This window comes from Sarcophilus harrisii, chromosome 2 (assembly GCF_902635505.1).
Source record: "Sarcophilus harrisii chromosome 2, mSarHar1.11, whole genome shotgun sequence".
Taxonomy (NCBI): Eukaryota; Metazoa; Chordata; class Mammalia; order Dasyuromorphia; family Dasyuridae; genus Sarcophilus; species Sarcophilus harrisii.
Window position 1 is genome coordinate 27,932,853 of NC_045427.1, and position 144,179 is coordinate 28,077,031.

Below are 144,179 nucleotides of genomic sequence, written 5' to 3' on the forward strand. Positions count from 1 at the left end.
CTATAGCTACATAAAATACATCTATACCCAAATGTGTGTGTGTGTGTGTGTGTGTGTGTGTGAACTGATGTCATATCTACTGGGTTTAATAGGACAACGTGTTTGTCCATCTTAAATCTATAATTGAATAGTCAGCTAGTAAACAAAATGTTGGGATTGAAATCAGCTGAGTTCAAATCTAGCCTCAGACATTTATTAGCTGTTTCAGCCTGACCATATCTTTTTGCTTCTGTATGTCTTTGTTTCCTCACATTGAAAAAGGAATATATGTATATACATATGTATGTATGTATGTATACATACATACATACATGCAGATAGATAGATAGCATCTACAGGCTCATTTTATAGAAATAAAGACTTTAAGAGACATATCTCTAGTTTCAAACAGCTACAGAACATATGCAGCATCATATGAATGCACATTTTCCTGAGTTCAAAACCATTGCTTTAAAGAATGAAAACTGTCGCTATATCAGTGCAATCATTCATTCATTCATTCATAAATATATCAAATTATCAGTGAGTTCAGTCCAGAATTACTGCATTGACATAAATGACTTTATAAATAAAATTATTTTGAGCTGTATTTGGAATTGAAAGTCTCAGTTATTGAAAAACTTCAAGCTTTCAATTGCCAGGAACCAGAGGTGCCTAGTGGAAAGTGTTTATCAAATTATGAATGATTAAATGATGACAGATAATTAATAAATAAAAAACAAACTAGCAAACAAATAAACAGAAAGAAAAAAATCAATGAAAAAATACCACCTGACAGATAAATAAACATATAAATGAATGAATGAACTAATTAAAGAAGCCAATTCTTGACATGTTCCATTATTTATGTCACTTTGTTTTCTTTTGTCAGTAATAATCTTGGTTTATTTGTCTGGCTTTACATTTCTCAGGCACTTGTTTCTTGTTACTCTAGTTAGTAGCATTACAGAGATAGGTTAAAGCACTCATTTGACAATAGAGCAAGAAGCTTAGGGCCACTTTTAAGCAACACATCTTGGTGATTATTGTTGTTGTTATTGTTGTCCATAGTTGTTGCTACTGCTGTTGTTGTTTCATATATTTCCTGCTCCAAATTTTAAAACAAATGAAAGGAAGAAAGGCCTGTTTTTGTTTTTGTTTTTTGACATAGCACAAAGTTCTCTTGGAAGATTTATTTTTTAATTTTTTTTTCTGGCACTCCCAAAAGGAATATTTAAAGTTATGTTTAGATTTTTGAACAGTAATATCAGCTGAATATAACACATGGAAAGCTGGATTTGTCATATATTTACAAAAATAATAAATCAGATCATTAATTGCAGAATTATTATATATCAGATATTAACTCACAAAATTACAGAATGACAAAAAATAAAAAGAAACTTCAAAAGCATTAGATCAGAGATTTAAAGTCAGAATGGACCTTGAGAATATTTAGTAACAATCTCTTAATTTCAGCAAGAGAAAATTAAAGAACCAGGAGTCTGATGCCTGTCCTACTTCCTTCTGACATTAGGTTCGATATGCCCTGAATTTGTCTTTTGTGTATCATGTTGTTTACCTATTTTTTCTCCCATTACAATATTTTCTCATTGAAGGCAGGTACAGAGGATTTTGTTTTTCTTGTTTGTTCATTTGCTAATTTTGTTTTCTACTTTTTTATATTAACATAATACAGTGTCTAGCACAAGATAAGTCTTACAAATGATTGTTTATTGATCATATAGGCTTTAGCCAAAAGAGGCAGGATTGAATTCTTGTTGTTGGATAATAAAGCCAGGAAATTTTCACTATATCTTCTATAATAGCCCAAATTTGTAAAAGAATATTTTCTATTGCAACCCCAAATTTTAGTCATTCCACATTTATTCGAAGTCATTCAGAGCATGTGAACTGATGAGCTCCCAAACCAGCCTATTCTACTTTGAGAAAACTTCACTTGTTATAAAAGCATTTTATTTTATTTTGTTTTTCATGACATTTAATCTCACCTCATTTAAAATGTAACAAAGAAAACTCAGTGTTCTATAATAATAATGATCAAGGCTTGCAAGTAAAAGAGGGAAATTAGGAGAAGGTAGAAGAGACATAATAGAAAGAGGAAGAAGAGAAGAAAAAGGGGAAGGGGGAGGGAAAAGGAGAAATGGAAAGGAAAAGAAAAAGGGAAGGGAAATAAAAAAGGAAAAAGAAGAAAAATAAAAAGAAAGATAAGCAGGAGGAAGAACAGGAATCCTAGAAGAAAAAGAACAAATAAAAGGAAAAGAAGGAGAGTGAAAAGGAAAACAACTGAGAAAATGAATGCCATCTATTATGGATGTGATATTATGGCTCTGACATATCATCTTCAGATACTGATTACTGGTCATTTTGTTGAAATTTTTTCTTTGCTTCTTTTCATTTTTCTTATAAGATACTAGACAGAGAGAAGAAAGAGATGCATTAAAATGAATTCAATATTAAAATCAATGACTTAAATATGAAGGGGATGGAGCCAAGAAGCAGAGAGAAGCCAGGAACTTGCTCCCATGATTCACTCTGAAACAACATTAAATCAAGCTTCTGAACAAACTCATGAATGACAGAATCTTCAAAGAGATAAACTGAAATAATTTTCCAGCTTAAGATAACTTGAAAGGACTTCAGAAAAGATCAGTCTCTTTTGGTTGAAAGGGGAATGAAGCTCAGAATAAATGGTATCCAGGCAAGCTGATGGGAAACTCAGCCATAACTCCTCAATCCTGACTCAATAGAACAGAGGCAGAGCAAGTCAATGGGGGAGCTCCAGTCCCAGGACAGAAAACAAAATGCAGGCATGGAAACCACACAACAATATGCATGACTAGGTCAGGCTACCCCAGCTCATTGAGCATGTCACCAAACACCTGAGGTCCCAGTGTTTAAAGTCAATGACCCCTCATTTGGCCTCCAGTAGAAAAAGCTTGGGAAAGTTCCCCCAATATTACCCCAGGAGCGCAGTTCAATTTTTAAAATCATCAAATAATCAAAAAAAAATTTTAAAATGAACAAAAAACAAGGGGAAAAAAAAAACCTTGACCATGGGGAGATACTCTGGTTAGAGGGAAAATGTAAACAACACAGAAAAGGACAAAATGCTTACCTGTGAAACTTTAAAGGTAGATGTGAATTGGTCTTAACCCCAAAAGCTTTCTTGACTAAAATTGAAAAGGATTTTAAAAGTCAAATAAGAGAAGTAGAAGAAAAATTGAAAAGAAATGGGGAAAATGCAACAAAAAGAGTTATCAAGATGGGAAAGGAAAGACAAAAATTGACTGAAGGAGAAAAAATCCTTCCAAATTATAATTAGGAAAATGGGAAAAAAATCCATTGAAGAAAACAATCCTTTAAAAGTAGTATTAGCCAAGAAGCTGGAAAATGAATGGATGCCCATCAATTGGAGAATGGTTGAGTAAATTGTGGTATAGGAATGTTATGGAATATTATTGTTCTGTAAGAAATGACCAGCAGGATGAATACAGAGAGGATACAGCGAGACTTACATGAATTGATGCTGAGAGAAATGAGCAGAACCAGGAGATCATTATATACCTCAACAACGATACTGTATGAGGATGTATTCTGAAGGAAGTGGATTTCTTCAACAAAGAGAAGATCTAACTCAATTTCAATTGATCAAGGATGGACAGAAGCAGCTACACCCAAAGAAAGAACACTAGGAAACAAAGTAAACTGCTTGCATTTTTGTTTTTCTTCCTGGGTTATTTATACCTTCTGAATCCATTTCTCCCTGAGCAACAAGAGAATTGTTCAGTTCTGCACACATATATTGTATCTAAGATATACTGTAACCTCTTTAACATGTATAGAACTGATTGCCATCTGGGAAAGGGGGTGGAGGGAGGGAGGGGAAAAATCAGAACAGAAGTGAGTGCAAGGGATAATGTTGTAAAAAATTAACCTGGCATGGGTTCTGGCAATAAAAAGTTATTAAAAAAAAAGTAGTATTAGCCAAATGGAAAAAGGATGTACAAATCCTACCTGAAAAAAATTATACCTTAAAAATTAGAATTGAGCAAATGGAATCTAATGACACTACGAGAGATAAAAAATCATACAGAACAAAAAACTGAAAAAATAGAAGAAAATTTAAAATACCTCATTGAAAAAAGTACTGACCTATAAAATAGACCAAGAAAAGATAATTTAATTGGACTACCAGAAAGCCATGATCAACAAAAGTCTAAACAAAATTTTAAATATATCATCAAGGAAAACTGCTTTATAATCCTACAATCTAGGGTAAAAGAGTCTTTCAAGAAAAAGTAAAATGGGGCAAAATTCATCACATAAAGAGGCACAAAAGACATAACATTGAAGGAGAAGATGGGAAAGAGATAAGCACTGAATGAATCTTAATCTCATCAGATTTGACTCAAAGAGAATAACATTCATATTCAGTTGGGTATAGAAAATTATTTTTTTTCTATAGGGCAATAAAAGAAGAGAGGAGAAATATAAGGGAGGTATTAGATAGAAGGAAGGGCAGAAGGAGAAAGAAAGAGAAAATAAAAGCAGGGAAGGCTGATAGAAAGAGAACAGATTGAGGGAAGCAATAGTTAGAAGCAAATCACTGATGGGGAAGAACTGGATGAAAAGAGAAAAAAAAAGTATAAAAAGAGAGAAAATAGGATGGAGGCAGGGGAGTACACAGTTGGTAATCATAATTGTAAATGTAAATGGGATGAAATCTTCCATAAAATAAAAGTGAATGTCAGAGAGGATTAAAAGCCAGAATTGCATAATATGTTGTTTACAAGAAGTACATTTGAAACAGAAACATACATGCAGAGAAAAAGTAAAAAGGTTGGAGCAGAATATATTATGCTTCAACAGAAGTAAAAAAAAAAAAAAAAAAAAAAGCAAAGGTAGCAATCTCAGATGAAGAAAAGCAAAAATACATATAATTTACATATAATTAAAAGTGATAAGGAAGGAAACTGCTTCTTTTTAAAAGGTATCATAGACAATGAAATAATATCAGAACTAAACATATAGCATCCAAATTCTTAGAGGAATAGTTAAATAAGTTGCAAAAAGAAACAGACAATAAAACCTTATTAGTGGAAGATCTCAACTTTCCTCCTTCAAAACTACATAAACAAGAAAAAAAGTTAAGGTGGACAGAGTTTTAGAAAAGCCGATATGATAGACCACTAGAGAACATTAAATGAGTGTAGAGGGCTGAAACTCCAAAAAAGTATGCTTGAATCAGACAACCAAGCACTTAAGGATAATTATTCACTGTGAAACAATGACTCTATCAGCATATATTTGCATAAATGGTTCTTCTCACAGTTGGTGCTTGCTGAACGTTTGGTGTTAAGAAAATGAGAGCCAAGAATTGGAGAGCAGAGAGAGAGAAGGCAGAGTCACTGGGCAGCAGGATGAGGAGGAGAGAGGGTGGTGATTCTGGACTCCAGAATCCAGGAGAGCTTTGGCAAGCCTTGTGGCAGTTGCCTGCCTCCTTTACTTCTCCCCCTAAAGACCAAGGACTTTAATTTATCCTGACTCTGGCTGACCCCGAGGCCCTCCAGGGAGTTAGCCTGTATTCTACAATTGAGGATAAAAAGGAATGTATTTTTTCCCTGAAGCACTATCAAAACTTGACCATGTATTGGGGCATAAAACCTCATAATTAAATGTAGGCAAGCAGAAATAGTAAATACATCCTTTTTCAGGTCATGATGCAATAAAAAATTGCATGCAAAAAAGGGCCAGAAAAACTTGGAAAGACTTATATAAACTGATGTTGAATAAAGTGAACATAACCATGAGAACACTGTACACAGTAATAGAAACATTGTCAATGATCAGCTTTAATGGACTTAACGTCTCAGCCATATGATGATCTTAGACAATTTAAAACTCACTTCTGTTCTGACTTTTCCTTTCATTCCCTCCACCCCCTCCCCTAGATGGCAGGCAGTCTTATACATGTTAAATATGTTATAGTATATCCTAGGTACATGTGTGTAGAATTGAACAGTTCTTTTGTTGCACAGGAAGAATTGAATTCAGAAGGTTAAAAAATAACCTGAGAAGAAAAACAAAAATGCAAACAGTTCACAGTTATTTCCCTGGGTGTTCTTTTTCTGGGTGTAGCTGATGCTGTACATCACTGATCAATTGGAACTGAATTAGATCTTCTCTTTGTTGAAGATGTCCACTTCCATCAGAATACATCCTCATACAGTATTGTTGTTGACGTGTATAATGATCTCCTGGTTCTGCTCATTTCACTCAGCATCAGTTCATGTAAGTCTCTCCAAGCCTCTCTGTATTCATCTTGCTGGTTATTTCTTACAGAACCATAATGTTTCATAACATTCATATACCACAATTTACCCAACCATTCTCCAATTGATGGGCATCCATTCATTTTCCAGTTTCTAGCCACCACAAAAAGGGCTGTCACAAACATTATGGCACATACAGGTCCCTTTCCCTTCTTATTATCTCTTTGGGATTTAAGTCCAGTAGTAACACTGCTGGATCAAAGGATATGCACAGATTGATAATTTTGGGGGCATAGTTCCAAATTGCTCTCCAGAATGGCTGGATGGATTCACAATTCTATCAACAATGTATTAGTCTCCCTGTTTTCCCACATCCCCTCCAACATTCAGCAATATCTTTTCCTGTCACCCTAGCCAATCTGAGAGGTGTGTAGTGGTATCTCAGAGTTGTCTTAATTTGCATTTCTCTGATCAATAGTGATATGGAACACTCTTTCATATGAGTGGTAATAGTTTCAATTTCATCATCTGAAAATTGTCTGTTCATATCCTTTGACCATTTATCAACTGAAGAATGGCTTGATTTCTTATAAATTAGAGTAAATTCTCTATATATTTTGGAAATGAGGCCTTTATCAGAACCTTTAACTGTAAAAATGTTTTCCCAGTTTGTTGGTACCCTTCTAATCTTGTTTGCATTAGTTTTGTTTGTATAAAAGCTTTTAATTGATACAATCAAGATTTTCTATTTTGTGATCAGTAATGATCTCTGTTCTTCTGTGGTCACAAATTCCTTCCTCCTCCACAAGTCTGAGAGGTAAACTATCCTGTGTTCCTCTAATTTATTTATGATCTCGTTCTTTATGCCTAAATCATGGGCCCGTTTTGATCTTATCTTGGTGTATGGTGTTAAGTGTGGGTCCATGCCTAAGTTCTGCCATACTAATTTCCAATTTTCCCAGCATTTTTTGTCAAATAATGAATTTTTATCCCAAAAGTTAGGATCTTTGGGTTTGTCAAACACTAGATTGCTGTAGTTATTGACTATTTTGTCTTGTGAACCTAACCTATTCCACTGATCAACTAATCTATTTCTTAGCCAATACCAAATGTTTTTGGTGATTGCTGCTTTATAATATAGTTTTAGATCAGCTAGCACACCTCCTAAATAATTGCTTTTTTGCTTTCAAAATACAAGCAAAGATAGTTTTCAACATCTAACTTGCAGAATCTTAAGCATGATCTTGATGGTATGTGAGATGAAATCAATTACTCAGTCATTTGACTACTCTTTGACTTTACCCTTCTGTAGAATTGGTACATAAACTGATCATTTTTTCAATGCCTCTGCTGTGGATCTTGCTGAGATCTTTCATGGACTACTTATCTATCTTTGGTGTACTCCTGTGGTTTCAAGAAGCTGCAACATGCATAGCAGTCACATCTTAGTAAATCATCTCAGTAGATGGGCTAAGCTAAATTGAGGATAAAAAACAGGCACCAAATTTGTTTGTGAATTACAAGGATGGATGTGATTACATTTATTGACAGAATGGGTACATAAAAACAACTTGCTCTAATGACTATGAAGGTGACTGATGTAAGCATTGTGGAAATCTTAAAGCTTATTTATACACTAAAGATGCCAAGGTCATTCATTGCATTCTGGGCCATTGACAATCATCCTAACCTTTGTCCTGACACTAAACTTTGATGATTCAAGAAGACAGAGTGAGACAATTTTGTGTAACTTTGTCTTACTTAAATCTAATGTCATGCATAAGTAAAAATATCACCTATGATGTCATTGGTCCTCTTGGAAAGTGGACAAACAACAACAATCACAGAGGAGTGCTTCATTCTTTTAGGAGATTTTTGCTGATTGACCAGCCACAGTGGAATTTCTTGAGCTATTTCATATAATGAATCTATTATATTCTAGGCATAAATAAATAATCACATACATGAGTTTTAAATTTTATTTCCTTTTTTTCTCTTGTCTTCTCATTTCTTTTTTTAAAAGCAAAAATATTTAATTAAAAGAGAAAAACAGGGAAGCTATAGTATGTGTGACCAGTATTGTACAATATTGCTTTCATTCACTTAGAATAATTGAAATTAGCACTTAAAAAAACTGAGAATATCGCTGCCAAAACAGACCCCAAATTAAATGAACATAATTGTGAAATACACTTTATGTATAAAGTCAGATTTAAACAATTGGATAAATATTAATTGTCCATGGTTAGGCAAAGCCAATATAATATAACTTACAATTTTACCTGAATAATCTATTTATTCAATGTCACCCCAATTGAATTACTAAAAATGGTATTTTACTGAGTTAGAAAAAAATAACAAAATTCACCTGGAAGAACAAAAGATATAGAATCTCAGTGAAACCAATCCAAAGAGAGAGAGAGTGAGAGAGAGAGAGAGAGAGAGAGAGAGAGAGAGAGAGAAAGAAAAGAACAAAGGAAGGAGATTCAGTAGTACTGTGCCTCAATCTATACCACAAGGTAGCAAACATCAAAAGCATATGGTACTGCCAAGAAACAGAAAGAGACATTAGTGGAATGAAGTAGACAAACAATTTACAGGAGTGAAGGATTATAGCTACGTAGTATTTGACAAATGCAAAGATTCAAATTGTTGGGGCAAGAATTCATCACCCTGTAAAAACTTCCAGGAAAGATGGAAAATTGTCTTGCAGAAAGAAACTAGGCACAGACAAACATCCTAAACTATATACTAAGACAAGGTAAAAATGGATACATGACCTAGACTTGTAAAATTTTAAATTAAAATATTTGTAATGTATGGTATAAAACAAATATTTTCATAACATAGTATTATGAAAAAGATGATTTCATACTGTTTTGCACATTTCCTTTTTTCCTTACCTTTTGTTCCTTTTCCTTCTACCTTCTCCCATTTATCACTCTCCTAGACCACCTTCTGCTCTTAAATCACTCTTTTTTTCTCATATAACTCTCCCTCTTTCTATTCTCTTATTTCATTTGTCTAGAAGTTGGGCAGCCTGTATTGCTTAATGTTCAAGCATTAGAGTCTAATTGGATTAACATATATATTGAGAGGGCAGAACCAAGATGGTGGAGAGTAGACATAACTTTGTTTGAGCTCTTCCTGGTTTCCCTCAGAATCAACAACAGATCAAGTTTCTGAACAGATTTTGGAGTGACAGAATCCACAAATATTTGGAGTGTAACAAATTTCCACCCAAAGATGTCTTGGCAGGACTTCAGGAAAGGTGTGTCTCAATTGGCAGAGGAGGAGGTAACCCAACACAGGCACAGAATAGGGAGGCCCAGGGAAAGAGACACAATGCTCAGGGAATCTAGTAGGAGGCTTTTAGCCACAATCTAGCAGTCTTGGCTACCCTGTCCTGGTGGAAAACAATGAAACAGCAGACTAGCTGTGAGACCCCCCAATTCAACTACAGAAGGCAAATAGTGAACCACTGAACCCCAACATAAAAAGTGGGACATGGCCATGCCCACCCAGCAAAGGGAGAAAGCCAGCAGCATGACCCCAGGATAACATAAAACTTCTACTTGGAAGGTTGGTGCAATCTTCCCTTTACCCTAGGAGCAGACCTCCACCTTTAAAAATGAGCAAAAAAGGGGTTGTGACCATAGGGAGCTATTGTCGAGGCAGGAAAGAACAGAACTCAAATTCTGAGAACTCTTAAGGCAAAACTCCTCCAGATGAAACTTCAGAAGGATAATATGAGTAGATCTCCAACTCCAAAAAGTATTCAAAAAGGATCTAAAAAGAAAGTTAGAAGAAAAATGGGGAAAGGAAATGAGAGCTTTGGAAAAAGGAAACAAATTGTCTGAAGAAATCAACTCCTTAAAAAATGCAGTTGGTATAATGAGAAAAATATATTGAAGAAAACCACTTCTTAAAAAATTGATTTGGCAAAATGAAAAAAAGAAAACAACTTCAAAAACAATTAGTAAAATACAAAAAGATAACTCCCTAAAAATAGAATTGCTGAAATGGAAAAAAATCCAATGAGCAAAATACCTTATTTAAAAATTTAATTGGCCAAATACAAAAAGATGTAAAAAAGCTAAATGAAGAACATAATTCACTAAAAATTAGAATTAAACAATTGAAAATGAATGACTCAATGAGACTTCAAGAATCAGTCAAAGAAAATGAAAAAAAATGAAAAACAGAAGGAAATGTAAAATGCCTTATGGAAAAACAATTGATCTGGAAAAACAACAACAACAACAACAACAACAACAACCACAACAACAACAAGAAAAAAAATTTGGGGAGAGACGGTCTAAGAATTATTGTACTAGATGAAAACCACAATAAAAAAAAAAAGAATCTAGACATCTTTCAAGAAATCATCAAGGAATACTGCCCTGATATTGTAGAACCAGAAAGCAAAATGACCTTCTTTGAAAGAATTGAAAGAATCTACCGATTACTTCCTGAAAGAAATGACTCCAATATGAAAACTCCAAAGAATATTGTAGCTAAATGCTATAATTATCAGATCAAGGAGAAAATACTGCAAGTAGCCAGAAAAAAAAATTCAAATATTGAGGCGCTACAATAGAACCTAGCAGCTTCTACTGTAAAGGATCAAAAGGCCTGGAATATGATATTCTGAAGGGCTAGGAGCTTGACCTGCAGCCAAGAATCAACCATCCAGCAAAACTAAGTATTATCTTTCAGGGAAAGAGATGGAAATTTAATCAAAAGGGCAATTTTCAATTATTTTTAATGAAAAGACTAGAACCCACAAAAAATTTAATCTTCAAATGCAGAATTCAAGAGACACATAAGAAAAAGAGCAGAAAAAACATAGTTTTTAAATGGTTAAAGTGTTTACATCTCTATTTGGAAAGATGATTTGTATAACTCTTAGAACTGAATCTTTGTTTGATTTTATTGTGATGATACAAAAAAAATTTTAAAAATATGCATATACCTAGCTATCATTAAAGCATCTATTTCATTAGTCATTTTTTGATAGATTGGAATGTTCATTATTGAGTTTAGAATAAGCCTATAGGCAACATACTAATAACATTCATTAAGTTTTCTCTCTAAAATAAAATTGGATAGTTATGTTATATGGCTCTATTTTGAAAGAGCCCAAAAAGTATATTCTGTAATGGTGGTATATGAGGTTCAACACTTGGTAGAAGTTGGGAAACTCCTCTCTTCTCTCACGTTGTTTCAGAACATATTCAGAGATGTAAACTCACATATTCAAGGTCACTTAGTAGCAATAAAGCCTGGAACTCATAATCCTTTATCTCAATATGAGCTTTAAGGTACTTTATATGGAATACAAATAATGTGTTCATCAACTGTAACCAGTATAATGTTTGGGGCATATTATACCAGAAAGTGAAGCAATTAATCAGCAAACAATGAAATGTAATAAAGCCTACTATTGTTAGAAAAATTTAACTTTTTTCAGAATATATGCTAAATTCTCTTTGCTATTGTGTAAATGATAGTAAAAATAAATTCTTTTCAAGTTTGTTTTAAATGATCTGAGGTGAATTATCTACTGAACAAAGCAGGGGGAAAGGGTACATCTTTTCTAAGAATTTTTTTTTCTGGCTCTTTTCTTTGTAGCATAGATGAGAAGGCAGTTTCAAATTCCAAAGATATTGTCAATTCAACATTAAGTCATTTTCACTTGATCCTTCTTCCATTTTACGCATGAGCAGACTGAGAATTCTAAGCTCCTTAAGAGCTCATTGTGAGATGAGTTTTACAGCTAGGACCCTGCATACCATGTAGGATCAATACATTATAAACGGATTGAATGATGGAGTGTCTAAAAGGCAATGATGAATGAGAATAGAATCTGTCTCTCTGCCCTGAGATTTAACTAGGTATTTATTAAGAAGCAGAGACATCTACCCTAAAATGTGTGGAAGAAGTAGAATCATAGGAGAACAGACTTAGTTATTGAAAGAACCTTGGAAGATATCTCACCCAATGTCCTCATTTTAGAGATGATATACAGGGAGGTCAAGCAGTTTTCCAATGTAACAATGATATCAAAAAATAACATAATTTGAGAGTACAAGGGACCTTATTAGTCAAGTAGTCCAACTGACATAACACAGAATTCCTCACTATGATAAGTGATCATTCTCATATTGAATATTCCAGAAATCTATCACTCCTTGAGAAAACATCCCATTTTAGAATAGCTCTGTTAGGATTTTTTAACTTAAAATTTTAACTTAAAAATTTTGCCTTTCATCAAGCCTACATTGGCCTTTTTGTAAGTTCAACAATTGTTTCTATTTCTGTTATCTGGGTCCAAAAGAAACAAATGCAATCCTTCCTCCACACGATATCCCTTCAAATTCTTAAAAGCAGCTTCCATGCCTCTTCTTTTACTCTGAGTCTTCTCCTAGCTAAACATAGCCATTTCTTTCAACTAATCTTCCAATGGTGTATATTCTAGATCCTCCCCAATCTAGATTTATTCTTCTCATTTTCCCTTAGTTTGTCAATGTCCATTTTAAAACATAGAGTAGAAAATTGAGCACAATTTTACTGAGTAGGTCTGTCAAGGTAAGATCATCATCTCTCTTTTCCTGTAAGCTTTGGCTTTCTTAAAGAAAGTAGAATCATTGGGCAAGACCAGAAATCAGTTATCAAATAACTGATTCCAGATGTTTTGATCTTGATCTTGATCTTTTTATATCAGACAAGTCAATTTGGGATTTCAGTGGAGTTTGTCATCAATTAATTTCTCTTCATTTTTCTTCACTCTATCTAAAACTGCTAATATGATTATCTTTTCACCTCCATTTTTTCTCATCTTTAAAACATATATTGATGTCTCAAAAGATTATAAGAATCAAATGAGAAAAATATATGTGATGTCTTGGAAAAGAGTAACCAATGTAATTGAGAAGATACTAAGGTTGTCATTAGTGAAATTTCAGTATAAGCCATTTTTTGGAAAAACAATAACAAAAACAGGCTACTGGCTAATAAAGCAAACATCAAAGGAAATGCCAAATTAGCATAAAGGATAAAAGAGACAAAGTATTTCTTGTGATTATAATATATCTTGCTTAAATGATTTGCTTAAAGAAGCTGCTGACTTCAATCATAATTAAATGAATTAAAATAGAGACATGAATTCTATCAATGGCATCATTTCCTAGGGGGAAGTTTCTCATGATGCAAAACAACTGGCATGATGTAGAGTCTGTAGAGTTCTCAGTTCTCCCTGCTTAAGTGAGAATAAAAAGCTCATAGATTATAGACATGGAAGGGACTTCAGAAAGTATCTATTTGCTACCCCAATCATACCATGCTCTTTCAAACAAATGGGTGCATTCTTCTAAACATACCCATGACATTGATCATAAGCATCAGCAGGGGTGTGTTACATCACCTTACTAAGCAGAATGAGGAATTGCAAATGAGGACAAAATTAATCTCTAGTCCAAGTCATATGTGAAACAATATAGTTTGGATTACTAGAACATTGTACTATAGTCAATTATTACATTGGTCACATTTGTAATGAAATGGTATTTAAGAAAATATAATCTAGAAAAGTAGTTGATGAAGTACAAATAAGAGAAATTTATACTACAGACTGCATAATTTTTTGAACTCCTTAATTTCAATTTTTGAGGTATGAGAGAACAATTTAATAGAATGGAAAATGTTATATTAGCCTGTGCCATTTGATGTTGGACAAGTCATTTAACTTATCTAGACCTTAATTTACTCATTTATAAAACAAAGTAGGTCTCTGAGGTTTTTTACATATCTAAATACTAAGAATTTAAATTCTTAGTTAAAACCACTTTTTTACCATACCTCCTAGCACATGCAAGGGATTTAAGGTCTTTTAATAGAAATAATGACATTTAAGAAAGTGTGGCCAATTTCAATTTTCCTCAGAAAACCAAAAGAAGAAAAAAAAATCATTTATTTATTATATGTCAAATCCATCTGGAAACTACCTATTCAACTCAAGCTGGCAGTTATACTACTAGCTTAAATTGCCAAGATGACAACTTCTAATACTTCAGTCATTTTCTGATCCATTTGAAGATACTCTGTGCCCATCCTTGCAAAATTATAGCATATTTATAACTTTCCATAGGTATTATTACTTTTAGTGATCAATCAGTAGATGCAATTAGAATAAGTAAATGACATTTACTAATATATGGTGGATAGCATTTAGACCAGTGTAATAATTCTTTTGGCAAATGTAGACAAAGAAAGTGAAAGAAGTCTGGAAGGGTAAAAAGTGGACAAATTGTCAAGGACTTTTTAATACTAATAAGCATTTCTCAATTCTGATGATAAAAGAGAACCAACCAGTGGTTTACTTAGTTATAGCACAAATTTTTCAGAACCTTGTTATTGGAAGTTCACTAGGTGCTAAGTAGAGGATGAATTGAAGTGGGGAGAGACATGAGGCAGAGAGGTGAGATACAAGGTAATTACAATATTCCATGTGTGAGATGACAAAGATTTGAATCAGGGTAGCAGTTATGTGAATGGAAAGAAGGTAACATGTCAATGAGATGTTGTAAAGATAAACATGCCAAGACTTGAAAATGTTGAATATCTGGGGCAAGCATGAGCAAATTGATACACTTGTATATGTGGAATATAGGGTCCACTGAAGTTCCAACCATGGATGAGTGGGAGAATGATAAAATCTTGTACAATAATTAATAAGTTGAAAAAAGATAAGATTTTAGTGGATAGATAATGAATTGTCTTTTTAATATAATGAATTTGTATAATATGTGGAAAGAGAAAATGAAAAGATAGCAGAGATGTAGCAAAGAAGGGAAAGATCAAAATATCCCCTCTAACCCTGAAGGCACCTTGAAACGGAGAACTGGATTGGGTATAATTCATTCCATAAGAATTGAGAAAAATCTCAAAAGACTTTACTTTTCTCAAAATTTCTCCTCTCTATAACTATTTGATGAAATAATCTGATGATAGAGCATTTTTAAAGAATTTAGGATAGTATCTGCACAAAAGCGCTATTTAATGATTATTTCTTTTCCATCTCCTTTCTTCTCTTCTTAGTTCTTTTATTTTAATTTTTTCCTGTAACTCAATTTGGGCCAATATAATCAAACCAAGAATTAGTTGAAAATACAAATATCCAGCAAAAAAAAAAATTAAGTAAGTTAGTTCAACATTGAACTAATTGAACTAATATTGAATATTAGGAATTTTCCCAAATAGAAGGATGGGATACTCTCACTTATTTTCCAGGTACCAATAATTTTTTAGCTGATGTAAGCTTCATAAAACAATAGAGCAAGAGGTAAGGGGAACCGTTGGGTCTTATTGTCCCTAGACTGATAAGGACTGCTGTGACCAAATTTCACTAGTTTAATCTATAGCATTGGTTGTGTAAAAAGAAGTTTGAAATTTGGTATTATTAATAGGAAGATTCAGTGCTATATTATAGGGGGGAAAAGGAGGAAGCAGATGGGACAGAATATCTTTTGCAGTGCCATCAATTTAGATCTGAAAAGGACCTTGGAAGGTATCTAATTCAATCCTCTCTCATTTTATAGATAAGTTACAAAGGCTCAGAAGGAATAAACTAATCTGTCATTCTAATGTACCAAGTAAACTAAAAAATGAATTAATACAAATCTTTAAAACTTTATATAACGAAAACTGAAGCTCAGAGGAATCAAATAACTTGTCTAAGGTAAACCAGAGAGAAGGTAGAAGATCCAGAATTCAGACCCATATTGTGTGCCTCTAAATCCAACAATTTTCCCATCTTTCTATACGTCTTCTCTGTCAACATATGACAGTGTCACTCCACTGAAATACAAGTAGGAATGCTTTTTGCTATCTAATTCCTTCACCTACAAATATTAAGTCCCCTAGGGATTCTTCTTCCTCTTTTCTTCAACTCTTTTCTTTTTCCTTTTTGTTTTGTGTTCTTCTCCTTATCAGAATAACAAAATACCATAATTCTTTTGTACAATCTCCACTCTACCTTTTTTTCTTCCTTTTTCTCCTAAATCTCTTGCCTTTGAAAAGCAATTCAGGGGAACGGGTGTTATGTAAATGAGAATGAAGGAAGAATAACAGATTCAGCAATGTTTTTTTTTTTTTTTTTTCCTCTTCAGAAGCTGAAATGTCTGGCATAGTCTCTGTATAAACAGACTATACACATCATAAAAAAGAAGCATTTTAAATGTCAACAAAAATCAATGTAAGTGCAAACTGGGCTCTCTTCTTGGCAAAATATATGAAATCCACATGGAATTGGGCCTGATTATTTTGCTTCCAGGGCTTCTGAGAGTACAAAGTGGCTTCTCTCCTGGCAACAGCATGTTCTGCACATAAAACACAGAAAATCCTTTAAAATGGGGTTTGAATTTGGTCTTATTAAGATATATTTTCTGCCTAGCATCCATGATCAATGGCAGTTACATTAATATTGCTCTATTACAATAGTTCAGACTTGGAGATACATTTTTCCCCCCTTAAGTCAATAGGGGTTGAACCAATGGGAATGGATGTTGATTGCTGACAAAAAAGAGGACATGCTGCAGTTAAATTGGTCTACTTGCTGTTTTTTAAAAGTATATTTCATTTCCTTCTTCCAGGTCTTTGTATAATCTGCCTCGTGTGGTATGAATCTTACATTTTGTTTCTCTCCCAAAGACCTACCACTTATTTCAATTTTTTGTCATGTTGCACCTAAATTTTTTTAACAAGGTTTTAATTCTTTACCCGGCTTCATATCTTTTTCTTCTTAAATATCTCCTCCATTCAACTTTATTTTCAATTTTATTATTATAATCAATTTTATTTTTTCTATAAACGATCCCCTGTCTCCCATCTCTAAAGTTTTACACTGACTATTCTTCAGTTCTAGAATACTTTATTACTCAATCTTGACTCCTGAAACCTAGAAAACCTAGTTTCCTTTAAGAAAATGGAAGTAAGTAGCATAATGGATTAGAAACTAGAATCCAACACTATATTCTTTACATGAGAAACTTGAAACAGATATATATCCACAGTTATAATAAAAGAGTGGAACAGAATCTAATATTTTCAGCTAAATTAATCAGAACTACCAAACATGATCTCAGATAAAATGAAATAAAAATAGAACTAATTAAAATAATTGAGAAACTCTTTTATATTTTTTCATGGAAAACAATAAAATATATAAATAATATGTACATTTATATTGTTTCTCTGATAAAGATCTAACTCTCTTTTTCTATCCATCTATCTATCTACAGAGATACAGAGAGGCAAAGACAGAGAGACAGAGAGAGAATAATTGTTTCAAATTTGTAAAAATAAGTCATCCCACAAATGATAAATAGTAAAATGATATGAAAATTTTCAGAAGAAATCAAAGTTAGCCATATTTATATGAAAAAAAATCTTTAAAATCTCTATTGATTAAGCAAACTTAAATTAAAACAACTCTAGATCACTACCTCACACTTACTAGAAATGATAAATGCTGGAGCAGATAAGGAAAAAAATTTGGTATAGCAATGAACTATTGGAAGTATAGTGAACTGGTCTAAAGAGCCTACTCCTTTTGTGATGATGAAGATCTGTAAGTCAAGAAGATGTTCATCAATTAGGGCATGGCTAAATGAGTTGTTGTACATAAGTATGATGAGGTACTGTTTTTTCTTAAGAAATGACTAGGGTAGGTGGTGAATTCAGAGGTGGGGGAATATGACAAGAATCAAAAGAATTGATTTAAACAAGTAAAAAGAATGTATCTTATTTTCCTTTTCTTTTAAGAATTTAAATGCTATGCCATTTGGGGCATATATGTTCATGGTACTTTTTAGCAAATCAGTTTTCCTGATTATCTCTTGTAATTAGGTCTCCTTTTGCTTTTGCTTTACCTGAAATATAACAGATTATACTTTAACCCCTTACTTATTCTCTGTGTTTTAAGTGCATTTTTTTTTATAAATAATGTATTATTGAATGCTGTTTTTAATATATTCTTCTCTTTACTTTCATCTTATGTGTGAGTTCATACCATTCGTAATTGCAGTTAGGATTATTGACTGTATTTCCAACTCCATTCTACCTTTTCCCCCCTACTTGTCCTATTCTATCTCTCTCTCTTTTTGCTCTCTTACTCCTCTTAGTATAGCATAGATAAGTATTTAATTAATTTCTTTTAAAAAAAAACACTGAAATTTTCTTCCTAAATGAAAACAATGAAGGAAAAATGAAAAAATCTTATTTTAACAGGACAAAATACATATATGTGTATGTATATATATATATATATATATATATATATATATATATACAGAGATTAGAAGATAGATAGACAGCTATCAAATGGAGAAATTGCTAAAATAATTCATATTCAAAAGATTATAGTGCGGAAAGTAGTGGATATCATAGATATAGATGATAGAAAATTGAGTTATAGAAAGTTTAAGTTGTCCAAGGTCACACAGGCACCTTTCAAACAGGCTTTAATTGGCAGAATATATATATTCCAATTATGACTCCATAAGCATTTTCAATTACACCATGACACACTGAAGTTATCTTAAACCAAAAAAAAAAAAAAAAAATTATCAACACATTATCTTGATTTGAAAGTCGTATTGGAAGCAAAATTCTTAAATTATTTCAAACCTGTTTGAATATTTAATTTTTATCTCATTTTATTGTTCTTTGATGTTTTTAATTTCTGAAACTGCCTTGGTCCAGATAAATCTTAATCTAGTGTCTTAAGTACTTAGAATACATGTATAGTAAATAATTTTGATTAATGACTAACCTCTGAGTTGCTGTCTGGCTTTGAACCTGCCTGATTGTGATCTAATCATAGCTTGCTTTTTTTGTTTAGAAATGTCCACTATATCATTCTTCTCTTCCAACCAGAATTGTATGTCCTATAGATTGTTTCTCTTGTCACAGTATCAATGATCCGGCTAGCATTACACAACAGTCCTTCACAATTATCTATACATGTGGCCATGCTGTTCCATGAATTATCATATTGAAATAATTGCCTTTTTTAAAATGTCATCACTTGGCTAGCCTGCTGGTAATGATCCTCTTAATCCTTAGTTTAGATAATCTTTGGGAAAAAAAAAAAAGTAGAATCTGTGTAGTTTTTTTTTTTTTTTTATTTGTAAATAATTTCTATCCAACAAAGATTTACCACAGGTGACATAAAGGATATACATTCATTGTGCTTTACCCATATTCTCTAAATTTCACTAGCAAGCAAGTAAGGCCCAAATACAAGGAACAGAACTGTCATGGCAACTGATTGTGAGATATAGGCAAGAACCGTACAGGATAGGCAAAAATGTAAGGATTGTAATCTCTACTATTAAAGGAAATGTCTAAGTTGTTGAGTTTGCAAATACACTGAAACATAGATTCATATCTAGAACTTGGAGGGGCTTTATAGTCTGCTGACTATGTGGAAACCATAGGTAGTTTGACTTTCTCAAGATGACATCTGTAGTAAACATCAGACACAGATTTTCAACCCAGATTCTTTGTATCCAGAGTCAGGGATCATTCACTTGCACCATGGTACTTCTTTGGCCTCTTTGAACAGTAACTATGACAATGGGCTACTGGGCTGCAGCTTCCCTTCATTTCTAATTCTTTCACAAACCAAGCACTTTTTTTTTATATTGAGTAAGCTCAGGAATATCTTTGTTGCCATAATTTCAGATGCATCCTTTGTCTTGGAACGAGGGTTCACATCAAGTTATAAAATTTCAGATATGGAAAGATTTTTGTACATTATCAAATCAACTCTCTCATCTTGAAAAAATTCAAGCAGTAAACAAGTTCTTGAGGGCAGTTGTATGAGCTATTTTTGTCTTTTTATTCCTAGGGCCTATCATACTGCCTATACTACAGTGGTCGTTTAATAAATCTTGCTAAATTGTATTAAATTTAGAAAATACTAGGCAGAGGAAATTGACTTTGAATCCTTGTTTGAATAATCACAATTTATGTGACAGTATGCTAGGCAACCTGTCTGGGTTCCAATTTCCTCATCTCTAAAGGGATGAGACTGGATTGGATTGCCTTTAATATCCCTCTTAGTTAGAAAAATCTATGTTTCTCTGATCACTTCTAATCTCCAAAAGCTCTGTCAAAGGTCAGCCAGGTATAAGCCTGTGAAAGGTAGCCCTGTAGTGGCTGCAACAGAAGGAAGTTTGGTTTACTCATCTGCAGAAACAGACAAGAAAACAAGAACATTTGCATCATTTTTCCCCCTGCTCAAAGGATTTTTTTTTTATTTTACGCTATTGCCAAAGTAGGCAAAATCATATTTTGTTTGTTTGTTTTTCCATAGGCTTTTCAAATAAAAAGGACATCATCATTGATGAGTTTCTTTTAAATGATTGTTTTCTCAGGCTGTGTTTTATAAATGGATGTTGCATCAAAGAGTAAATGAAACTTCCCTGAAGAACACACCCCAGAATGCCTTTAGTGTCTTAACTGACACAGCTTTGAAGACGAATGGACCCTAAAGAGCTAGCTACAAACTCAGCAAGTCACATTTGTCTCCTTGGAATGTTTTATAGGCTGCAAAATGTGACAAAGGCCATTACAAAGATTATAGTTCCCAGCAATGAATCCCCTGTCCATCCTGTTCTCTCCAACACAGCAGTAGTTGCACAGACAGCATTGCAGGTCTGAAAAAACAAGTAAATGCTGGAAAAGTATTCTAGTGTTTTATTTTTGCTTTTCTTTTCCGCCTTTGGATAAGTGAGTGGCCATCAAAAGCCATACATTCTTTATTTTTGTTTTGTTTTGCATAAGGAAAGCATAATGATAATTATAATAAAAAAACCGATTAAACCTCCAGAATCTTAAAAAAAAAATCCTCTCTTGTATGCTGTTATTTTCTCAGATGGACCTCAACTTCTCCCTTCCTTTCAGAACTCGAATTGTAAAAAATAATGCCTGTTTTATTACCTATCAATTTTATAGCTCATATCTCTCTCTACCCAGATGGTAATTTGCCCAACATTCTAAGGAAGCAAAATCAGGTACATATGGATAATTTCCCCTATGTATCTGCTTTTCAAATTCTCTTCTCGGTTTTCAGGAGCTTAATAGAATCTAGAGCCTTGAATGTGCCTTCCATTAAAGAAGAAAAGAAAAAGAATATCACTTCTTGACAAAGCTTTTGTGGTAACTCCACCTCTGTCCTAGGTACATGGCATTTTCTCAGCACTCTCTTCACCACTCTAGAATCATGTTTCATAGAGAGTAAAAATCAAACAGCAGAAGAGGAATACCTTTGACCTGCTTGTTTTGATTAGGATTGTCTTGCTCAGTTAAAAGTCTATCCCTCATACATAATGCTGAAGAGAATATCATCTGCTTGTATTTGGTGGTGGTGGTGGTCGTGGTAAGATTGTACAATCAATAATATTTTAAATTCATGCATTCATTTTGAATTTATCAAGGAATGTGGTATATTATTTTTCATCTAAGCCTAATTCATGACAAATTGCTTTCCAGTTTCTCTGGGAGGTCTTTGAAAAGGGAATCCTTTCTAGACAATTTATGCTTTCATGTTTATTCAATACTGGGTAATTGAGTTTTACATTTCATGTAATTGATGATGCACTTTTGTAGAAATATATTTATTATATTATCATATTTTCTTTTTCATGATATTATAAATGATCTCATATTCTGTTTCACTTCTAGGATCATAAAGGTATGGTGAAAAATTCATACATCTTAAAATACATTGTTGAGTGTATTTTTTATTTTTAATAGAGCAGAATGTGAGACAGGAAAAGTAAGGTTCCCGATTATTTAGCAACTTGCCCTAAGTCACATAAATATTACGTTGTAGTGTCAGAATTTGATCTCAAAAGCCTTCAACTCTAAAATTAACACTCTTTCCACCCAACCACACTACAACATATTTGTTTAAATAATTACATATGGTTAATTAAAAAATAAAAAAAATCACAAACTCATTGATCATGCCTATGGATTCCTTTTTCATGAAGTATTTCTAGTCTATCTCATTTTTGTGATTCTGATAATTACTGTGTGATTGTGTGATAGCATATAAAATATTATAGTAGTAATAAAGGGGAGGAAATTTTTCACGTTTTCAAATTTGTAGCAATGACAAGGATTTCAGCTATCACTACATTTACCAAAACAATAATAACACTAGCAACAATGGGTCACATTTATACTAAAGGCGTAGAACACATTATCTCTAGGAATGGCAAAATCTTATTTCAGAGATTAGTAATGAGAAGCAATGGAGCCCTTGGATGAAGTTAGTATTATCTGGTTTCAAAACTTGCCTCTCCTAATTACTAACTTTGTGACCCTCAGTTTCTTCATGTGAAAAAGAAAGAAAAAGTTAGACTAGAAGATCTCTGAGCTCCTTTCTAGCTGATGCTTAATTTCCTCATTTGTAAAATATGAATAATCTACCTCACAGAATTATGGTGAGCTCAACATCATTAATGAACGTATACTAAATGTTTCTATAAATTTAAGGTGTGATATACCTGCCTATTATTATGTATCATTGACAAGGAAAAAAAGTCTATAAGCATTTGACAAAACACAGGGCCGATTACAAGGATGTAAATTTGAAAGGCAAAGATCTTAGAGAGCACAAAATTTGATATGGAAGCTAGTTTAATAGAATGTCTGGACTGGAAGAGTCATCAGAGGCCATTTTACCCAACCTGTTCTCCTATCAAATTGTTCTTTTATATGTCCAAGTAGCCATTCAATCTCTGTTGACTGATCTCCCATAAATTCTTACCACTTTCCAAGTGTGCCTATTCCATTTTATTGATGTGTATTATATATATATATATATATATTTTTTTTAATTTATTTTTTTTTTGCTAATGCAATTGGGGTTAAATGACTTGCCCAGGGTTACACAGCTAGGAATTATTAAGTGTCTGAGGTCAGAACTCAGGTTCTTCTGACTTCAGGGCTGTTGCTCTATCCACTGAGCCCCTATTTTCATTTCTTTATTCATATGTTTTTTTTTTTTTTTGCCTATTCCATTTTAAAATAGAATTTCTTGTTAGGGAGGTTTTTTAGAAGAGACCTTAATTGAATTTAGTTCCATGCCTTCATTTGATAAATGTATGAACCTAGGGTTATAAAGACTAAGTGGGTTAGATCTTCAAAATCATATAGTTAGAAAGTAGCAAGCTGAAACTTGGGTCTAGCTCATTGATTTTTAACACCATGTCTGTCAAAAAAAATCCCACAGTGAGTAGTTAAAATTTTGTGAAGCAATTGGGACTCCCGGATGGTTGATTGGATTCCCTCTTTTTTTTTTCTTAAACAAATACCAAATAGGCTATCTTTAATTTTATTGCATGCATTTGTTAGCTTTATAATTATCAAGTATTAATTTTGTGTATGTGTTTGCCAACCTATTAGGATTTTTGCACCTTGAAAATAGAAATTCTCATTCTTTGTATTCATATCTCCAAAAATTATCACTTGATACTTTGTTGTTGATTGATTTGAGAGTTGTCTGGGAGGAGAAGAGACTTGCTTAGAGTTTTTGTCAGACACAGCCAGTATGTGTCAGTGGCAGGATTTGAGCCTATTCTTTATGCTGAGACAAAAATGTTATCTTCCTCACAAGGGGTTCTGTGTGTGTGTGTGTGTGTGTGTGTGTGTGTGTGTGTGATGGACTGCTTCAATTAGCTGTTAAAGCTTATATGTCCCTTCTCAATAATTTACTAGTTAACTAACGTTTATTAAACCCCTACTATATGTAGGCACAGTAATAAAAAAAAAAAAAGGCAAACAGACACACAGCAACAATTCCTGATCTCAGGGAGTTTACAATCTAGTGTGTAAACAGTTATATAGACATTTAAAATATACTTGTTAAAATCAGTTTGGTGGGGAGGCACTAAAATTAAGGACTGAGAAAGACATCTTGCACAATGAGAGATTATAAGTAAAATGAAACAAGAAAGGAAAACCAAGGAAGAGTTGAGGGAAAGTATCTTAGGCATTGTGAATAGCTGGTAAAAACACTCAGTTTTCTGGATCTGGAGTTTCTTGTGTGAGGAATAACTAGGATGTCGATATTACTTGCACTACAAAAAGTGCAAAGGATACTAAGGTATAATAGGACTGAAAATGTAGGTAAGAGCCAAATTATAAAGAATTTAAATCCAAAAATTAAAATGCAAAATATTACAAAGGAAATATTTAAATGTATGAATGTATTAATAAATTATACAAAAAAACACACCAAAACTTCTCAGATTGTAAGTTAGTAACACTTGTTCTAAAACTTACTCTTGGCCAGTACATTTCTAAATGTAGGATTTCATTTGCACTGACAAAAAAAAAAAAAAAAAAAAAAAGAATAAAAATAAGTAGTTGCTGATTGGATGACCTATTTATGGACACTGCAAGCAATATAGTACATCAAACCAAAGATAAACACTCTCCTAAAAAAGACTGTGAAATCTTTGGATATGGAATAGTACTGCATACTACCATTTCACTTTGTGTTTATTTGGCTGACACCAAGGTTAATGGTGCCAGTTGATCCATACCTGCTTAGATGCAGCAGAAATAAGATACAAATTCAAGGAAATAATTCCTTTCTTCTTGGGGTAGCAGCTAATCTGTAACACAAACAGTGAGTGGGAAACTCAACTTGCCTTCAAATCAGGTCATCTCTCATTTTCATCCATGACCTGACTCCATCACTACTTTATGACGTCCCTGTGGTCACCCTAAATTTGGAATGATCTGCCTCCTCACCTGCACCTAATATTCCCTGGCTTCCTTCAAGACTCAATTCCACTGTTACTCCCTACAGAAAGTTTTTCTCAGTTTCCCCTCCAAAGTCCCCATTTTGAGCCTATCCCCATAAAGTTACCTTACATCTCTGTATGTACCTTAAAAGTTCCTATGTATGTTCATGTTTAATTCTTTATTTTATGCTCCTGGAGAACAGAACCCTCATTTTTCACTTTGTCTTTTTATTCTCAATAACAATCCTAATGACTGGTACCAATTCTTGTCTTTTGAGAGAAATCAACTGGCTAAATCCTCCTTTTTGTAGAAGGTTCTATAGTCAAAGAAATAGGTAGAAAATAAAGGAGAAAAATTAACTTGAATGCTCAAGAAACTTCTCTTCTATTTCTCATCAAGTCATTCTTGGGTTCTCCTAGATCTCTGAACCCTGGATTTTGTTAGCTATTGTGTTATTTATCACTTATGTGACAGTCAGTGACTAATCTAATGGGAGAGATACCTTGTTTAAAATGCACTTGTCCTTCTCTATGGGTATGTGTTTTCCTGTTAATGCCAATAGAAATTGTCTCTTTAATGGCAAGAAATCAAGTTCTGAGGGTAATAAGGGAGAGATAAGAACATTCTTAACTGTAAAATACAGGCTAGCTTCTTGGAAAGCTTCAGGGTCAGTCAGAGTCAGGATGAATTAATGTCCTTGGTCTTTAGGGGGAGAAGTAAAGGATGTAGGCAAGCTGCCACAAGGCTTGCCAAAGATCTCTCCTGCATTCCAGAGTCCAGAATCTCCAGCCTCTCTCCACCTCATCCTGCGGCCAAGTGATCTGATCTCTCTTACCCCACCCTCTAATACTTGCCTACAGTTATCTTATCACCAAACATTCAGCAAGCACCAACTGTGCCATTTATTCAAACATAGGTTAATGGAGTAATTGTCTCACATGGAACAGGTAATTAACCTTAAGTGCTGGGGTCAGAGGTGCATATATTGGTATATATATGAGACTACACACACAGACACACACACACACACACACACACACATACATGTGTGTATATATATACATATTTACAAATATATATATGTATGTGTCTGCATGTATATATAGAGAGTCTATGGCAAATAGTCAAATGTCATAGAATCACTGATTTACAACTGCAAAAAAATGATGGAGGTGATCCAGTCCAACCCCTTCATTTTATAAATTATATGAATCATGTCTATGATGAACATCAAACATGGGATTGAACCCATGTCCTTTGACTAAAGAAACTAGGCTTTTGCTTTACTATGACGTTTAATGCTATAAAGAACTTCCATTAATTTGGGTTATCAAAAAAAGCGAACAGACAAGCTTTAGGGAGGGAGTTTTTCCTAGTCCCATTGCTTCCTGGAGGCCTTCAAGAAAAAGATGCATGGCCATGTCTCAATCTTCCTGGAATAAAAGGCATGAGTTGAACACATGGCTTTTGAGTTCCCTTTCATATCTGAAAGCTTATTAGTTAGCCCTGACTACTTCTTGCTATGCAAATTCATTCCGTAATTTTCAAGGCTCATCTTTCCTGGAATGTGAGCTACTTTAGGTATTCATGAAAGAATGTGACAACATAGACACAGAGGCAAGGCAAGACAGTGGCCCCTCACTTGTCAAAGTGTTTCTTGAGATCTTTCATATCCAGATTGGTTAGTATCTATCAATAAATCTCACATTTAGATTGTTTCCTTTATTCTTTAAATCCTAATATTTATACAAATGGAAATGAAGCCTCTAGCAGGGATTACTAAGCATTATTTTAAGTACTGGGATCTTTACTTAGGGATGATGGGCAACTTTAAGTGACAAGATTTCAAGTAGTAGAAATGTCCCTTTAATTTTTGTAAATGATCTATATGTATATAGACACCAAAATATATTCTCTCTGTCTCTATCTTTGTCTCTCTCTTTCTCTATCTCATTTTCTCTCTCCTCTCTCTATCTCTCACACACACAAACACACAAATAGACACACACACAGATATATGTGCATAAATATATTTATTTATTTACATATATGGAGAGAGATTAAGGGAAGGAGGAAGGGAAGGAGGCAAGGAGAAAATGAAGAAAAATGAAAAAGATCTATCTTTGTATTTTTCTAACATCATTAGAGCCTCAAGACATAGGTGGATGTAGTGAATAATTTCAATTTTGGGGGCCAAATTGAATGTATATTTACCAGAAAGGACTTCTTGGAAATGTTATGTCTCAGCATATAAAGCACTCAGGGATGAGTGGGGCATACTTTCCAATTTTACATATGACAGATTACATTATATTGGGCTAAAATGATTGATATGAAAGCAGCAAGTATATAACATCAGCATGTTACAACATTTCACATCATTTAATCTTACTTAGTAAACACTGCAACTTTCTACAAGTGGATGCATCTCAATAGGAAGTATACCCCTCCCCACTCCCAGCAAATTATGATTATCTGAGAGTTCTCAATTCCATTTTTCTTGAGAAAGAAATTAAGATGGGACATCTCTGAGGATCTAGTATTCTTTTTCTGGGCTCTTTACTTCTGATGTCCTCAGGATAAACTGAATGAGGGCAATTCATCCAAGAAATGCTCTTTCATAACAGTTCTATCCTATGCCATGTTTCAGGGTATTATATTTGCTCCCATCAGATGGGTGTACATTGAACTTTAATAAACTTCTAGTGGTTGTAGGTAAGATATTTAGACATTTTTTTTCCCCTCTGCACTTACCTAGCCTTTAAAATCAATACATTACAGGTTAACGTCAAGATCATCTTGACCTTAAGGGTAGACTGAAAAGTGACTATTTTCATGGTATGAATTTAAAGCTTCTCAAATTAATGAATCAGTGAATCAACAAAAATTTTTTAAGTGCTTATTTTGTTTCAGACATAGATAATTAAGGGACACATAATCTCTGTATCAAGGTGTTTACTTTCTAATAATCATTCATATTAATCTAATTCCACTGACAAATGGATATCTAAAATCCCATTGGTAGTTCTTCTTCTCTTTATTTTGCCTAGTTTTTTTTTCTAATAATCACTGTGGCATTCCAACTTTCTTTCAAAAGTTTGATCAGTGCAAAGCACCCTTCTTTACAAAATTTAGTTGTATAGAAAATATATGAGAATTCTTATATGATTTACCATGATTCTAGTTAGAAACCATCACCTAAATAAATTTTATCACATAGACTAACTTTGAGTGGATTTTTCATCAGTCCAGAAAAGACTACAGGGCTAAATAAACATAAGCACTTAAAGTTAGTGGAAATGGTTCCTGTTCTGGGCTAAGAGGATCTGGAACATGAGGGGGTTGAAGTAAGTGGCCTAAAAATCTCTTCCACTCCTGCTCTTATAAATTCTATGATCTCCTAAATGAATGAAAACTGAAATGGAAACTTGCAAGTCAGGTTCTAACCTATAAGTACTAACTGTATAAAAAGTCCTAATAATGAGTCATTTCTCATCATCAAAATCATCAATACAGTGAAGGAATAACTGCAATTCTTCCACATTTTCAAAATTTATATATTTGTCTTCTCCTTTCTACCCTCAATAAGACAAAAGCCAGTTTCAGTCACATCTCCCATGCTAGTTCATGATACAGAGAATTCTAAAGGCTATGCAACTATATGCTCATGATTCCAGTGGAAACAACTCCAGTACCCCATGGACTAATGTTTAATGAAAAATATAAATAAGTCAACAAAGATTTATATTATTAATATTCTAATAAGCTAGAGCATCAAATAGAAAACACTTGAAGGAAGGAAGGATGATTCCAGATAATGATCTCATTAGTCCAGATAGAAATTGGATGAGATGTTATGAGAGGATCAAACACATGTCATTTATCAAACTTTATGTAGTTGATAATTCATGTAAACTTACTGCCAATAGAACTTAGGGAAAACTCAGAATTGGAGATCATATACAATTAGAGAACAGGGCAAAAATCAGGATTTGGGATTATGCTACTTCATTAGAATATCTTCATCATCATCATCATCAAAATCAATCATTATTAATTCTTATTATTATTGCACTTTAATATTTTCAGAGTGCTTTGGTATACTTGATAGTAATCCTTAGAGCCAGGTAGACTGTGTTTCATGTTCATTAAGTGACCATGGCAAAGACAAATGTCTAAAAATGTAAATTTCAAAAATATGACAACTTAATTAGGAAAGCATAGTTTGTTATTTTTTTTCCTTTTTGTGATCATACATTTTCCATTTTAAGATATTATTTGTTTAAATATCTTAAGATGCAATTGTTTCAACCAGATACCATGCTGAGTTTCTTCTTCCTTCTACTCCTCTTCTTTTTCTTTATCTTCATTATTATTATCTTTTTTATTTATTCTTATCTTGTAATATTTTTGGCCAGGCTATAAAAAAATTAAGAATTATTTCTGTCAACAACAGTTCTTTTCCTAGATGCTAAATAAAATTCATTTCATTTTTATAATGCCAATAACAAGTATTTATTGAATACATATTATGTAGTGGGCACTATTTTAAATATTCAGATAAAGATGCATATTAAGGGAAACTTACAGAGTTCATATTTCTTTATATCAGGGCAAATACAAAATAGCATGAGCCCAAATTGTAAAGAATGATCAATGTATGTTGGATTGCCTTCAGAAAATTGCAAAGCACTTTATTTATGATTCTAAGTTTCCTAGGAAAACAAAAACTCATCATTTTACATCAAAATTCTATGGATATTATTACATGGTAGAGAATGAGAAAATATGAGTGTCCAAAAATGCAAACTTAAGATTGCACAGAGAGTAATGGGATGGTATATGATGGCTAAGAGCAAGCTACCAAGGCTAATGATCATGGATCTTCAGAAGAACAATTGTAAAAATACCATCTAGGTACATCAGGAAGAGTGGTATTAATCATGTGGCAAGATCAGAAATGATGAGCAAAGTTTTTTCTAAGGATATCTTCAAGAATGTTTTGTTTTGACTTTTAATTCATGATTTTTTTATGTATAGCATCTGGCATGTTTTTCAACTATTTCATATCTGCTTTTATTTAAATCCTCTATCTCATAAGGTGATTATGTAAATATGTGATTTTGTATGTAGGTCTAACTTTGTGTTTATTCATAAGGAGCAAAGTGGTAAGAAAATGAACTCCATCAGGCTTTGGAAGAGTAATTAAAATATCAGAAATGCTATTTGTTGTTTGTTACATACACACACACACATACTCACACACACATACACACACACACACAAGCATAACTCCACATCCCCATCTTTCAAACAAATTCAAACTAAAGTCAGATCAACAAGACCCCTAACAATATTTTTGGGGGGAGAGGGCTATTAAAATGGAAAACTTTATTGCAAAACATTGCAGGTAATTTCCATGCAAAATTTAATTTTCTATTTTTTAAATGAATGTCAATAATTTATACATAAAACAAAATGAGAAACTACTCCCTTTCATAAATTAGATTCCCTTTCAATAATTTCTTTTTAATATAATATGTTATTGACTTGTCTCTCAATATATAATTTCTACCATTATTTATTATGTGTGCTTATCATATTTTCTCCTCACTTATAATCCTTGGCTTAAAAGGTGCTTGAGACACAACTTTCTCTAAAATTGTACTTCCAAAATCCAAGTCACTGAGTGGATGCCCACCAGTTTAGCAGTGACTTAATAAGTTATGGTATATGAATGTTATTGTTCTATAAGAAATGATCAACAAAATAATTTCAGAAAGGTATGGATAGATTTACATGAGCTGATGCTAAGTGAAGTGAGTAGAACCAAGAGAACATTGTGCCCAGGAACAAGAAGATTATATAATGATCAACTGTGATGGACTTGGCTTTTTTTTTTTTTTTTTTTAACAATGAGGCAATTTAGAGCAATTCAAATAAACCTGTGATAGAGAGAGTAATCTGCATGCAGAGAGAGGACTACAGAGACTGAACATGGATCACAACATAGTATTGTCCACCTGTTTTTGTTGCTTACTTCTTTTTCTTTCTCATATTTTCTTTTTCATTTTTGATCTCATGTTTCTTGTGCACCATAACTGTGGAAATATGTTTAGAAGAATTGCCCAAATTTAACCTATTTTGGATTACTTGTAGTCTAGGGAAGGAGGTGAGAGGAAGGGAAGGAGAAGAAATTGGAACACAATGATTTGCAAGGGTCTTTGCATGTATTTTGAAAACAAAAATATATTATTTTTTTTTTAATACCATGGGAGCAGGGCCAAGATGGCAGAGTAGATGGGTCTTTGCTAAGCTCTTCCTGGCTTCTTCAGATCAGCACAAGATCAAGTTTCTGAATGTGTTTTGGAGTTACAGAATACAGTAATATGTGTAGTCTAACAAATTTCTAGAAGAAAATATTTTGGAGGAAATTCAGGAAAGGTCTATTTCAATCAGGCATGGTGGGTTTTCAGCCTAGGACAATTGCAGAGTAGCACAGCACCGTGCAGGTAGACTCAGGGTGAAGAGACTTCCATGAGCTGGAAGAATCTAATGGGAGGCTCTTAGTCAAAATACAGAAGTATTTGCTACTCAGTTCTGGTTCAGAAGCTAGTGGATAAGCAGATTAACTGTGAGAACTTCAATACAATACAGAAGGCAAACTGAGCTCCTGAATTCCAGCATAGCACAAGACTTGGTCATGCTGCCCTAGCACAAAAAGAAAGTCAGCAGCAATGTCTCTAGGGTTGCAAAAAGCCACTATCATCTGTAGAGGAAGCTTGGAATCATCTTCCCTTTTCCCTAAGAGCTAACCTCAACCTTTAAAAAAATGAGCAAAAAAGTGAAAAGAGTTCTGATCAGATAGAGGGAAGAAAAGACCTCAAACCTTGAGGACATTAAAGACAAAATATTTCCAGATGAAAATCAAAGGGTGATATAACTTAGTCTATCTTGCAAGGCTCTCTTGGAAGATCTTAGAAGAAAAATGGGGAAAGGAAATGAAGACTGGAAAAGGAAATGCAGAAATTGAATAAAATCAGTGCTTAAAAATAATTTTGGTAAAATGGAAAAAGAAAACAACTCCTTGAAAAGCAGAATTTGTAAAATGGAAAAAAATTAACAAAAAATTGCATTTGAAAATATTAATTGGCCAAATAGAAAAGAAGATAAGAAAATTAATTGAAGACAATAATTCTTAAAAATTAGAATTGAAAAAGTGGAGGCAAATGAGTCAATAAAATATCATGGATCAGTCAAAACAAAAAACAAAAAAAAAAGAAAAAAGAAAAAATGTAAAATGCCTCATTAGAAAAACAACTGAACTAGAAAACAAATCTAGCTGAGACAATCTGAGAATTATCAGGCTGTTTGAAAATCACAATGCAAAAAAAATTAATTTAATTTAAAAAATTATTAAAATAAAAAGCTTAGATAACATTTCAAGAAATCATTCAGGAGAATTCCCCTGATGTTCTAGAACCAGAAGGTAAAATAGCCATTGAAAGAATCCATTGATTTCCTCCTAAAAGAGACAACAAAATGAAAGTTCCAAGGAATATTGTAATTAAATTCCAAAATTATCAGATGAAAGATAAAATACTGCAACAGCTAGGAAAAAACAGTTCAGATATTGAGTAGCTACAGTCAGCATTACCTAGGATCTAGCAACTTTCACTTTAAAGGATTGAAGTATCTGTAATATGATATTACAGAGGTCAATGTTAACTTGGACTGCTGACAAAAGTCAATTATCCAGGAAAATTAATCATTATGTTTTAGGGGAAAATATAGACATTTGATGCAATAGTGCAATAGTTGGTTTTCATTTATTTTGATGAAAAGACCAGAGCTGAACAGAAAATTTGTTCTTCAAATATATAACTCAAAAGAAGCATAAAAAAATAAAAAGGTAAGAAAAAATATTTATTAAATGTCAAAATGTTTTTTTTTTCTTTTTACAAAATTTTTTTTCAAGCAAAAACCTTCCTGCTCTCCCTTCTACTTACCCTACTGCATCATGGAGAAAACAAGAAAAACAAAGTACCTGTTTAAAATACACATATTCAAGTAAAGTAAATTCCTAAACTGTCCATAGTTTTGAAAAACATCCAAGTCTGCACTTCCCTAAGAGATGCATAATAATTTCTCATCTTGAAATCCTCTGGAATTGTAACTGAGCATTGTAATTGATAAATATTCTCAAGTCTTTTGATGTTGTTACTATATGATTAGTTTTTTTGGTTCTGCTCACCTTACTCTGTCAGTTCATGTAAGTCTTCCAAATTTTCTCTAAAACTATGCCATGCCATCATATTCTTATGTAATTTGTTCAACTGATGGATGACCTTCTTATTTTTCAGTTCATTGCCAATACAAAAAGAATTACTATAAATATTTCTGTGCCTATAGATCGTTTTCCTCTTTCTCTGATCTTTTTTGGGGTATAGATTTAGTGGAGGTATAGCTAAGTCAAAGGGTATGCACAGTTTAATAGCTTTTAAGGCACAGTTCTAAACTATTTCCAGAATTACTGTACCAGGTCACAATTCTACCAATTGTGCATTAATGTATCTGTTTTCCCACAGCCCCTCTAGATTTTCTCATTTTTCTTCCTTCCTTCCCTCCCGCCCTTCTTCCCTCTCTTCCCCCCTTCCTCCCCACTCCCTTCCTCTTTCTTTGTTTCCATGTTTCTTTCTTTCTTTCTTTCTTTTTTTATTTAATAGCCTTTTATTTACAGGATATATGCATGGGTAACTTTACATCATTAACAATTGCCAAACCTCTTGTTCCAATTTTCACCTCTAACCCCCACCCCCTCCCCCAGATGGCAGGATGACCAGGAGATGTTAAGTACATTAAATATAAATTAGATACACAATAAGTATAAATGACCAAAACGTTATTTTGCTGTACAAAAAGAATCAGACTCTGAAATATAGTACAATTAGCTTGTGAAGGAAATCAAAAATGCAGGTGTGCATAAATATAGGGATTGGGAATTCAATGTAATGGTTTTTAGTCATCTCCCAGAGTTCTTTTTCTGGGCATAGCTAGTTCAGTTCATTACTGCTCCACTAGAAATGATTTGGTTGATCTCGTTGCTGAGGATGGCCTGGTCCATCAGAACTGGTCATCATATAGTATTGTTGTTGAAGTATATAATGATCTCCTGGTCCTGCTCATTTCACTCAGCATCAGTTCGTGTAAGTCTCTCCAGGCCTTTCTGAAATCATCCTGTTGGTCATTTCTTACAGAACAGTAATATTCCATAATATTCATATACCACAATTTATTCAGCCATTCTCCAACTGATGGACATCCATTCAGTTTCAGTCTTTAGCCACTACAAAAGGGCTGCCACAAACATTCGTGCACATACAGGTCCCTTTCCCTTCTTTATAATCTCTTTGGGATATAAACCCAGTAGTAACACTGCTGGATCAAAGGGTATGCACAGTTTGATAACTTTATGAGCATAGTTCCAAACTACTCTCCAGAATGGTTGGATTCGTTCACAACTCCACCAACAATGCATCAATGTCCCAGTATTCCTGCATCCCCTCCAACAATCATCATTATTTTTCCTGTCATCTTAGCCAATCTGACAGGTGTGTAGTGGTATCTTAGAGTTGTCTTAATTTGCATTTCTCTGATTAATAATGACTTGGAGCATCTTTTCATATGACTAGAAAAGTTTCAATTTCTTCATCTGAGAATTGTCTGTTCATACCCTTTGACCATTTTTCAATTGGAGAATGGCTTGATTTTTTTATAAATTAGAGTTAATTCTTTATATATTTTGGGAATGAGGGCCTTTATCAGAACCTTTGACTGTAAAATATTTTCCCAGTTTATTGCTTCCCTTCTAATCTTGTCTGCATTAGTTTTGTTTGTACAAAACTTTTCAGTTTGGTATAATTGAAATTTTCTATTTTGTGATCAGTAATGATCTCTAGTTCTTCTTTGGTCATAAAGACCTTCCCCTTCCACAGGTCTGAGAGGTAAACTATCCTGTTTTCCTCTAATTTATTAATAATTTCATTCTTTATGCCTAGGTCATGAACCCATTTTGACCTTCTCTTGGTGTACGCTGTTAAGTGTGGATCAATGCCTAGTTTCTGCCATATTAGTTTCCAAATTTCCCAGCAATTTTTATCAAACAGTAAGTTCTTATCCCAAAAGCTGGGGTCTTTATGTTTGTCTAAGACTAGGTTGCTATATTTGTTGACTGTTTTACCCCTTGAACCTAGCCGATTCCACTGATCAACTAATCTATTCCTTAGCCAATACCAAATAGTTTTGGTAACTGCTGCTCTATAATATAATTTTAGATCTGGTACAGCTAAGCCGCCTTCATTTAATTTTTTTTGATTAATTCCTTGAAATTCTTGACCTTTTGTTTTCCATATGAATATTGTTGTTATTTTTCTAGGTCATTAAAATAGTTTTTTAGAGTCTGATTGATATAGCGCTAAATAAATAGATTAGTTTAGAGTAATATTGTCATCTTTATTATATTTGCTCGCCCTATCAAGAGCATTTAATATTTTCAATTAGTTAGATCAGACTTAATTTGTGTGAAAAGTGGTCTGTAATTTTGCTCATAAAGTTTCTGATTTTCCCTTGGCAGATAGATTCCTAAATATTTTATATTATCAGTAGTTACTTTAAATGGAATTTCTCTTTGTAACTCTGACTGTTGAATTTTATTAGTGATATATAAAATGCTGATGACTTATGTGGGTTTATTTTATAACCAGCAACTTTGCTAAAGTTGTGGATTATTTCTAATAACTTTTTAGTAGAATCTCTGGGGTTCTCTAAGTATACCATCATGTCATCGGCAAAGAGTGAAAATTTGGTTTCCTCATTGCCTATTATTATTCCTTTAATCTCTTTCTCAGTTCTTATTGCCAAAGCTAGCGTTTCTAATACAATATTAAATATTATCTTATTGGGAATGGTTGCAGTTTGTCTCCATTACATATGATGCTTACTGATGGTTTTAAATAGATGTTGTTGATTATTTTAAGGAAAAGTCCATTTATTCCTATACTCTCAAGTGTTTTTAATAGGAACGGATGTTGGATTTTATCAAATGCTTTTTTCTGCATCTATTGAGATGATCATATGGTTTTGTTAATTTGGTTATTAACATGGTCAATTATATTGATAGTTTTCTAATATTAGACCAGCCCTGCATTCCTGGTATAAATGCTAGTTGATCTAGTGTATTATCCTGGAGATGATTTTCTGTAGTCTTTTGCTAATATCTTATTTAAGATTTTAGCATCAATGATCATTAGGGAGATTGGTCTATAATTTTCTTTCTCTGTTTTCAGCCTACCTGGTTTGAGGTATCAGTACCATGTCTGTGTCATAGAAGGAATTTGGTAGGACTCCTTCATTTCCCTATTTTATCAAATAATTTATATAGCATTGGGCCAATTGTTCTTTAAATGTTTGGTAAAATTCAGATGTAAATCCATCTGGTCCTGGGGATTTTTCTTAGGAGTTGTTTAATTGCCTGTTCTATTTCTTTTCTGAAATGGGACTATTCAAGCAATTACTTCCTCCTCTGTTAGTCTGGGAAGTCTATATTTTTGGAGGTAGTCATCCATTTCACTTAGGTTATCAAATTTATTGGCATAAAGTTGAGCAAAATAACTCCTTATTATTTCTCTAATTTCCTCTTCATTGGTGGAAAGTTCTCCTTTTCATTTTAAGACTACTAATTTCATTTCCTCCCTCCTTTTTCTAATCAGATTTACCAAAGGCTCATCTATTTTATTGGCTTTTCATAGAATCAACTCTTAGTTTTATTAATTACTTCAATAGTTTTTACTTTCAGTATTTTGATTTCTCCTTTTAATTTTAAATTTCCAATTTAGTATTTGATTGGGGGTTTTAATTTGGTCTTTTAATTTTTTTAGTTGCAAGCCCAATTCATTAATCTTTTCTTTCTCTGTTTTATTCAAGTAAGCCTCTAAGGATATAAAATTCCCTCTTATTACTGCTTTGGCTGCATCCCACAAATTTTGGTATGACGTCTCATCATTGTCATTATCTTGAGTGAAATTATTATTGTATCTATAATTTGCTGCTTCACCAATCATTCTTTAAGATGAGGTTGTTTAGTTTCCAATTACTTTTGGTCTATTTCCCCTAACTTTTTGTTGAATGTAGTTTTTATTGCATCATGATCTGAAAAGCATTTACTATTTCTGCTTTCTTGCATTTAATTTTGAGGTCTTTATGTCCTAATATATGGTCAATTTTTGAATAGGTTCCATGAACTGCTGAGAAGAAAGTATATTCCTTTTTATCTCCATTCAATTTTCTCCAAAGTTCTAACATACCTAATTTTTCTATTATTCTATTTACTTCTTTAATTTCTTTCTTATTTGTTTTGTGGTTTGATTTGTCTAATTCTGAGTGCAAGGTTGAGATCTCCCACTATTACAGTTTGTTGTCTATTTCTTCGCTCTCTTAACTTCTCCTTTAGGAAGTTGGATGCCATACCACTTGGTGCATATATGTTTAATATTGATATTGCTTTTGTTGTTTATGCTGCCCTTTAGCAGGATGTAGTTTCCTTCCTTATCTCTTTTAATTAGATCAATTTTTGCTTTGCTTGATCTGAGATAAGGATGGCTACCTCTCTTTTGACTTCACCTGAAGCATAATAGATTTTGCTCCAGCCTTTTACCTTTACTCTATATGTATCCCCCTGCTTTAAATGTGTTTCTTGTAAACAACATATTGTAGGGCTCTGACTTTGATCCAGTCTGCTTATCTGCCTCCTCTTTATGGGGGAGTTCATCCCATTCACAATTACAGTTAGAATTACTAAATCTGTATTTCCTGCCATCCTAATAACCCCAGATTATGCTTTACTTTTTCTTGCCTCTCCCAACCCTCTTTCCCCTTTTTAAACTTATGTACCCCTCTTGTATCACGATGCTTACCCTCTTTATAATCCCTCCATCTCCCCCTTTGCGTCTTTTCCCCTTCCTTCCCTTATTACTCTTTTTCTTTTCCCTTTTCCTCTCCCCCTTTTTTAATGAGGCGAGAGAGAATTTTCTCTAAAACAAATGTCAATTATTTTTTCTTTGAGCCAACTCTGATCAGAGTGAGATTCACACAATGTTCCTCCCCCTCGCTAAATTCCCTCAGATATGATAAGTTTCCTTTGCCTCTTAGTGGGATGTGGTTTCCCTCTTTTTATCCCTCCTTCCCACCTTATTCTGCCATCATCCCTTTTCCATATCTACTTCCCTTTTTTATATCAGTAAAATCAAATTATACATGTATTCTTTTTGTATATCCACAACAGTAATACAATTCTCAAGAGTTATTTTTACCTTTTCTGCATCTCTTGAGTTCTATGGTTGGAGATCAAATTTTGTTTTTACTTCTGGTTTTTTCCTTAGAAACAAATGGAATTCATTTGTTTCATTAAATGTCCACCTTCTTCCCTGGAAGAAAATGCTCAGCTTAGCTGGGTAGTTTATTCTTGGCTGCATCCCAAGTTCTTTTGCCTTTTGGAATAGCAGATTCCAGGCCCTTCGGTCCTTTAATGTGGAGGCAACCAGATCTTGGGTGATCCTTATTGTGGCACCTTGTATTTAAATTTGTTTTTTTTTTTTTGGCTGATTGTAAAATGTTTTCCTTAATCTGATAGTTATGAAATTTGGACACAATATTCCTTAGGGTTTTTATTTTAGGGTTTCTTTCAGAAGGTGTTCGATGAATTCTTTCAATGCCTATTTTACCTTCTGATTCTATTACATCTGGGCAGTTCTCTTTGATGATTTCTTGTAAAATAGTATCTAGGCTCTTTTTTTCATCATAGTTTTCGGAAAGTCAATAATCCTCAGATTATCTCTCCTAGATCTATTTTCCAAGTCTGTCGTTTTTGCAAATAGATAATTCATGGTTTTTTCCAGTTTGTCATTTTTTTTGTTTTTGTTTGACTGATTCTTGCTGTCTAAATGTATCATTATTTTCTATTTGTTCAGTTCTAATTTTTAAAGAATTATTTTCTTCATTTGCTTTTTTTACTTCTTTCTGTATATGTCCAATTGAGTTTTTAAATGTATTGTTTTGGTTTGTGCAATTTTTTTCCATTTCACTAATTTTTTTTTTTTTTTTTTAGTGAATTATTTTCTTTTTCCAATTCACATATCCTACTTTCTTGGGAGTTCTTTGTCTTTTCCAATTCACAAATCCTACTTTCTAGTGAATTCTTTATTTTTTCCAATTCACAATTCTTACTTTCCTGAGATTTTTTTACTTTTTCCAATTCGTATTTCAGGAAGTTGTTGCTCTCTTGTAAGGCTTCTCTTTCCTTTCCCCATTTATCTTCTAACTCTCTTTTGAGACTTTTAATGGTCTCTTCTATGAGAGCATCATGTAAAGGAGGACAGTGTGATGCATTTTGATGTTTGAGGTCTCTTCAGGTTTGCTGACCTGCTCTTTTTCTGCATAGAAGCTGTTGATCGTTCTTTTCATCTTTTTATTCATGTTTTAAAGCCTTTAGGGTATGTCTCATAGGCAAGGGGGTGACCAGCTTCCTCTGCAGAGCAGGGAGAGATGTAAACCAATTTCCGGCTCCGAGGTATGGGAGTGCTCTGAGTGAGAGTTTTCCCTTGCCCCAACAGAAAGTGGATTCAGCACTGGCCAAGTTATGGAAGTGCCCAGTAGGGCTACCTGGGTTAGCAATTGCCCTAGGCTAGAGACTAAGAGGTGAAAATTTCACTGCCCCAGGCCAGAGCCTCTTGTGGTACTGTGAGTATTAGCAGCTGACCATAGACTGCCTGATTCTACCGAACTCTGCCCGGAAGTCCCTGCCCCAGCGTCTCTGCCGGACAAATCAACCCTGGGAAAGCTATATGGCCCCAAGCCAAGCCCCCCACTGCACAGATTGGAGGCTAACCAGGGCTGTGTCCTCCTGCCATGCAGGATCACAACTGCCTCAAGGAAAAGCCCCGTACTGCGGGTTGGGGCTTCGAGCTTGTGCTGAGATCTGTGCTTTCACTTTCGGTTTGAGACTCTCCTTGGAACCTAATTTCTCACCCAGTCTGCGCTGATCTCCCCCCTGGCCCTGGAACCAACCTTTTTTGGCGAGACTATAGATTTTCTTCGGCTGGTGAGTTGTTCTACTTCTTATCTTTACAAATTGTAGCAGTCAAGACTATTTTTGAGGCTCGATATAATATTGATAAAGAGGGTAAGAGAAGAGCTTAGAAAGTCGTGTGTGCCTTCTCTGCCATCTTGGCTCCCAAATGTCAAAATGTTAACATCCCTATAGGGAAACATGATACATTTAACTCTTAAGAACTATTTTTGTTAGAGTTATACTTAGACATATAATTTGACTTTACTGTGATGATATAAAAAAGAAACTAGGAATGGAAAGGAGATTGTACTGGAAGAAGAGGGAATGGGAAGTAAAAAGAACTAAATTACAATATATGAAGAGACAAAAAAGACCTATTACAGTTGAAGGAAAGAAAGGAAGAAGGTAAGCACTGAGTGAAGCTTAATGTCATCAAATTTGGCTCAAAGAGAGAATATCAGACATTTGCTTTAATATAGAAATCTGTCTCATCTTATAGGAAAGTAGGAGGGAAAGGATGAACCTAACAGAAGAGAGAACAGAAATAGAAGGGGAAAGCAATAAAAAAGGAAGGACTATAAAAGGGAGAGCAGATTGAAGGGGGTGGTGCTCAGAAGGAAAATACTGATGAGGAAGGATAGGGGGAAAGGAAAGAAAAAGTTTAACTTGGGGAGAATAAGATGGCAAATAATACAGTTAATAATTTTAACTATGAATGTGAATGGGATGAACTCTCCCATAAAATTGAAACGGATAACAGACTGGATTAAAAACAAGAATCCTATGATATGCTGTTTAAAAGAAATACATGTAAAGCAGAGTGATAGTAAAAGGCTGGAGTAGAATCTATTATACTTCAAATGAAGTAAAAAAAAGCAGAGGTAGTGGTCATATCTCAGATAAAGCAAAAGCAAAAATAGATCTAATTAAAAGAGATATGGAAGGAAGCTACATCTTGGTATAGGATACCATAGGTAATGAAGTTACATTAATACTAAAACATATAAGGACCTGGAATTATAGCATCTAAGCCCTAGAGGAGGAATAAAGAGAGCTTTAGGAAGAAATAGACAGCAAATCTGTAGTAGTGGGAGGATCTTAACCTTGCTCTATCAGAACTAGATAAATCAAACCACAAAACAAACAATAATGCAGTTAAGGAGGTAAATAAAACTTTTAAAAATTTAGGTGCAATAAATATATATGCCACACCTTCAAATAATATCCAAATCATGACATTAAGATAGCCATATTTTCTTTTTTAAATTATTTAGTCATTAACACTAATTGATGTGTTTATAATTATGGATTATCTTCCATTATTTGAGTAGTATAATGGAAAGCATAAAATAATAAACATCAGGTTGGCTAAGCTGCAGTATTGGCTTTCATGCTCTGTTAGCTTGGAAAAACAAACCTCTCTGGGTCAGTTTATTCCTCTAATATGTACAGGTTCAAAGTAATTATCTCTAAATATAAGACTGTGTTGCAAATACCTGAGGCATGATAAAAGGAGAAGCATTATCCAACCTGTTGCACATTTCTTATAGGTCATTTTGAGACTTCTAAATGTTAATATCTTTGCATGCTTGTGTATCATGCCTTACATAATTTATTGTTATTCAGGATTTTTTCTAAATATTTGACTATAGTTATATCTCAAAAGATCCATAATTTATTCCATTCTGCCAGAGACATCATTCCTCTTATGTGTATTCAAAGTCTTCCAGACAACTCATTGGATAAACATGTGGTTCCATTAGGAAGTTATAACATTGTGCTCAAAAGATAGTTTCTTCTAAGTCATCTTGTTTGTATGCATTCATGTTTTTTTTTTTTTAAAGAAACTAATTGAGCTACAAGAATGGATGGTAAGTATTTTGATGTGTTTTCTAAATTGCTGTTTTGCATATAAATTAGAAATTACCCTTTGCCTTCACCTGAGGTTGCAAGTAACTTTTCCCTACCTCTCAGTGAACAATCTTTATCTCTGAATAAGGCATTTCCAAATTATTGGAAAATTATAACGTTTTGCTGACAGCATGCTGAATAGTGATCAATCAAACTTCCTCAAGAGAAAATGGTACTTATTTTTAAAGGTGGGTTTATTAGTCTGATGATTTCAAAGGTCAAGGCATTTCTTCAATTCAAGGACACTTTCTGTAGTCAATCAATTTTAATTCAGCATAAGACCTTACTCCTCCATTTTCACCTCCTAGATTGCCAGGATAATTAAACCTTTGTTGCTAAGCAAAATGCTGATAACCTCTTTTTTTTTCTTTTTTGATAGATAAAGTGCTCCATCTGGAATACTTATTTCAACATTCACTCACTTGATCATAACTGATTTATTTACCTTTGTACTTAATGGAAGGGTTATACAATTTTCCACAAACATGTACATAGCAAATTAGCTTGTTTTAAATCTCAAGCTTGGCTGATCCCAGAAGAAGAAATGCAGCATCTTCTGAGGCTTATTCGTAGCAAAAGATGCCAACATCATTATCATTATTTACCATCTCTGGATCAGACAAACTTGCCTATACTTGAACTTTAGCTTATCATGGTCTAAATAAAAATCCTTTAAATCTGCTACAATATAAAAAGCTATGAAATGCTTGCTTCCTGAGTCATGCTTTTCAATGCCTTGTGATACAGGAGAATGTCAGAATTACAGAGTGCTAGAACTTGAAAAAGATTTTAGAGCATTCAAATAATCTGACAAGTATTCATCTCTAATTCTGCTCTCTCGGTTGTTTTTATTGCTCTATCTTGATCTTTGGGTGTATTTTTTTAATCTCTTGAACACCATTTACCCACTTAATTCTCTCCTATTCTAGATTTTAATTTTTTGACTGAATTGTCTGGGTTAATATCTCTGATTTATTCATATGCCAAAATTCATAATCCACAATAAAAATATCCCCAAATTTCAGCATACCCACATATGAAAAAAAATGAAAATGAATATTACCAAAAAAAATCAGTTTTATCCTTACAACAAACAGGACAACAATTTATTAATTTGGAATTTACAATATCTTCAACATAAAATAAACATGGTATCCAAATACTGATAAAAAGGTGCAGAACTAGAATGAAAATTTATAGAAGTGTGTGTATATGTGTGGGTGGGTGAGTGTCACATGCATGTATACACACACATATTAATGTATTTGGGATCTGGACAATACAAGAATATGTTTTGCTTCACAATACATATTTTACCATTTTTGTTTTTCTTTTTTTAAAAGTAGATTTTATTTTAAGTATTTTATTTGTGTTATAATAAATAAAGAAAAGGATGTGAAATGAGTGAAATCAGAACAATCTAAAAACTAATAAGAATATTTAAGGTAAGCTATTTGGAAAAAAAAAAAAACTTGCCTTTTCATAATTCTTGGACATAATTTCTTATTTTTTTTTCACTAATTTGTCTTTAATATCACCCTGGCACTGTATACTGGATTTTCTAGGCACATTAACCATTTGGAGTTTATTTTAGTATATGGTGTGAGTTGATAGTTGGTATGTCATTTCAGCCAGATTGTTTTCTACTTCTCCCAATAGGTTTTTTTGTTTGTTGGTTAAAAAGTGACTTCTTGCCCTAAAAGAAAAGATCTTTGTGTGTTTTTTTCAAATAATAGATTATTGTGCTCATTTGCTTCTCTATATTGTTTAGTTAATTCATTCAACTGAATGAAAATAGGCAAAGCATATTCATTCTCTATGATCCATTTCCTTGTCTCTAAAATGAAGAAATTGAGATAAATAACATCTGAAATATCTTTTAGCTCTAGATATATGATCTCTTTTTCACTGAACAATTATCATGCTCTTATGCCTAAATATATTTATTTTTGCTGAACTAATTTCCCCCATTTTTTCAGCCTATTCTTTTCATGGAAAAGTTTCCTCACCTGTATTGTAAGCATTTTAAGGCAGGAATAGTATTTTTTATTTATTTATCATTCTAAATTTCAAACAACATATTTGGCAAATAACAAATATGTTTTTTAGAGAAATATTTGTGAGATGTACAATAGAATCTTGATAATTAATTAAGAGAAAGTTGAAGTACTTTCACCTAAGGTCATCAACTCAGGCAAATTGAGACTGATGTGGAGATATGGTATCATTCAATAGACATAAAATTATGGAGATACAATCAATGCCTTAAAGACCATGTCAAAAAAATCAACAACTGAGAGTCATTTAGTCCAATATACAAGAATGAAGTAATTCAACTTTTAAAACTTATCTAAGGCTAGAACAAGTAATTTTAACTGGTAATTATTGATAGCTCCAGGGAGATTCCCACCTCTATATTGCTTATTTGTACTTCACCAGAAAAGGCTGTAAAGATGAAACAGGGAGGACTTGAATCAAAGCAAATAGTCAAGAGGTTATTTTGTTTATAGCTGGGAGTTAACTTCTGGAGCTCATTACTCCAAAAGGTGGTACAGGTTGCAAATTTTAATAGCTTCCAAGGAGTTTAGATAAATTCATGCATGACCAAATCTATCTTGTTTCCGTTTAAGGATGGTTATAAGGACATCCCTACCTTCTCTGACATCTGTCAAGGAGTATGACCATGGTTTCAGACTACATCTGCTGATTGTGAACAAAGAATACCCCTTGCAAGACTGATAGAATTCTTTCTCAATGGCCTCAGTTTCTTTAAACTTTTATTCACCATATTTTTCTCTCAGCTATGACAAAATTTTAAGATGATACAACAAACCTTAGTAACCATATAGTTGCACTCTTTCTTGAACAACAACAAATGTTTTTTGTTTGTTTGTTTTTGTTTTTGTTTTTGTTTTTGTTTTGGATACAGGTGCCAAATTTCTATCAGGGATTTTCTTGAAGATCTCCAAGGGAAGAGGATCCCATTATTTTCCAAGGCAGCTCGTTCCACCTTTGTATGGCTATAATATTATATAACATAGCAAAACATAAAAATACAATACAATATAATTAATAAAATAGGATATTACATACAACAAACATAAAATATGACATAGCATAGCATAACAAAACAAAACACAGCATAGCATAGCACAACAAATAATGACATTACATGACATGAAACAGTATGATATGATATAATATAATATAATATAGCATAACATAATGATATAATATAAAAAATAATATAATGTAATATAGCATAGCATAGCATAACATAACATGATATAATAAAATAACATAATAGAAAGATTTCTTTTAAAGCTCTTTCCAACATGGTCCCTTCCAAATTGAACAGTTTCCTTACACTTGGCTCTCTCCTATAGACTGTATAGTTCTGTAATACATGCTTTCTTGATGTAATGTGTACATCACATTTTATCTTCTGATTGCACTTGCACTGACTGTTCTCCATCTGGAATGCTTTCCCTCCTCATCTCCATGTCTTAGCTTCTCTGGTTTTCTTCAAGACACAGGATAAAACCTAATGCAAGAGAACTTCATTGACCTTTTACCACAGTTAACAGTGCCTTCCCAAAGTAAGTTAATTTTCATTACCACTAAATACATCTCATATATATGTTTTACATGTAAGATTATGCATATTTGCTTTCATGTTGTTTCCCATTAGAATATAATTACCTTCTGAACTGAGACTGCATTTTTGTGTGCCTTGAGTGTTTGGCAAAGTACTTGGAACACCATAAATTCCTCATAAATGCTTGTAGTCTGATTTTTCCCCATTTGGTATTATTTTTCTTGCACAATATGACAAATTTGAAAAATATTTTTAAAAGAATTGAACATATTTAACCTATATAAATTGCTTGCTGTCTTTGGAAGAGGAAAAGTGAAAGAGAGAGGGAGGACTACCTGGAATATAAGTCTTACAAAAACAAATTTTTATTTTAAATGTATTTAGAAAAATGAAGTACTCTAAAAATAAATAAATAAATGTCCCAAGAGACTTTGACCAATCTTGACATCACATTCCTTTACACAGCTTCACAAAACTCTTGGCCAGAACATGATTCATCTTTCAATTTCTTTCCTAAAAAGCAGCATTCAGAAATACTCCTGACATCATCTGACATGACTAAAGTGCAAGGTCATTATCTTCTCCTTATGCTTGCCTACCTTCATGGATCTTAAGCCAATAGTTTTACTGACCACTCTATCACGGTGTTATTTTATAGAAAGCTTACATTCACAACCCCCTCCCCAGATCTCTCTTTTTTGAAGGGAAGACAGAAATCAGAAATTGACCATTCTTATGCTTATAAAGTTGAGATGTTATTATCATTAAAACTTTTTATTTTCAAAATATATGCATAGATCATTTTCAACGATCACCCTTGTAAAACCTTGTGTTTCAATTTCTTTCCCTCACTTCTTTCTACTCCTTCCCCTAGATGGCAAGTAATTCAATATATGTTAAATACATGCTATTCTTCTATACATTTTTCCACAATTATCATACTGCACAAGAAAAATTAGAATAAAAATGAAAAAGAACACAAAAGCAAATAATAACAAAAAAGTGAAATGCTATGTTGGGATCTATACTCAGTAATCATAGTTCTCTCTCTAGCCAGAGATGGCTCTCTCCATCACAAGACCATTCGAATTGGCTAGAATCATTTCATTGTTGAAAAGAGTCATGCCCATCATAATTGATCTTCATGTAATCTTGTTGCTGTTGTACAATGATCTCTTAGTTCTACTGATTTCACTTAGCATCAGTTCATGAAAATCATTCCAGGCCTCTCTGAAGTCATACTGATGATTGTTTCTTACAGAATAGTAATATTCCATAACATTCATATACCATAACTTATTTAGCCATTCTCCAACTGTTGGGCAGACTCTCACTTTCCATTTTCTTGTCACTATAAAAAAGGACTTCTATAAATATTTTTGCACATGTGGGTCCCTTTCCCTCCTTTTTGATTAAAGTTGAGTTTTTTGGAGATTAGAGTTTGGAGATTAGGATTTAGCATGAAAACTCCTTCTTGGGAGTTGATTGAGCACATTACACAATCAGTTATTATTCTCCTAACATTATCTACAGAGGTAGTGTCTTTGTCTCCTCTAGTGTTTTCTCTGTAAAGTACATGTGCATCCTAAAAAGGGGTGTAGGAAAGACATATATTATCTCAATGTTTTTTTTTTTCTAACTTGCTATATTCAGGCACTCTATGGAAATAGACCTTTTCATTGAAGCTGTGACTAGATGGAACCCATAATGTAGTGACACACTAAAGAAAACTAATTAACAAGTAAAAATTGAGGTCATTAAAATAGCTTCAATATTTGGATATACCTATTAAATGAGCAAGGTACCCAGGATTGAGTACATTTTATAATTAATATTATGAAATTATTCTTCTCAGTTGTTAGAGCATATAAGAGCTAAAAGAAAACAGACAAATCATCTTGTGCAAACACTTTATTATTCTACGAGTATATTGAGGACAGGAAGAAAGGAAGAGAGGAAGACAAAAAGGAACAAAAGAAGGAAGAAAGAAAGTTAGGAAGGGCAAAAAGAAGGGAAATTTGGAGGGAGGAAGGAAGATGGAAAGAAGAAAGGAAGGCACCAAGCATTTATTATGCATCTCCTATATGTCAGGCACTGTACTAAGTATCTTAAAATATTATCACATTTATTATTTGATCCTTATAATGCATATATCATCTTAAATAAGAAAGTTGAAGAGAATAAACATTTCTTAAATAATTAATATATGTCAATAACTTGAAGCTGCAAATTCAATACATTTTTACTATTTTTGCTCTGGTTTTTCTATATATCTCTTTAGCTTAAATTAAAGAATGTAATTTAGGTATTAACTTTATCATCAAGGAATTATCAAAGGTTCAATAAGTGACCAGTAAAAGAATCTCACTCCTTATTTGAAGTGACATTGTCAATATAAAGATGAAGGACTGATTAGTACTAACTTGCTAATAAATAAGTAGTTAACTTTTTCATAGGAAACTTTAAAGCTCTCTACATACATACATATATACACATGTAACATATCCTGACTTCATAATCTCAATCCAGATCCTCACTGGACAGCTGTGATCACTTAGAAGGAAGCTCTTATATCTTCACCTCTGTGTTATGGGGTAAGAAATTGCTGAAGTAAGAAGAGAATATTATTTAGACCTATAATCCACAAGAAGAGCCCTATTGATTCACCTTTCCCAATAAATTTATGTTGATAACAAATTAGCCAGTTAGGATTAATTATATTTTATTTAGAGACATATATGTTGAAGGGATACTAAGCATAGTTATCATAAAACACTCTTCATTCATTGGCTGTTCTTCCTTACCAAAACAAACAAGATAAATCTAAGAACAATGTCCACCAAACATAAACATAACCTAAGAGAATATATCCTCAAGTTTAGAGTACATGACAAAGGGCCTGAATGATAATTTTTGAAAGTCCTTTTTCTGGAGTTCTCAACATTTTTGTCACAGATATGAGGTAGCTTCATTGTAGGCTCCCTGTATAGTCTTGAAGCTGCTTTTTCTTAGCATGTCTGGTTTCTCTCCATAGCTGAATATACTGCTGCCAATTACATTTTCTGAAGACTCCTAGGATTCTGATGATCAAACTTTTCTTCGGGGGGGAGGGTTAAAGAGTTAGGGCAGAGTTTTCATACTCACTTGATAATTCTTATAGTATCTGTTGGAAGTATTATTTCCTAGGTTGACATTAGAATGACCATCTTTCAAAATATCTTATTTTATACAAAAGCCACAGCCAATGAGTGAACATCCTCACTTAATGCCAATAAACTTTCTGAACAGTTTCATTCTATTTTCTATAAGTAAAGAGAAATAACATATTAATCCTTGTGCATTTGATAAACTATTATTTAAACCATGAGTAGTCTTGATTGATTGATTCAATAGATATCTAGAAGTTAGTAACATATTTCCTATCTCTGACTAATTTACATAATTTAGAATTCTAACTTCTCAGTAATGATTTAGGAACATATATGGAATCAATTTCTATGTATACATGCATATGCACATATATACACACATGTGTTTATACACATTTGCATATATGATTACTTATGCAAATATATTTATGTGATGGGAAAAATATGATGTACTAGTAGAAAATTATCAATTATATTCTTGTGATCTTTTCTTAATATGATATATATGGAAAGAGGAATCAAAAAGGTCTAGTATTCAAAAAAGACATAATAATAAATTAGGTTGCCAGTTCTGAAGCTGTAAAGCAACTTACTATATCTCAAGGAATGAAAAACCCCAATCATGCTTTTAGGTGAAAGAGATACAGACATTGTTCTGATGAGATCTTGAATTTGGTTCAAAAATGTGTCCAAAGGGGAAAAAAATGGAAATTCAGAAGACTGTCTGCATTCAGACTAATTATGTAAATTCCTTTCAAACTATCTACTAAGACAACTAAACACAAAGAGAATTTCACACCGGTCTTGCAGTCTTTAATAAAGAAAGAAAATTAAGATTTGATTTTAAGAAACTTGTAAAGACCTGTTTCAGAAAGATGCTTTTCCATTTGTGTGTGTGTGTGTGTATGTGTGTGTGTGTCAATTTATAAATGTTCTATCATCATTATTAAGATATAATTTCCCTGAATGAAAGGGCCTAGTTTTTTTTTTTTCTTTTTTTATATCCTCATCATTTAGCACACTACCTGGGAAAAATGCATAATAAATACTTGATAATTTAAAACAATTTGATTAACCTTCAGTTGAAAAGATCATTATACTATCCAGAACCCCATCCCTAATTATACTTTCTTCTGGCCAAAGGACAATTTCATTAAAATCATTTAATTTTTAGTAAATATAAATGAGAATTATATTTTTGGGGTAATTTGTGTATCACTTTCCATATATTTTTCCCAGCCTTGTTCCATTTTGTAAATTTCACACAAAGAAAAATTTCAGAAGACAGAGAACCAAACTAACTAAATTGATGCCAAACATCTCAGACAAAAATATTACAACTGTCTACCTATTTGATTGATGATATTAATACGTATTTAATGCAGTTTTCATTTGTTTCTGAATTTGATGGAATTTAATATTACCTGAATATTAATCACAAATAATTCAAGTCTCCCTTTACAAAGTTAATTAAGTTCATTTAGGAGAGCATGAAGCAATGGTCTTATCTATTTTAGTCACATTAATTTCATTTCTCTGACCTTAGAATATAATTCCTTTGAAGACACATACCATTTTTGGTTCATTTTTTGTCTTTGCATTCCTTGTCTGAATCATCACCTGGCACAAAATGGGGATTTATTCACCATTATATTCAAAATAAAAGAGTTCTGATATGGTTTCCTTGTACTAAGAACATTATGGTTCCATGTTCATGTCTTCCTACCCAAATTTGGCGAGGATATTTAATTAATGACCTAATAAGTGAAATAGAGGTCTAAGATGGCTGTAGAGCTTCAGTAAAATTTACTGGATTCCTCATTAAAATTCCATTAATATTCTTTTTAAATATATCCAATTTAGAGGATTTGGGAAAGAGATAAGAGTAAATCAGAAAATTCCAAGCTTTCCATATTTCCCTCAGAAACAAAACAATATAGTACCCAGGGGAAACAGAAACTAACATTAAAAACAAAAAACAAAAAACAAAAAAAAATTAAGTAAGAGGTATGGCAGAAGAGTAGTTCAGAGACGACCTTAGAGGATCCAAAGAAAAATTGTTGAATGTCCCTCTTCTTCCCTGAAAGATAATGCTCATTTTGGCTGGATAGTATATTCTTGGCTGTATCCAAGTTCCTTTGCCTTTCAGAATATCAGATTCCAGGCCCTTTAATCCTTTAAAAAAAAAAAAAAAAAAAAAAAAAGTAAACTTGTTTTTTCTGCAAATTGGTGGCTTTTTCATATCTCTTTTGTAGGGTATTATATGCTTTTTCCATTCCTTCTTGCTATAATCTCCTTTCATTTCCCCATTTTTCTTCTCTCTTTTAAAATTCTTTATGCAATCTTCCAAGAAAGCCTTGTGAAATAGGGACCAGTTCATGTCTCCTTTTGGGGTTTCATGTGGAGTTGGTTTGCCTTTAGGAACCTCAGTATTCGAGGTCTGTTCTTCTCTCCCTCCATAAAAGCTGTCTATGGTGAGAGTTCTTTGGTTTTTCACTTTTTTTTTTTTTTTTTTGACTTGAGGTCTGTTCAATGTAAAAGAGCAACAGCAGCTTTAATTTGCCCTGGGGTAGTTCTGCTGATTGATTTTCAGTGCTAAATAATGATGGCTAGGTCCTGTGTTCTTCCTGGGCTCAGTGGTTTATAATTTGCCTTTTACAAAACATAAATCTGCCAAACTACCTGCTTGTACTCAGGATAAAGCAGCCTAAGAGGCTCACAGAAGATTCCCGGGTGTGTGGAAGCCATAATGCTCTGACTCCCTGCTCTAGCTCCTTGCCCCATTTCCCTATGCTGCAGTCTGAAACAGACCTGTTCTGAAGTTCTTCCAAGGTATCTTCTTCTGGGAATGTGAAGTTCTCCAAATATTTGTGGGTTCTGTGACTCTAAAACAAGTTCAGAGGTTTAATCTGCGGTTGGTTTAAGAAAAGGTCAGAGGGGGTCACAGAAAGTCCTGTCTACTTTTTGCCATCTTGGCTCTGCCTCCCCCAGTTGTATCATATATGTCTTTTAAATGAAAAAAACAATGTGGTCAAGGGAATGGGGGTGGGGAAGAAGATAAGGGATGGCTTTTTAGAAGGAATCCTACTCTCAACAAATATGGGTTAAAGAGAGAAGAACACATACATTTAGAAAAGAATAAAGGTCTTCTAAATGTATAAAGGAAAAAAGAGGATGAGCAAATAAGATGGGGAATATAGGCAGGTGTGATGACTAATGGAAGAGGAATGAGATAAAGAGGAAATAATATATATATACACATACACACATATACATATTAGATTGCTCGCTGTCTTGGGAAGGGAAGGCAAGAGAAGGAGAGAGAAAAAATTAGAACACCAAGTTTTACAAAAATGAATGTTGAAAAGTATCTTTTTATGTATTTGGAAAAATCAAATGCTTTAGAGAAAGTATAATTATAGTGATGTAATGTTACAATTGTAGAAATTATTCCAGTTACTTCAGTGTTTATATAATGGAAGATTTGCTATAATGGTGATTTAATATATTGTGCCTGGAGCTCATCATTTCCTTCCCCTCATTATCTATATCACTTTATGCCCTTAGAGAAGGTAATGCTAGAAGCAGTGTATGAGAGTTAAAATGGTATTTTTTAAAATTCATTTTGAACTTAAATATATATATAGATATATAAATATATCTATATATATATAAACATTTTCATGTACAAAATACAATATAAAAAAAAAACGATTCACTATGAACGAGATGAGGTGAGATCTTTCAAGACAGTTGTGAAAATCGAGTAAGGCTTCATCTATTTCAAAGTTTAAGTAGGCCTGAAGGACTTTAAGCATCAAGTCAAGGGCATACTTAAGTTCCCTCCCTGCTATCCCCTAAAGGCATACTTAAGTCCCCTTGTTATCCTCCTATGACATCAGTGTCTTTCTGTTAGGTCAAATATGGGCAACTATGTACTTATTGGTTAAGTTCAATTTCTTGGGTAGTTCCCAAGTTTAGAATGTAAGATCCTCAGCCAATAAGGATGAGGGTCAGTGGTGGGAGGGGGTATTTGCGTTAGGGATAAAAAGTGTTGACCCTGCCCCCTACAGTGCTTCCTCCTTTCGACTGTCTGCTCAATGGGTGGGACCCCCGATTCTGGCGGGGTGGTATAATAAACTTTGCTTTGCTTCTAGATATTTCTCCAGCTTTTTTTTATTAAATGCTGTCTGAACCACGCAACTATAAAACAATGAATTTGTATTTCACACAACTTTTTGGGTACAGATTTTTTTTTTTAAAACATAGATCTGCCTCCAAGAGGAATTCATTTTTAAAAGAGACAATCCCTACTATTTTTGCCTTCCATTACCATGGAGAACTCCTATTGAAAATTGTCCTTCTGTCAATGCAAATGTGCATTTATCATGCAATTTATATGATGATGATATAATGATGATGGCCAAAATTTATGAATTATTATGACTTTTACAAAATATTTTACATTTCTTAATGTTGTTTGGTTTTTTACAATTTTCTTGTGAAGTACTGTTGTTAGTTCCTTTTTATTACTGAAGAAACAGAGGATAAAAGAGCTTAAGTAACTCTCCCATAGTCACCCAGCTAGTGAGTAGCTAAGTCTGGATTCAAACTGGCTTACTTCTAGGCCAGAACTCTGTCTGCAACATGATCTATCTCTCTAATATATCAGTGCTTCTTGTTATAGTGTTAATAAAGAAAAATCCAGTGTTTGTAACAATAGCATTTGAAAACTTTAGGCCTTTGAAGGAATGATGTACAGAGATCATAAGAATGAGAGCACTAACTGATATTTCCTAGGAAAGATGGAGTCCAATATATCTGGGGGAAGTTGAAATTTAAATATTTCAAGGATGATCAATTTGTTCTAAGTATGTGCTTATTCACATTTGTTTCCCATAACACATTTGTTAAATCTGGCCTTCCTCTATACTATTACTATCCCTAAGCATTCTAGTTCAAGGATGAATATTCCTTATTGCTTTCACATAATCTTGTGAAGAAGATGGAGAGATATAGATCAAACATGTGTACAATTAGTTAGTACAATTAGTTAGATTAAGAACACATTGAATGACCTGATTCAGAGACAGTTCCCACCAGTTGATAGAACTTAGAATTTTGTATTAGAAATACCTGTGTTCAAATGAATATTGCCCATAAAACCTGTGACCTTAGAAAAAGCAGTTAACCTTTTAATCTCAATTTCCTCATTTTCTAAAATGAAGATAATAATGGAATCTCCCCCCATATGTTTATTATATAGATCAGATGAGATAACATATTTAAAATATTTCATAAATCCTATAATGCTCTAAAAATTCTGGATTTATTATTATTATAGTTATTCATTCTTTTCAGTTGTGTCCAACTCCCTATGATCACATTGAGGGTTTTCTTGCCAAAGATACTGGAGTGGTTTGCCATTTCTTTCTCCAGCTTACTTTACAGCTGAGGAAACTGAAGCAAACAGTGTAAGAGATTTGTCCAGTATGACACAGTTAAGTAACTGTCTGAGATAAGATTTAAATTCAGAAAGATGAATCTCCATGACTATAGGACTGACACTCTTATCTACTGCACCACCAATCTGTTCAATAGTAACAATAATGTTGATGATGGCTATATTTGTGTTATTGATTGAAGTAGTAGTAGTATAATAAAATGAGGAGGAAGATAAAGAGGAAGAGGAGAAAAAGAAGAATAAAAGAGTAATTACTATTTGTTCAATACCAACATTACATAAAGTATCTAGTCAAAAAGCATATAGTTTGTGTTTGACCAAATATTGTTTAATATTTTTGTTCAATGGCAACATTACATAAACTATCTAGAAAAAAAAGGATATAGTTTGTGCTTGACCAAATACTGTTTAATATTTTTGTCAATACTTTGGATACAAAAGGATCATTAAAAGCAAGAAAACAGGTTTAATTCTAAATGAAATGAATTTCAATAGAAATAAATATCAACTTTCCTAGAACAATAATCCTAGAACAAGGTTAAAGATGTTCTGAACAGAAAGTTTTGATGAGTGTCAGGTTCACTAGGAGTGATGATGATGAGACATTAAAATAGACAAAATTGTCTAGAGGCCATATTTAGATAATTCTTTAGTAAAGAGGATGAGCATAGTTCCATGAGACCCAATGTTTAATTGATTGCATCTGTAGCATTATTTTCAGTTATGAATTTTGTGGTTTGAGAAAACAATTCATAAGTGGAAGAGTGCCCAGAGAAGAATCCGGACAATGAAAGACATTGGCCATGTAAAGGCACTGGCATAATTTATTTTGTAAAGGACTCTGTGGATATATGATAACTATGATCAAGTTTTTGAAGACTGGTCACACAAAGGGGATAGACTTTATATTGTCTGTCTTCAGCTGACAGAACTGGTAGCAATGGATATAGATTACAAAGAAAACAACTAACTTTGGTTTGGTTGACAGACAGCTTACTAATTAGAGCTATCCAAAATTTTGATGCTGTGATCAGAGAGAGGTAGCATGTTTCTCATCCTTGGACATACTTAGTATTGGATCTACCTCATGACATATTTGCCTGTCATAAGTGACAATGACTCTTTGATTTGGGCCATCTAATTAAATTTATATTCAATTAATTTCTACTCCATATACCTCCATTTCTTCCAAAAATAACATGAAAATATTGTGAAATGTGTTTCCCAGTAATTTATCTGAAATGGCTCATTGAAACAAATAATGTAAAGGAAAGTAAAATTGAATAAGCTGGGCACTAAAAGATCACGTGTTCATTTTGAGCAGTATTACATTTATGTGTGGATGGATTAGATACCTACAAATGTCCCTTCTATATTTTTTCTTATATGACTATGTGTTTATTTTTATTCCCCACTACTACTAATTTTATTTAATAATTTAAATATTTAAATTTAATTTAAATTTTTAATTAATTTATGTTAGATTTAAATAATTTAATTATTTAAACAGCTTCTATTGTCATTTGTTGATGTCAATATGCTGCTTTTTGCTGGGTATGATTTCTTCATATCATTTTGGACCTTCAATGATTTGTATCTACTGGGTGTAGAAGTTCTATTATATTCTGATCATCTCTACTGGGCCTGGATTTGTTCAGCTGAACTCAATGGCACCTGCTACTGTTTATGCTGGCTGCTCCAGTTTCCTAGGATGTAGAAACAGAAAACTTTTACCTGCACATGAAGGCTGATTTTTTTTTTTTTTTTAAGGATTCTGTTTTTTAATCCATTCTGTTCTTTGCCTCCTATTTTATGAGATTTCATCCCATTCCCATTTATTTATGATTACCAACTCTGTATTTCCCTTCCTCCAATTTTCTCCCCACTATATGTTTGGTTCTCTCTTTTCACTCTGTCCTTAATAGTGTTTTGTTTTGTTTTTTAATTCATCCCACTCACTACCTTATCTCTTATCACCTCTTCCCCCTTCTCTTACTATTTTTTTTTTAATTCACTCCACCCACTATCTTATCTTCTATTTTCCTTTCCTCCCTTTTCTTACCTTTTCCCCTAATGCTTCTGCCATCCTTTCTATCCTGTCATTCCCTTTTCTTTTCCTCTCCACTTCTTTATAGGGTTAGATAAATTTCCATACCCAACTGCATGATTATGTTATTCCCTCTTAAAGCCACAACTGATGAGATTAAGCTGCAGACAATATTCACCTCCCTCCCTTCTTTCCTTTCCCTTAAATAGGTCTTTTGCATTCTTCATGTAATATAATTGTCCCATTAGGCCTTCCCCTTCCTCTTTTTCCAGTACAGACCTTTGCCTACCCCATAATACCTTTTTCTTTGATGTCATCAAATCAATCCCTTCACAAGGGACCTTCAGTCCATGTGATATCCCCCTTTGCCCCAGTGACAGATGTTGTTTTCCTATTAAACTGTTCCTAAAACAGTTTAACCTTTAAATATATACATCTTCCCCTGTTTATCTTTCTATGCTTCTTTTGAGTCCTGTGTTTGTAGATTAAATTTTCTGTTTAGTTTAGTTTTTTTTTGTTTTTTTGTTTTTTTTTAATAGAAATGATTAGAAGTTTCATACTTCATTGAAGCTCCATCTCCTCTCAAAGATGATGCTGAGTCTACCTGGGTAGTTGATTCTTAGTTGTAACCCCAGGTCCTTTACCTTCTGGAATATGATATTCCAGCCCTCTGATCTTTTATTGTAGAGGCTGCCAGATCCTGGGTAATTCTGACTGTTGCTCCTTGATATTTGACTTTTTCCCCCCTGGCACCTTAATGGTATTTTTGCCTTGAGATTATAGTTTTGGGGATTTGCAACAATGTTTCTTGAGATTTTCCTTGTGTAATCTCTTTCCAGAGATGATTGATGGATTCTTTCAATAAGTATTTCCCCCTCTGTTTCTAGAACATTGGGGCATTTTTTCTTAATGACCTCTTATAGAATACTATCTAGGCTCTTTTTTTTTTTTTTTTTTTTTTTTTTGATCATGGCTTTGATTGGCCAATAATTTTTAAATTATCTTTTCTATCTATTTTCCAGGTTAGCTATTTTGTCAATGAAGTATTTCACATTTTCTTTCATTTTTTCATTCTTTTTAGATTGTTTGACTGGTTCTTGCTGTCTCACAACATCATCAGCTTCCATTTGTCCTGTTGTAGTTTTTAATGTGTGATTTTCTTCAGTTAGCTTTTTTATCTCTTTTTCCATATGTTTTATTCTTTCATTTTTTAATTTAAGAAGTTTTCTTCAGACATTTTTTCCATTCCTTTTCAAAACTGTTGATTCTCTCATGCATACTTTTCCTTTCTTTTATTATTTTTTCTTCTACCTCTCTTATTCGTCCTTTGTAGTCTTTTATGAGTATTTCCAAGAAGCCTCTTTGGGCTTCAGACCAATTTATACAACTCTTTGAGATTTGTTCTGTGGACATTCTGTCTTTGTGCAAATTTGTGTTTTGGTCTGCTCTTTCACCATAATAGCTTTTGTTGGTCATGTGTGTGTGTGTGTGTGTGTGTGTGTGTGTGTATGTGTGTGTATGTTTTGCTCATTTTCTTTCCTTTTCTTTGGTATTTCATCTTTTTTTTTTCTTTTTTTTTAAGTGTAGTTCTGATCCTGGGATAAAGATGACACTGTCCCAAATCTTTTGTGCAGCTCTGAGCCTTGGCAATGAGCTCAGGGGTCCCTTGTGTTTGTAGGTATAGGGGGTAGCTTTGCCTGCTCTGTTCAGGAAATAGCCTGGTTTCTCAGAGTTCGCCTTCTGGGCTAAGACTGAAAACTGCCCACTGGTCTGCTCCTCCAGTGAGCTAAGACTGAGGGTCTTAGTTGTTCATTTGCTGTGATTAAGAACCTCTCACCAACTTTCCCATAATCTATCTATCTTGGGCTGAACATCCTATTCAACCCAGTAAGACTGACATTTCTTGAAGTTTTATTAGTTGATCTTGAGCTGTAGATTCTGCTTAGTTTCTGCTTAGCTAAGCAGATTCTGCTTAGAAGCTTAGTTTCATGTGGTTTTTGAGGAGGACTCTTATACCATAGGATCTGTGTAATGAAAATCTATAATATGTTGGGAGTGCTATAGAGGGAATTTCTCTTTAAACAATACATTAAGTTAAAAGACCTCCAAAATCCCTAATAACTCTAGGATTTTACTTTTTTATTTTCCCTAGAAATTATATATAAATTTATGATTAGGGCTTCTGAATGAGATAGTCTTTATGTGCTTTACTTAGATCACATCTAGAGTATAGATAAGTATGTGGCTCTCTATGGTTGGGATAAGTTGGAATTGAAATATATAAAGTACTATTAATTTTCTCTTCCCAAAATGACATTGTAGACTATGCCTTACTAATGGGACATTGGCAATCTAGAGGAGGATACCTAGCTTGATGAAAACCTACAGTGCATGTCATATTAGATATTAAACACATTTGTCCAGGAGAATAGAAAAGTGACTTGGGGAATAGGAAAAGAAACATGGCAGATGTGCACCAGCATCTGTAGATCTGTCATTTGAAGACAGAATTGGACATTTTATGCTCGGTTCCAAGGGGAAGAATTTGAAGTAATAATTAGTTACAGAGAGATGTTTTTTTTTTTTTTTTACATCAATAAACATTTCTTAATTTTTTCTCTCTTCCTTCATTTCTTACTTCATTTATCTTTCTCCATCTATCCTTTTTCCCCCTGTTTCTTTGTCTCCCTCCATCTCTGTAACTCTGTCTCTATCTCTTTTTTCATACCATTGCATTTCTCATTGTACATAATAAGCACTTAATTAGCTATTCATTGATTGAATTTAACCATTGATTCTTTAAATAACTTCTTAGGGTATGAAAAAGTCTTTCTTAATTTTTCTTGAATTTATCTACTATTTCCTCCAAAGGGGGGGGGGGGGGAAATGTCTGTGTATGTGTGTGTGTGTGTGCATGTGCACATGCACTTATACAAATGTAATATTTGCCCCATAGGATTTAATAATCAAGAGGATGTTTACTTTTTTGAATCTTGCTATGGTTTTAGAGATTTTTTTTCCCTTATCCTCCTAGAGAATTTGACTTTTTAGATTGAAAAGTTCTAATTATCCAGTCTCCTCCAAGAGCTCTGAATCTGGAATCAATAGTCCTGGTTTCAAATTTCAAATATAGTACTGCATTTGTAATCTTGTACAAATTTCTTAATTTTCTTTGGTTTAATTTTACTGAAATTAAGGGTATAGGATTAAATGAGTTCTGAGGACTCTTTCAGCTCTGTGTTTGTTCCTATTATTTTGTGGGTCATTTATGAGTTTTCTAGACTTTCTCAAGCTCTGAAATTTTTTTTTTTTAACTTAAATAGTATACAAAATTATGCACTCCTTTTTCTTGGCCATTTAGTGGGGCAGGAGACATTGTCAATTTGTAAAATCCTTTCCAAAAAATAGTTATGGAAAATTATTTGCACCATTTAGATTAGCAAGCATTTTATATACTAACATAATCACTGGACACCCTTCTCTAGAAAGAACATGAGCAAGTAAGGAGAATGGTTCTGGACTCTTGGGAGCCATGATCCCATAAAAGAAAATGCCCTCTTAAAACTGCAAGAAGAATTTTATTTGTTCTAATCATAATTAAAAATAATCAATTTAAAAGAGTGACAGGTTTCTCACTCTGTTTTATTTTATAGCTCTTGGATCCACTTATTAAACACTCTATTTTGTAACCCAATTGAAAATAAAAGTCTAATAGTAGGTATGTATATATTTGCTTTTGGATTATATCATGCAGACCTCATACATTTAATATTTCTTTTTGAAAATGAATTAATTTTAAAGATACATTAAAAACAAACAACAATGGCAATTTTCTTAAAATGAAAATAAGCTACAGAAACAGTATCATGGCAGAGTTTTATTTCATTTCTCCCTCTGGTGCCCCATAATAAAGTAATTATGCAATCAGTAATTAATCACTTCCAGTCAACATTGATGATACTGTAATTCTGGAAAATAATGCATTGTCCTAAAATGGGTGGGTAATAACTAATGGAGCTGAAGACAAACATTGGGATAATAGAGAAGAAACAATGGGAATAAGTTGTGTTGCTAGGAAGAGCCTAGTTGAAATAAATGAATATGCAAACATGCAAATTAGCTCATGGAATGGATGGATGGATACTCAAGTGGTACAAACTTTTCTAATAAAAGTTGAGGCTTACTCTTTACTGGAAGTTTCTCCATTCTTTTCTTGTGCTAGTCAGGGTTTAAGCTCACCAGCTTCATGCAAATAGAGTTAAAGACAAACAATAAAATTATTTAAAATTATAAACTTTTTGAAAACAAAGAATTTGTCAACAAGGAGCTTTATATTTTGAGAAATCCATAATATTACTAGTATTTCTTTTTTTCTCATTGAAGCAGTTTTGACCTTCTCATACTTTGGTACTCTTTTCTACAGGATTCTTTCTAAAGAATTTCCATACTTCTCATTTCTTTATTTGATCTAAGGCTACTGATTCTATGCTCATATCCTCTTTCCTCCTCCTCTGATTTCAGACTTCTATTGTCTCAATCTGTTTCTATATATTCCACACTTTTATAGACATCCCTTAATGAATAAATAAGATCCCTATGCAATGAATTTATTTCTGCAAATATGTGTAGAAGTTCACAACAAGATCTAATTAATTAAGTTAATATATTCAAACAATGTACAAGAATTAACTCCATTTTGTGATCTATACAATAGAGTAATAGACCTCTAAGTTTCTCTTGATGTAATAATCTACAAGCTTTTTTATTTTCTCTTCCCACAAACTTCTTTTTCCTTCACCCTATACTCCATGCTAAGCTTTCCCTTAAAGTGACTTTTATATTTGTATTTCCCATTTGACACTACTGCTTCTTTTATTATCTTACAGACTTAAACCCCATAAGTCAGTAAGCTCCTTAGAACAAAAATTAGAACATATACTTTGTTTTTCTTTTGTAGTACCTTGATGACACTATATACTCAATTGTACCAGAGGATCTTCTACATGTCTTTCAATAATGTAAATCTGGACCCATCTGTATCTACCCACCCTTGAACCCCTTTTTCTATATCTTTTAATTTGACTTTTGGGTTGGAGGGGAGGAATTGCTCAATAGAGGTGGACCTTTCTGGAATGTTTAGGATATCTCAAAATGTGGCTGAAATCCATTTCCATGTCAAATTTGGTGATTCTTAAAACAGTGAGGGCATGGATGGTTCCCACAACCTTTCCATTGTTCTTTTTTTTTAAAACACCATATGGCTATCCTATTACCTTGCCCAAGCATGGATTTCTTTGATAACATTCTGTATTCCGGCCCTTTACTTAGTAAGAAAAGAAATATTACCATGAAAAGTGCTTCAGTGGGATATCATGCTCTGCCAGTGATGTGGCAACTCAATGAAAAGAGATTGCTAGATATATTGTTCCTATCTTACTTTCTGCAGTACTCTTCTCTTTTTCCTTTTTGTTTCCTCTAATTGTACTGTTGTGATATGGGAGCGACCTGCCAGTGGCTGCTGGAGGTCTAACTCAGACCTGTAGAATGGATCTCTTCATGTAAGAGGATGATGATGACACAAGGGGACTGAGAGGCAATTGCTGTTCTCTGAGCTCTCCAGTGAGAGGCAGTTGTGTTGTCTGACATCCCTCCTCTTCCCTCTTGACTCCAATTTATTTCATTCCTAATTCACAAAGAACATCTTCATTAGTAAAGGCTGCTTTGCAACTCCTTTAAGTGTTATGATTCACAGCTGTGGAGGCTCTTGGAGAATTGACCTGCCCCTTCACCTAGGCATGGCCCTTAACATTGCACAAATGTTTTAATTTTACTCCTCTTTTTTTCTTAAAAAACACTTTCTTAGCATTTCACCTATCAAAACCTCATTACCAGATAACCTTGGTAATTTGGGAATTATGCATGTACACACATGTAGTACATATAGATGCATTTGTCATTTGTGTAGGTGTATTTTTTACAAGTACACAACATACATGTTTACATATATATATGTGTAAGTATATGTGCATATATGCACACATATATATGTGTGTGTATAAATTGTTAGAATATTCAGAAGAAATAAAGCATTATCTATTTTAAATTTTAACATTAGGAAAAATAAGATTTTCTAGACCTAAATATTATCAAAATAATTTTTTAATGTGCAGATCTGACCAAAAATTCCTATTTAGTAAACTTCTATAGCTCCATATTGACTCCAATATAAAATGTAAAATTTGATATTAAAGCCATTCCTAATCTAGTTTCTTTTTACTTTGCCATTATTGTTATATTTTGTTTCCTTTTATGTACTCTTTGATCTACAGATACTGGTTTCCTTATTGTTCTTCCTGCAAGAAAAAGAAAATAAGAATGAATGAAAGGAAAGAAGGGAAGGAGGAAAGGAGGTAGAGATGGAGGAAGAGAGGGAATGATGGAGAGAGACGGGAAGAGAGGGGAAAGGGCAAAGGGAGGGGGAGAAAGATTGAAGCACAGAAGGAGGGAGGAAAGGAGGAAGGGAAGGAAGGAGAGAGATGGAGAGGAAGAGGAAAAGGGAAGAAAGGGAGAGAGAAGAAGTTTCAGCCACTTAAAAAATTTGCATTCCACAATCCCAAAGTTTCTTTACCTGAAAGTATAAATGAAAACAAGGTTTGTCCAAGGACACTACACTTAAATTATAGATTCTAAAATAATTGATTTAGAAGCCTAGAGGAGAATAGAGCAATTCAGGATTAACTGAATATATCTTAATTGTTTACATTCTTTTTAGTTTATTAATAAAAAAATAATTTGAAGCTATTTCATTCTTCATTCTGGTAATCTATGTTTCAAATTAACTCCTACAATATAAAAACTATAAATTTGTACATAAGGCTCTGATGGATGTAACCCTGAAATTATCAGTTCTGTTTATCAATGTAGTTTTAAGAAGGTGTTACTATTTGCTGGAACCTAGTATGTGTTATGCACTCTTCTGGTTACTGGGGATACACACGTCAAGAAATGAAACAGTCTCATTCACACTGAGTTTACAAATGGGGAGATATTCTGCATCCCTTGCAACCACTGAGAATGAAGTAAAACCCAAGTGCATGTCCAATCAGATGGTAATGAGATTCTTAGAAACAGAATTAAAGAAGCAATTTTTGTGCATCTCATTGATTTTTATAGCTGGTCTGAAATAAATCCCAAACTTTGAAGAAAGCATGAAAGAGAAAGCTCATGTAGTGTTAATACATGAGCAATTTACCAATCCCATAGCCATTGATTATTGAGTCAAGCCCCCCAAATCCTGCTGTGCACACACATAGAGCAAGAGTCAAGAGGGAACAGAGGTATGTTCTAATCCATTCCTGGAACAAATCAATGCTTAGTTTAGAGCTGAACATTGATAAACTGTGTGTGACAGCTTATTTCAGTAATCATGGAAGCAGCCATGGTGTTTAGCAAGATTTATTAGGAAGACAAAGTAAAGCATTAAAAAAAATATAAACACAGGTTTACATTTTCAAGTATAGCTTATTATTTTTTTTTTGGAGGGATCTCTTCTTGGGTTCCTAAATCTAAATGTGGAAAGGATCTCCTGGAATTCTTAGATGGGGCTTCATAACTTCTTCTTCATGGATACATTTTGATAGATCTATGGGTAGATTCCAGGGCACTGATGAAATTGGATGGAAAAAGAAATTATTTTAAAAAATAGTGTTACATTATATTTCTATTTATTTTGTATATATAAGCACATAGTTCTAAGATTATTTGACAAAATATCATCAGATTGAGCAATATATCACAGAGAGAGAGAGAGAGAGAGAGAGAGAATTCTTGCAAATGAGAAAAATGAAGCATGGAGAGATTTGTCTTAGATCATATAGTAAGTATAATTGGAAGGATTTGAACCCAGGTTTTCTAGATACAAGGTTTAGATACAAAATTCAGATTTTCTAGAGCAAAAATCCTTATGTCACCAGACACATTTGCTTTAAATGATGCCTTATTATATCATTTTGGAACTATAATTCAAATGTGCAATTGAAGGCATGTCCAAGGACAATTAAATTTAGAGGTCCCTAAAAACATTACTTCAGAAGCCTAAAAGAGAATAGAGCAGTTCTGAATTACTTAAATATAACTTAATTGTTTACTTTCTTTTTAGTTTGTGAATAATAAAATTAATTTGAAGCTATTTCCTTCTGATTTCTTTAAAAAAAAAAACCTTCTTTGTCCTAGGTGGTCAGATTGGTAGCTATGGCTCTGCATCAAATTGTCAGTAATTTGGTCACTCTGGGAATTGATTGTGGTGTACTAATTGATCATTATACCTAATTATCCACTATTATCCAACACAAATTTGCTGCTCATTCCAGGTTTTAAGCATATTTGTAGGAGGTAAGGATGGATTACAGTCATGCAGCATTTTGAGCCACCCCCACATGTAAGAAAAGTAAATAGCAATGTGAGCAAACATACACCATACATTGAGCTAGACCAGTTTGTTTCACACAACATGACCTTTCCATGCTTGAAGGTTCTCTGTGATATTTTTAAAATAACTGGTCTTATTTCTATACCTTTTAGTTTAAGACCTCTTTTAAAATATAAATATTTCATCAGTATTTTATCACACTTTGCATAATCAACACATGAGTCAGATGAATTAAATAAAGTAGTCAACAGATCAGAGTGTGGAGGGAATAGATGGAAGACAGTAACCTTTGATATTGGTCACACAATGAAAGAGGAGAAAGGGAAAGGAATCTGGCATCGTATTTTGGAAAGTATCCAAATCTGAAGGGTCTTTGGTAGTCAAAGGGTGCATTTACAGAAAGAGGCATCAAAGGAAGCTTGAAGAGGAGAGCTGAGGGGTGGGGTGGGGAGAGGGGTGACCAAATTCTGTTCACTTCAGAGTTGTGCCTTTGGGCTAACTTTACATTCGGAATTATCATTTCATCTCTCCAGAAAAACACCATAATGAACAAATTCAATTCTGGTCATTTATCTAAGAACATCTTTCTTTTGCCTATAATTATACTTATAATTGGAAATAAGACAAGCTCAGTTCTTTGTCATTAGAAGTATAATAGGGAGCCTCCTGAGCATGCTTTTTCTTTTCTAATTTAGTCATTTAACTCATATGTTCCTAAAAAATGAATAGGAACCCCAGTTTATGTTCTGCCTTAATCCTGCTTGAGCACTGAAATTGGAGAAAGAAGCCAGGGGTTGCAATTTTTATTTGACTATTTCCTAGTTGTAGCAACTTAAGATGATTTAAACTTTTTTTGAGCCTCAACTAATAGTTGAGGCTCAAAAAAAGTTTAAATTTATGGATCTTTCTTGGGGGTAGTGGGACAGTATCTCATGAGATAATGTTTCAACAACATTCAACAACACTACAGAAATAATTTTTATTCAGTTGTCTTCAGTTTTGTCCAACTTTTTGTGACTTTGGGGTTTTCTTGACAAAGATAAAGATGAGGTTTGCATTTGCTTCTCCAATTCATTTTACATATGAAGAAACTGAGACAAATATAGCCAGTCTATAAGTCACATAGCCAGTAAGTGTTGGAGGCTACATTTGTACTCTGGAAGATGAGCCTTCTTGCTTCAAGGCCTGACATTTTATCCGTTGTGGCACATAGCAATCTAGAGACAGATATAGCTCCAAATTTGGAACTGGAGGATGACATGGACAAATGTCTTCCTATAGATTTTGATAGGTACTAAACCTGAAATTGTATCGGTAGTGAGAATATTGAATTTAAGAAGATCCCTCTGTGTCAGTATGGAACCTATCCTAAAACTCATTTTCTTAGAGAGCTGATTAAAATATTGAAGGGTATATAGCTTGTACAGAATAACAGGAAGTAGCAAAAATACATTTAGATTTTTCCTCAAGCTGATGCTGATTCTCTGTCATATCTCTACCTCCATGCTATTCCTGCCAAAGATATATGCACATATGTGTATATGTATACAAATAAAATGAGTATATATTAAATAGGTAAACAAACATAAAATTAATAAAACCTGAATATAGACATTTACTAAGATTTTTGCTAGCTGTGTAACACTGGGGAAGTGACAATTTCTAGATCAGTTTCTTCAAATTTAAAATGACTGTTCTAAGGATCAAATAATACATCTATAAACATATATATATATAGTAATATATTTACTTTAAATTTCTTGCATAATAGATATTTAACAAAAAATTTATAGACTGTCCTGTTTATCTATTATGTCCCTTTCTCTCCATATCCATATTTATGTATGGTGCAGAAAAGAAAAAAAAAATTCTTCCCTCAAGGAACTTAAATTCTAATGGCAGAGTTGAGGGGAGGTGATAGAAGAGGAAGCTGAAAAGGAGAGAATAGGGAATATACTGAGTACAAGGACATAATGGGTGACCTGTGAATTCCCTTTAAGTGAAAATTTTGGGAGGATTACTTCCATCTTTTAGTCTTCTACTGAACATAGAAGAGGGCATTGAGATTACTGAGTATGAGTATCAAAGTTAATTCAATTTCACAGGATAGTGAGTTTCCTAATGAACTATGTGGGGCATGGTAGATATGCTACAATGGGAATGAAGTAGCATGGAAAATGAAGGTACAGACATTGAGATAGATATAAATGTATATGCAAGATTTTTTTTTTAAACTGGGGTGTGGCTGCTGAGCATATTACAGCTTCTTGGAGCACAGATAAGCTGGGTTAAGAAGATGGACATCAAAGGTGCATAAGCAGTTCTAAAAAGGGCTCAGCAAGTCCTCTCACTAGAGATGCTAGTCCATCCTGAATATGGCATGCAGACAAATCTCAAACTTGCATTTGACTTTAGAGACCATATAACCCAAGCATGTGAAGATCCAGTGTTCCCAACATGATTCATTAAATGTGTATTAAAAGTAAATAAACTTATTACAATAAAAAAAGAAGAGAATAGAGGGAAAAAAAAGATTTCCCCCAATGAAATGGGCAGATGAGAACAACTTGTCCCAACTGCCATGAAGGGAGTGGAAGGAGAGGTTTGTTGAGTGTTTAGAGGTCAGACATCAAAAATGACAAGGTCATATACTACATTCTGAGTCATTGCCACTCATCTTGACTTTTGCCCTGGTGTTGCACTTTGATGATTCAGGAAGAGAGAATGAGGTTAACAACTCTGTGTAGCGGTGTCTAACTTAAATTCATCAATCCATGAGGTTATGGGGCCTCTTTGGAAACAAAAGATGAACAACAATATGCTGCCAAATTTGTTAGAATGTAAAATCCTTTTGGGTCAGGACTAGTTTAGGTTTATGTGCATATGTCCTTTTCCTTCAAAATTCTAACATTTGTTACTATAATTTTACATACTATGGGCACATATTAAATGTTTCTTGACTAATTGATAATTAGCTAGATTATCAGTTATCAAATATGTAATTAAGAGATTGGTAAATGTAAAACTTTTATAATTTATAATAATGTGCTACATAATTTATGCCATTTTGTTGCATAATCTCTATAGACTTATTCAGGCTCCTTGATGATAAATTTTCTGTAATTTCTGATGGCAATTACCTCATTCTGAATCACTGTCATACATCTTTCCAATATATAGCAATAAATTGGTGCACTTCAGACATTAGAAGGCTTATCTTCCTTTAATGCATAATCTAAGTATTACCTTACCAGGGCCCTACACAGACACACCCACAGCATGATAACTAATTGGAATATATGGATTAATTGAGTAGTTTTTAAGAATGGGAGAGAGGAAGATATGCAAGTTTGTAGATAGAAAGGAAGCAGATAATAAGGAAAGATTGAAGATAAGTGAAAGAATAGGAAAAATAGAAGAGATAATCTACTAGATAATACAGGAGTGAATAAGCAGTTATAGTTATATATAATACATATTATACATAATTATATGTGTTATATATCTATATATATGAACACACACATATAAACATATAGATATATATAGTTATAGAAGTATTTGTCATTGCAAGGAGGAATTTGGGGCAAGAGTTTATATTCTATAACAAGAAATTTTCCAATTCCTCTACTAATTCTCACTTTGAGGTAATAACTAACATGTTTAAAAAAAAAAACTTATTTTAAAAGGACCAAGATCTCCCACTGTATCTAAGGCCATTTCCAGTAGTATATATATATATATATATATATCTTGCCTCTCCAGAGGCTCTGGAGGACAATGAGACTGATAACATTGCTTAGTCCTCCCTCACTTAAATGTGATTCACTTGCATGTCATGACATCACTTCTCTGATGGCATGATCCATTTTGAGAATGAAAGACAAATAACAATAACAACTAATGACATATTAGTTCCCCCTCTTCATTGTCATTAATTAAGTTATTACTAAAGTATGGTCAGAGAATGAATCTGAGCTAGGAAAAAACATGTTCTAGTTAAGAGAAAACAGGCAGGATGGGAGTGTTGGCTTTGGAATTAGGAAATTCTATGTTTCAATTTCAAATCCAAACAATACATATTATTGCCATAAGCTAGATATTTCAATTTTCTTTTAAATGCAGATATCAATACATTAGTATTTTAATATTAAAATAAGATTACATGTAACCCTAACCATAATCCTAATCAAATCCTTATTTAATTCTAACCCCAAACTAATAACTTAGTGCATGTAACTTTAACATGCCCCTCAAACTGAAAATATAACTTTTCCCTCAGTCTTCATCATTATTGAACTTTCTATAGCCTCTAATGTTCATTCATCTTGTTTTTCATGATAGTCTCTTCTCTTTGCTTTCAGGGCATTCTCATTTCCTCTTTCTCCGTACGTCCTGCTGACTCCTTCTAAGTCTTTTTGGAAGCATCTTCATCTAGGTCATGCTTGTGAAATATGTGTCACTCAAGATTCTGTTCTGGGCTCTATTTTCCCTCCATGCTGTTGCATTTGGCAATCTTAGCTTTTATTGATTTGATCATAATCTCTATGTTAATATTTCAGATCTATTTTTCTAGTTCTAATAACACTATGGGCTTCCAGATTTACATCTTCAAATTCCCATCTTCAAATTCCCATCTATTTTGAAAGTGCCACAGGCATGTAGAAGAGTTAGTTGAGAAGAAACTAATAGATAGAGTGATGCTTTGTCCATATTAATCTCACAGCTTTCAACTCTATATTTTAATATAATTTTTACAAGGATAAGTTAATTTTAAAGATTATTTCTATAAGATCATTAAGAAATAATGGCCTGAACTCTCATGACAGTCTTGTAAAATTGATAGAATCCTCAATTAGGAATGAAGAAGCAAGATTCTACTTCCAATTTTACTGGGTGACATTTGACAGTTCACTTAACTTCTCTGAAAGACTTTTCAACAGTATAAAAGGAAAAAATGATTTAATATCTATAATATTTATTTAATATATCATGGATTGCATTATATACACTATCTCATTTCAGCCTCTCCAGCATCAATGTCATTAGGTGTTTCATGAATCCAAATAGAACTAAATAGAAAGATCAAGACTCTGAAATGAGAGGATCTGAGTTCAAATGTTACAACTTATTCTTAGTATATATGTACTTTTAGGAAAATCACTCACAGATCCCTTTTCATTATCTTTAAAATGTGATTGGACCTTTGAGATCTCAGCTAGATCTCTATTTATATAGCTGTGAGATGAGATCCTCAGAGATCAATTACTATAAACTCTGAAGTGTCTAAAGTTAACCTTGGGATTCTGAGATATATTTCTTTTGGGTTTTGTTGCTCTTGAGCCTTTGTTGGCATGCTTCCATTATTGATTATCAAGAGATATCAAAGCAAAAATTAATTAAATTAGCAAGTAATATTGACTAAAATGAACAGTTGGTACAGACATTCCTACTCAAAGTCTATGATAAACTCTTACAAACTCATGGATTTTCCCAGTGGAATAGTTTTATAGAGCACCTGTAGTAAAAGGGTAATAGCTCCTAGATGAGCTCCTAGCTCAAAGATTATTGTCTTTGAGCTGTTAGGCTCAGAAATGAAGGAACTTTTCTATCGGGCTTTGTAGTTCCTTGAATGTCTTTTCATGATGCCCTTGTTTCCCATTGAAAACTCTGCCATTTTTCAAAACTCTTTGAGGATACCAATGGGAAAATAGAAAGTTTTCAAAATCTTTTCGTCTTTTAAATTTCTTAAGATCCTCATTTGAGTAACTTTATCAAAAGAGGGACATAGAGGAAACCAAGACCAAAAATGAGCCCAGGACTCTGACCTTCTATTCTCAAAAGAAAAAAAAATCATTTCTTCTTGTAGATTTGACTTCAGTATTCTTACCTTTCTGCAGCCAGGTACTTAAATCTATGATGTTCAAACTGGCTTGATATTTTACAGACAACTTGGAGGATCTGGCTAAATTTCATCAGTCAACCCAAACATACTTCCTATGCAATTTTCTTTCAGTTTATTAACAACATATTCACACTTGTCTAAAAGATATGATATATTGGTTCAATAAACAAATGCTCTCAATTGGTTAAAGAATCATATTTTTAATGTCTTATTTTAAAAAGTAGTAGGAGATTTGATTGATTGTTGCAATCAACCTCTAAACTTACATTTTTGAAAACTTTTTTTTTTGCTTTAAAATTTCTTATATGGATATGAAATGCATTACTATCCCATACTAGATTTATGATTTACATTTTACACTGAATAATTTTACATCTCCCCTTCTGAAGACTTTATAGAGAAGAACCAAATTTTAACTTTAAAATTTTTCTCAGGGTTCTATGGATGTAGAAAGAAACAAAGTATATGATAAAGGTCTTCTTTAGTTAGTAAAATTATTCTGAAATTGTACCTCATCATCATAGACGTGGGTAAAGAAAAGGAGAGTCCAGTAGTTAAAAAGGTGAGATTGAAAACCCCAGCTGTCTTGAACATAGGATAGATTGTCAGATCTCACTCTCTGTGCCGTTCTTTCTCCCGCCTTCTTACTCCTTCTCTCTCTCTCTCTCTCTCTCACACACACATTCTCATTCCAGATTATGCACTTATACTCATCTTTTAAAAGAGGACAAGAATCTAGGAAATATTTCATATGTAGTATTTTTATTATTTACTTTACTGGTTTTGTTACATTAAAAAAGCAGAATTTCACTGGCAAGAAGCTTGGAAGAAAAAGACAAAGTCGGAAAAAAAGATACAGAGACAGAGAGATAGATGAAAATGTGGTTGATATAAAATATCCCTGCCTCAAAATCTATAACAGACTCTGGTGCAAACACATGGATTAGTCAGTGGTGTCTCAGTCTTATGGAGAACCTACAGTAAAAGTATAAGGAATGCATTGCTCCTGGAAGTACTTTGGCTGTTGTCTTTGAGTGTTCTGCTCAGAAATAATGGAGCTTTTCTGTTAGGATAGTTTCAGATTGTTGAATCTCTTTTCAGGTTGTTCTTGATTTCCAGTGAAGATATTACCACACATTATTCCCAAAACTTTTCCAGGATGCCAGTGGGAAAATAGGAAGTTTTCAAAATTTTCTGGTCTTTTAAAATTCTTGACAGAGAGAGAGATGGACACAGATTAGAGAATGAGATCAAAACAGATACCATCACAAACATAGAGAGACAGCGAGAGAAGGAAAGCTGAAGAAGCAAAAGAGAAGGTCAAAATGAAAGGAAGGATGAGAATAAAAAAATGCTAAACTTTGCATTTCCAAAATAAAATGATTTTGTGTTCATGAGTAATAAACTTTGTTTCTTTAATTTAAAGTTAATAATGGAAAATAAAACTATGTGTGTGTCCTTGCCAAAAGCTATCTGAGTGTAAGAAAACCAAGTTGAGCACAAAATGTAAAAAAAGTCTATGTTGAGCAGCCACAGTGGTAAATAAATCCATTGGAACCACAAACAATTTTCAGTGAGTAGAACATAGAGCATGGAAAGGAGAAAGGGCTAAAACTGGAAAAAAAAATCATCTTGTACTGTCTTTGACTCTTCAAAAGACCAAAATTCTTTGGTACAACTCAACTAGGGTACAATTAGGTTAACTCAACAACAATTCAATTCAATGATCTAATTTAATAGACTTTTATTAAGCACTTGAAGGTAGACAAATTTGTTTTTATTTTCAATTTAATAATCAATCCAATGAACATTTTAAATTATCTCATGTGCCAGAACTGTACTAAGCACTGGGGCTACAAAGAAGAAAGAAAAATATAAAGGAAGTAGCTAGGTGGCCCAGTTCAGGTCCTGGAATCAGGAAAATCAAAGTTCAATGCTGGACTCAGACACTTATTAATGGTGTGATCCTGGGCAAGTAAATTAATCTCTGTTTACTTAATTCACTGGAAATGGTAAACTATTCTAGTATCTCTGTTAAGAAAGTCCAAAAGTGGTCATGAAGAATTGGACATAACTGAAAATGATTAAGCAGCCCCCAAGGAGCTGACAATCAAATAGGGAAAGAAAACAAACGAAAGGAAGCTGGAAAGAAAAGGAGAAGCATTATAGGGAATTCGGAGCAAGCAAAGATGAAGAAGGAAATGGAGTATTTCCCTTCAGATGCTACCTGCTATAGAAGGTGTGGGATGGAGCCCTCCAGTCCTCCAGTCAGAGGAGAAAATAGGGTGAGGTAGCTGCAAGATGTAAAAGATCCAAGACTGAGTAAAATAGCATGGTGAGTAGATTTCTGTTAATCAGTTTGTCCTGGGAAAGGCTTCTTTCTTTGTTGTATCTCCATCATCCAACACAGTTAAAAATCACATAATAGGCAGTTTGATATAATGGTAAGAGAATTATCTCTGGAGTTTAGATAAACACAAATCAAGCCATGCTGCTGTCATTTACTACAAAGATGACCCTGAAGAAATTCCTTAACCTCTGCATCTGAGATTCCTCGTTTGAGAATGAGAAGGCTGGCCTGAATGAACTTTAAAATCCTTTCTAGCATTGAATTGATGATATCCTAGTCACAGAACTTAAATAAATGCTTGTTGATTGACACTGGGAAGAGCACGCCAAGGATTTATAATTAACTTGTGCACTGAAGCCTTAATAGTAACAAGGCATTTGAAGCAAGATGTTAAATTTCAAGGGTAATTAAAGTATGTGTGGTCTGACAGAGTTCCAGTGGTTCCAGAATTAGAATACATTTTGCCAATCAGAGGGCTGAATGGCAGCTACTAGGTAAGAGGAAGGTAGTACCTACTCCATGGTATATGATTAGTAAAGCCTAATTGAATGAGAAGTCCCATAACCTTCCTAATTTACTCAACCTTTCATCTTTTGGTGAATTTCAATACTTTTTAAAAAAAAAAACTCTTTTACATGATAAAGAGTAAAGGACTCAGGCAAAGGGAAATAGTGAGACGATATATTGTTCCCAAATGATGATATATTTAACTAGTCATTCAGAATACAGTGTGGTGGCTTTTTTCCTCCTATGCAAATGGTATTAACATATGTCAGTAACCCAAAATATATCCCGCAGAAACGTATAAAGAAGGGAGAAATTATCATTATGTGTTTATAAAATCCATGGTTTTCCTTCCAAACAAAAGAGATAATAGAAAGGGAAGACATCTTGTTGTCTTGGACTGCCAATACCGCTATAAAAACATACGCACATTCTCGTATGAAAATTTGATTTGGATTTTTAAATATTTTCTTGATGCTTAACCCAGCATGGTTTATCCAATTGCCATAAACTTAAATATTTCTATTATATTAGATCAAATATGCCATAACATTGTAATGCTGAAGAAACTGAGCAAGAAAGAGATTAGAGCGTATTTAATAATTTATTAAATGGAGAGATATACTGGGATCAATTGTATCCATGGTTTGATCCCAGGGCTGAATGAGACTATCGTCTCCAAGAATCCAGCAAACAGAGTTCTCAATGACATGTATACACGAGGCTCAGATACAGGGGTAGAGGGAGGCAGGGGCAGAGGCAGGGTGCTGAGAACAGAAGGGGATTCTGACAGGATGGGGTGAGCCCTGGGAGATGAGATGACATAATCAGGGGGAGGCACTCTGACATGGCGAGAGGCATCTTGATAAGACACTATCTGACATTACAATAGTTTGGGATGGGGACAGGCATTCTGATATTCTAACATATAAGATCTTTTTTTTCCCCCATTTCCCAGTGTTCTTTCTTTGGGTGTAGCTACTTCTATCCATCATTGATCAATTGAAACTGAGTTAGGTCTCTTTGTCAAAGAAATCCACTTCCATCAGAATATATCTTCATACAGTATCGTTGTTGAAGTATATCATGATCTCCTGGTTCTGCTCATTTCACTTAGCATCAGTTCATGTAAGTCTCTCCAAGCCTCTCTGAAATCATCCTGCTGGTCATTTCTTACAGAACAATAATATTCTATAACATTCATAGACCACAATTTACCCAACCATTCTCCAATTGATGGGCATCCATTCATTTTCCAGCTTCTAGACACTACAAATAGGGCTGCCACAAACATTTTGGCATATACAGGTCCCTTTCCCTTCTTTAGTATCTCCTTGGTGTATAAGCCCAGTAGTAGCACTGCTGGGTCAAAGGGTATGCACAGTTTGATAACTTTTTGGGCATAATTCCAGATACACATAAGATCTTTTTTCCTTATCAAATATTCTGATAAAAAGGAAGGGGAGGTTTTGTAAAACTGAGAAGCAAGGAAACCAAGGCAGGACTGAGTCAAGATAATTAGGGAAACAGAGTCAGGACAATAAAAGAGAACTGTGGCATAACAGCATATCATATAATTATATTTCATTATAATACATTATTCTGTGGTATTACTTATGTTATATGATGTGATAATTCTATGTGATGTGATGTTATGCTATCATATTTTATATTATGCATTCTTCACATAGAATGTTAATGTGATTTCCTTTAGGATTAGTCTTCATATTGTAATGCCAAAGAAACTGAGGCAGGATAGAGATTAGAGGGTTTTAAAAATTTTATTAATTGGAGAGCATATTGACTGGACAGGACTCTCATCTCAAAGTGTCCAGCGATGAATGGGAGAATCCCAAATCATTATATACCTTTTACAACAAAGAAGGGGAACAAAGCAGGAAACTTCTTCACAGACCCATTTGGTTCTGTCAGGATGGAGGGAAGCCATAAATTCTTACTAAAAGCCAGAGCCAGAATGTCTGAATAAACAGAAGTAAAGATGTCAATGAGGTATCCGGGATAGTCTTGTCTTTTTTGTAATATTTTAGAGGGATAGTGTTATAAATTCTTGAAGGCAGAAGGAGTTAGGACTCAGGAAGTCTGATCTCCCCCTTATCTTGAGACTTACATTGACAATTTATAACCTTAGAGCAAATGGTCCTCAGTGTTAATGGACCAGAGGCGGGGTTTACAACTAAGGGATTGAGGCACAAGAGTTAAGGAAACTGAGATAGAACAATTCAGGGAAACTCAGTCAGGACAATAACGAAAACTAATACAGGTAAACTGAGTTAGAACAGTTCAAAGAGACTGTGGCATAACAATATTTCTGTCAAAATTGAATAAACAAGAAATGAAGGATATAAGAGAGGCAGAGATAGAAATAGAGAGAGGAAAGAGATGAGAGACAGAGATGGACACATGGAGAGAGAGACAGAGAGACAGAAGCAGAGATAGATAAAAATGCAGAGAAACAAAGAAAAAGACACAGAGAAACAAAAATGGAAACAGACAGGGAAAGACACACACACACACACAACAGACAGACACAGAGACAGACGGACAGACAGATGCAGTGACAGACACACAGAGAGACATTATTTGGATAGAAGGAACTTGTTCTCTCAAGAGAGGAAATGACCTGTCCAAAGACACACATATCATAATAACAAACTTTACCAATTATCAGAGTATTTTCCTCTCTCCCTTGAGTCCCACAATGCCCCTGATTTGTCCATTTTGATTCCATCATCAGATAAGATTTAGATTAAAAAAATGAAGCTGCCATCTTCTTGCATCTAGTGAATATGAAGTGGCAGGATAGGAACTCGGCTTTTGTTGACAATCCTCAATCCAATTTATCCATCTTACTATTCATTTTGTTTGCTTTTTAACAAGCCTGCCCCTCATTCCAAACCCTGAGAGTAATTCAACAAACATTTATAAAACCTGATTTCATTTTCTCTTTATATCCTCATTATATAGGTACTTTTCCCCTAATAGAGTTTACATTCAACCAAGGTTTCAAACCATATTCATACCATGAGAATCTCATTGCCTTTTGTTAAAATTATGACCCAATCTCACATAATGATGGTAAAAATCCTATTCTGAACCACATTCTATAGATCCCTCACAATGTTTCTTGCATATTCAAATACTGTTCCCAACAAACATTCCCAAGATTTAAATGCAAATGAATAAGAAGTATATGAGTTCAGTTGCTTTAAAAAGAAACAGAGGAAATGCTTGAAGCAAATATATATTTTGGATTGGATGAAATTCAAAAAATGGATAACTGTGAGACAAAACTAAATACATTTCAGTTTGCTGATTCATGAGTACAGCTCTGCTGGGTCACTGATGGAAGTTCTCTCATCCAAGGACTATAAAACTTTAAGGAGAATTTATTTCAGGGAGAATCCAATATTTAGATTTAGGGAGCAATTAATTAGATTGAATACTAGCTTGTCCTTCCATTTAAATGGTCTAATTTCTTAAAATTTATAATACTGCTCCTATCTAGAAAATTCCATTCACTTAAGGTAAAATAATGAGCAAGGGAGTATGCAAAAAAAAATCGTAGTATTTTTGTTTGTAGGTTTTTTTTGTTTTTTTGTTTTTTTCTGGAAAGAAGCCTCTTCATTGCTTTACATGAATATTGTGTAATTATTTTCTTCTTGTGATGGATCCTCCCTGCCTTCATTTACCCAATCCTCAGATGAAAATTATGCCTATAATACATAACTCTATCTGATAAGAATGGGGGAAGAACCATGCAAACCCAATATTTGGCATATTATTACAAATATTCTCTTAATTTTGATTCCCAAATTGTATTTACCTAGAGAAGTAAGTACAACATTGTCTCCTCATATCCCTCTCTTACAATACTTGGATGCTTTTAAGCTTCTTCTAAAAATCATCTCCTACAAGAACTCTTTCTTAATTTTCCAAATTTTAATGCCTACCACTCAAGTTCAATTTGTATTTGTTTTGTGTAAAATTTGTACTTATTTCTCTGTGCACAAATTATGTTTCATATGTGTAAAGTAACTCCCAACCAGTAAAACATAAATTTCTTGATGGCAGGCATTACTGTATTTTTGTCTTTCTGTCTTCAAACCTATGCTATAATACTATCTTGCACTAACAGGTACTTACTAAATAAATGTTTAATTAAGTTGATTCAACTGAACAAAATCAATGCAGTTACACCAGTGGGAAGGAGTAGACCCAACCTCAGAGCATTTTCATAAAGAAAGATATTCTATAGTGCAAATACTACCATCACATAAGTAAGGAGAATCAAGGATTCAAGTTTATTTTCATTTCCACCACCATTTGTCAAGTCTCTAAGTGTCCCTCTAAATAACTTTTCATATCTATAAAATATGTAGAATTGGACTAAATTCCAGAGACCCTTTTGAATTTTAACTATTTTATGATTTGATAATTTGAATGAAATTCAAATATAAGAGTTATATTTATACTGGTGTCTTCTGCTGATGCCTTATTTTATCATGGAGGTACCCTGAGATCTTGCTGAGCATGGCATCATGCACAATGGTTAGCAGGGATCACCTAGTTAAAAAAAAAAAAAAAAATATATATATATATATATATGTATGTATGTATATGTGTATACATACATACATATATATATATACGTATATGTGTATATATATATATACATATATGTGTATATATACGTATATGTGTGTATATATATATATATATATATATATATATATATATATATATACGTATATGTATAATATGCATACACACACACACACACACACACACACACAGCGACGGAGAGAGAGAGAGATACCCAAACCCCAGATACCTGCCATCTAAAACCCAGGCCATCTTATGAGAGTGTCTCATCACTATGAGATTGTTCTCTAGTTAACCCACAAAAGTCCAATGAAAATGTAATGACAAAGAAACTGAGCAAGACAGAGATTAGAGACCAATTCAATAGTTTATTAAATGGAGAGAAATATTGGGACCAATGGATCCATGTTTGATCCCAGGGCTAGATGAGACTATCATCTCGAAGAGTCTAACCCCGAGTATTGGGGCAGCAAGCTTCTTTATAGAATAACAAGAACAATGACATAATGGAGGTACCTAGTTGGGGATAACCTAATCAATGACATAATGGAGGTACCTAGGTAGGGATAACTTAATGGTGGGGGAGGCCCCTAGGATGACACAATGGAGGGAGGTTACTGATATTCTAATGACATCTAAAATGGATAAATCTTTATCCTGTCAAACATTAAGAAGGAATGTCTATAACCTAAAGATATAAAACCTTTATCTCATCAAACATTAAGAGGGAAAGGTTATAACCTGAGGCAGAGTACGAAATAGGACAATGGGGAAACTAGGTCAGGACATCAAAATGGAACTTTGGCACAACAAAGGAATGGGAGAATTAGACTTGTCATCTTTGGACACTAACCCTGATGAAAACACAGATTTTTGAAGTGAATATGAAACAAATGCTTAAATATATATGTTACAAAGAATAATTTCTAGAAGAGAAAAGAAATGGAGTATCAGCAAAGTTGGAGAAATTGTCAAAACTTTGTGAGAGAAAGGGAACTGAAGTAGGGATGTGATGATTAAACAAGATTTAGATAAAGGCAGAATAATCTAGGCTAAAGAAAAAAGAAAACAAGTATTGTGAAACTAAGACAGGAATAAACAAATTATTTTTAAATAAATAAAGGAAAACAACACATGTGGGGTGACAATTTCTTATTGGGGTGATTATGTAAATGTTTGTGTTATAAGTTCATAGGACAATACACTGGGATATGGCAAGGCCACGTAATTTCATCATCTCTTTTCTAAATCAGAAAATAGAGGCATAATAAGTTAAGTGATTTTTCCCAAGATCACACATAAAATAACAAGCAAATCCACATTTTAATTCCAGCTCTTCTGACTGAAAATTGAGTGCACTCTCTGCTGAATCATTTGATCATGCCCAAATCAGTGGAGTTCAATGTTTGGAATAAGATTCATCTGGTAGTTATTTTCAGTATAAATTAGAGAGGAGAAAGTGATTGTAGGTATTTTCTCTAGAAATAGAATTTTTTACTTTTTTTTTAGCACAATTGCTAGTACATTGCAATGTCTTGTTCATTGAGTGGTTAGTTGACAATGCATAGTGATTGAGATTACAAGAGATGTCATAATTCAATAGAAAAAACAAATATGTTAGAATTTAGAATTTACATTCTAATCCTGCCTCTTTCACTTATTGTCAAAATTTCCATCTACCAGTGATTTGAACTATATGAACCTCATTTTTCTCCTTTGTCAAAAAATAAAAAGATGAGTTTGGCCCAGAGAGTCTCTTAAATTTCTTTCTCCGTGAAATCTATGATCCTATCATTTCCCATTCTGTACAATATTTGTAATATATGCCAAATACTTCTTAACATTTAATGTCTGCATATATTCATCATATCCTTTTTTTCTTTTTTTTTTTGGGGGGGGAGGAGGGAGTTATTAAATTTAGGGTTAGGGTTGATTGAATACCAAAAATGGCTAAGACCTAACATGTACATTGTCCACTAGAGATTGCCGACATATAACTGGTCAAGAAATGAAAGAATGAATGACTCATGGATAAGATAATAAGAGACAAGTTCTATTGAGGATTAAGAGGGAAAAAAAAAGACTTGAGGCACATGATAAAACAACAACTGCAGCAGTTAATGGATACTGTTTGCATCTAAAGCAGGACAATATCAAATGTTTGCACCTTTTTACACCCCACAGTTATAGAATACTTTGCATAATTGATCTCATTCAAATGGAGCAAAAACCAATACAAAACAACGAGGTGATAATTGATGACTGTACATTTCAGTTATAGGTTAAGATAACTTCAAAACTTAATTATTTTAAGGACCAAGGCATAAAATTAACCAATTACCAAGCATTTATTTTCTACTTGGTCTTCAGGATACAAAGACCAAAAGGAAATATTGATACCCTTCAAAAATCTTTCATTTTCTGCAGATGTTATGCTAAATCACTATTGAAGATTTTTACACCTGGTGAAAAGCTGAGAAATTAGTATAAGATTGAACAAAGAAATATTTTTTCGGGTAAAAAAAGAGTAATATAAAATTCATAGTCAAAAATGGCATACATTTAAGTACCTAATAAATATTTATTGAATTGAAAATGGCAGTCATATAAAGAATCTTTAATTGGACTTCATTGAGAAGAAGGATATCTAGAACATGAGAAGTGACAATCAAGTCAGAATGTGCCCTGGTAAGGCCATACATGGATTATTGTGTGCAATTCTGGAATCCTAGTATAATGAACACTGATGAACTGAATGTATGTGGAGGAAGGAAAATAAGACAGTGAAAAAAACTCAAGCTCATGCTATACATGTTGAAGAAGCTAATGATTTTTAGCCCAAAGGGGGAAAAAAAATCACGAAGAATATGACAGTTATCTACAAGAATTTGAAGGCTTGTCATTTGAAGATGAATTAGACTTGTTTTGTTTGACCTTAGACAGCAAAACTAGCAAAATTTGATGGAAAACTCATAGAAACATATTTAATCTTGTCAAGTAGAAACTTTCCCCCTCAAAAAATACAACTCTTTGAAATTACAATATGAAGTGAGAGGAAGGAGGCTGTCACTCAAGCTCACCAGAAGTTTTCAAAAGAAAGCTTAATTGCTATGTATTGTTGCTATTGTACTTTGTTTTTGGTTTTTGGTTTTTTTGTTTTTTGTTTTTTTTTTAATTCAGGGATGCCATGGATTGGATATTCCCTAAATTACCTTCCATTTCTTAAATTCTATGATTCTGTGAGGAGAACCAAGAGGAGAATTGTATAAATAAACATAATCATCAGGCTGGATATTTTTTCTAATAACAATGTGTTTAATATCTTATCTTCCACATAAAATATGAGACTAATATCATGGAAACCAGGTATATGTCAAGAATATGGTGAATTAGAGAGTAGAAGGTAGGAGTCTGGAAAATCTTCAAAAGATGAAGTAGTGAAGAAAGAAAACAAAGTAATACAATTCAGAGATAAGTATAAGCTACTTCTTTAGCGGGAAGAAGATGAAATCCAAGATAGAGGCTGTTGGAGAAAGGGTGGTTTGTAGGGTATTGAAATAAACATGTGTAAATTAAGTAGCTTAAAAATTTGGGGAAGGAATAAAACATGTAAAGGTAATGACCTGTGATGGCAACCATGGTGATAGGAGATCTAGAGAAATCTAGAATGCATGATGTCATGGAAGTAAAGGGATAAGTAGATATCTAGTATGTAGTGAATAGAACCAAAAAAGACCACAGAATAGTGCAGTGTCTATTGTATGAGAGTCAATTGATAGTCACAGAATCACCAAATTTTAGAGTTTAAAGGGACAAACTAGTTTGACTAATCTAGAAAAAACAGTGAATATTCAAACTCATGTCTCTACTGCTTCTAAATTCTAAAATATACACACACACATACACACATGAAGAAAGAGAGAGAAACAGACAGACAGGCATTTATTACTATCTATTTGGTTGAGAGAGAGAAATTTCTCTCTTTATTTCTATCTCTTTGGTTACCTAGTTAACTATATAAAGCTATATAGAAGATAAAGGATGTTTGTATTTTGGCTTTGAAGAGGACCAATGACATTATAAATCATCAAAGTACAGTGGGAAGAAAAAAATCAGGATAACTGGCATGATTGTTTATGATTCAGTGAATGACTTTGCTGTCCTGATGTCTGACCAATCTCTAAGTGCTACACAATACCAGCCTCAGCTACCTTATTGGCCATTAGAAGAATTTATCTTCATCTACCTATTCTACTGGGAGACATCTTGGAATACAGTAGGGTAGACATCTTCCTGACTTACCAATATGTTTGATGCCTGGCATTTACCTTCAACTTGTTTTTGCCATTTGTTGAGATAGTTTAATAGGGTTTGACCACTGAACATGAGTCAGCTTCTTAGAGTCACAGGATGAGAAGCCCTGATTTATAAGCCCTCACATCAGACTGCTAGCCCTCCTTAACACTCCTACACCCACAGGATAAACAGGAAACAACAAGAGAAAGAACTCTAATTAATGGGGGTTGAAAAACTTCCAGTTAAAAACATGGAATTTTAGTTAGGACTTAAAGAAAACCAAGAATGTTTAGTAATCATTGCAGAGGAGGGGAAAGTGTTCCAGGTATCATAGTCAGAGAAAATTCCCAGAGGTGAGATTATGAGTGTCTTGTATATATTCTGTTCAGATTTGGGATCTTTCTTCTCTGGTTTTCACTTCACATGTAATATGCTAGTAACAGAATTACAATAGGGATTATTGATATTTTGCAAACTAAAATGTTTATTGTAAACTTTGTTTTGGTATAAATAGATAATAATCGGGTAAATTCACTAGAAAAATGAGTTATATATCTCCTCCCTAAATCTTCAGACACTTCCTTCCCTTGAGTGACAACCCATAAAAACATCTAGTGTCAGGGGCAGCTAGGTGGCACAGTGGATAGAGCACCAACCCTGAAGTCAGGAGGATATGATTTCAAATCTGGCTTCAGACAATTAAAAACGTTCTAGCTGTGTGACCCTGGGCAAGTCACTTAACTCTAATTGCCTTAGCAAAAGAACAAAAAACTCTAGTGTGAGAGATTGTTGCAGAAATGATATTCCATGTCCCACAAAACATTAAAAAAACATGTTTTCCTGATATTCCTAGACTATATTCTGTATTTTTTTTAATTGTAGTTTCTTACCAGGTCCTGACATATTACAGATGTATTATTTGCCATGGAACGAAGTTTTTTAGTCATGTTATTGTTTTTGTAATGGAAAACATATTTCTTCGTGCTATTATCATTGTCTATGGTTTATGTCAATGAATTTATATAGATTCTATCTTTGTCTGTTTTCCCATTACCTCCTTCTTCTTTGGCTTTGTGCCCCCTGGACCACTTCCAAGTGTTCCTGTGTGTGTTTGTGATGAGAAATTAAAACTGTGCTCCATACCAATGCAATTATTTTCCAGAGAAACAAGAACATTGGGCCAAATGGTGCAGCACTGGAAGACCTTAGCTCCATCCAAGAAGGAAGTTTTCAAATTACATTTAATTGGAGAAGTGATAAAGTTTAAACCAAGACCAGGTTCATTCAGTATGAACATTAAAGAACTAGTTATATTAGAAAATGATAATCCAGAGTGTGAGGGAAACACTGAAGATGCTAGTAAACTTACATTGCCAGACATAAAACATCATCATGGAAACAATAGTGAAGATTACACCAAGGGATAAAGATAGGTAGTGTGGTGAACTTGAGAAACCAATATTTCTGCAACCAGAATTTGCCTTAAAATATAACGTCTTCTGTCTTCTGCCTATGTAATTTTGAACAAGTCACTTAACCTTCCCTAATCCTCAGTTTCCAAATCTGTAAAATGAGGGAGGGTTGCACTAGAAGGCCAATAAGATTGTCTCAGCTCTCAGTTTATGATTCTGTTTTGTTTTGTTTTGCCTTTTGCATCCATCCAATCAATGATAAACATCTTCAGGATAGAGTAGGATAATTTAGATATTATCTCTTTTAAACAGAATATTTGCATAACACTTAGTATGTAGTGCAAACATGATAAATGTATACATGGCTATGATATTTAGTTGAACTGATTTTGAATCAGAGATTTGTGTCTCTTGTTGATGAAGTACATCAGTATCTTTGGAATTCACCTGGTGAAACCACATATCTTTTACATTTTCAAGTATACATCAAAATATCAAAATCAGAATATACTTAAATTATACTATATCAATCTGACATTTGTCCTCATTCAGTTTGTACTATACCAAGAAATGTCTTTGCAGTATTTTGTGAAGAATTTGTTTGTGAATTAGTAGCCATGCTATACATTGATAACAATACACACACACACACACAGATGACCTAGTATCCTTCCCTTATATCTGGTATTCAATTTCCTCTTTATTTCCTTTAAGTTTCAACTTCAGATCTCTCCTTTTATTTTTCCAAAAAGTACATTTTATTGATTTGCAATTGGTGATTAGTTGAATGCTTTTTCTCCTCAACAACACCTGGGGGGGGGGGGCTTATATATTTTATTTATTTATTTATTTATCTATCTATTTATTTTTTTTAAATAAATAACTTTTTATTGACAGAACCCATGCCAGGGTAATTTTTTACAATATTATCCCTTGCACTCACTTCTGTTCCGATTTTTCCCCTCCCTCCCTCCACTCTCTCCCCAAAGATGACAAGCAGTCCTATACATGTTAAATAGATTACAGCATATCCTAGAAACAATATATGTGTGCAGAACCAAACAGTTTTCTTGTTGCTCAGGGAGAATTGGATTTAGAAGGTATAAATAACCTGGGAAGAAGAACAAAAATGCAAGCAGTTTACATTCATTTCCTAGTGTTCTTTCTTTGGGTGTAGCTGCTTCTGTCCATCCTTGATCAATTGAAACTAAGTTAGATCTTGTCTTTGTTGAAGAAATCCACTTCCATCAGAATACATCCTCATACAGTATCGCTGTTGAGGTATATAACGATTTCCTGGTTCTGCTCATTTCGCTCAGCATCAGTTCATGTAAGTCTCGCCAATCCTCTCTGTATTTGTCCTGCTGGTCATTTCTTACAGGGGGCTTATATATTTTCAAGGATCCATTCCAGTGTCACCTCTCCAAATAATTTACTATATATATATTTTTTTAGTTTATAACCTTTCTCCCAAAAATAATATGTAATGTTTTTTTCTATATATATATATATATATATATATATAAATATATATATATATCCTCATTTGTATACATATTACATGTGGTGGGACTAGACATATGTCTTTCTACATGCATGGGAGATTTAAGTTTGTCAAGTTATTTGTTTTCAAAATCTTTCCTTTCCTGTGCACAAGTAAGAGAACAGAACTTCTGCAGTGGTACATAGCAAGCTTCATAATCACATGTAGCTTCAGATATTTAGAGGAAAAATTCCCAAATATAGGATATATATTGTTAGGAAATTTTCAAGTTAAGAATTCTGGAGTTGTTATTTTTAGGTATCAGCATCCCAAAGAGATTTTTTTCAACAGTGTACACTGCAATATGTATTGGAGATTGATTGTTAAACATACATTTTTTTTTTTAATTCTGTTTGGTATATAGATAAATTTATATTTTGTGTAAATGTTTGTGAAGTTTGGCATAAAACTATATTAAAGTTATAACCAACTAAATGCAGCATACTTCTTAGAAAAGCAAGAAGATATCCTTAAATTTGGAAGAAAATAGTTATATAAGGCTGGTATGGGATTTGAGAAATACGGACTTTGTCAAATCTGCTATTTTGGAAATTTTTTTGGACAGTGCAGGTCTGAGGCAACAAGAAATGTTCATCAGTTCTCAAAGTGTTTTGACCATTCAGGGGAATCCAAAGATTTCAATGGACTATTGAAGTGGTTGTTTTTTCATAAGTTTTTATTCTTTTTCTGCATGTTTTATTTTTGTTGTGGAAGATGAAATGTAGGCTCCCTATGCCTGAAATCCATGGACTTTGATCCTTTGCATGAGATCCTAGTTAATAAATTAGATAAAATATATGGAATCTAGGAAGACAAGGAGCCAAGATGGGAGAGTAAAAGCAGGGACTTTCCCCGCCAAACAACTATAAAATAAAACCTTAAAATGAATTATGGAGTGGCACAATCAACAAAATAATAGTGTGCAATAATTTTACAGTTCAAGACAACTTAGAAGGTCAGCAGAAAATGTCTAAATTTACTTCTTGCTCTAAATTTATGATTCTATTGGAAGAGAGAAAATCATATATAGTTTTATTGAAAATCAAAAAAAAATTTAAAAAATAACCTTTTGCCACATTTTTGATATCCATTTTTCCAGTAACATAAACAATATTTAATTTGAGCCTATTATCATTCTTATTTTAGTATGTACAGTTATGCATGGTCTTTAAAATAAGAATATTGAAAACACCAGATTAATTCTTATTTAATATAAAAAGCATAACTCTTCCTCTGATTTTATAACTAATTGGAGGAAAACAGTCTTTCATTAAAGATAAACAAATCAATATGAAATTATTGAAGCTCATACCTTCTTTGGTCCTTTGGAAACACTCACAATGCCCTCCTGCTGTAGAGTTTTAATTGTCCTGTCCTATGCCCATCAATTGGAGAATAGCTGAATAAATTGTGGTATGTGAATATTATGGAATATTATTGTTCAGTAAGAAATGACCAACAGGATGATTTCAGAAAGGCCTGGAGAGACTTACACGAACTGATGCTGAGTGAAATGAGCAGGACCAGGAGATCATTATATACTTCAACAACAATACTATATGATGATCAATTGTGATGGATCTGGCTATCTTCAGCAATGAGATGAACCAAATCGGTTCCAATGGAGCAGGAATGAATTGAACCAGCTACATCCAGCGAAAAAACTCTGGGAGATGACTAAGAACTGTTACATAGAATTCCCAATCCCTATATTTTTGCCTGCCTGCATTTTTTATTTCCTTCACAGGCTAATTGTGAGCTATTTCAGAGTCCAATTCTTTTTGTACAGCAAAATAACTGTTTGGACATGTATACTTATTGTGTATTTAATTTATACTTTAACATATTTAACATATATTGATCAACCTCCCATCTGGGGAAGGGGTGGGAGGGAAGGAGGGGAAAAGTTGGAACAAAAGGTTTGGCAATTGTCAATGCTGTAAAATTATCCATGCATATGACTTGTAAATAAAAAGCTATTAAAAACAACAAACAAACAAACAAACAAAAATGTACTGTCCTAATAGTTTATTTCATTTAGTTTTGAGCCATGATAAAATGAGGAAAGGCATTTTTCTCCAAATCTTCATATTTGCCATTATAACATGCTTTAAGGTAAAAGACATTTTAATGTATTCTCAATAATCACAATCTTAGAAAGTAGTACAGCTTGTATTATAAGCAATTTGCATATGAGGAAACAGATTCAGTGAGGTCAGTTGACTGGTTCAAGGTTCACACAGTAAGTATCAAAAATTCAACCTAGAATTATCTTCAGACTCACAGTGCAGGGTTATTGGTCCTTTGGCTGTCATACTTATTCTACGGGGTTTTGTTATCTTAAAGTTAAAGGAACCCATCACATAAGTTCCTAAATGTATAGAAAATACATCATCTTGACATTTAACAATAAAATTGCATGATCACAATTTCTTTCTTTTTTTTCCTCCCAGCATTTTGCCATGCCTGAAACCTTTCAACAGAAGTTGATTTCTTAGTTGAGGAATTTTTATGGTGCCATTAATTACTATAAAATATAACTCAATGAAATGAAGGAGGGAAATGAGAAATATGATTTTGCCAAGTAGGTATCTGGATAATCACTGTTACAGAAATCTGTCAACAGAGAAGGTATAAATTAAGATTCATCAAAGAATCAATACAATACTACTCTCCTCACCAGTTAGTAAGCCAAAAATATTTGTACAATATCCCAACCAGCTAAATAAAGTCATTCTATGCTCCTTGTAGAAAGTTATATTTTTTTAAAAATTCATAAAATTGACCATCCCATTTTCACTATAAAAGGGAATGGAGAATAAAGAGAACATTTATTAAAAATCTATTATATGTCAGGAACTATGCTAAACTGGGAAATTTATGACTTAGTAGATGTCCTATAAAACTGCTTAAAGAATCTAAAGGTTGCACAATTTTTCTAGGGTCAGAGAGTCATTAAATTTTGTGGCAGGTAAAAGATAAAATAATGGAGGAAACAAAGCTTAGATCTTCTAAGCATATCAATTTATTAAGCAATACATGTCAATTGCCCAGCAAAGCAGGACCAATAGCCTTCCTCAGCTTCGTCACTGGATCCCAAACATAAGGGAGACTGATTTTTAAACATTAAAAACAATCAAATAAGGGCAATTAGTTAAAATTCAGCAATTAATGAGGAAATGGCATTGAGTGATTTGCTTTCTAGTTAGATGTGAGATTAGGGACTTTTCTCATTAGGAGAGGGATAATGAACAGTTGCAATTCTCTGAAATCAGAAGAGGGCCGTTCCCCTCATCTATGATTAAAGACACATGAAAGCAATAGGTGATAGAAGAGTATTATGTCAGTTTTCACATAAGGCATATGGGTTGTATGAGTTGTATAATTGCAAGAAAACTCTTTACATAGATTTTGTAATCTGATTAAGTTTATGATCAGCATATCCTACATCTTTAGTTAAAGGTCTTTCTATAGCAGGTAGAGGTAGAACAGCTTTGCAGCCATTTAGGGCAAGATTCAAAAAATTCAATAAAGGTTCTCCCAATTCCTACAATTGAATAAAGTTTTCTCACAGGGCAGAAGTTGTAATAAACCCATAATTAAGTAGAAAGTGTACTGATATATAATTGTGCATACCCTTTGATCCAGCAGTGTTTCTTATGGGCTTATATCCCAAAGAGATCTTAACGGAGGGAAAGTGACCCACATGTGCAGAAATGTTTTGGCAGCCCTTTTTGTAGTGGCAAGAAGCTAGAAATTGAGTGGATGCCCATTAGTTGGAGAATGGCTGAATAAGTTATGGTGTGTGAATGTAATGGAATATTATTATTCTATAAGAAATGATCAGCAGTATGATTTTAGAGAACCCTAGGGAGATTTACATGAATTGATGCTTAGTGAACTGAGCAAAAACCAGTAGATCATGGTACAGAGCAGTCAACAAGACTATACTATGAGCAATTCTGATAGACATGGCTCTCTTCAACAATGAGATGATTCAGGCCAAATTCAATGATCTTATGATGATGAGAACCATTTACACCCAGAGAGAGGCTGTGGGAACTGAGTGTGGATCACAACATAGCATTTTCACTTCTTTTGTTGTTGTTTGCTTGAATTTTGTTTTTTTTTTCTCATTTTTTTTCTTTTCAATGTGATTTTTCTTGTGCAGCAATGTAATTGTAAAATATAATATATATATATATATATATATATATATATATATATATATATATATATGCCTATATATGCCTACATTGAATTTGAATATATTTTTACCATGTTTAACATATATTGGATTACTTGCTATCTGGGGAAGGGATGAAGGGAAGGGGGGCAGAAATCGCAACACAAGGTTTTGCGAGGATCAATGGTAAAAAAAAATATCCTTGATATTAAATAAAATAAAAAAGCTTCAATAAAAAAAAAAAAGTGAACTGAATTTCAGAGTTGAGTCCCAAGATATAACCAATGAGGTTCACTTTATTCCCATCACCACTTGTTGCTCCAACCCCCTCAATTCTCTGTTTCAAAAACTGGATTTGGCCTCAGTCCTTCCTGATTCTAATTCTCACATTCTCTAATTTATGTCAATATGAATATGAGAAATAATCAGTAAAGCAAGGTCACAATCTTACTCCTAAAAAATAGCTATACATCTATAAGATTTTTGCTAGATTGTTACATCTATGAGGGTTCTTTACCACATTTTATGCTCTTTGAAATCCCATTACCTATCACAGTGTTTTGAGATGTAGTAGTTGCTTTAAAATCTATCTGTTGATGATTTTTTTTATCTTAGCTGATTAGAATTCAAATAAAATTCCATTATAAGAATGGACTGCAATAAGCCATTGTGTCACTTGTTCCAAAGGCAGATACTGTGCTTATTATGCTTGTCTCTCATCACAAATGAGCACCCTCAATGACAACAGTGAGGCAGGTTCGAGTGGACATGTCTATCCTTAATACTGAAGGAGATGAAGGGAAAACATACTTAGAGTGATTTTCCCCTTCACCTGGTCAACAGTGCATATGTTTTGTGCTCTATAATCCTATATGTTTAAGTTTGAAGGTCACTGCAGTTTTTGACATTAAATAATCTTTGTTCTAATATCCCTTCTAACTCTGACATTCTATCTTTTATGCTCTTCTATCCCTTATAGCTTGACCATTTCATTATTTTTACCTCACACTTTTTTGGGTTGTCTTTCAGGGCATTGACATTTGAGATTTAGAGATTTGGTGTTTAGAAATCCTATAAGCCCTCCTGTGTTGTGAAGTGGAAATTAATCAGCCAAAGGTCCCTGGGTGCTGCTGAGGTACTATTTCCATCCAGAAGCATCATTGTGAATGAATCAAGTGATGATGCCAGCCCTCACCATTCTTTATTGTCTGAACTGGGCCATATGAATTAAATAAATTAATACCAGGTGAGGTTCACATACTAACACAAAAATAAAATAAAATCGTTGTTCCATTTTCATCCAAGGCATCTTATTTTGCAGTAGAAAAAAATAGACCTAGTGTTTCATCAGCTCCTCTTAGGAATATATGATTAGGGTATAAAAGTAAAGTTACCTGAATTAAATAAAGGCACTTGGAAGAAATATTTTATTACTATTACTGATAATTTACCTGTATAGCACAGTGAGTTTTACCACTCATTCTTCATTCTCTGTCAAAAATTTTTGAAAGGAAAGTTAAGAAATAAAATCAAATCATTATGCTCTCCATCTAGAAAATAAATCTTAAGGACATTTCAAAAATAGAATGACAAAAGTGTCAGTGTGAGTTAAAAGAGCATTGACTTTGGATTCAAATGATGAGTTCAGTTCTCACAACTGATACTACTTGTGTAAATTTTGTCAGTCATTTTAGCTCTTTGGGCCTCAGTTTACCACTTGTATAAAATTATAATGATAGATTAGGTCATATGCAATGTCTTTTCTAGATATCTAGTTCATGCAATGGAGAAAGTACTGAAGCCAAATTCAAAAGTAACTGGATTTAAATCTGTCATGAGATGCTTAGTAGGTGTATGATTCAGGAATTGTTACACAATTCTTCCTGACTCGGTTTTCCTACCTTTAAAATGAGAATAATAATAGTATCTACTTCTCAGGTTTTTGTGCAGATCAAATGAGATAATATTTGAGAAAGACACTCGCAAACCTCAAAGTACTCTATACATGGTAATTATCATGCTAGCTCTCTAATACATACGAAGAAGGAAAGTGAGACCCAGGGTAGTTAAGGGGCTTCTTAAGAATTCATATGTAAAAATCAAAGGTATGATTTAAATCCTTATTCTCTGACTGCAAATCCAAGATACTTTTAATTTTACCCAGCTGCCTTCATGCATAGATAAGTACATATGAGATACCATCTGAAGGGAATACTCTCATCACTGAGATAACTGCTCTTCTAGAATATTAGTGGGCATGGAAATACTAAATTCTTCTTCTAATCCCATTTTTTCTGAAAAATGGACACAGTTACTTTTCAACTGGACCTTTTTTACATCATTTTTTTTCCTGGTCTAGGAGCCATAGAACTTAAAGACAGCTCGCTATTAGGTGCAAGGTAACAACGTACCATGTCTGGTTATTGACAGAAGTATCTGGCCCAATCAGGCATAATGTCAGAATTGGATAAGCAGGCAATAGAGTACAATAGTCAGGGCACTAATGAATCAGAGTCTAGTAGAAAAAAAAGTGTTTTTTGTTTTTTGTTTTTTAATAATACCAGAGCATGACCAAAGCCAATATCACCATGGATCAAGCAAGAACTGTAGAAGAAGAGGGGGAGATGGAATAGATGTTCAAAATAGTTAAACAGAAAAGAATATGGAATTCCATCAGAAAGTGATCAAGCAGGGATGGAACTAATGGCAGGACAATATCAAGCAAACGAACAAAAGTTAACGTAGCGTCTTTCATCACTTTCAGCATATATTTGCTACATTTTATTCCTTCTAATTTATTGAAATAATTTTTAAAGCATCTACTATGTGTCAGATACTTCCAAGTTGATAGTACAGGAGATCAAAGAATCACTAAAGATTATAAGTACCTTTAAACACCTAACAGAAAACTCCTGTAGAGATGGGGTATGTAAAATGTACAAACAACATTCATGATAATAGCAATCACATCAACAATAATACATGACAAATAGAGAAATGAGGAAGGGAGAGACAAAGAGAAAAGTAAAAGATTCATACTGAAATAGAGAAACAGAGACAAGGAGAACATTTACTTATTATAACTTTTAAGTCTATAATAACAATCTAGCTACGCGATCTGTTCCCTTGAAGTAGTAGTAATTTTACTACTAGTAATCTAGAATCTAGTAAGAGAATACAGTACAAAAAGTTATCTGGAGGCATTTGAAATTGAGAAATAAGTTGAGATGACTGGAGAATGAAAGAAACTTAAAAATGAGCAAATTAAGGCCAAAGGTGGCTCTAGAGGCAGACCCTCATACTCAAGTAGGAAGAGAGTATGAATTGCTTGGACTAGAAAATCTTGAAGTCTTTTCCATCTCTAAATGAGTAATTCTATCATCTTTTATTCAGTTTGCCTTAACAGATATTTATTAACCAATTACTATATACCAGGTACCATGCAAGGCCTTGGGAATCAAATATATTAAATTTCATCAGAATTCACTTGCAAAGAGCTCATAACGGATAATAACCAACATTCTTTGCATGTTATGATCTAATTTGATCTCCATAATCATCTTGTAACTACTATTATTGTCTTCTTTTTTTTAGATATGAGAAAATGAAGGTTCAAAACAGAAAATTTTTAAAAAATGATTTGTCCATGTCACAAAAATAAATTGTCTCTAAGCTGGGAAATCAATCCAAATCTTTTTGATTCCACATCCCAAATTTTACTCAGTTCAGCATTGTCTGTATTCTTTTTTTTTAATAATAGCTTTTTATTTTCAAAATATATTCAAAGATAATTTTTAACATTCACCTTTGTAAAACCTTTTGTTCCAAAATTTTCTCCCTCTTAAACTATATCTCCTCACTAAACATATACAATTCTTATATATAGAGAGAGAGATAGATAGATAGATAGATAGATATTTCTATATTTATCATTCTACATAAGAAAAATCATTTGAAAAAGGGAAAAAATGAGAAAAAACAAAAAGCAAGCAAACAAAAACAAAAAAGTGAAAAAATATATTGTGGTCCACATTCAGTCTCAATGCTCCTCTTTCTAGATGCAGATGGCTCTCTTCATCACAAATTTATTGAAATTGGCTCAAACCACCTCATTGTTGAAAAGACCCATATCCATCAGAACTGATCATCACATAATCTTGTTGCTGTGTACAATTTTCTCTTGGTTCTACTCATATCATTTAGCATCAGTTCATGCAAGTCACTTCAGGTCTTTCTGAAATCATCCTGCTGATCATTTCTTATAGAACAATAATATTCCTTAAAATTTGTATAATAACATATTCAGCCATTCACCAACTTATGAGTATCCAGTCAGTTTCCAGTCCCTTACCATTAGAAAATGGACTGCTACCAACAGTCATTTTCCTTTTTTTATGATTTCTTTGGGATAGAGGCCCAATGGAGCCTCTTCTACCTTCTTGCTAATGTCTTTCAAACATAGTTATTTCATAGCTTTAGAGCTGGAGACCTGAAAACTTATCTTATCAAACACTTTCCCCTTTCTTTTGCAGATGGGTAAAGTGAGATCTAGTAAGATAGATTTCTCAAAGTCAGATAGAAAATATCTCCTATGACCCTTATCCCTTCTCTTAGTAGTGTTTTGTTTTAACTCACTCAAACTACTACTTTATCTTCTATCAACCCTTCCAATCTTGTCTTACTTTTTCTTTAGAGTATCTGCCTTGCCTTCTATCTAGCCTCTCCCTTTTCTTTCCTCTTTCTACTCCTACTACTTTATAGGATTAGTTACATTTCTATACTCAACTGCATCATTAAATTTTTCCCTCTTGCAGTATTTTTTTCCTTTGATATTGTAGTACTAGAGTTTCACAACAGTGTTCCTTGGGGTTTTCCTTGTGGGATCTCTTTCTGAAGGTGGTCAATGGATTCTTTCAAAGAATATTTTCCTCTCTGTTTCTAGAATATTGGATCAATTTTCCTTAACAATTTCTTGAAGAATTCTAGCCAAGCTCTTTTTTCTTGTTTGGTTATGGCCTTCAGGTAGGCCAAAAAATTCTTAAATTGTCTCTTCTGGATCTATTTTCCAGGATGGTTATTTTTTCAATCAGGAATTTCACATTTTCTTCCGTTTTTTCATTCTTTTTAGTTTGTTTGACTGATTGTTGTTGTCTTTCAGCTTTAGCTCACACACATTAGCTTCCATTTGCCCTGTTCTAATTTTTAGTGTGTGATTTTCTTCAGTAAGCTTTTGTATCTCTTTGCCATTTAATTAATTCTACTTTTTAATGAGTTGTTTCCTTCATACAATTTTTCCCCTTGCATTTCCAAGCTGTTGACTCTCTAATTAATATCTCTCATTTCCTTTCTCATTTTTTCTCCTATCTCTCTTATTTGCCTTTTAAAGGATTTTATGAACATTTCCAAGAGGTCTCTTTGGGCTTGAGACCAATTTTTATCACTTTTTGAGATTTCTTTTGTGAACATTTTGTCCTCATTTGAGTTTTTGTTTTGGCAGTCCTATCACTGTAGTAGCTTTCTATGATAAAAGTTTTGTTTATTTTGTTTCTTGTTCCTTTTCTTTTCTTTTCTTTTCTTTTCTTTTCTTTTCTTTTGGTATTTCCTTTTTTTCCTTACTTTTATGGTTGTGTTATGCTCCTGGGGTAAAGGTGGCTCTCTCCAAAGCTTCCTGTGCAACTCTGGACCTTGGCTTTGAACATAGAGGTCCTTTGTTTTTGCTGGGGGTAGCTTTGTACTGCTCTTTCCAGGAAAGCTTGGTTTCCCAGAGTTTGCCTCCTGAACTGGAACTGAAGGCTGACTCACTGATCTGCTCCTCTACTGAGCCAGGATTGAAGGTCTTAGTTGCTGATCTGCTATGATTAAGACTCCCTCACCAATTTTCCCCAAGTCTATCTGAATACCCTTTTCACCCCAGTGAGAATCAACTTTTTGGAAATTCTTCCAGTTTATCTTGAGGTAGAGAGTCGTTTCATTCCATCTTACTCTGTATGAAGTCTTGTTTCATATGGTTTTAGAGGGAAACCGAGAGAGTTGGAGCAGCTTCCTGACTTTACTCTGCCATCTTGACTGCACCCCCAGAAGTTCCAGATACATAATAAATATCAGAGCCAATATAGTAATGAAAGTCTTCTGACTCCCTTAAGTATCAATTGTTGATTACACTTTAACATATTTAACATGTATTGGTCAACCTGCTATCTGGGGGAAGGGTGGGGGGAAGGAGGGAAAATCTTGGAACCAAAGGATTTGCAACTGTCAATGCTGAAAAATTACCTGGGCATATATATCTTGTAAATAAAAAGCTATAATAAAAAATAAAAATAAACATATGCTATTCTTTTATAAAAACAAACAACAACAAAAATAGAATTGTTGATACTGTAATGTGTAATTACAGTAGAAATTTCATGGATGTCCACAAAGCTATATTGTAGAATAGAATTTATTAACAATCATGAGAAACACAAAGTGTTATTTAGGTTCCAAAGAAGAGGTAATAGTCACAGAGAAAGACAGGAAAGATAACATGCAGGAACATAGTATGTTATGAATCTGAAGAATGGATAATATTAACCTCATATATGTAGAGTCTTCTGGATTAATGTGTTATTCTATCCACCAGGACACCAGAGCCTGTTCAGCATAGGCCTCTTATCATTTGTTCCACACTCAAATATTTTTCTAAGTAGAGACATCTTAGGCATAAAATCAGATTACTTCCAAAGGGTGGAATCAGTTTAGTCATTTTAGCAAAAATTGATGTAACCTGAGAATACAGCAGTTAAGCTTAATAAATTGTGTAGCCATACAGCTCTAGTGGCAATTTGTCAGGTAGCTGTAGATGCTAGTACCTGGTGGGAGTTACAGATAATTGAGGCTGAACTCTTCCCCCTCTTCATCAGATGCACTGTTGCCTGACCTTTCTTGGTGACCTTTATATAAATTAGTTATCACCGTCTACCTGCATTGCCTCATGAAAAGCTTGAAGGTTCTCGTCTAACTAAAGACTGATAAAGTCACACACTAAACCCTAGAAGTAGATCTGAGGGTTCTTTCAAGAAAGAACAGGGACAAAGAAATGTCAGAAACTATTTGTATCATTACAAAGAGAGTTTTGAGTTCATTTATAAACATAGCTATACCTCTGGGTAACTTAGGATCTAGAGATATATTTTTGATGACATTTGTTTTTGCTGGATATGGAAATGTCACCAGATAAAACTATGACCTCCAATCCTGAATTCTAAAGTTTCACATCTTTTCAGAGAGACTTTTTAAATGGAAGTTCTATAAGTTGTATTTGTTTATTTTACAAAGGAAACAAATGACAAACAGACCAAATCTAGAAGATATCTTCTTTTCAAAAGGGTAAAAGTTTGGAAAATGATGTCTCTTGTTTGCCTAAAATGTGGGAGGAGAAATAAGTATTTATATCTATCTTACCTAACTATTTAGCATTTATCAAAAATATACATATTATATACATATATGTATATATTATATATTATAATATAATAAAGTAAATAATAAAAGTAATAAGTAATAAAGTAATAAAAAAGTCACAGTAAGACTCCTTATTTACCCTGTTATATTCAGTTTGTAACTCCTTTTAAGAGAGTGACAAACTTACTAGCAGTTCCTCAAACAGATTTAAATGAAAAATTCCCTGAATAGGTTCTGCAAGTCCTCTATTCGGTACTTACTCCATGATTTGAATTGAATATACCAATTTCTGCCTTTCCTTTTTTGTTTCCTAATTGTCTTTATACTTCCCGTTACAAGCATATGGCTAATGTTCTCAATTGGGGTTAAAAACAAAACTTTGAAGAAGGAAAAAAAAAAAAAAAAACTAAGATGTAGATGACCAGAGTACTTGCTCTGGATCTGATTTCAGTTTGTTGATTCCCTCTTGGAACTTTGGTTTCCTCACTGGTGGAACAAAGATGTTGCATAAAGGAATCCTGTCTTTGGAGCCAGAAAAGAGTTATAGGTCATCTAACCCAGCGCAACTATATTCTAATAATAAAAGCTGAAGTCCAAAGAAATAAAGGTGACTTACCCAAGGGAAAGAGAAAATCAGGATTCAAAATCATCTTTCCTTACTCCCAATCCAACATGCCTTCTTCGATACTACCTTTTCTACGTCTTACATAACCTGCTTGTTAATTCTGGTGTTTGGTAACAATGTACCCAGCATATCATAGGATGCTGGGGGATGGAAAAATGAAAGAAAAGCAGGATGGAGGGAGGAAGGGACTGAAAGTCAGAAAGAAAGGAAAATGGAAGTTAGGTAGGAAGGCGTGAAGGAGGAAGTGTAGGAGAAATGTAAGGGGAAAGGGAAGGAGAAAGGAAGGAAAGGAGGCATGGAGGAAGGAAGGAATAAAAGAGAAAAAAAGAAAACAGAAGGCAGTATACAAAGTACTTTACAAATATTATCAAAATTGATTTTCATAACCTTATGAGGCACATGATCTTATTATTACCATTTTATACTTGAAGGAACTGAAGCAGATAGAGGTTAAGTAGCTTCAATACAGTCACATGCCTAGTAAATTTTTGAGGCCAGATTTGAATTTAGTCTAATTGAGACTGAAAGCTCTTTTCAGTGTGATATTTAGCTCTATCTTGTACATCTCTCTGTTTCTATAGATGAGAACAATGAGGCTCAGAGAAATGAAATAATAATTATAAATCACTCAAGAAGTCAATATCACAGTTGGAGACTAAATCTAATCAATTAAAGCCAAATTCAAGTTCAATGCTTTTTACACTAAATCACTCTATTTCTAATATCTTAGCCCAGTATCCTGCATAAAATGGCAACTATTTAATATTTCAAAATAATTTTAATGATTTAATTGATTTTCCTACTTTACTCTGAACACTTTCATTCTTTTCATTTTATTCTGTTTCTCCTCTTTTGGGATGTTAAATGATGATTTAATCTCTCTTTCCCAATGGAAACATTTTTATAGGAAAAAAGGCTCATCAATCATTTATTTATGGGGATAAATATGTCACTGAGCTCCCTCTCAAGGGCATTATTTTTAAGATGTTTCTTTTTATATATATATATTCAACCTATTTAATGATTACACAATCTCTCTATTTTAAACTAAGAAACGTTTTCAAAATAATTTTCTGTACTCATTGTGCCTACTTCCTCACCTTTCAATCATTAATTCATATGTTGTTATCTATCTTCTAGAATTTTTTAGCTTTGGTTATTGGAGTGCTTTGCCATTTTATTCTCTAGCTCATTTTATATATGAAAAGACCTAGGCAGAATTAAATGACTTTCCAAAGTTCACACAGCTAAGTGCCTTTGCACAGATTTGTACTGAGAAAGATGAGTTTTCCTGACTTCAGTCCCTGACACCACATTTATTCTGTCATCTAGTTTCCCTAGACCCTGCTTCTCATTTTCTGTTAATCTTTTTTTCTGTTTTCATTCCACAATATTTGGGCATTACTAAGTTTCTGTCTGTCACACTCTTCAAGTACCTGCTGTCTTTTGGATACTTCCATCAGTATAGATTTTTTTTTTTCTCATGGTTTATCCTAGATGTTGGATTTTCAGATCGCTTCATTTGGCCTCTTTTTCATTTTTAAGTTCATGGGTATCTCCAATTGGAAGTTCTATTAACATCACACATTATTTGTAACTAAATTTTCTCAGCAACATAGTCATTCAACAGTAATTTTAAATTTAATTTCTCTTTCTATTTCTTCCTGATGGATTTTATAAGTAATATATAGAAAGGTTGATGATTTGTGTAGATTTACTTTGTCCTGCAATTTTACTAAAGTTGTTAATTTATTTCCAGTAGGTTTTTTAATGTTTTTCTAGGACTCTTTAAGTATACCATCATATCACCTGCAAAGAATGATAGTTTTATTTCCTCATTGCCTATTCTAATTCCTTTAATTGCTTTCCCTTTTCTTATTGCTAAAGCCAATATTTCTAATCAAATGTTGAAAAATGGTGGTGATAATGGGCATTCTTGTTTCACCTATGATCTTATTGGGAATGTGTCCAGCTTCTCCACTACAAATAATACTTGCTATTGATTTTAGATAGATACTGCTTAGTATTTTGAGTTTCCTTTATCCCTAGGCTCTTTAGTGTCTTTAATATGAATGGGTGCTATATTTTGCCAAAAGCTTTTCCTGCATCTATTGAGATTATATGATTTTGTTGTTGTTTTTTATTGATGTGGCTAATTATGGTAATAGTTTTCCTGATTGAAACAGATTTGCATTCCTGGTGCAAAAGAATGGGGAGTCAGGTTATGAAAACATTTAAAAACTATATGGAAGATTTTACTTTTTACTCTGGTGTCAATGGAGAATCACTGGAATTGAATGAATAGGAAGAGGATGACACGGTCAGTTCTGCCTTGTTTAAAAAACATCAATTTGACAGATGAATAGGAGATGCGTTAGAATAGGGAGAGACTTGAGACAAGGAGACTTACCAGAAATCTTTTCAATAAATCTAGGTGTGACGTAAAGAGAACCTATACCAGGTTTGTGTCTATGGCATTGAAAAATGGGGTCATATACAGAGGTGGCAACTGATTAGATATGGGAGAATAAGAAAACAGGAGGAATTTAGGCTGGGACATTTAAAAGCTTACTTGATTGTCATAATTGTGCCTACAAAACTAATAGGAAAGATAAGGAGAGAGCAGGGCATAGGGGAAAAGATAATGAATTAACTTTTGAACATATCAAGCTTGAGATGGTTATGATACCTTCAAGTGCAAAAAAATAATAGCTGATGTTTACAAAATACTTTGTTTACATTGTCATTTAAATCTTATGACATCTCTGTGAAGCTGATGCTATTATCCTATTTTGACTTTTGAAAAAACTAAATCTCAGAAAATGAATGCCTTATTCATGGTCACATATTCCATAAAATGTCTGGAAAGGAGGAATTTGAATTCAGAGTTTTCTAATTTCAAGTCTATAACTATATTCATTATGTTACACTCTTCATAGGTGAGTCTCTCATATAATCAAGAAAGATCGTAGTAAAGATCATCAGATTTCATGTTAAGGAAAAGTTTCAGTATGACCTCATAGTGAAGCTGTACCTAAGGCTATAGACAAGCCTTCCGCCAATTCTATAGTTTACCATTGGAGCATTTTATCAGCAGAATAGGCAATTGCTGGACTAACCACTGTCACATCCTGCAAATTATTACAAAATAAATACTTGATATTAGCCAAAGTGACAGCTTTAATTTATTTTTTCCCTGATTCATGAGATGTTCTATTTGGTGAAATGATAAAAACATTGACAAATCATTGTCATGTTTTCTTTCATAAAAAAGTCCCTTTTAATGTAATTACGTTGTCTCTCCATATGATACAAATGAGTTAGGTTACCACATTACAACTTTTGAAAATTGAAGTGAAGCTTCAAAAATATTGAAACTGTCAAAGATTACATGACATCACTAGGGAAGCCTCATTCACAGCATTCCGGTCTATCCCTCTGAAGTATCAGAACTTTCCAGAATATTGGCTAAAGTATTACATTTTATTAGTTGTAGTTTTGTCATTGTGTTTGTTCTTTTGTAATTGGAAAATGAAAAAAATGATCAAATCATATAGACAATTGTAAACCTTTTCAATAATTAATGTTTTAGGAATTTTCCCTCTTTTTCATGTCTTTTACCAATGAAATAGCTAAAAGAAATGTTAACATATTTTACTACATTAAAAAAAATTGATCATGCAGTATTTAGAATCTACTGTCTGAAATGTCTAGAAATAGTGAAATATCTATCTGTCAATATTTTGCAATCCTCAATCAACAGGTAAATACAAATTAATTATAAGGAATATATTTAAATTTGATTAGCTCTCAGGGTCATAAGTTCTCCTGGTATTTTATTCAATTTCATTGCAGGCTTTCTCTGTTCTTTAACAAACAATAATAATGAATTTTGATTTATTGCAGAAATTTCAAAGGAATGTGTGGTAAATTAAAATCTTGCTACTTTATATTTTCAAAAAGAAAACAATACAAAATGGCTTCTGACTGGAGAATGTTTTTTGTTTTGGTATTCTCTAACCTTGAAAAGTTTTCATTTTTTTTCCATTTTTCTTCTTTTTTTAAAAAATAATATATTAAATTCAATTCAATAACACCACAATTGCCTGTCTAGTCAATAAAGATCTGTATGCTTTTGTTTATTTTGAAATATGTTTTTTCTGTGATTCTCTTTGCATTACTCTCAATATCTAACCATTCCTTCCTAAAACCAAATCTTCTCCCCATCTCTAAATAATAAGAGCCTTTCTTTCTATAATAATAAATATAATTAATCTATGTAAATACATGAATGTATCAGGTCTGAAAATGTTTGTCTTGGATGATACTTGTAGACCATTATCTCATTAAAAGCATGAGGTGCAATTCATCTTCATTCTGGAGTCATGATTAGTCATGGCTTTTCATCAAAAGTGTTGTTCACATTTTTATCGTCAAATCCTATGAACTTACTCTGCTCCCTTCACTTTTTAATAAAGTTTATTTTTAATTTTCAAAATACATGTATAGATAGTTTTCAGTATTCACCCTTGAAAAACCTTGTGTTCCAAAATTTTTTCCTCCCTCCTTTCCCTCTCCCCTCTCCCTCAGATGGCAAGTAATCCAATATATGTTAAACATGTACAATTTTTCTACACACGTTTCCATGATTATTATGATATGCAAGAACAATCAGATACAGAAAGGTAAAAAAGAGAAAAATACAAAACGTAAGCAAATAACAACAAAAAGTAAAAATACTGTGATGTGATCTACATGCAGTCTCCACAGTGCAGATGGCTCTCTCCACTACAAGTCCATTGGAACTGGCCTGAATTATTGAAAAGAGACATATCCATCAGAATTGATCATCATATAATTTTTTTTGTCCCTGTGTACAATGTTGTCCTGGTTCTACTCTCTTCATTTAGCATCAGTTCATGTAAGTCTCTCCAAGCCTCTCTGAAATTATCCTGTTGATCTTATAGAACAATAATATTCCATTACATGCATATACCATAACTTGTTCAACCATTCCCTAACTCATGGGCACCTATTCCGTTTCCAGTTCCTTGCCACTACAAAAAGGGCTGCTATAAACATTTTTATACATGTAGGTGCTTTTCCCTTTTTATAATCTTTTTGTTCCCTTCACTTAACATTAATTCACATACACCTTTCCAGGTTTCTCTGAAGGTATTTTTTTTCATATTTTGTCATAATTTACTTAACCATACCTCAGTCAGTGAGGATATACTTTCCCCACAAAGTTCTGATAGAGATATAATTTCTCTTTTTATGCATCTTTTCCCCCCTTGTTTTCCCTAATATTCTTAAAGAAAGAAGCCTACTTGTGGTATTTATGAGTTAAAATACATTTACTTTTTAGTGACTTTTTGGAAGTATAATTCCAAATTGTTTCTCAGAACAGTTGGACTAGTTCAGAATTTACTAATACTTTATTAATGCACCCATCCTCCTATAACATTTTTCCCCCATTAACCATCATTCTTTTTTTTTCCATCTTTGCCATTGTGATTTTGATGAGATGGACTGAAATAATGGTTTTAATTCTTTTTCATAAACTCTATGGATTTCTTAATGTCAAAGCAAAATGAAAAAAGTTTATAATTGAGTAATTTTAAAATGACCACTGAATAAAAGATTTCCAAAATTTCCAAAAGTGTAGGTAGGTCACTCCTAGCAATAGCTTTCATTAGTCCTAATTTTCACAGGTGTGTATGTATGCAGTATATATGTGTATTTCCATGTGTGGAATAAGAAACAGCATATGGGTATCTTGAGTACCACAATGACATTCAAAGATATGAAAAGAATCAAATAACATTAAAGGGATCTTCTTTCAGGGGCGATTATCTACATTTATAAATATGCTTATTCTAAGGAACTAACAGAGCATTCAGGCATTGCTTGATACAGAAGTTCTCTTTCTTAGTTAACTCCAAAGCTGAATCTATTATGGATATATATAGAGAAAAGACATTCAATACTATCTAATCCAGTGATCTTTTAAAGATGAGAAAGGAACTGAGTTAAAATGGTTTGATAGTCTTGGTGCCATAAAAGTAGAAAGAAACAGAGCTCATATTTAAATCCAGGTTTCCTTCCTTCCAAGACAATATTACCAAATAATCATAAAAAAATAAAACATTAAGCATATATTAGGTGAGCAAGCTGGAACTACAAAAAAAAAAAAAAAAAAAAAAAAAAAAAAAAAAAAAAAAAAAAAAAAAAAAAAAAAAAGGAAAAATGCCCTTACCCTCTAAAACTCACATTCTAATAAGAGAAACAACACGAGAATATCGATATACATGAAATCTATGAAGGAGAATATTATCCATGAGCAAAGAATAGCTAGTGTGAAAATTAGTATTATGAAACTGTCCCTGATATCATGATATTAAACTGAACATAATATAAATAAAGTCAGGGACAGCAGAAAAGCAGGGGAATATTTAAGACATGGAAGACAATCAATGAAATGATATGGATTTGGTAAATGTGTGTTATATGCAAGGGATAGAGAGAAGGTAAATGCTGCTGGATTGGGTAGCAATTGGATAGTAAATACAGTAAAGTATAAGAAAATAGGTGAAGATGTAAGTGGTAGAGTGCCTTAACAACCTAAGAATTTTATGTCAGATTCCCAAGGCAACAGGGAGACTCTAGATTTTATTGAGTGGCAAGAATGTAGGGTAGTACTATTTTCTTTTGGCAATTTAGTGTTGGAAAAACTGGAGTTAGGGCAGAGTGGAGGCAAGGAGATGAACAGCCTATACTATAGTCTGAGTGAAAGAATTATCACCTGACTAGGACAATAGCTATTGCTTGAGAAAAAGGACATATTATAGAGCTGTTGTGAAAATGGAAACAAAAAGACTTGGTAATACATTAGTTATATTTAATGAATATAAGGAAGGAGTTGATGGTGACACAATTTATGAGAATAGATGACTCAGAGGATGGTGGTATTCTTGACAGCAAAAGGAAAGTTGGAAAGAGAGGATAGTTTGTGATGGATAAAATATACTTTGAATGTATAATGTTTGAGATCATTATACCTAGTATATTTCAAGGCAAGCAAAAGTCAGTTGATGATACAAAGTTGGAAATCAGAAAAAAAAAATTAGGACACGGTATGAGATTTAACTGTAAGGGAATGATAATTAAACCTCTGAGAGCTTATTGTTTCTCCATAGGAGACAGCCTCAAAGAACTGAAAGGAGAAGCTATGAAGACTGAGAAAAGAGTCTTCGGAATATTCTCAAGTAGTAGATATTCTCAAGTAGTAGATAGTAATCAAGAAGGAGTCTAGAAGATAGATAAATAAAAATGTAGGGAAGAAGAGAAAGAGAAAAGAACAGTATCACAAAAAATAAAATAATTGAAGATAGAACATTCATTCAAAGTGGATAATCAACAAGGTAAAAAAATGCTTAAGATTGAGAAAATGCCATTATATTGGGCAATTAAGTGATCATTGATAACTTTGGAGATAGCAATTTCATTCTGTCAAAAAAAGGGACCCAGTTACAGATGGTTTTGAACAAAATGAGAAAAGTAGAAATGAAAAAACCAATTAAAGTCAGCATTTTTTTTCTTGGTACTTAGATTAGAAGGAGAAGAGAAATATCAAACAATATTTATAAGGGATGGCTGGATATGATGACAATTTCTTTTTTTTAAGGATGAGGGAAATATAATATAATATATATATATGTATATATATATATATATATATTATAAGCGACAGAGTGGTAATGAATAGATGGAGACATCAAAGGTTAATGAAAGACTTGGAATTATGCAGGAAGAATTTTTCTCCTTACAAGAGGAGTGAATAAGAATGATAATTATACAAGTAGAAGAATATATCTTGTTAAACAATAGAAGGAAGAATATGAGAAAAATTTTACAAATCTAGAAGTAATAGGTCTTGAGAAATAACTGATGGTGAAAAATTTAGGATGAAATGCAGAGGCAAGGTTTGGGTGAAAAGGTGATTAGTTCAGTCTTTACAAGTCAGTACAAGATGTCTACAGGATGTATAGTCTAATTGTCCCATGAGCTGTTGAATATGGGGAAAATAAAGGGCAAGAAACAAATTAGAACTGAATAAGTACATCTGAGAATCATCAGCATGAAGAGAGTACTTGAATCAATGGGAACTAGGGATATTACCAAGCAGTAAAATAATATAGAGGAGGAAAATATGAGGGTTCACAAAACCACTGTTAGTTGAAGTTATTTGAATAAAAATCCAGCAAAGGAGACTGAGAAGGACCAGCAAAATCCTGAGAGGAGAAGCAAGAGAGAATGATGCCATGAAAACCTAAGAAGAAAAATGTAACAAGGAGAAGATAGTCAACAGTATCTGTTCTGCAAAAGGAAAGAAGTGAAAGAAGCAATTGTAGTCAGGTGTTGTTGTTGTTGTTTTTTCCTCCAAGGTGCTTAGATGACAAGTAAAGTGAAATATAAAATAATATCTGTAAGGGACAATAGATGAAATGAAAATTTCTTTTTTTAAAGTGAGGGGAATTGGGTATATATATATATATATATATATATATATATATATATATATATATACATATAGTGGACAATAGTAGTAACCAGTAGATAGAAAGATTAAAGAAAAAAATGGGAATTATGCATGAGGGAGTGAGTACTGATTTGGATTTTAGAGAATACTGAGAAGTATAGAAAGTAATGTCCATTGATTGGTGAGGTCAAAATCTAAAGTAAACCAACATAAGAGAAGCGTAAGGAGAAACGAATTTGAGTTACCAATTATAAGCAGCATTCTATGGGGGTTTGGCCATAATAAGAAATCTAGAAAGGGATAATAAAAGTGATGAATGGAATAAACTATGGATAGTATGATCAAATTAATTTTAGGGGGTATGTTTTCATTTTCCTTTGAAGATGAAAATCAGGATGAGTAGACAGTAATGAAATAACCTAGAAGCAGGAAGAGACCAAAGATTAGTGAAAGAAGAGAGATGATTGAGTCTAACCTATTGGAGAATACAAAGGAATGAAATCAATTGTGTGACAGAAGGTTAATTTTGACAATGAGAAATCCATCTCATCATATGAGATAAGAATGATAAAGATAATAGCAGAAACACAACAGAATAAGAGGCAATTTCCAGAAATAGTATAAAATATTTTTGACAATGTGAAACAAATAGCTGACACAGTAAATCATAGGAGATTTGGGGTGAATTTAAAAAAAAATAATCTGAAAGAGCTGTGCTGAAGTTGTATAATTGTGAACTTTTGTCCTTTTAAAAATTTTCTTTTGTAATATACCTTAGAATGTTGTACCTTCTTTTTTAAAAAGAATGGCATTTTTAACAAACACTTATCTATACTATACAACATATCGATTCTTTTCTTCTGTTTTCAAGGTTATTTATTATCAAAAACATTATCTTTTTGTATTCATTTCTTCCAAGAAAATAAAGTAATTTCTAATTAGTTGAACTTGGTCTTATCATGACATAAAATTAAATCTCCTCAAATTTAAAAGGAACAGAAGTTAAGTTCCTCAGTTTTGGTTGCTTTGAACAGATGTGATAAGATCTAAACTTTGGGTATTCTGACTGGACACTTTGGTTTTTCACCATCTTCTAAAAGTCAATTAATTGCCATACAAATTTGGGTTTTTTGGAAGACTGAAAATGGCCCACTTCAGCATCCAACATCTTGGTAGTTTTGGGATTTGGGATATGTACAGCAAATTTTTCCCAAAGAAATTTTAATGGAGGAAAACATGAAAAGTTGTTTCTACAGTACTGCATCTCTGTTATTATGGTGAAATATTAGTTATGATACTTTTTATCAATTTTGATATTTCAATAATTTATAGCTGATCAAATCCCATCTGTTAGCAATGCCTTTTGATTTGTCAGTCTGGATTAGAAATACTGTTTTCTATTAAATGAGAATTACTGTTAATTTTATAAATGTAGCAATTTCAAGGAAGCAATTTTGAACAATTTCATGATATTCTATTCTGTAACTCACACCCAAATTGTTTTACATGGAGACATTTTCTAGTATTTTGTGTCAAAGCTTGTGATATTAAGTATAATCTTATTATATAAAATCTTAAGAATAGTTCTGATTAGTTCTATTAATTTTCCATGTTTTGCAAAAAAAAAAAACAATTATTTTTGGGAATGTTATTTTGTAATTATTTTTACCAAGAGACAACATGGTATAGTGAATAAAGAGCTGGCTTTCAAGTTGGTGAAATTTAGGTTTCAGCTCTGCCTCTAACATGTATTGGGTGTGTGGTCCTGGGCAATTTACTTAATGTCATAATGCTCCCAACCAGCGCTATAAAATTATGTTTTGAAGAGAATATAGCAACCTACATTAATGGAGAATTTCTGCACATGAGAATTTCCATAAACAAAAAAAAAATGACAGGCTTAATCCTATTTTTATGTCTATATTCATTGAAAACTAGAAAAGTTGGCCATCATCAAAGACATATATCTAAAAGATATTACATTCTATTTTGTATCTAGAATATCATCAAATCCTGAGTCCATGTAATATCTACATACGATTATAAATATCATTTTTATCTTTTCTCTCATAAGCAGCAAAAATGTGGTCTTTATTCTGTCACAAAAGAGAGGTATAGTCAAATACTTGTGTGTGAGTATGAGTGTGTGTGTGTGTGTGAGAGAGAGAGAGAGAGAGAGAGAGCAGAAAGACTTTGAAATATCAAAAGGTAAGGAGGAAAATTCTTGAAATCATCATGAGATCCCTGCCCAGGAGGAATCTCACTCAATATGTCTCTGTACATATTGTTTTTGATGGAAAAATAAATGTCTAGTCTAATTCATTTTTTCCCTATCTCCCAATGACTAAGTGAAAGTCCTTTCACAATGGAAAACTAGCTAATATCAAAACCATACATTCCTTTAAATAGTTATTTTAAATGTATGCACCCTATAAATTAGGTGCCTTGGATCAAAGCCCTATTTACTGATGATGATGATGATGATAGGTAGCACTTATGTATTGCTTTAAGTTTTGCAAGGCATTTCACAGATATCTTACTCTGTCCCCAAAATGACCTGAGAGACAGGTTTTATTATAAACCATATTTTATAGCTTAGAAAACTGATACTCTAATATTATGCAACTTGTACAAAGTGACAGAGATAGTGAGTGTCTGAGGCTAGTTTTGAACTCAGATCTTTTTAACCGTTGATTTTGCTCTCTAGCCAAAGCCTAATTACTCAACCTTCATTGTAGCCATGTGTCTATTGACCAATCAATGACTCAGGTTTTTGTAAAGGTCAATTTTCTTTAATTTTAAGATACTTGCAGGGAAGAAAGATTACCAAATTCCCTCACATGGCATGTTAGGAAGACCAGAAGCTAAGGTATCAATTAGGTTCAAACCTAAGCCTCCATTGTCTTATCTCTAAAATGAAGACATTGGGCCATATGATTGTAGTTCTATACCTCATTCATATCATATTATAATTAGTTAAGATTAGTAAAAATGAGACAAGTAGCTATCCTACGATCATTTTATTTTTTTAATGCATGCTAATCTAATCTACATGTTATAAAATGATTTTGATAATTAAATAAAATTTAATAGTAGTTGTAGCAGTAGTAGCTGAAGCAGTAGAAGCAGCAATAGATGATATTCTGTAATTGTAATTTAAATGGAATATATAATTTCCAGATGAGAAAATTCCAGTTAGAGAAAGAAACCAACATATCCTCTGCAACTTAGTCTTTTTTTATTAAAGCTTTTTTTTTTTTTTTCAAAACATATGCATGGGTAATTCTTCAACATTAGCCCTTGTAAAACCTTGTGTTCCAATTTCCCCTTCTTCCCCCATGTCCTCCCCTAGATGACAAGTAGTCCAATATATGTTAAACTTGCTAGAAATATATGTTAAATCCAATATATGCTACATATTTATACAATTATAGAATTTATACAATTGCACAAGAAAAATCAAATCAAACCAGTTAACAAAAAAAGAAGCAAAATCAAATGTAAGCAAAAAAGAACAAAAATAGTGAAAATGCTATGTTGTAAACCATATTCAGTCCCTATAGTCCTCTCTCTGGGTATAGATGGCTCTCTTGATCACTGAACAATTGGAACTAGTTTGAATCATCTCATTATTGAAGAGAGTCACGTCCACCAGAACTGATCATTGTATAATCTTGTTGTGCAAATTAAAGTCTTAAAGACTTGTTCTAGAACAATGGGATCAAACTCAAATGGTCAAATTGGTTTCACCAAGTCATATAAAAGCATTCCTGTGAGTCACATATTGCCTCAGAATAACACATAGTAACATCATCTGTGTTTTATTTTATTAAAAAAAGATTTTGCAATTACTTTTTAAATTCATTCAGGCCATTCTTAAAAGTGTTGTAGACAGAAATGGAACACTTCTGACTTTGAATCACTGAATGGGCAAGGTTTGTATCCAGCTTTTCTTGGTCAAGATCATATCTCTATTTTCTTTATGATGTTGTTAAATCTTCATCACTATCATTACCATCATCACCATAATCCTAAATATACATACATACATACATATAAAACATATATATATATATATATATATATACACATATACACCAAGTATTTTATAAACCAAATATTTAAAAATGTATTATCATCTCAGTTTAAAAAATATTTAAACCTACACACACCAAAAAATAAGTTCCCAAAAAGACAACTTGGAAATGACCAGTTTGAGGTGATTTATAGATATGATTCATGTTAATTTACAATCCTGAAAAACTAAGATTTCCTAGGCTGTGAAAAGTCATGTCATTATTTCCAGTTTCAAACCATGCATTCAGTCATGAAAAAAAATTCCCATTTCCCCGCACTGACAAAAGCTGATCAGGTGTGGCCAGGAGTGTTAGGTCCCTTTATGATAACTCCTGGATATCAATTGGACACATGAAAAATGTTATGCCTCGAGTCAGTCTTTACATGCATGATTAAGAAATGTCATTGGTGATCATTTCACTACATGGTCATTTATCTCCACTTATAATAGTGAATTCTTCTAGTTCCCTATGTATATATGAAAGAATAAGTCTTTGTATGCTCCAGTTGCAATGATGTCCTTATGATCTAACTGATGTTAGCATTATCTCTAACGATATGAATCCCTGTCAGCCCATGCTTGCTCGTTTTGTATTTGCCTTGTCCATGACATCCTATGTTTACCATAGTGGGCCTATCCAACATTCTAGATATTCCATTATCATTCTATTGATTCACAGAGTGAAATATCTTTCTATTTGTTACTCTTGCCAGGTAGCAAACTCATCTTTTTGATCGTGTGTTTCTCCAATAACCTCCGTCATACAGTGTTTTTGGCTTCTTGTCATGTATTTTGCTCTTTAAATAGAAATTGGATAATCAATCACTTATTGGTGATGATCAAATAAGAGATTCCCTCGATGTATGGATTAGACAATATGGTTGCTTAGAACCTCACAGCTGAAATTCTAGAATTCTGTGATTGTTTTGCAGCCTGCTTGTGCTTATTTTCTTCTTTCCATTGTCCTTTGATTGTCCTTTTATTAACTTTAAAACTCTAAATGTAATACATGCTTACATCATTTGTTGATTTATGGGGGGACAATGGATACAGTATTGGAACAAAGTAGGGAAATGATTGTATGTTGAAAGAATTTCTCTTCATTTCTGAGAGATGGGAGGAGGAGGGAGAAAGGGAGACAGACACATCAAGACAGAAACAGAAAGAAGGGGGAAAGGAGGGAAAGTAGAGAAAGGAAGAGAAAAGAGGAGAGAAATGGAGAGAAAGAAAAGAAAAAGAGAGGAGGTGGAGAGAATGAGGTAGAAGAAAAAGAGAAAAGGAGAGAAGAGGAAAGAGACAAATGGAAAGAAAGAGAGAGAGAGAGAGAGAGAGAGAGAGAGAGAGAGAGAGAGAAAGAAATGCTGGTATTTTCACTCTGCTAAACAGCAGGTTGTCCCAACAACAAAATTCTGTTACTCTATGAGACCTGCCTGCCAAGAAGTACTGCATTTGACACCTGGCATCAACAATAATAACAAATTGCTACCAGACTTTATTTACATATAATTGGAACAAATCTGTCCTAACTTGAGGTGACATCAGAGTGACCGCCAAAAAAGAAGAGGTCCAGGAGCTGCTTCCCAACCACCTGCAAAATTCTCTCCAAAGCCAGGAAAGATCTCAGCTGGGAATATCTATCCATGTCCAGAAGACACAGATTGTAAAATCTATTATATAATTGAAATACTTCTTCCAGATGTGAAAGTAACTAGGCTACTTTAAGGAGATCTACTTTATGGGCAAAAAAAGTAAGTACACCTGGGTAACAACAAAAGCAAAATTTATGGAAAGGCCATTACACAGTTTATTTTAAAATAAATATGTTCTCAATTTAATGAGAAATCACTATGTCTCCAGCTCCATTTAGATTTTGTGATCATTATAGGAGAAAATGATAATTTGGTGATATTTATATAGAATTTTAAGAGTTTCAGATGACTTAAGTGATATTCCAGGGATTTTCATATTACTGGTGATTAAAATGTATTTCAAATAGAACTATACCAATTGATACTCAGAGCACCTCTGTGATGTGGCTGCAACATATATAAATTTCCTTATATACAAGAGGAAGTTGAGGCTGAAAAAAATTGTGACTTTTTTTTGGTCACACAATTAATCATTGTTAAATTCAGAGCCTGCAACTTGATCTTTCTTAATCCAATTCCTGGCTTTTTTTTTGTGGCCCTTCCAAGCCTTTAAGCAGTTTTTGGATAGATAGTGGATAACATAACATTGTTAATCGTCTAGTGATAAATTTTTTAGTTTTGTCCTTAAGTTTCATATGATTTCAGAAAGGGGAGTTTTAAATGTGTTTCTCATTTGCCTATTGAGTCTGGACATTGATACTGGTTAAGGCAGCTCAGACCTTTGATCAAAGACTATTATAAGACTTCGAGTTAAGAGTATTGAAAGAACAAATTAGACAGTAACTGGGATAATAACAAGAATGAAATGGGAAACATTTTCTAACTATTCACCAAGTAATTATTCTAAAACTTTATGATGAAATTTTGTTTCTATTTAAAATCCATTTCATTTTGATAGGGCTTATCTACCACAAAATGCAGGAAAGTCTATTACTTGACAGATAATGGAGATGTTCAGGCTTTTGTGAGGGAAATTCCTTCCATAGTTCAAAAAGTCAGTACAAATGAGCCCAGGGGTTCACCTTGATTCCTCCCCTCTCTACCATAGTTCTGCTAGTTCTCACTTCATTTTTTCCATTTTTTTCCTGTTCCCTCTATGCCTCTAGTTCTTTTTTTTTTTTTTTTTGAGTTGTACCTGTGTGTTTTCATTTTGTTTTGTTTTGTTTTGTTTTGGTTACTTATTTATTTTATTTGTTGTTTGTTTTTTGGACTCAATCCACCAGGAAAGTTTTCCTATAGTTTCCACTCACTTCCTAGATCTCTCCTCCTTTTCCCCCTGTATTCCCTCTCAGAGTGTTTTTCTTAAAATAACTCTATGATGACACTCAATTCTTCTTTCTGGCTTAAAGACTGAGAGTCCAACATCATTCTGAGGACTGAAAGAGATGCTTGTTCCTCTGATTTTCAAATCACTGGATGCCAATCTGTCCTCCAACCATAATAGTTAAAATTGTTACAGACCATAAAAACTTACATGAGGACTTAGTTCACTGGGAAGGCCTTATAATGATTCATTCTCATATATGGGGACTATTTTTTTATCTGTCCCAGCATTTATTAAAATATTTTTTTTCATTATTATCACAGAATTCAGTTCCTATTTAAGTATTTAAGTATCCCCAAAATCTTCCTCTCTGTATCGCTTTTACTAAATATAAAGAGACTTTATGGCTGTAGAGTTGTCTCTATAGTCAGTGAAATCATAAAACTCACTCATATACTACTTATATTCTCAATGCCTTAGTCATGGATGGTATGCATTTTCTTCTTACTCAGATCCTTTCTATCTCCAATTCATGTGTTGTTTTCCTCTATTTGAAAGTAAACAGAAAGTATTAAGTACACTGCTTTCCCTGAACAGTCTTTCTTACCATTTAGGACAATACAACACATAGTAAGAGAATAACTTACAAATTTTATATTTTTCTATTAATTAGAGGTTGAAATCCAAACAACTGGATAAAGTTTCTTTAAGCAACGGTTCTCTATAATATTAAATAATGAAGTCATGGATCCATCTTCTACTTGCTACCTCCAAGAATGCAAAGAAACACAAAGGGAATGAGATACACAAAGGAACAAAACCAAAGAGACAGAAAGACATAGAGAAAGAGAGAGAGACACAAATAGGTACACGTAGAGAAACAAATAAAATGACAAAGAGAGAAAGGCACACGGACAGCAAAGAAAGATATTTACAGGTAAATTTTATGGTAACCTAAAGATTAAACTATTGATAGATAAAGATAGCTCTGAAAAAAAGACATTATATATTTTCATGGCATGAACTTGGAGCACATTCTAAGGTTTGTTGACAGGCATTCCTGATTTAGACTAGCCTGAAAAGAGTAGAGAGAAAAAAGTAACAGAAAACAATATTTGTTGTTCAGTTATTTTCTAGCATGTATAACTGTGACACCATTGGGGATTTTCTTCACCAAAATAATGGAATAGTTTGCCATTTCCTTCTCCGGTTCATTTTGCCAATGAGAAAACTGAAGCAAATGTGTTAAGTGACTTGCTCAGAAACATACAGCTAGTAAATGTCTAAGTCCAGATCTGAATTCAGAAGATGTCTCTTTGACTTTAGACCAGCACTCCATCCACTACAGCACCACATAGTTGTGTTGTCTCTCCTTTTCTCTCCCTCTCCCTTCCTCTCTCTCTGTCTCTCTCTCTTTGTCTCTCTTTCTGTCTCTGTCTCTCCTTCTCTGCCATCTCTCTCTGTTCTGTCTCTCTAGCTCTCTCTGTCCCTATGTCAATCTCCCTTCGTTCTTTCTTCACTCTCTTCCTTCCTTTCCTTACTCACTTCCTTCTTTTCCTTCCTCTCTTCCTTCTTCCCTCTTTTCTTTCCTTCCTCTTTCCTTCCTTTCCTTCCTTTCTCTCTCTCTGTCTGTGTATACACATGTATCTATGTGTATATGCATATGCATGTGTATGAACATGTACATCTGTACATGTACACATAAACATGTATGATGCAGGTGTGTATGACCTGTGTGTGTATGCACACTGGTGTGTTGATACTTTGTGCATGTGCACATGCATATGCACATATACATACATGCACCTAGATAGATAGAAGATACAACATATACTCACATACACACACCCTATATAGCAGTCAAAGCTAGTCATCAGCTTAGACCTAAGCAATGTCTACGTAAAAGTAACAGTGCCCAGTTTAAGGCCCATTACCTTCCTCATTGCTTTCCAGAGCTGCCCCATTGTTGGCATGCCATACTCCCTTTCCACCTCCTCTTCACCCCCACTGATTTATGCATTTTATATTTTCTTGTCTCTGTTCATGCAGTCTCACCTTTAGGGCAGGGCGGTTTTGTTCCAGTCTCTGTATCCCCAGTTTCTAGCACAATGTTTGGCACATAATTGGCACTTAATAAATGATACTTGAAATGAAATTAATTGCATTGAACATCTGCCCATTGGCAGGGGCAGGAGTTATGCTGGTGCATGTTAATGACTCTATTATGATTGTAAACCACAACAAAGGCAAGACATCAGGGAGGGATGATTGAGTGTCATTTTTGGAAAACTCAGAATAGAGTGAGTGCCCTTGTATGATCCAGGAAAAAGAGATATGGCTTAATTAGTATAATGGAACAAATTACAATTCTGATGGAAAGAAGTCAATGATTAAATAGGTCCTTTTTCCTCATATTACTCTGGGACTTAGGAGCTCTTCAGAGAAGGTAGAGAGACCTATGGATCCATCACAAGAACTGGTTCAAGAGTTTATATTGAGTACAATCTCTTATCACAGAGTAACTTACTTTTCCTCTTTGTTATTTAAAGGAAAATAACAGTTCAGTTCCTCTGTGAGCAAATCCTAGTATGATTCAAATACAGAGGGAGGAAGGAAAAAATTTTCCTTTTTTATTATTTAAGTAGTTTCCTACCTCATAGATTCACAAATTCTATGTATCCAAATCTTATGGCTCACCCAGACTGCTTAGTGAAGGTCAAGTTCAAGTCAAACAAGCACTTATTAAGACTTTACAATATATCAAGTATTATGTTAAATGATTTAAGAAAAGTATTGAAAGAACAAGGAGAATATTGAGGATGGTGTATGGGGAAGGGCTCTGAGGTCAATTTTGTGGATTGGCTGACAGATTTGGAATATTTATTTGAGAAGAAAAGACTTAAGAGTAGATGAGAGATGCTGTCAAATCCTTGAAAGGCTGTCATGTGAAAGAGCAATTATCTTATTTTTTGAGGCCTTGGAGGGCAAAAATAGGAGGAATGTATGGGAAATGGAAAGAGACAAATGTCAATGGGGTTTTAAGAAAAAGCAAAGATTGAAAATTAGATTAGTCTTCAAATTGAATGATTATCCTGTGGAGGTAGCAAGTTTTTCCTTATGAAAGTCTTTAAGCAGAAAATAAATTGCTCTTTGCAATTATATTGGAAAAAACAGTTCTTTTTAGACTCAAACTAGATCACATGGTATTTCAGGGTGCTTCCAATGGAAATTATGTGATTTTCTATAGGTCAGTTTTCTGCATTTAGTCCCACAAAATTTTCCAGCTACCTTTTCAATATTTATATATGTAAATGCATGCATATACATATTATAGCTAATTTCATTTACGTTTATGCATACATAAATATATGCATATATGTATGTGTATGAAAATATGCAAATCAATCAATACACATTTGTTAAATGCCTACTATGTGAAAAGCATTGCACTAATTACAATCTAATGGAGGAGAAAATATACAAATACATACAAAAGCAAGCTATATACAGGATGAGTATGAAATAAGTAATAGAGGGAAGGCACTAGAATTAAGAGAGGCTAACCCCCAGGAGGTTAGGATTTTATTTCACATTTAAAGGAAACCAGGAATGTCAGCATTCAGAGCAAAGAATGGAGAGCATTTCAGAGAAAATTCCTGGAGCTAAGAAAGAATATCTTGGTCATGGAACAGCCAGAAGGCCAGTATGGCTGGTTGAAGAGTAAGTTGGGAAAGAAAGTTTAAAAAGACTGGAAAAAAGGAGCAACTAGGTGGCTCAGTTCATAGAGGCTTCAGACCTGAAGTCAGGAGGACCTGAGTTCAAATTTGACCTCAGACACTTAACACTGCCTAGCTGTGTGACCCTGGGCAAGTTACTTAACCCCGATTGCCTCAGCCAAGAAAAAAAAAAAAGTCTGAAAAAAATATACAATGCAAACACATAAGTATATACACACATTGTACATGTATATATGTACATTATACTTAATAAATATACATTATTGGTTGAGCACTGAGAGTGAGGTCAGGGGCATGTATCATTCATAGTGATTCAGATCCTTTTATTAGACACAAAATGTATTTTGACCCTTGCCATCATGATTTTTCATAATTCAATCTAGTGCTGTACATATCATGAGGCCTTAGTGAATGTTGTCCTGGGTAGAACAGTGTTTGATATGATAGCTCTTATTTAGAGACAGCTGAATGGTCCAGGTGTAAGAATGTGAGCTAAGATCCATAAAGGCCTGTAACTTTTGTTGGACCCTGGACTTTATCTTTGCTTCAATTTTATTCTCAATAACAGCACACAGGACATTCTCATTCAAGGTTCTTAATTTGGGATCCATGAATTTTTATTTTAATATTGTGATACTAATTTGATATAATTTCTTACTTTCCTAATCCATTATTCTGAAAACAGGTTCATAATCTTCATTAAGTAAGCACTTAATAAATGATTTTCATTTAACTATTCATTTATGGAAATATGCATATATATATGTTTGTGTGTGTGTGTGTGTGTGTGTGTGTGTATAAAGGAGACCTGTTCTAGTTGGATATAAGTGAATATAGGACATGCAAATTGAAAGGATGGGTACGAGTGGTCTAAACAAATTAAAGGTCAAAAGGATAGATGATCCAGATGTTCAACTGAAATTTCACTCTGCCTGAAGGAATATAAGACTCTGGTAAATCAAAATAAACCCGCAAAGGAAAGGAAGCTGTGATTTCTATACCAGCTCTTTCCCTTCACTTCAGGTACCTATTGCTCTGTGTTGAGTAGATGCCATGCTCCTTATAGCCATTTGATCAGTAAGAATTCTCCTGGAGGAAGCCTGCATTTGATTTAGCTGATGGATTGTTAAGTATTCTGGGGCTAACTCTGATTTACAGCATTGACCAAGGTGACAGTTGAGCTTGACATGCTGATGGGGATGTACTACTGTATGAATCTCCTTTTATAAAACAAAAAGGAATAAAAACTGGTCAGGGCTCACTCCTTCACAGGATGCCAATGTGATTCAAATAGTTTAGTTGTGAGTAGAGTCATTCTTTCTAGTTTAGACAGGACTTTTCTTCAATTTCGGCTATTTTCTAGGAAGTGAGAAAAGGTCAAATCATCACAAACAACTTATTTATGTTGTCAGTCAAAAACCAAGGGCTAAGTAAATGTGGTACAACACTTGGCTATTGTTTTCAGTTCTGATGACTGGGATAGGCAATTGACCAACTTCTAGGTACATGGATAATTGGTAGGTCAGGCTACTAGTTAGAAAGCTATCACTCTTTCCTTCCCTGTCAAATAAGAATGAAACATTTGGATTGTCTAATTTTGACCCTAGTTCTGATAGGTTATAATACTTCCACAAGGAACTAGAGGAGGCAGATAAAAAAGCATGATGAAATAACTCACAGTCTTATCCTTGAAAATGTCAAAAGAAGGAAGTGCTATGAAATCAGACTTCTTTTCAAGGGGATTTTTCAGTTTTTAAAAAGAAAATTCAGGACAAAGCATGAAATGATCAAAGTACATCAACAACTCACCATTTAGTCCTCTAAAATAACTTTTCAGCCTCATGTAGTAAGACAAAGGATATCTCTCTGCAAAATGTCCCCTCCCCCTCAACTGCACACATTATTTGTGAGCTTTAAGTAAAATATGGCATTTACTTTTAGAATTTTAGTTGACCAACAATGTTTATTTTATTGAAAATTTAGAAGCAAAAGTTCTCAACTATGACTAATATTTTCCTAGGAAATTGGGAAGTAGGTAGCAAGCAAGTAGCTCATAGGGAGATTCATTAAACTTTTTGGAGGGAAAAAGGAAGTGAGCAATCAATGTGTGTGTATCACTAATCACTCCAAACTATTTCAATCAATAATTCACACTTCATTCAGGAAATAGTTGACATTTGGTTCATAATCATTTTCTCAAATCAGCATTTATACTTGCTTAGACAGACTAAATCTCTGTACATACAACATCCCATGAATATATATATATATATTATATATGTGTATAAACTCATGTATATAAATATAAACTCATGCATATATGTGTATATCTATAAAAACCATATGCACACATATAGAACAGACATACATATATATATATATATATATATATAATATGTGTATACATGTCTACCTATCTATGCATCTATCTAATCTCCCTGTATTTCATCACCTTACACTCATATGATCTAATTTTCATAGTTTGCTCCTCCCTCCAACTATTGTGGTTTTCTATTTGTATTCCTCTCTAATCATTTTATCATCATGTTCACAGTGATAGTTCCAAACCCTTTAGTCTTTCTTCAATCCTCCGATAACTAGCTCTTACCCTCCACTATCAACTTAGAACTTATTTGCACTGGTCAACATTAATTGGTTAATAATTAATTAAGTTGTTTCTACAAGCTAGATGATTTTCAAAATAAAACTGAATGACCACCAATAAAGTAGTTTGCTAAGAAAATTCCTATACTCTGTGGATAATTGGTCTATATTATATTCAAAGTTTTTTTTTCCAGTTTTGTCTTATTGTTATACAGTGATTTTATGATTGCATGAGTACTATGTACTTAACAATACCACAGAGATCCAGGGTTATATGGGTCACCTCCATATGCTGATAAAACCTGAAACTATGATATCATAGTAATTGAGAGATACTTAAAAGGCATTTCCTATATGAAAGCAGGTCAATATCTTCTCTAACAATTATATTGTTAGAGAGTTTTTTAGGACATTTAAAGGTTAGCAGCTTTGCCTAGGACTATGCAGTTCAGATATATCAACGGTAGTAATTGAACTCAAATCTTCCAGTCTAAGGTAAATATTTAATCACATTTCTCTGTCTCTCCTTCTCTATGGCCACTAATTGGGCCATATGGCGATACACTTATTTAGTGTCCTTAATTACTTGAATTCAAAAAGACAGTGTAATGCAGTAGAAAATCTTTATAGTCAAAAGACTTTTCAAATCATGATCAGATTGTACTAGAGCATATTTAAACCTCGTTGAAGTTCAATATCTATGATCCTATAATTCAGGGACATCTCCAGTCATCTTGACCTATATCTTGCCATTGCACCCACATGGCTCTGGAGGGGAAAGTGAGTGTCTTCCCTCACTTCAATCTAATTCACTTGCATGTCATGACATTACTCACTACTCTTATGGTAGGAGAATGAAGGACAGTCAATAAGAACAGCAAGAACTCTAAGCAGGTATTTTACTACAAAGATTTTCCAGTGTATGGCATTGCCTTTATGAATTTAAGTAATTAAGAATGCAAAAATAAATGGACGACAATATGTCCCAATTAGTAGACATATATGGATGCGATATAATATCCAGAGTGTCCTCTATGACCAGCCATCTTTGCATGTTTACATATATATCAATGACCATATGTACTACAAGCATGTAGATATGCACATACATGTAGATTGTGTATATATGTCTCAGTTTTGATATCTTTTGATTTCTTGCAACTATCAACCAAAATTAAAAGGGAGTCGGGAGTTGGGAGACTGTAGCCTTAAAACTGAGATGTTGATTTCTTCTCATCTTGTATGTGAGAAACAATAACTTTTCTATCTCTATATAATCTTTGTTCTCTTAAAATTGGTACCTGATTTCTTCAGTATTAATTGGCGTTCAATAGGTTTGCTATAATATTAACTAATAATTTATTTCCCTCTTAGTGGTTCCATTTTTTTCAAGGTTTTAAAAATACTACTTCTCTGTATATGGTTCCTAAATAAGGCTTTCCAATTCCAAAGTTTCTGATGAGTCATTGATCTACCTTCCAAATTGACTCTAGGTCATACTTGTCTACATGGAGTGCATCAATGACACAAATTCAACATATAAAAATAATCTATTACAGTTGAAAGAGACTTAAATCTGAAGTCTAGATGAAATCTTGGTTTTCCCCTTAAATTTTCAACCATATTCTACTGTTTCTGCTCTCTTGAACTACACAGCATAGGTATCATTATTCTATTCATGAAAACTTTCTCAAGATTTCCTAAAATTCTGTGATTTTTAATTTCAACGAAATCATGTAAAGGAAACAAATTTAGAAGTAGCAGATCCTCAACTATATTATATAAAGTATTAATTATCAAAATAATCTGCTACTGGCTCAGAAATACAAAATTAGCTCAATGGAATGGTTAAATTTACATCTTTTATATTTTATAATTTACAGAAGCAAATGCATATAGTAACCTTTATTTGACAAATGTAGTGACTTAAGTTTTGGGGAAGAGAATGCATTATTTAATAAAAATATAATACTGGGAAAACTACAAAACAATCTGGGTGAAATTGGGCATAGACTAATAACTTATGCCATTTACCAAGAATGAAGAGTGAAATGACCAAAAATAAGAGAACATGTAACAGAAATATTGTTTTTTTAAAAAATATATAATAACTTTTTATTGACAGAACCCATGCCAGGATAATTTTTTACAACATTATCCCTTGCACTCACTTCTGTTCTGATTTTTCCCCTCTCTCCCTCTACCCCCTCCCCTAGATGGCAAGCAATCCTATATATGTTGAATATGTTGCAGTATATCCTAGATACAATATGTGTGTGCAGAACTAAACAGTTCTCTTGTTGCACAGGGAGAATTGGATTCAGAAGGTAAAAATAACCCGGAAGAAAAACAAAAATGCAAACAGTTTACATTCATTTCCCAGTGTTCTTTCTTTGGGTGTAGTTGCTTCTGTCCATCATTGATCAATTGAAACTGAATTAGGTCTCTTTGTCAAAGAAATCCACTTCCATCAGAATACATCTTCATACAGTATCGTTGTTGAAGTATATAATGATCTCCTGGTTCTACTCATTTCACTTAGCATCAGTTCATGTAAGCCTCTCCAAATCTCTCTGTATTCATCCTGTTGCTCATTTCTTACAGAACAATAATATTCCATAACATTTATATACCACAATTTACCCAACCATTCTCCAATTGAAGGGCATCCATTCATTTTCCAGTTTCTAGCCACTACAAACAGGGCTGCCACAAACATTTTGGCACATACACAACAATATTGTTTTAAAAACAATTTGGAGCAACTAGGTGATTTTGGTTATTTCAAATCTACAAATTAGCCAGAAAAGATTCATGAAGAAAGATGCTATCTGTCTCTAGAGAAAGAAATATAAATATATTATGTTTCTTGTATATTTTATATATACATGTGTGTGTGTGTGTGTGTGTGTGTGTGCCTAATGGTAGCAATTTATAGATCTCTAGCATGGGAGGAAGGAAAAAGATGCATGATAACTTTATTATTTATTTAAAAGGATAACAAATTGTGCATAATATATTTGTAATCTTTTTCTATCATGTAATGAAAATGTTTGTGTTTTTTAATAAATTAAAAATAGAATATGTTCATTTGTTTCTGAGTCTGAAACAATAACAAGAATTATAAAAGGACTTCTTTTTTTAAACATGTGAATCAGATTCATACTTATTTTGAAGTTTAGATGGTAACTAAACATAATGGTTACTGAATTTGAATCTAGAAAATATGACTAAAATGGTATTCATATGGCATGGTAAAGTTTATAAAAACATTTTACCCATTCTTATGTGATCCTCACAACTCTATGAAGATGGGGTCATAAATACTCCTCACTTCCATTTTACAATGATTTATTAAAAGTCATGAAGCTAGTAACTTTTCAAAGCAAGACATAATCTCAAATCTCTGTGACTCCAAATCCAATATTCTATAAAATTTTCTATGTTTCTCTTCTTCTTATTTTTTTTTTTTTTTTTTTTTTTTTTTTTTTTGTTTTTTTTATTTAATAGCCTTTAATTTACAGGATATATACATGGGTAACTTTACAGCATTAACAATTGCCAAACCTCTTGTTCCAATTTTTCACCTCTTCCCACCCCTCCCTAAATGGCAGGATGACCAGTAGATGTTAAATATATTAAAATATAACTTAGATACACAATAAGTATACATGACCAAAACATTATTTTGCTGTACAAAAAGAATCAGACTCTGAATTATTGTGCAATTAGCTTGTGAAGGAAATCAAAGATGCAGGTGTGCATAAATATAGGGACTGGGAATTCAATGTAATGGTTTTTAGTCATCTCCCAGAGTTCTTTTTCTGGGTATAGTTAGTTCAGTTCATTACTGCTCCATTAGAAATGATTTGGTTGATCTCGTTGCTGAGGATGGCCTGATCCATCAGAACTGGTCATCATCTAGTATTGTTGTTGAAGTATATAATGATCTCCTGGTCCTGCTCATTTCACTCAGCATCAGTTCGTGTAAGTCTCTCCAGGCCTTTCTGAAATCATCCTGTTGGTCATTTCTTACAGAACAGTAATATTCCATAATTTTCATATACCACAATTTATTCAGCCATTCTCCAACTGATGGACATCCATTCAGTTTCAGTTTCTAGCCACTACAAAAGGGCTGCCACAAACATTCGTGCACATACAGGTCCCTTTCCTTCTTTATAATCTCTTTGGGATATAATCCCAGTAGTAACACTGCTGGATCAAGAGGTATGCACAGTTTGATAACTTTTTGAGCATAGTTCAAACTACTCTCCAAAATGGTTGGATTCGTTCACAACTCCACCAACAATGAATCAATGTCCCAGTTTTCCCACATCCCTCCAACAATCATCATTATTTTTCCTGTCATCTTAGCCAATCTGACAGGTGTGTAGTGAGTATCTTAGAGTTGTCTTAATTTGCATTTCTCTGATTAATAATGACTTGGAGCATCTCTTTTCATATGACTAGAAATAGTTTCAATTTCTTCATCTGAGGATGTCTGTTCATATCCTTTGACCATTTTCAATTGGAGAATGAGCTTGATTTTTATAAATTAGAGTTAATTCTCTATATTTTGGAAATGAGGCCTTTATCAGAACCTTTGACTGTAAAAATATTTTCCCAGTTTATTGCTTCCCTTCTAATCTTGTCTGCATTAGTTTTGTTTGTACAAAAACTTTTCAGTTTGGTATAATCGAAATTTTCTATTTTGTGATCAGTAATGATCTCTAGTTCTGCTTTGGTCATAAAAACCTTCCCTTCCACAGGTCTGAGAGAGGTAAACTATCCTATGTTCCTCTAATTTATTAATAATTTCATTCTTTATGCCTAGGTCATGAACCCATTTTGACCTTATCTTGGTGTACGGCGTTAAGTATGGATCAATGCCTAGTTTCTGCCATATTAGTTTCCAATTTTCCCAGCAATTTTATCAAACAGTAAGTTCTTATCCCAAAGCTGGGATCTTTGGGTTTTCAAAGACTAGGTTGCTATATTTGTTGACTGTTTTATCCTTGAACCTAATCTATTCCACTGATCAACTAATCTATTCCTTAGCCAATGCCAAATAGTTTTGGTAACTGCTGCTCTATAGTATAGTTTTAGATCTGGTACAGCTAAGCCACCATCATTTGATTTTTTTTCATTAATTCCTTGAAATTCTTGACCTTTTGTTTTCCATATGAACTTTGTTGATTATTTTTCTAGGGTCATTAAAATAGTTTTTTGGGAGTCTGATTGGTATAGCGCTAAATAAATAGATTAGTTTAGGTAATATTGTCATCTTTATTATATTTGCTCGCCCTATCCAAGAGCATTTAATATTTTCAATTGGTTAGATCAGACTTAATTTGTGTGAAAAGTGGTCTGTAATTTTGCTCATAAAGTTTCTGATTTTCCTTGGCAGATAGATTCCTAAATATTTTATATTATCAGTAGTTACTTTAAATGGAATTTCTCTTTGTAACTCTGACTGTTGGATTTTGTTAGTGATATATAAGAATGCTGATGACTTATGTGGGTTTATTTTATAACCAGAACTTTGCTAAAGTTGTGGATTATTTCTAATAACTTTTATGCTAGAATCTCTGGGGTTCTCTAAGTATACCATCATGTCATCGGCAAAGAGTGATAATTTGGCTTCCTCATTGCCTATTCTTATTCCTTTAATCTCTTTCTCAGCTCTTATTGCTATAGCTAGCGTTTCTAATACAATATTAAATAGTAACGGTGATAGTGGGCAAACCTTGTTTCACTCCAGATCTTATTGGGAATGGTTGCAGTTTGTCTCCATTACATATGATGCTTACTGATGGTTTTAAATAGATGCTGCTGATTATTTTAAGGAAAAGTCCATTTATTCCTATACTCTCAAGTGTTTTTAATAGGAATGGATGTTGGATTTTATCAAATGCTTTTTCTGCATCTATTGAGATGATCATATGATTTTTGTTAATTTGGTTATTGACATGGCCAATTATATTGATAGTTTTCCTAATATTGAACCAGCCTGCATTCCTGGTATAAATCCTACTTGATCATAGGTATTATCTTGGAGATGATTTTCTGTAGTCTTTTTGCTAATATCTTATTTAAGATTTTAGCATCAATATTCGATAGGGAGATTGGTCTATAATTTTCTTTCTCTGTTTTCAGCCTACCTGGTTTAGGTATCAGTACCATGTCTGTGTCATAGAAGAATTTGGTAGGACTCCTTCATTCCCTATTTTATCAAATAATTTATATAGCATTAGGGGCCAATTGTTCTTTAAATGTTTGTAAAATTCACATGTAAATCCATCTGGTCCTGGGGATTTTTTCTTAGGGAGTTGTTTAATTGCCTGTTCTATTTCTTTTTCTGAAATGGGACTATTCAAGCAATTTACTTCTTCCTCTGTTAGTCTAGGAAGTCTGTATTTTGGAGGTAGTCATCCATTTCATTAGGTTATCAAATTTATTGGCATAAAGTTGAGCAAAATAACTCCTTATTATTTCTCTAATTTCCTCTTCCTTGGTGGAAAGTTCTCCTTTTCATTTTTAAGACTACTAATTTCATTTCCTCCCTCCTTTTCTAATCAGATTTACCAAAAGTTATCTATTTTATTGGCTTTTCATAGAACCAACTCTTAGTTTTATTAATTAGTTCAATAGTTTTTTACTTTCAATATTTTTAATTTCTCCTTTTAATTTTAGAATTTCCAATTTAGTATTTGATTGGGGTTTTAATTTGGTCTTTTTTAGTTTTTTAGTTGCGAGCCAATTCATTAATCTTTTCTTTCTCTGTTTTATTCAAGTAAGCCTCTAAGGATATAAAATTACCTCTTATTACCGCTTTGGCTGCATCCCACAAATTTTGGTATGATGTCTCATCATTGTCATTATCTTGAGTGAAATTATTAATTGTATCTATAATTTGCTGCTTCACCCAATCATTCTTTAAGATGAGAGTTGTTTAGTTTCCAATTACTTTTTGGTCTATTTCCCTAACTTTTTGTTGAATGTAGTTTTATTGCATCATGATCTGAAAAGACATTTACTATTTCTGCTTTCTTGCATTTTAATTTTGAGGTCTTTATGTCCTAATATATGGTCAATTTTTGAATAGGTTCCATGAACTGCTGAGAAGAAAGTATATTCCCTTCTATCTCCATTCAATTTTCTCCAAAGATCCAACATACCTAATTTTTCTAATATTCTATTTACTTCTTTAATTTCTTTCTTATTTGTTTTGTGGTTTGATTTGTCTAATTCTGAGGAGTGCAAGGTTGAGATCTCCTACTATTACAGTTTTGTTGTCTATTTCTTCTTGCAACTCTCTTAACTTCTCCTTTAGGAAGTTGAGTGCCATACCACTTGGTGCATATATGTTTAATATTGATATTGCTTCGTTGTTTATGCTACCCTTTAGCAGGATGTAGTTACCTTCCTTATCTCTTTAATTAGATCAATTTTTACTTTGCTTGATCTGAGATAAGGGATGGCTACCCCTGCTTTTTGACTTCACCTGAAGCATAATAGATTTTGCTCCAGCCTTTTACTTTTACTCTATATGCATCCCCTGCTTTAAATGTGTTTCTTGTAAACAACATATTGTAGGGTTCTGACTTTTGATCCAGTCTGCTATCTGCCTCCTCTTTATGGGGAGTTCATCCCATTTACATTTACAGGTTAGAATTACTAAATCTGTATTTCCTGCCATCCTAATAACCCCAGATTGTGCTTTACTTATTCTTGCCTCCCCAACCCTCTTTCCCCTTTTAAACTTATGTACCCTCTCTTGTATCACGATACTTATCCTCTTTATAATCCCTCCCTCCCCTTTGATTCTTTCCCCCTTCCTTCCCTTATTACTCTTTTTTTCCTTTTCCTTCCTCTCCCCGTTTTTAATGAGGCGAGAGAGAATTTTCTCTAAAACAAATGTCAATTATTTTTCTTTGAGCCAACTCTGATGAGAGTAAGATTCACACAATGTTCCTCCCCCTCTCTAAATTCCCTCAGATATGATAAGTTTCCTTAGCCTCTTTGTGGGATGTGGTTCCCTCTTTTATCCCTCCTTCCACCTTATTCTGCCATCATCCTTTTCCATATCTACTTCCCTTTTTATGTTATATCAGTACAATCAAATTATACATATATTCTTTTTGTATATCCACAACAGAAATACAATTCTCAAGAGTTATTTTACCTTTTCTGCATCTCTTGAGTTCTATTCTTGGAGATCAAATTTTTGTTTAGTTCTGGTTTTTCTTCAGAAACAAATGGAATTCATTTGTTTCATTAAATAGTCCATCTTCTTCCCTGGAAGAAAATGCTCAACTTAGCTGGGTAGTTTATTCTTGGCTGCATCTCAAGTTCTTGTGCCTTTCGGAATATCATTTCAGGCCCTTCTTTCCTTTAATGTAGAGGGCAGCCAGATCTTGGGTGATCCTTATTGTGGCACCTCAGGTATTTAAATGGTTTTTGGCTGCTTGTAAAATTTTTTCCTTAATCTTATAGTTCTGAAATTTTGCCACAATATTCCTTGGGGTTTTTATTTTAGGGTTTCTTTCAGAAGGTGTTCGATGAATTCTTTCAATGCCTATTTTACCTTCTGATTCTATTACATCTGGGCAGTTCTCTTTGATGATTTCTTGTAAAATAGTATCTAGGCTCTTTTTTTCATCATAGTTTTCAGATAGTCAATAATCCTCAGATTATCTCTCCTAGATCTATTTTCCAAGTCTGTCGTTTTTGCAAGTAGATAATTCGTGGTTTTTCAGTTTGTCATTTTTGTTTTTGCTTGACTGATTCTTGCTGTCTCAATGAATCATTAGTTTCAATTTGTTCAGTTCTAATTTTTAAAGAATTATTTTCTTCAATAGCTTTTTTACTTCTTTCTGTATATGTCCAATTGAGTTTTTGAGATGTATTGTTTTGGTCTGAATTTTTTCCATTTCACTAATTTTTTTTTAGTGAATTATTTTCTTTTCAATTCACAGATCCTACTTTCTTGCGTGTTCTTTGTCTTTTCAATTCATGGATCCTACTTTCTTGTGAGGTTCTTTGTCTTTTCAAATCACAAATCCTACTTTGTAGTGAATTCTTTATTTTTCCAATTCGTATTTCAGGAAGTTGTTGCTCTCTTGTAAGGCTTCTCTTCCTTTCCCCATTTATCTTCTAACTCTCTTTTGAGACTTTTAATGGCCTCTTCTATGAGAGCATTATGTAAAGGAGGACAGTCTGATGCATTTTTGCTGTTTGAGGTCTCTTCAGGTTTGCTGACCTGCTCTTTTTCTGCATAGAAGCTGTCGATTGTTCTTTTCATCTTTTTATTCATGTTTTAAAGCCTTTAGGGTAGGTCTCCTAGGCAAGGGGGTTACCAGCTTCCTCTGCAGAATAGGGAGAGATGTAAACCGATTTCCGGCTCCGAGGTATGGGAGTGCTCTGGGTGAGAGTTTTCCCTTCCCCCAACAGGAGGTGGATTCAGCACTGGCAGAGCTATCAAACTGCTTAGTAGGGCTGAGTGGATTATCGATTGCCCTCGGCTAGAGACTAAGTGGTGAAAGTGTCACCGCCCAGGCCGGAGCCTCTTGTGGGACTGTGGATGTTAGCAGCTGAGCGCAGACACGCAGAACGCAGACAGCCACAAACTCTGCCCCAGCGTCTCTGCCTGATGCAAATCAGCCCTGGAAAAAAAGCTCTATGGCCCAAGCCAGAGCTCCCCTGCGCAGATTGGAGGCTAACCAGGCTGCGTCCTCCTGCCGTGCAGGATCACAACTGCCCCAAGGAAAAGCCCCTTACTGCGGGTTGGGGCTGCGCGCTTGTGCTGAGATCTGTGCCTTCACCCTCGGTTTGAGACTCTCCTGGGAACCTAATTTCTCTCCCAGTCTGCGCCGATCTCCCCCCTGGCCCCGGAACCAACCTTTTTGGCGAGACTGCAGATTTTTTCGGCCGGTGAGTTGTTCTACTTCTTATCTTTACGAATTGTAGCAGTCAAGACTATTTTGAGGCTTGATATATTATTGATAAAGAGGGTAAGAGAAGAGCTTAGAAAGACGCGTGTGTCTTCTCCGCCATCTTGGCTCCGCCCCCTCTCTTCTTCTTATTTACATGATATTAAGTCATCCTAGGAAGTGACAAAACACAAGCCAGTCACTGGTCTTCATGATGGAAATTATTCTTCAAGTTGAAATAGTTCTACATCAATAAAGAACACCTAATATTATTTAATTTAAATACTATGATTAATGTTTTTTCCAAGTATTATCACTCATCTACTTTAAGTCAGATGCCATAATTCTATCATATGTCAATACAGTAAGGCCATGCGCTTTTTACTCCTCAAGAGTTTATTCCTTTTAAATTTTTTCTTCTCATTTATCAGTCATCATCTCCACATAGCATAACATTGGAAAACATTTTTGTTTAGGATTATATGGAGCAATCATGAATATTCATGGAATATCACCTAACTGTGTATCCATTAAATAAGAGAACTCTCTTATTTATTTATCACATTTCCTTTCTTTCTTTCCATCACTCCCTGTTCCAGAGTATACTTTATAGTTGAAACCTTTGCCAGAATTCCACATTGTTAGGTCCAGATTACTGAAAGCTGAAAAACTGTCAAAGGCATAATGACAGGCAGGTGGTTTATTCAATAAACTGCTTTTCACCTCTTAAAATGATAGCAATGTGGGCCTGAAATCCAGTTTTGTAAGACAATGTATCTTTTCCCTTTGAAAGAAGGAAAAAAAGTGTTTAAAATATTAATTTTAAACTTTTTTAAGGTTTAGATACAGTTTGGCCTTATTGTAGTAAGAATTATCTGACAGCTAACTGGCAAGATGAGACAGAAATTCAGATTGTATTAAAGGAAAATGTGTATGAACAGAATGATTACTTCATAAAAGCAAATAGCAGATGGAGAAGTGCGAACAAATTAAATTATCTGTCTCTGTTGCTTCATCTGTAAAATTTTATAAAAGTTTTAAAAACAAGATCCCGAGAGGATCAAGAAAACCTTCATGTAAGAATTCGTTGAAAATTTGAAAGAAACAAGGGGATCAAAGAAGTAAAAGTCATGTGATTTCTCTCATTCTTCTAATGAGAGATGTCTTTACAAGTACAGGAGAAAAATCATGGACTATTTTCTGTCTAAAAAAGCAAGAAGTCCAATTTGACTGGAATAAACAAATGAATGAATCTAACATCATGGATAAGTAGGTAAGTTGAAGTCAGGTTAGGAAGCCTTTTAAATGTCAAATAGTGGAGTGCTTATTTTATGATGGGGACAATAGAGAAATATTTGAGTGTATCAAACAGAGGAAAGCCAGAGGCATACTTTGATCATGAATTTGGAGATAGAAATCTCTTTAGAGATTGGCTATGCCAGTCTCCTCATTTTCAAGTTAAGGAAAATGAGACCTTGAGTTACTGAACTGCTATTTCTAATTAAAGATAGTATCTGGTAGAGTCAAATTCTGTTTCTCCCACTACAGGTCCAAATCTCTCACTACCATGCATTGTTAAATTTGAGAAAGTATTCTCTTTTTAAGAGAATTCAATCTTCATTTTTTTTCCTGATGGTGTCAAAAAGCATCATTACTCTTTTACTCATAGCCTGTTGCCAAGGTAGTCAGTTATGAATTTCTTTACAAGATTAAATCTCTTTAGCTTAGTCTTCCATACCCTTCGTTATATTTTAGTGAAATTACTATACTAGGTAGAATGGGGCACTGTGGGCCAGAAAAGCATACTTTCCATCTTATAATCCTTCACACACACACACCAAAAGCTGATAGATTCCTATAATAGAAAGACTTCAACTGGAAGTGAGGAGACAGCTAGGAATCTCAGGTATCTAGTTGCTTCACCTTTTGCTGAAGTCCCATAAATGTTTAGACTCTCTCCTTATTTTTAAAATGGAGGCTCAAGATATTTGTAATAGCAGCCTGAGAATTCTGTTGTGAAATAAACCTTTATAAACTTAGTATTATAAAAATGTAAGAATGGAAGGAAATAAGATGTTTTTAGCACCTACTATGTGCAGACGCTATGCTAAACACATTTGCAAACATCTCATTTGATTCTTTGTAAGTAGATATTCAATGTCTGAGTTCAGATTTGAATTCAGGTCTCTATGACTTCAGGACGGTAATGCATTACCAATTGTCTCTATAAAAACTTAAGAATATTTTTTCTTGGTATGGGACTACATAAAACAAAAGCTTTGAGTTAGAAGAGTTATATCTGAAATTCTATCAGGGGCTAAAATTAGACAGGTAGTTAGGGAATTGACATATAAAAAATAGAGCTGTGCATCATTGATCATGCTGATCTTTGAATGAATTGAATGAAATCATTCAATCAGGCAATCAATCATTTCTTAAGCACCTATTGTTTTGCTCTAAGTTAGGCATTGGAGACAGTACTTGCTTTGAATTTGCTGATATTTTATCAGAAAAAAAAAAAAACTTTTCCTATCTGGAAGTATAAATAGAATAAATAGAAAATGTGACCTAGACATGAGGAAGCAGTAAAGATGGTAAGAATATATATTGTGAATAACAAATACAATGCATATGTGCTTTAAGCATGGTAAGAAGCAACACCTATGAGAATGGAGATCCTTTTTTGGCAGATATGGAAAGTGTGTAATATGTTTTTATTTTAAATATCTATTTTATTTATTTCATTCAATATTTCCCAATTATATTTTAATTTTTTATGTTATTTTAAATGGATTCTAAAATACCTTCCTTCTTTCTGACACTTCTCCACTCCTTGAGAAAGTAAGCAGTGTGTTATCAATTATACTAGAATATAATTTAAAAAAATAAAACAACAACTCCACAAACATATTTGTATGTTAACCATGTTGCAAAAGGAAAGAAGCATAAACACACAGAGCAAGAAAAATAAAGTGGAAAAGTTTGTTTGCATCTGCATTCAGAATCCATCACTTCTTTCTGAAAGGAATCTTTTGAATGATCTTAAATCATTGTCTCAATTCAAGTAGCTAATCCTTTCATAATTAATCATCCTTACAATATGGCTGATGCTGTGTACAGTGTTCTCTTTCTACTAACTTCACTTTAAATGAGTACTTGTAAGATTTCCCAGATTTTTCTGAAGCCATCCTGCTTGTAATTTTTACAGCATGATAGTATTCAATTAAAATCATATATTAGAACATATTCAGCTATGTCCTAATTGATAGATTTTAAATTTTTTTTAATTATTTGCCATTACAAAAAGTACAACTATAAATAAATTTTGTATAAATAAATTTTGTATTACCCTTTCCCATTTTTGGTATTCTCTTTCTGATAATGGCATTGTTGGGCCATTTGAGAGCCCTTTGGACATTATTCTAACTTGATCTCCAAAATGGTTGGAGCAGTTTACGATTCCACCAATAGTGCATGCTCCCCATTAATTTATGATATTATTTTATGTTTTATTTATGTGGAATCACATATCTATTTTAAGCTTATTTTGGTTTGTGATATGAGATGCTGGCCTATGCCAAGTTTCCATGAAATTTATTTAGTAACTTTTGTTACTTGATGACTTTTTGTCTCAAAAATTTTAGATCTTTGCTTTCTCAAACATTATGTAATGATCTTATTTGAGGCCTGTGCATTGTGCACAAAATGTATTGCACTAACCCATCTCTCTATTTATTAGGAACTATGAGGTATTTTTTTGTTCATTTGTTTTGTTTTGTTTTCATGATGCCTCCTTTGTGATAAAGTTTGAAATCTAGTACTACTAGTCTTTTTTACTTTTCATCATATATATATTTTCTTTCATTTTCTTGATATTCTGGAACTTTTTATTTTTTTCAAAAGGTTTTTCTACATCTGTAAAATTATTCATTGGTAATTCGATTGGTATATCATTAATTAGTGGGTAGAATTGTCATTTTTATTACGCTGATCCAATCTACCCAGGAGCAATTAATATTTCTCCAATTATTTAGTTCTATTTGTATTTATGTGGTTGGTATTTATTGTTAATTGCATTGATATAGTCCTTGAGTTTTTACTTAACAGATAGGTTCCCATGTATTTTATATTGTTTGTAGATATTATAAATGGAATTTCTCTTTCTATCTCATTCTGCTAGGTTTTGTTGCAATGCAACACAATGAAAATGATATAAGTGATTGATGTGGTTTTATTTTATCTTATTTTATATCTTGCAATTTTGCTAAAACTGATTTTAAACTATTTTTTAGCTGGTTCTCTAAAGTTCTCTAAGTATGTCATCATATCAGTTGTAAAGAATGAATTTTGATTCCTCATTGACTATTCTAATTCCTTAAATTTCTTTATGTTATCTTATTATTATAACTATCATTTCTAGTGCAATGATGAATAATACTGATGATAATAGACATTCTTGCTTCACTGCTATTCTTATTGGAGAGGCTCTGAATTTATTACCCTTACAAATAATATTTTTTCTTGGTATTAGATACAACTTAGTATTTAAAGAGATGGTTCATTGATTTCTATACTTTTTGATATTTTTAATAGAAATAGGTGTAATTTTTGAAAAGCTTTTCCTGCATTTATTGATATAAATGTATTGTATTGATGCTTTATCTATTGATATCATTTATGCTTATAACTATTTTTATTTTGAACTAGTCCTGCATTCCTGATATACATCTCATCTGATCATAGTGTATGATGTTTGTGATATGTTGTTGTAATCTCCTTTATATTGTTTATTTATTTATCTATTGAATTCATTCATTTGCATTTATTAAGGAAGTTAGTTTATGGAATTTTGAAGCTGTTTTAGCTTTTCCTAATTTAGTTATTAATATCATATTTGTATTATCAAAGGATTTTGAAGGAAATTTTTATTTCTTTTTTTTTTTCAAATGTATATGATTGGGATTAATTGTTCCTTAAATGATTAAAAAAATTCATCTGTAAATCAATGTGGTCTTGTGGAATTTTTCAAATGGAGCTCATTTACTCTTTGTTCAATTTCTTTTTTAAATTAAGGTTATTTAATTAAATATTGTATTCCCTCTTCTGTCAGTCAGAACTGATTGTAAACATTCATTCATTTCATTTTGCTTGTAGGTTTTACTTGTATACAATTGGGCAAAACAATTCCTAATAATTGTATAATTTTTATCTTTATTGGTGGCAAATCACATTTTACATTTTTCACTTTGCTATTCTATTTTTGAAACCAAATTATTCAATGATTCATTTTTATATTCTAAGGGTTTTTACTTTCATTTTTATTAAAATCATCTTTGATTATCAGTGTTTGTATTTTGATATTTATTGTGGATTTTTGTTTGTTCTTTTAATTTTTTTAATTGATCTGCCCTTTCTTTGTTTTATTGATATACACATCTAGAAATATAGCTTTTCTCCTAAGTGCTTTGGCTTCATCTCATAAATTTCAGTATGTTGTCCCATTATTGTCATTCTCTTTAATGAAATGATTGATTGTTTATGTCATTTGTTCTTTGCTGAACTCAATCTTTTATATTTCATTATTTAGTTTCAAATTAATTTTTAATCTATGCTTGCATACCCTTTCACTCACTGTAATTTTATTGTGTCATGGTCTGAAAAAAGTGAACTCATTTTTTTTTTTATTTTCTGTATTTACTTGTTTTTTTATCTTAATTTGTGGTCTTTTTGTGAAGGTAACATATACAGCTAACTCTTCTCTTATCCTATTCAATTTCCTCTAGAGTTCTACTCTATATAACCATTCTAAAATTCCCTCAGCTTTTTAAGCTTCTTTCTCATTTATTTTATGGTTAGATTTATCTAGGGCTGTAGAGGAAATTTGAAACTCCATATGGTTTTTCTATGTATTTCCTTCTTCTAATTCAGTTGATTTTTATCTGAAAAATTTTAATGCTATGGGATTTGTAACATATACATTTAATATTGGAATTATTCTATTGTCTCTGGTACCTTTAAGTAGATGTAATTTTTCTGCTATCTCCTTTAGTTTGGTAAATTATTTGCTTTTGCTTTGTTTCAGACCATAATTACTATCCCTGCTTATTTTTTGTTGTTGTTTACTTCAGCTGAAATATAGATCAAACTCCAGCCTCTTATTTTTTAACTATTTGTATGTCTCTCTGTTTCAAGTATGTTTCTTCTGAATAATATTAAATTAAATTCTGGTTTCTACTCCATTCTGTTATGCCATTTAATTTTGTTGGTGAATTACCGAAAGGGTTATAAAACTATCCTTACCTTTTGATATAGCAGTGCCACTACTATGTCTGTATTCCAAAGAAATCTTAAAAGAGGGAAAAGGATCCATAGGGGCAAAAAAAATGTTTATAGTAGCTCTTTTTGTGCTGACAAGGAAATGGAAAATGAATAGATGCCCATCAATTGGGGAATAGCTGGATAAGTTGTGGTTTGTCAAAGTAACAGAATATTATTGTTCCATAAAAATTATGAACAAGTTAATTTTAGAAAGGCCTGGAAAGATTTACCTGAATTGATGCCGAGTAAAACAAGCAGAACCAGGAAAACATTGTACATAGTAACAAGAAGACTGTTCAATTCAACTATGAAAGACTTGCTTCTTCTCAGTGGTTCAGTCATCCAAGGCAATCCCAAAAAGCTTTGGATAGAAAACATTATCTTCATACAGAAAGAGAACTATAGAGACAATGTAAATTGTCACTTTTTTCCCCTTTATGTTGTATTTCCTTTTTGTTTCTTTTCTCCCAACATGATTCATAAAGAAATATGTATTTTTAAAAATGTATACACACACACACACACACACACACACACACACACGAAAAGGATTTTTTTAAGTAAAGTTGTTTTTTTTCCCTTACTCATTCAGTCACATTCAAGTTTTGTAATACTGTACACCACAGCATTCCAATAATTTCTATGGAATTTTTTTAGGCAAAGATACTGGAGTAGTTTAATATGTTACTTATTCTCCAGTAGATTAGATCAGACTGAGGTGATGTGCCACGGGTCACAGCTAAGGATAGATTTGAATTCAGATCTGCTGACTCCAAGTTCAGTGTTCTATATATTGAGCCATCTAGCTGTCCTCAATAAAGTAAAATAACAAGATATAGAATATATACATAAAATCACCTTCATTTTGTATTTGGGAATATAAATACTAGAAAGAAATTATAAAGTGAAAAATTCAGTTCCAAATAGAGACATGATATATAATATATTTGAGTCAATCCATTAATACATACCTGATACTCACAAATAGAATTACAAAGTACACCTTGCAGGAAGAAATTACCCTAATAATGGAAGAAAATATATATGACTTTGTTCTTGTTTAAGAAAAACAAAATAATAAAAAATACTATCTAAATAAAATTATAGATTTAATAGAAAATGCTATAAAACAAATTTAATTAGTGGAAATACAAGGTCAAGAAACAGGGAAAGAAATAAATGAAAACATAAAATAAAAATAGTAGCATTTCCAAGCATCAAAATATGTAAAGCTGCAATCATCAAATTGTTGAGATGTCTTAATGGCAGAGAGGATAAAGTGTTTTACTTGGAATAAGAAATGCCGAAATTCAAATTCTATATTAATACTTATGTTATTCTGGGCAAGTCACTTAACCTTCCCTTTCCTCAAAAGACTAGGTCAGTCTCTTCCTCCTCAAAAGACATAATTATAAAATGCCACATCATTTGCATGAATTGTTAAATAAATGATAGAGAAAATCACTAAAAATAAGAGTCTATTTTAACTTCAGAAATAATTTTAAAAGCTTAAATATGTCAAAGAACAAATAATAAAAATAATCAATATTTTCAGCAAAGAGTAACAATGAGATAACATATCAAAACATATGCAAGACAGCCAAAACAGTGTCTAAGCAGGAATTTATATTTCTAAATGTTCACACCAATAATAAAGAAAGAAATCAATGAATTGGACTTACAAATTAAAAAAAGAAAAAGCTAAGAAAAGAATAAGCTAAAAATCTTCAATTAACCACGATAAAGGTTATGCCAAAAATTCAAGGAAGATCTTAATAAAACTAAAAGCAAAAAAGCTATTGAATTCATTAAAAAAAAAAAAAAACCTAGGAGCTGGTTTTATGAAGTAAATTAATAAGATAAACCATTGGTTAATTTGGTTTAAAAATAGGAAGAAAATAAAATTATTAATACAAAAATGAAAAGGTAAATTCATGCCCAATGAAAATGTTATCAAAGCAATCATTAAAAGCTATTTTTCTCAATTATATGTAAATCTTGGGAATCTAAGTAAAATGAATGCATATTTACTAAAATAGAAATTGCCCAGGTTAACAGAGAAGAAAATAAAATGCTTAAATAACCCCATCTTAGGGAAAAAAATAAAATTGAGCAAGCTATAAATGAAATTTTTAAGAAAAAATCTCCAACATCAAGTGGATTCATAAGTGAATTCTAGCAAACATTTAAAAAGCAATAAATTCCAATGCTATTTAAATTAGTTGGAAAAGCAGGTGAAGGATTACCAAATTCCTTTCATAACACAATTATTGTGTAAATGCCTAAAATAGGAAAAGCAAGAACAACAACAACAAAAAAAGAAAATCATAGAGCAATTTCTCTGATTATCAGTGCAGATAAAAACAAAAATAAAATACTAGTTGTTAGAGTTTAGAAATATATCAAAACATCATACATAAAAACCAAGTAGTATTTGTGACAGAAATGCAGGATTAGTTCAATTTCAATAACAAATATCAGCACAATTGACCACATAAATAACAAAAAGCAGCAACAATCATGATTATCACAATAAGTGCAAGGGGGGGGAAGTTTTTTTATACAAGAAGAAACTTGTTCTCATTGAAAATACTAGGAAGTATAGGAATAAATAAAGCTTTAATTAGGATAAAAAGTATTATTTTTATAAAATCAACAGCAAATTTTTTTTTTTTCTGTATTAGGTTTAAGCTAGAACCTTAACAGCAAGATACAGGGTAAAGCAAGAATACCTATTACCACTACTGTTATTTAATATAGTGATAGAAATAAAAGCTATAGCAAAAAGAGAAAAGAAATTGAAGAATTTTTTATAGGAAACAAAAAAACAAAACGGTAACTCTTTGCAAATGATATAATGATATTCTTGGAGAATCTTAGATAAGCAACTAACAGTTATCTGAAATAATTTTCAACTTTAAGCATGTCCAAGAAAACATATATATATATATATATATATATATATATATATATATATATATCATTAGCATTTATGCCAGCAAAATGGAAAAGCAAAAAATAAATAAATAAATAAGAAAGAAAGAAAAAGAAAAATTCACTTAACTGAAAACAATATAAAGTACTTGGAAGTTCACCTGTCAAAAAACCCTAGGAACTACTTGAACACCAATCCAAAACACTTTTCACATAATTAAGCCCAGAGCTAAACAATTGTTGGGGAGGGGGAGGAGGAGGGAGGAAGAGAATCATTTGTTCACGGGCTGGCAATGTCAATATAATAAAAATTACAATTCTACATAGACTAATTTACTTAGGTAGTGCCACACTAATCAAATTATCAAAAGCAATTATAAAAACAGGAAAAAAAATTAAAATTCATTTGGAAGAACCAAAGGTGAAGAATATCAAGGAATCAATGGGAGGAGAAGGGGCATGTGAAAAATGGTTACCTAGCCATACCACATGCCAAATTGTATTACAAAGTGGTAATAATGTTTTAAAAATCTATAAATAGCTAAGAAATGAAGTGGTAGATTTTAATGTTCTCTTTGGTTCAGTTTCCTACAGGTCTCTGGGAGCAGCCTTTGTTTTAGTTCAGTAATCATCACAAGTACAGCCAGGTGTTAAAGTCCAAATCCTTTATTATCTCTTTCAAAGTATTGTTTCCTTCACTTGGCTCAGCTAGTTTTCTTAGAGGCCAATCTCTCTCCTTGGTTCTAAGAGCTTGAGCTCCTGCCACCAGTCCTTTGCTTTCTCTGCCTCTGCCAGCTTCTCCAAATTTCTCTGAATCTCCCTGGCTGAAGTTTCTAGCTTATATGCTCCACAATGAATACAAACAAATCATTATATATTAGGAAACCATTATTTGTTGTAAGATTAAATCAATGCTAAACTAGATTTAACCATTGTCTCTTCAATTCCACTTAGTACCTTGTTTCAAGTTCTGGCCCATAATAGTGGATGAATGTAATGTATTAACTATATAATACATAGTATTAAATGGTCAGAGTGATCTAGTTTGATAAATCCAAAGACCCAAGATTTTGATGTAAGATTCGCTATTTGATAAAAATTACTTGGGATACTGGAAAGTACCTTGCAAGATATTAGATACAGACCAACATTTCACACTTTATACTATGATAAGATCAAAACTGGTACATTATTTGATCATAACAGATGAAACTATTAGCAAATTATGGAAGTTTGTGAATATTTGTCTGTCAGATGTATGGAAAAGAGAATTTATAATCAAACCAAAGACAGCATCATAGGATGTAAAATGGATGTTTTGTTACACTAACTTTAAAAATGTTTACACAAACAAAATAAAGCCCAAAAATGCAGCCAAAATTAGAAAGAAATAAAAAAAATGGATAAAATGTATACATTACATTTCATTTCTCAAATATATAGAGAACCAGGTCAATTTTATAAAAAGTTCCCCAATTTATAAATTTGAAATGATATGAACAGGCAGTTTTCAGATAAAAAAAATCAAAGGTACTTGTATTTACATGAAAAATTGTTTTAAATCACTATTGCTTTGAGAAAGGTGAAATAAAACAGCTCTGACCTATTACCTTATACCTATCAGATAATATGTCAGAAAAGGAAAGTTACAAATATTGGAGGGGATGTGAAAAAATTGGGACATGAATGCATTGTTGGTGGAGTTGTGCACTGGAGAACAATTGGGACTTATGCCTAAAATAAAAGGAAAATATTTATATGGTTAAAACTTTTATAGCACACGTTTTTGAGGTAATGGAATAGGAAACTGAAGATATGCCTATTCATTGAGGAGAGACTGAACAAAATTATGGAATACTATTACACTATAAAAACAATGAACCCAGTTCTTTTAGAAAAACTTCAAAAGACTTATAAAAACTAACATAAAATAAAGTGAACAGAATCAGAAGAATATTGTGCATAGTAATAGCAATATTGTATACAATGATCAATTATGAACATCTATTCTAAGCAGTAGAACGATCTAAGACAATTCAAAAAGATTCCTTATGAAAAATACTATCCACCTCTAGAGAAAAAAATGATGGAATAATGCTAATAATGCACAGTGATGAACATTTTTTTTTAAAATTTGGTTCTTTCTATAACTAATAAGGAGATATATATTCATGACTGGATATGTGTTTATAGGTAAAGAGTGAATTTGGAAATCAAAATTTATGAAAATTGAACATGAAAACACTTTACAAATAATTAAAATATTTTTTAAAAAATTGAAAATAGAAGAGAAACAATCAATTGGATAGGAATTTAATCAGATTCACTTGAAAACAGTTTAATAGGGAAGCTATATAGGGAATTAGAACATCTATCAATCAAGACTTTCATAGATAATTCATTAAAGTGTATGCATTATTAAGCTTTCCCACATAAATTCTTACATATATTCTCCACTAAAATATGAAAGGGGATTTGAACTGATCCCAAATTACTGTTATCATATCCTTGATCCTTTTTAGTTTGATAATAAATGGCTATTGGCTGACTATTGTCTTTGCTAAAGGCTATTTTTCCCATTTTCAACAAGTATTTATTAATACTGTAAGCAATTTCTTTTTCTTTTTTTTTTTTTTTGTTTCAAAGATCTTTTTTTTGTAAGCAATTTCTTAAGGGGGAAAGTATTTTTTAAAGGAAAAAGTCATGAGGAAAGTGGATTTTTATGGCCTTTTTTCTTTCTTCATAATCTGTAGATCCCACAATTTTCAGGCTAATGGGAAAGAATCTTCATTCAAAATGATGCAAAAGATAAATTTTGTCTATCTGGGTCATCTCACTTTCTAATATCTACAATGTCATTTGATATTGCCTACTGTGTTTTTTTTTCTTTTGTCAAGTCATAAAGGTAAATAAAGAGTTAACTTTCAGTCTGTTTGTTTTGGAAAGTCTTCTGAGACTCATAACCTGAGTTTGTAATTTATCCCAGGAGATTCAATCAATTTATTTATAAGGTACATTTCACTGTCAGTTATATGAGCAGACATCACACTAATTGATAGCATTCTCCACAATTACTTTCATATTCAAGACAGTATAATTTGGTAAAGGGGAGGGAGACATCAGTTACTGCATCAAGGAGTTTTATACATGAAGGCAATTCATTATCATCATAAGGCTGTGTACACAGAGGATATGCTTTTTAATTGGGAAACAACAAAATGGCATTTCATTAAGGAATTGTTAATGCTTGGTTACATATTATAGGTCTGCAACTCTAATGGATCTAAAAGCTGGAGATGCATTACTTTTGATGGATGAAAATAGTGCTTCCAACCAGTGGATTTCTGATTTCAACTGGCATACACTCAACATATCCATTAAATTTTCTGCCATAAGTACATAATGCTTTCATAAGAGCTGAGTCTGACTTAGGATACAGTGTGTTCATGTAAAATATTCATGATTACTATGTTTGCTCTTTAAAAGACTTTCCCTAAATAAACTGAAATGGAAAGAGACAATATTATTATAGGATTTTATGTTTTATCAATAAGAATTTATTACTTAACTACCTTCTCATGGACACTGTGCTCCCAATTCATAAAAGCCTATTATGTTTCCCCCCGATTTCAGCTATGATATATGTATCCTCTGACTTTTAGTCAAAGGGAAAGTCCTAGAAATTAATGCTAAATTTCTCCTTTAGCATCAACATTCTCTCTCCAGTAAAGATCTCCTTGGTAGTTTAACTTTTAGTTAGCTAAAGACTTTAGTGATATGATTGATTATTCTTAGAGAAGAGATCATTGCTTCAAACTGATGTTGACCCTCTACCTGTCCTGAAATCTCTACATGGAATTTCAGCTCATCCTTAACTCCCAAAAATTCTGTACTTCACATAGATCTCTGGATCTACTAGATCAGGCTTTGCCTTGTCTGGTGGATAGTATCCTCCATACTATTTCCATAACATTTTACAATGTTGTATTCATACTCTTCCCACTTTCCTGTTCTTCTATATCTGTTGTCTTCCACCATTAAAATTATATATTTTTGATATCGAGAATTTTGCACGATATTTGAGCACATATTAAATGCTAATAATTCTATCTCTCTATAATTATTTATGTACTTATCTATCTGTCCACCCACTCATCTCTCTATCTACCAATCTATCTTTTACTCCTGTTTCTAATAGCTGCTTTCTAGGGAAGAAAATAATCTCAAGAGAGCCCTGATATTTTTAAGGAAATGAAATAAATTGATTTGGTACAGGGGGAAATATAGATTCATGGATCATAACCATGATCATTAGTTCTAATTTAGTGTATCTTATGTATCAGCCATTCCTTGCTTAGGCATTTTAGTTAATTTAGTTAAAAAAGAGAAAATAAAAGAATAAATAGAACAAAATTAAAAGCACAGAGAGACAAGAGAAAGAAAAAAGAAAACATTTAATAAATGTTTACCAAGTGCTAAGTCCTATATTGAGTTTTGTGGACATAAATATAGATACTAATAATTACAATAATAAGAATGTATACAGAATGCTAATACTTAAAAAAAATTAGCTTCACATGTTATGCCTTTTGATTCTCTCAATAACCCTAGTAGGTAGTTGTTATATTTATTATACAAATGAGAAGAAACTGAGGTTTAAAATAGTTAAGTGATTCATCCAGGATCATGCCATTCAAAAAATATATATAAAGTAGAAGTTGACCCTGCATCTCTGTGATCCCATATCAAAAACTCTTCATAGTTCCATGGGGATACAAAAAAAAAAAAAAAGAAACAAAAAGCAAAAAACTGTGCCTGTCCTCAAAGAATTGACAAATGAATGTGGGAGACAATATACAAGTGTTATAACAAAGCAAATAACATACAGGATATATAGCAATTGACAGAAGAAAGGTGCTAGAAAGAAGAGGGGTTGGGAAGAGTTCTTGTCACAGTACAATTTTACTTGGGACTTATATAGAAATTCAGGGAAGTCAGTAGGTAGAGTAAAAGAGAGAGAACAAGTTAGGCATAAGAGACAGCCAAAGATCACGACTGGAATGAGAGATAAAGTATATAATTGTGGAATAGTCAGGAGGATAGTGTCACTAAATCAAAAAACACCTGTCAGTATTGAGGTGTAAGAAGGCTGGGAAGGTAGGAGAGGACTTGATTGTGAAGGTTTGTGAATGCCAAAAAGAGCATTTTGTATTACATGGTACACTGAATATCTTGTTTTCCTTTTTCGAGAAGGCAGCTTAATATTTCCCCCTAGAGCTCTGTTGGGAAACTAAAGAACCAGAAACTGTGGGAAAAGATGCCTGTCTTTCAAGGCTCCCTGAAGGCTAAACCTAAAACCCCTATGAAACCAGAACTGGCATCTTTTAGTAGGTGAGAAAAAGTATGC